The sequence below is a fragment of the Pithys albifrons genome, chromosome 5, assembly GCF_047495875.1.
Source record: "Pithys albifrons albifrons isolate INPA30051 chromosome 5, PitAlb_v1, whole genome shotgun sequence".
Lineage (NCBI taxonomy): Eukaryota > Metazoa > Chordata > Aves > Passeriformes > Thamnophilidae > Pithys > Pithys albifrons.
This window is the reverse complement of record NC_092462.1, coordinates 9045494-9189672: the sequence shown is the minus strand read 5'-3', so window position 1 is coordinate 9189672 and position 144179 is coordinate 9045494. Positions and strand designations below refer to the sequence as shown.

Genomic DNA, 144179 nt, shown 5'->3' with positions numbered 1-144179 from the left:
ACTCGAACTCAGGATCTTGAGATTCAGAGTACAGAGTGCTCTCCTTTACACCACGGGACCACCATTGCCAGTTTTTAAACGGGCTTTGGACAAGATGTGGAAAATTCTGACTGGTGAATGTGATGTCTGTACAGAGCAGTGAAGTCATAGGTAAATATAATATATTCAGGAAGAGCTATTTTATCTTCTGCAGGAGACAGTCATGTCTCACAATTCTGCTGTAGTTCCCTGAAAGAATCACTGTTGTGTGTTTGACAAAGGTAATCTAATTGAGGATGACTTTAGAAGGTCTTTAAAAAATCCCTCCAAAATACTTAGATAAGCCAAACTGCCATAGAGTATAAAAAGGGGTCTTCACATACATTTAATAGTTGAAAAGATAGGAAACAGAAGGTAGAAACATATTCAGTTTTCTCAGTGTAGGATTTTCATCTGGCACATCCCAATGAGATTTGCATTAAGACCCTGGGTATTCAATGTGATCAGTCTAGAAAACAGAGAGGGAGGTGACAGCATTTACTGATGGCATGAAGTTGTGCAGAGCGGTGAAAAGAAAAACTTTCTGCGTGGAAGAAAGGTCTTGAGACAGGCAGTGGTAAAATGGCAGATTAAATGCACTGTAGAGAAAGGTACAGCAACACAGATGAAGAAAATGATTCTGAACTTTGTGTATGTGATGAAGAGTTCTGCATTAGCTGTTACCAGGCAGGAAAGAGATAGTGAGTTATGAGTATTTTAATGACAACGGAAGTGCAGTGCTCTCGGGTGATTACAAAACAGCAGATAGGTGTTGGGAATGATAGAGAACAAAATAAATATAATAAATTTCCTGATCTCAGAAGCTGATAACAGAAGGAGAAACAAGGAAGATTGGAGTTACAGAATTCCTTCCATATGAGAAGTGACTACAGACATAATGACTGTATAGTTTGTGAAAGTCTGCTGATGGGGACTACAAGAGAATTTATAAAATTATGAATGACAGTAAGAAAAGACACAGGGCCCAAGTGATCCATGTCTTTTCTGGTCTGTGAAAGAACAGTATCGAAAGGAAATATCAGGAGGTTCAAAACACACAACACCCCCAATATATCCACATCATATGCATCTGAACTGTGGAGGTCACTGCTGAAGGATGTTGTGCAAGGCAAAATGTTTACACAGGTTCAAAGTCATGAAAGAAAACCTACTTAGGTTTGTTAAAGACAATTATTAGTCATCTAGGTGGTGAAGTTAATTCTCCAAGTCACAGACCACTGGAAGTTGGAGTGCTGGGATACATCACTGCACATTTGTTCTGTTCTTATGCACTCTTCCCTAAGCCTCTATTATGAAACCAGTACTGGAGAGACTACATGGACTATATTTATATTCTCAGATATTGAAGATTGCAGAGTAATTTCTGTAAGCTGTTAATTTGTGTTTGTACAGTATACAGCTAGCTAGAACCTTAGCAAGCCCTTCTGTGTAAACTAGCATTTGGTGACATTAAGATAGAGAAACACACAGATGCAATATTGTGGGACATGGACAAACAAGAATAAGATACAGTAACATGCAAAAGATGTGTCAGAATGCTGAGGTTAAATTTGTGACTGCGACTTAGGGTTAAATTCATCAGTGTTCTCTGGGACCTTATTCTCAGTTAAAGCTTCTTACTTTTATCATCAGGGAATTGCTTGGGTTAAAAATAAGTTCAAAGGTGTTAATATCAGGGAAAAAAAGGGAGATTTTTGTCTCTTGCCCTCTGGTAAACCAATGCAATTCTTTTGCCAGTCGAGTTTTCTATTTCAGGTGACAGCATTTTTAAGAATTTTGTTTTCTGAGTGGGAGACATGGGGGGATCTGCTGGTAATCAGAGCTGAGGGGCAGAAAATTAGTAAGAAACATGCTCCTGTATTGCAAGTCATAGAATAGTGGAACAGACAATGCACCTGTACCCTGCTAACACCCAGTGTCCAGAGGATGTTCAGTCTTTCTTATTCCTGTGTGATATGAAGCTACAAACATGTTCTAGATGTGGAAACAATTTCTTTTACAGAGGATATCAGTTTGAACTTTTTGGAGGAGAGCATGTTGCTGTGGAATTGATGTGGTATTAATCATAATATTGACAATATCACCCTATATTTTTTTAATGTTCTGGATGTGGAGATTTTCTTGGATAGCAGGGTTTGGGGTTTTTTTTAAGTCTACACATAGAACAAATGTGGCTGAAGTTGCTCTAGGTGATAATGGAGACAGTTGCTTTGACCTTTTGAATGATTAAAGCCTGTCTAATGACTGATTTTTTTTTTCTATTAGTTCCCTTGTTCTGGGTAGGTAGTGTGATAGACAACTTTTAAAAATTAAATTACCATAAAGCTAATTTCGAGAGGACTTTTTCTTCCCTTCGGAGTGTTTGTTTCCCTTGGGAAATGCTCGCTGCTTCCCTTAGGTGTCACTGTTTATCGCTGCTGGGCTTGCAGAGGCTCCGCGTTTGGCTGGTGGCGGTGTCGCTCCTCACTTCAAGCGCCTTGGCAAGTGCGGTGTGTGTAGCTGCTCTGCCAGTCTGTGCTGCCTCACAGACTTGTCTCCCTCCCACATCAGAGAATAGCAGTGACAGCCTGTGTAAGGCTGTTACCAGAGAGCTGTATCAGTGCAATGTTACATACCTTGCCAGTAATTTCTCAGTGTGCTTGATGTCTTAAAATGGGGTTAATAGTTGTATGTACTCATTACTTTTTTTAAAAAACAGTGATGTTGCTAGTAAGCATGAAATATCTCAGAAACCTTTCTGTTTTTTTTTTTTTTTTAAATCTTTTTAGCTTTACTTAAAAAATACTTAGATTCTGGCAAATTTTTTCAATTTCTAGCTCAACTTTTCCTTCATATCATTCTTTTATTTTAAAAAATTATTTTTCATGTATATTTGTGATGGGGAAAAAACCCTGCTGTCAACATTTACCATGTCCTTCAGAATTAATCCCTGGCTTAGACCATCTATCTGATGACTTGGGTAATAATACCAACTCCTATGCAAGCACATTAATTTCTTCCTCCTTCATGTAACTAATGCATACTCTGACACGCAACTTTAAAACTTGTAAAATTGCCAGAGAGAGTTATTTAATGTGCTGTGATCCATCTCTTCCCACAATGAATATCTAACACTTTCACACCAAGGATTTTTGGCTATTTACAGTACTGTTCACTAGATCTCACTAATTACCACTGAAGTTTGGACTCCTTTGCAAAATCCTTGCTCTGTATGCAACAAAGGTGGCAAGCTGTGTCTACCACCACATCCTCAGGAGCTTGCTTGCTGTGGTAGACTGGAGTTTTAAACAATTCTAGGGGCCTCCCATTAGGTGCTGAATCCTTACCCAGTGGGCATGGCCCAGCCTCTGACAACCAGCATTAATTGTGCTCATAGGTGGTACCATCTCTCTACAGTTAACTAAGCGATGGGAGGTTTCCTCCAGTTTTTTGCAGTGCCCAGAACAGACATCCTGCTACTAAGTTCATGCTTGCAGGAGCTTCAGTTATTCTTACAGGAAGCATAAAAATCTAATAATGACAAAAGTTGAACCACCACACATAAGAAGTTTACAATAATGAGTGTTTACAATAATGAGTATTTACAACATCATATAAAAATATAACTGAGAAAAAGCTAATGAGTTGTACAGGTCTGGGTTGCTGTTTCTGATTTTTTATTTGTTTTAGGTTGTGAAGGTGTTAAAGAAAATTTCTCTAAGGGTGGGGAGACTTGTGTTTAATCCAAGAATGACCTAGCATTATAAAGGGAAAAAGGTAGACCAGACTGGCTGGAGGATTACCCAGGGAAAACTCTGGTATTTTTAACCATGCAAATAGCTAGTCATCTGTTTTGAAATAAAGAGGATTACTTTTGCTTGATAGCTCTGTGTTGTGTTTTTACAGTGCCCGGAGTATGAACCCTGAAGTTTCCAAATAAGGGGAAAATGGCTGTAGATCACATCCTAGCTTTAGCTCCAGGAAGAAAATGCTGTGGTCATTTACAATGTTTAATCTAGGTTTTTACAATTGTGTGCATGCTAACTCATTGATGGACTGCATAAGCAAGAAATGCAGCAGGGGTTGCTACATTTTTCAGACAGGAGATTTCATCTTCAGTAAATGAAAAATAAAAGCCAAACCTTACTTCTCTGTCCACAGGCAGATTTTCTTTTTATTCTACCAAAAACTAAATCAAGGAGCCATCTGTACCTCCTATGGGGTTCAAATCTCACAGCTAGTTTCTCCTTGAGCTGGCAACAATATACATATACAAGAAAAAGTACAGAAGCAGAATGGCTGACACCATTTCTTTTGAATTACAAAAAGAATTATTTTCCCCTTGTTGCTAAGCTGTATTTCTTGTTATGACTCCCCTAACAATGCTGTTTTAGAAGACTTGTTGATTTGGCAAATTAATACTTTGAAGTTACATGTGGCATTGAGCAAATTTTGCTCCTGCTTGAACAATCTAAATGGCTTGCAAATATTAGAGGAAAACTATCAGAAAAGAGAGTGTCCTTGGGGATTTTCATGCTGCTGGCCAACCTGCTCTTGGTATCAATACTATGTTATTGATATTTAAATGTTATTTTATGAGGAGATAGTCAGCAGGAAGAATTTTTTGTAATTTCAGCTGAATGGAAGACACAGGTTAATGTCACTTCTGGTATGTATATCTTGAAATTGAAGAACATTAGAACAGTGATCACTGAATTCAGGTTTTCATGTCAGACTTACCTGATACCTTTCAAGAAGATTGCTAATATAGTCTTGTTTTTGCAGAGAAAAGACCATTGGATAAAACCTTTCTAATTGCAAAGGGCAGTCAGGTCTATTAAAAGCAGAACAAGTCATCTTGCTTGAAATAAGAGTGGAACTAATAACAGGATTTCTTGGTTTTTTGTTCTTTCTTTCTTTCTTTCTTTCTTTCTTTCTTTCTTTCTTTCTTTCTTTCTTTCTTTCTTTCTTTCTTTCTTTCTTTCTTTCTTTCTTTCTTTCTTTCTTTCTTTCTTTCTTTCTTTCTTTCTTTCTTTCTTTCTTTCTTTCTTTCTTTTCTTTCTTTCTTTCTTTCTTTCTTTCTTTCTTTCTTTCTTTCTTTCTTTCTTTCTTTCTTTCTTTCTTTCTTTCTTTCTTTCTTTCTTTCTTTCTTTCTTTCTTTCTTTCTTTCTTTCTTTCTTTCTTTCTTTCTTTCTTTCTTTCTTTCTTTCTTTCTTTCTTTCTTTCTTTCTTTCTTTCTTTCTTTCTTTCTTTCTTTCTTTCTTTCTTTCTTTCTTTCTTTCTCTCTTTCTCTCTTTCTCTCTTTCTCTCTTTCTCTCTTTCTTTCCTTTTTCAATCAATGACCAAAGGTATTTTTACAACTTTATCTCTTTTCCTTTCTTAGTCCTCCATTTTATCCTACATTTGAATACAGATGACTTTGCAAATGCATATTTTTCCAAGTACATATATAGGTAGAAAGTGTGTTTTGAAACTGTTTCTGACTGGTTTGTTGAGTGCACTTAGAAAAGATGTCTGGCCAATTTTTCTCTTCTCTGTTGTTTGGCTTCTGGTCAATCTTGCATTTTAAGGTATTCTGAGAAAAGCAAGAACAGAAGAACATACATGTATTGGCTATGGAAATACAATGCTATAGAGAAGCAGTCTGAAGAGAACTGACGTCTCTTCTAAACATTTCCATGAGTTAACTAATTATAGATATTATTATCTGCCACTAATTCTAAAATATGCTCAAAGAAATCTTTCTTGAGAGAACTTGGAACAATGCACTATCAAAGGTGGGTAACAAGAAACAACTCCCTGCCCGGTACACTCCCTGCCTACTTATGCAGTGTGCTGTTTGATTTTATTTTGACTTGGAGGGGTTTTTTGTGGTTTTTCTTTTTTTTTTTTTTTTAGTTCTGCTTCTATGAAGTCATTATTTTTACTCTAGAGAGCCCTAGTTTCCTAGTTTATGATTATTGTTTTAAGCTTGAGTTTGGCATTAATACAGTGGCAGGAAGGGAAGGAATCATAGTGTGTGGGAATGGAACAATAGTTATGCCCTCACCCTTCCTTACCTCTTTGGAAATTTCTATTTCAATGAATTTGGCAAAACCATGAGCATTTGTGTGACAGAAGCACTAAGGGCAGACTGGTTGAATGATACTCTCTGGTCTCAGATATGCATAACAAACCAGAGCCTAGTCTTGTGATAATGAGCTTGTTGACTTGACCCAAGGATGTGCCTTTAATATCCTAAGAAACCATTTTCTTTCAACAACAAAGTCTGTGTCTTACATGTCAGGATAATCCGATGATGCATCTTTGAAACATGCACGTATTTCTCGTCTGTAGATTCAGTTATGATAAGTTTTGTATCAGTATTTGTAGTCTGCTATGTGGGTTTTTTCCTATCATGAATTTAGTCATTCATGATTACTTGCTTGCTTTAATTAAAATGAGATTGCAAGCTGTCTGCCTCAGTAACCTCTTTGCCAAAAATTGTTCACCAGAGGTAGAATTGTTCAGGGATTAAACTGTTCTTTCTTTAAATACCCTTGGTCCTTGACCAGAGCCTGTGCAGTCTCATTTTGTATTTCCATGAGGCTATTGCAGCTGTAGGCTGTTCCTGTTGGACAGTCTGGTGAGAGGAAGGAGGAGGAATACTGGTGTGTTGGCAGAAGTGGGGAACTTCACTTAGGTGAAGTTGGGTGACTGAGCATGGGCACTGGGTTCAGTTTTCACTGCTTCTACTGCACCATGTGCTCTGCAAGGGAGGGTTACACCCCACTATGCTGCGGCAGCCAGTCAAAAAAGTTGAATAACTCAAGAGAAACCAAAAGGCTATGGGGGAGTAGTTCTCTTGGGTGCTAGAGCTGGAATAGCTCAGTGAATGGCAGACCAGTGGATCTCCAAATAAGACCATCTTATACTGAACTTGGGTGAGCAGGGTAGATAAGAGCAGGCTGTGAGGCCAGATTCTGACAGTTTGGAATACCTACAAAAAGAGTGATCTGAATCCAGCTTCCAAAGTATGTTGCAACTCCGGCACAACAAAATGTGAATTACTTTCTAAAAGGCTTTTTATGCACCTAATGAATACAGTGATTGCTGTGAAAGCAAGAAGAAAATGCTGGGTGCAATTCTAAAGAAATCTTTGTGATGCACAAACTTTTGTCAATTCCTCTTACTTGCTCTCTCAGCTTTTAGACCTTAGAATAAAGTTTGAACTTCCTGAATTCCTGCTCACTATTTCTACTATCTAGGGGGGGAAAAAAAGGCCCAGGAAAATTATTATTTCAGCCCTGAGTAGTGTGCATTTGTGTTTGTAGAGACAGAAAGGTCAGATGAAACAGACTTCCAGTTGCTATACTCAACAGCTTGTTTGATAGTGTTATGCCTTCTCTTCTGTTTCCTCAGTGTATCTCTTTCCAAACCAGATCTTCTCATGGAGGTAATGCCATAATCTTATCAACACTGTAAGAACTTTAATATTCTCTCTGTAATTGTCTAACACTTTTCAAGGAAAAGATCATTTTTTCAGTGACCCTACTGGCTTTGCTTGTCCCCGAAAAGTGTTTGAAGGGAATTTGCAGTATTTTACTGCCTTATTTAGCAAGGAATTAATTCTCTTTTTCTCTTCTGATAGTGTCTCAGAAGGAGACCTCCAATCTCCTTCTTAGTTTTTCACTGCCAAAGAATAGAGGAACACAGCAGTTTTCTTGCCCACAAATCACAGCAGGAAGTTATAAGCTCTAGCAGTGGTACAGTTTTTAGAAACCTCTTTGAATGGTAATGGAGAAATAAAAAGAGAAGAAAAAAAGAAAGAACCACAAAGTGGTTCAACAGTTTCACAAGCAGTGGACAATTATGGTATGCTTTATTTCTTCTCCTTCAACACCTTGTGTAAAATGTCATTTATCTTCTAGAAATTATGACATTCACTGTTGGTTCAATTTTTATTTACAAGTCCCTTCAGAGCTAGGATCGTGGCTAAGCAGCTGTTCCTTGCAGTAGATTTAGCCCTTGCAAGCTGGCCCACCAAGCCCACTAATTTCATGTTGAGTCCCTGAATCCTTTTCCATTCCTCTCACTCACTTAAATCTGGAAATTAGAATACAATTCTCGTGTGGCTAATGTAGACATTAGAAATGATGAATAACTTCCTCAACACTGGGGGAAGTCCTAGAGACATTGATACTCTGCTGTGATTCATCTTTCAAAGATTCTCTTACCAGAGATCTTCCAGGATGATATTCCAATAACTTGGGTCTGTCCTTCATAAAAGGAAGGAACTGGAGTTCCATCACTTCCAGCACCTTCTCATGTTATGAGAAGGGAAATGACTGTATTACTCAAAACACTGAATGACTAATGACTATGTCTAAACACTGGCACTTGATCACATGATTGTTCTGCTTGAAGACTTAGCCACAGCACATTACAACCCTCTTCCACACTTCATGTCTATTTTTCTTCCCATGGAAAGTAAGGTATAGGAAAAACTGGCAGGGGGAGCCACAAAGTTTGTGAGCACGTCTTGACAGGGGATCACGATGCAAAGACCATGGCTAGACCCAATGGCTGGCAAAGGCTCCCAGATTCTACAGTTCAGATATTGAAACCATTTAATATGAGGAAAATGTTGAATAATTTGCTGCTAGAAGCATGTGCAAGGAATGTGACAGTCTGGAGCCCTTTTTAACAGATGCCAAAAATTAGGAAATTTCAGCAGAAACAGTAGAAGTCCCTGGTTTAGCTAGTCCATGACTTACCATTTAAAATTATCTCAGTAATTTCAGGTTGTTTATGGGATGCCTTCTTCACATCCTCTCAGTGCAGGGATATAGTAATGGATCTCTTAGGGAAATTGGGATTTCACAGAAAAGGAGAGGGTGATCTAAGAAAATTAGATCTAATGCTGAGAAGTAGCAGTGCGAAAGCTCAGAAGTAGCCGGTGAAAAACAGCAAAGCTATTAAAAAAGATTTTTTTTATTTGTCATTGAAGAAATTATACAATAAACTGGACTAATTTCCAAGCCACTTTATGACACAGCTTCCCTATATTCTTTGGGATGTTAAATTATTCATTTTAGCAAATATCCACTTTTCCTAAATTTAGGTTGTTTCAGGCATATAGTAGCATGAGATTCTTTGTTAATCACCTGTAACCTATTAAATCCTCTGTTCCACTACAATAACAGGAAAGAGAAAGTTCTTAGACACAGATCTGCTTTTCCTATTAGGTGCATTAAACAATTCTGTTGTAACCAGGTGTAGAATTCAGAGGCAAAGCTACTCTGATTCCAGAGCTTTAGTTTCAAAATCTGTCCAGCACTAAGTTCTATCCCAATGTGCATTTGCATGTTTGGTCCTTTTCTAGGCCTGCCTGACTTTTCACTAAGAATAACCAGACATTTCAGAATAATTTACAACACTTGGAAGCTGTAAAGAACTACTTCTGCCCTTCTGCCTCATTTCTCCCTCCTTTGTTTCATGTTGTTTTTCTCCCTGATGCCTGACCAGAGTAAATCCCTGAGTGTCTCCTGTTTATTCACCAGGCTGCTGCTGATAATCACAATGAAATCTCAGTAGTTTTCAGCTAGAGCTGAAGTGTTATTTTTTAAGAAAGCATTTCTATTCCAAGTTGCTGCATATGATATCTTAGGCCTTGATTTTATGAAAATCAAACTTGATGCCAGGAGTAGTCATGCTGGTAAAGCCAAGCACATACATAAATGTTGGCAGGATTTGTTCTTTCAGGAGTGTAACAGTGAAATAATTTAACAAATTATGTCATATATGTAAGGAATATTTATCAGGCCCACACAGAACAGCTGTTAACAGTTTAGAACTCTAATCCATAAAATATATCCATGTCAATATATGTCTTTAAGTGTGGAAGAATACCTCAGGGGAGGATTTTTGGAAGCTGCCATCATGTGGTCTGTTGTAAAGTCATCTGGAATATGCTGCTTATATGTTTCGGTGTGGTTAAAGTTTTGGGATTTTAGGACTGCATCTTGTCATAGAAGTAAAGTTTTCCAAGTTTGTTACAGGAGCTCCTGTCTGCCTCCTTGTGTGACAACATCTAAACTACAGAACTGGATATTTAGAGGAAAACTGGTAGCGGTGGTAATCAGATTTTAGAAATAAATGCTATACCTTCATACCATTGAGCTATGGACTCCCTTGTAAAAACACCCAGCTGAGTGCTAGAAAAGTGCTTTGGTAGAGAAGGATCTGCACACACATTGTGAATCCATAATGATTAGAAAGACCAGACTAAAATATTTCTATGCAGGGAAGCAATAAATGAAAGGCAGGTACCCATAATGCTCACAAATCACAGCCCTGATCTTAACTGGGGAGAACTAGAAAACTCCAAAAGGCTTAAGGCTATCCCATCCATTTTCTCTAAATTAATTGGTAACCTTAGCTTATTATTTTCATAGTGGTTTATTATTTTTGTACTGCTTTCTGGGCTATTTCTCTTAAGTCTGTGGTGATTAAGAGTTAGTAATGTTTTGCTTGTCAGAGATGCTCCTTATTTTCGCCTGTGTGGCATAGACTTTAGCTTGTAATTTCTAATTCCACATTTCCACAGTGAGCTTCTGCTGATCTGCTCTTTATATCTTGTTTTCAAAATCCTGTAGATGATATCAGCTGGATCTGTTTTCCTGCCCCAAGATACATTTCCTGCTTCCACTGTTGTAGTCCAAATGGACTCTACACCTCTTTACTTAGCTGTGTTCCCAAATGTTAGTCCTTAGAGCTCCTGCCAGTCTTCTATGAAGTTCATATGAAGGCAGAGAAATGTGAGATGCTGAGCTGCCCTGGCTGGCACTGAGATCAGTAAGAGAAGAGCGGATTCAGCATGCTAAGATCATTGCAGCTCAGGTGCACAAAGGCATTTAAATACCCAGAGTTAGACCTTTGATTCCACATAGATTTCAGTGGTGAATTATCCCTCTGATTGAGAGTCATGGCAAACAGCTTCTGCTCATTTTACTTGCCTAAGTAACTTAGCAAAGGCAGTGGCACTTCTTGACTAAATAAGATGAAGTGTTTGGATATAGTAGGAAGAGCACTGCCAACAGGTTGAGGAAGGTGATCCTGCCATTCTACTCAGCTTTGTGAGGCCACATCTTGAGTGCTGTGGCCAGTTCTGGGCTCCTTAATGTAAAAGGGACACAGAGGTCCTGGGGAGGGTCCAGGGAAGGCTACAAAGATGATGAAGGGACGGGAGCGTTTCTGTACAAGATTAGGCCGACATAGCTTGGCCTGTTCAGTCTCAAGAAGAGACAACTGAGAGGGGACCTCATCAATCAGTATAAGTTTGTGAAGGGAGGGTGCCAAGAGGATAGAGCCAGGCTCTTCTCAGTGGTGCCAAGCACTAGTAGGACAAGAGGCAATGGCTGAAACTGATGCACAGGAAGTTCCACCTGAACATGAGGAAGAACTTCTTTACTGTGTGGGTAACCAAGCACTAGAACAGATTGACCAGAGAGGGTGTGGAGTATCTCTCAGTGGAGATACTCAAGAACCATCTGGAAGCAATCCTGTGCCATGCGCTCTGGGTTGACCCTGTTTGAGCAGGGAGGTTGGACCAGATGATCCACTGTGGTTCCTTTCAACCTTGCCCATTCTGTCATCCTGTAAAAGAAACAAGTTGTTTAAATTCGTTAGCTAATGACCTTTGTTCATTATCTAACCCCCTTACCAATACTTATAAATGCAATTAAACAAATGTAAAATCAAAACCAAGATATACAAATCTAAAATTAGAAAACTAATTAGTTCTGTATTTCCTGGTTCTAAAGGGGAAAAATTTCCACCAGATTGAGAAACTGTGAAAACTTTCTCATTGAATTAATAGAGTATTCAAAAATAATCTTGAAAATTAATGTACTTAGAGCTGATCTTGAAAGACTTGATCTAACAGTGATATGAAAGTACATGAGCATTTCTTATGTAATGTTATACAGATACTTGTACATGTATGTAGTGATATGTGCAAATATATTTCTAGGGTGGACTTCATGTCACTCTCCAACTTAAAAAGTTTAAATCTCTAAAGTTAGCTATTTACTGCAATCTGCTAATCTAGGTTGCCTTATTAGTCAATGGAGAGAAATAAGGAACTCTAAAATGTCTCTCTGGCTGTCTTATGAAAGGTGGGATGAACCACAATTTGAATGTTCTCTTCCTGCTGTCAGTGGAGGGGAGTCTGTCCAGTTTGCCTGCTAGTTTGATGTTTAACCTTTCAGCAAAGAGAAAGAAAACCATTTGAAGGGATTTGAAGAGAGAAAGACCCCCATTTCCTATGACAGTAAATCACTATTTTCACCAAAGAATTCATACCACTGAATTGAAAAAGTCAGATATTAGAGTTCTAGGAAATCCTCACCATCCTTTCAACACAAGACTTCGGGAAGTATCATGGGAGATTTAAAATGGTGTGTTAGTAAGGTGGGTTTTTTGGTGTGGGAGGGATGGTTTTTGATCAAAGACTAGAAAATGTGTCTGTCAATTTGTTCATCCTCTGACTGTAGGAGCTAGAATTCCTACTTGGATACAAAACCCTTACTGAGGAATGCTGGGAGATGGGAAAGCGGGGAAGAATATCATTTGCTCAAAAATGTTTGTGTGGCTACAAGATGAACAGCACCTTGTAGAATCAATCCCTGTACAGCAAATGACTTAATGAACATTATTCCTGAAGCAATCTCTTCATTACTGCTGATCAAAATCCTGTGCTTGCTGTATGTATACTGCCAGACATTCTACTCCCCCAGAGTCGCCCTGTGCTATCATCCTACACTGAAAGTTTACACTTCCTCGGTCTGCTCTAGTTTATATCAAATGGAGATTATTAAGTTATACACAGGGGAACAGGTGGGTGGAGCAGCTGGCATGAGAAGTGAGCAGCCTGACAACAGAAAAAAATCAGGGTAGATTGCAGTACAAAAAATTTCCTAGGAAATTGCAAATTTCACAATCTGTTCATGAGAGCTGATGGTATAGCTCATGTGCCAGGTAACAAGTCTGGGAGACTCTAGACTTTGCTGGAAGCAGACTATTCAAGACCTTCAAAGATCTTGTTAGTTTTGGCTTCAGTCTATTACACTATATCAAGCAATCCTACTCATTCTGGAAAGCAACTCTTTATGAATTTCTGAAGTAGATTGAAAAGGTCACAGTGGTTTTTCAGTCTTAATCGACTGACTGACTGTATTTTTTTATTACAGATGAAACTTTAAAGATAGCACCATGAACTCTCAAAGTCATGCAGAATTTGAGGGGTTTATCTTTGGTTTAGTTTAGTGACATGAAAAAAAATCATCTTGAACTGGTTCTGAAAAACAGCAGTTAAAGAAAGCTACCCAACTAAATAAGCTCTCCCAAACTTGGGTGCAGTGTGGGGGTGACCTGATGGAATGAAATGTTACAGGTTCAGAAATACTCAAAAATTAGAGTATAATGAACTTGGATAGCCAGGGAGAATGCAGTAATTGTCAAGACAATCTGATTAGGATAAAGTGGCAAAGATTCTACAATAAGTAAATGCGTAGATGGCCATGGAGAAAGTAACAAGATCAGATGTGGATGACAAGACAAGCTGCCAGTTAATGTCTAATACTGTGGTGATTTTTCCTGTTTCATTTACAGGGAATCCAGACTGAAACAACCTCTTAGACAGTTAGGTCTCTGTCTCAGGACACACCACAACAACATCTTACCTTTGTGTGCTGAGTGTTGTCACTGCTTATCTCTAGTTCTCTATTGTTTTGACCTAAGAAGCTTTTCTCATGGAAGTTTTGTTAAAACACACATTTCTGCAAAAAGTTGCACTTTTGACAAATCAGCATTTTTCAAATGAAAAGTGTTTAATCAAGAAGTTTCCAGCCAAGTCTAATTATGGCATCCTTTTTAAAGTTTCAGGGTTTCAGACAGCACTTCAAAAAGAAACACAGTGAAACATTCGTTATTACTGAAGTCTTTCATATTACTCAAATTGCAAGAAACAATTAAATATGTCATAAAAGATATCTTGATAAACATTTGACATGCCACTGAGTCACTTTTAGTGGCTTGAGTTTCTAATTTCTCTTCTTTAAATTCAAACTTCTATTTCTTATCTGAATTACTGTTGAACACAAGCCAAAGTTCACTTAGACTTCCTTTCTACATAATTCACTTAAGAAATGTAAACTTTTGGAGCCTCCTGGGGAGGAAGCAGTGGAAAAAAAAAGAAAAAGAAAAAAAAAGAATTGTCAGTGGAAAAGATGGATGTAGGCCAAAAAGAGAGAGAACTATTTTTATGTGGAGAAAAGAATTAGTAGTAGCTTTTGACATGGACAAAGTAATCTGCTACTGGAGGTGACTTATGGCAAAAGTCAGTCAAGCAGCTGTGTGTGAAAGAAAGGTAACTCATGTTTGTACAGTCCCAGGGAAAAACATGCTGTTAATGGCAGGAGAACATGTTTAGCTTTTGGAAATATTTTTACTATTGTGGAACATGCAGTGAGTGCTGGTCTGAAACCACTACGTTGTGTTGTTATTGACATGCTGCTTCTCATAGGCCTTTGTCAAACTTGCAAACTCCTGGCATAAAGACTGTGGTAAATTTTACAAGAGCAAAGGTAAAGAGAGAAATGATGACAATAACAGAGAGAGAATATAGGGAGAAAGGCTCAGTAGAAAGTATGGAAGGTCACATGTGCTTTATTTTAAGACACACTTAATCCAGTAGCATGGGAAACGCCAATGCAGGTTTGAGACTACTACACTGGCAAAAGCTGGATAATACATGCAAAGGCCAACATGCTTCTGACTCATTGTCTAGAGTCTGGTAAAGCAAGTGACAGCTGGTGGTGTTCTTAATATCAGCATCAAATCCAAGGAAACCAGCTGAAGCATGTAGCTGACAAAATCCATTACCCATTTAAAAAGTTCAAAGGGTATGTGAGGAAAGTTAGGAAAGACTTTGGCTTGTGAACACTCGGCTCTTTCACAGGATCTTCAGGAATTATATAAACTTGTTTAAGAATGCATGCTGAGAATATTTCAGCTAAATCACTCTTAAAAACTTGGCTTACACAAAATGTGAATTTCAAGCAAATTGATAAAATCCTTTACCTGAGACAGGCAAAGCAAAAGAAAACCTTCCAACCAACCTACCACCAACACCACTCCCCTAGAACTCCTAAAACTCCAGTATCAGGAGGCGCTTGAAATATATATTTGTTTTTGGTTTGTTTGTTTTTTGTTGGTTGGGTTTTTTTTAATTTTTTAAATAGGTTGTTTGAAAAGCATGTCTGGAAAGTTTGTGCAGGAGTCAGTCAGAGATAAGCATTTAAACCATGGGATTCCAACATCCTGGTTAGGAGTAGATTTGGGCTATACCATGGCAAAAAATTATGGAACACAACCCTTTTCTGATCACACTTGGAAGAGGACGCTTATTTCATCAAGGCCTAGGAAATTACATCTCTCCCACCTTTTTTTCCCTCTAAGTTATGTTGCTAGCGTTGCTCAAGGATAGAGAGGGTCTACGACTAGAAGGGCTTACCTGGGGGCTCTGGGAAATCTGCCTGTTCTTGGGGCTGAAAGACAGTTGCAGACACAACAGATTGTTGTTGGGACAATCACAATTAAGTAATCATTCTGGGCTGGAAAAGAAGCTTGCTGTGATGGAAGTGGCCAGGAAGCAGTACTTGATAGCATCTTGATTCAAAAACAGCAGTGCTTTTTGAATGCTTACTAGGCAGATACTCCTAAGAGTCAGTTTGGATATTATTACTCAGATGTCAGATAGGTTTATAACATATTGATAAATCATAGCTATCTATTCTGTGGCATCAATATTGTCTTAGTGGACAGTGTTTTTATGATCTGCTTGAAAATATATCTTAACTAGGAAAAAAATCAGAATCTAGATGCTTCAGCATGTATCTGACATTTATAGAATTGTACAGAAACAGCTGGACCAAATCTTTGATAGAGGTTTATTATTAGCTCTTGAAAAGGAAATTACTGTGGAGTTGCTCACATGGATTTTGAAGCAAACTGGCTTCTGATGGTTGTACTGCTGATCTTTTATATGCTCTTTTAGCACATCATCCTAGGCTTTCACAGTTTTTTGGTAGTCCATTTCCATGCAGAATAAGTTTGAATCTTTTCCTGAATCATGGCCTTTCCTGCTGTTGGACAGCATAGCAGTTCAATTATTTTAGTGTCCTTTTTCTCTTGTGCTTTCTTTCATCATCTGCTGTATTTTCCAGAAGATGGTCTTCATTTATTGCAAATTGACCAAACATTATCGAAGTATAGTTACATTTTCCATGCTTTACACATGAGAAACTGAACCTGACAGGAGAAATGTTGTCTGTGATCATGAGGAAAGGTTTTGGTCACCTACAGAAACAGAAATCAGCCTGACATTACTTGTGCTAAATGACAATGACACCAAGTGTTGTATGTTCTGTGTCCCTAGTAAAGGCAGGAGCCTTCTTGCTCTTTAACAACTCTATTTTCAGAGTATGCAACTGTCCTTGATGACTGAAGTCCACAGATGCAGATCACTGTACTCTTTGGTCTTTTCTTTAGGCCATGATATTGTGGCTGAATTTACTATCCTTTGCATCTTTTACATATATATTTTGCTTTTTTAGGTTTTCAGTGTTGGAAACAGACATAGTATGGATGAAAATTGGCAGAAAAATGTGAAAAGCTTCAGGATTTTGAGTCAGGTGGCAGAACATTCGGGAAGCTTCTGGCACACCACAGATGGTCGGTATAAACTGTTGTGGCAGAGCAGCTCTGCCAGGAACCCCATGGAGTTTATTTCCAAAGTAAACTTTTAAAAATACACAGAATATTGAAGCAGGATAAAAAATTACTAAAATTTGAAATTACTGTTAATATGTTAGTTTGTTGCTACAAAGTTCCATATTGCCCCATCCTTTCTGCTTCCCCTCCTACTTATGAAAGACCAGTATCCTCATTTTTCTAATTCCACGTTCTCTGATCTTTGTACTCTTTCAAATCAATCAGGATGCTGGACTAGAGGTACAGCATAGTATTGAGCTGAGAGCTGAACTGGAGAGTTCTAGATACTTTTATATTTACAAAAGAACCGTGAATAGAATTAAGGAGCAAAAGCTCTACATATTAAATTTATTTAGTTTTACATAGTGTATATTATAGGCTTATGAACTACAACACACCATTTAATAAATATAAAATGTCATTTATATTATTAATGTAAATAAAATATTTTGTCACTTAGGTGTAAAATTATATGCAAAAGAACATATTTATTCTTATACGTATGTTTGTATATAAGAATAATTTACTATGTAAGTGTGCTGGTTTAAAGGTAAACTGATGGGAAAAATGAACCCAACTCAAGAGAGGTACTAAGTCAGAGTTACAAAAATAAAAGGATTACAATAAAAACAATGATACAGGGGAAAAAATGCATCCTGAAGCATGCAGAGAATGGTGTTCATTGCCCCTGTGCTAAGTGCCACGTGGTTCCCCTGAGTGCAAAGTAAAAGGAAAGGAAAACCTGTTGGTAAGGATGATGGTCACAGTCTGGTCGAGAGTTGTGGTTGCAGTCCTGTTGGGGTTATGGTCCCCCTCTGGATCCGATGAGTGATACTGAAGTCCCCAAAACCCCAAGATGATATACCCTCAGGTTCAGGTGGGAATGCCCAGTACCTCCCCCAGGCGGGGAGTTCCACAATGGGTCATTTACTCTGTGAGCTGTGGGATATTTTTCGAATCATTGATGGCACATTAGCAGACATGGCTCCTCAGACTGGGTGTGAAGGTGCTAATGCCTCCCCAGAGGGGCTTAACACAGCTGAGTCATTGATATGAAGACAGGAAAACTTCCCTGTCTCATAGAGTTCTTAAACTCCTAAACCCAGCTTGTAGCCTCAGGTGTCAGGTGTGCCCTGGGCAACTGCTGCAAATGATCCATTCTTAACAGTTAATCAGAAATGATAAAGAGGATGTAGAATACACAGTTTTGGTTACACCCACACAGTCATAAACTGGTCCTGGCCACCGTAACTAGGACAGTAAGGTATCACAAACTTTATTATACTAAATAGTATTCTCATATGAATTATGCTAGAGAGTGTGAAAATTTTGACAGAGGATTGGAAATAGGAGTGGATGAGTCTAATACTGAAACTTAAACAGGGTTTTTTTTTCCCCTTGTTGATATTTTCTTTTTTTTTTCCTTAGCAAAGGAGAAAATGTTCTTACAGAAGAATAACTTTCAGTTGAAAACTTCCCATGCACACAGAACGAATTGGACTAACTCAAATGTTGGAAGTTTGATTACATTTTTTTCATGAATATTGTACATATTTCAGAATATCTTGGAATCATGATCCATGGTGCTTGGTAAATCTTAGCTATTTCAAGAAGAAACCTAAATCCATAAAGTTAATGTTAGATTCCTCATCACTTCTTTTACTTCCCTTATTAGCTAGAGAAGTCAGCATTTAGAAATGTCAGTCAAAAATGTAGAAAGGGATTCTAAGATGTGACACATCTCTTAACAATGATTTCACTGTACACTACTGCAAAAATATAAATACTCTTTTAGCTAGTTTAGAGACCAGATAAAACTTTCTATCTCTAAACAGGTCTTAATATCAAGTTCAAAATACATTACTTGTCAAAATAAGAAAAGATTCATCTTATGTACCAGTAAAATAGATCCTCCAAGATAACATCATTCATTAAAGTTCCAAACATTGAATACATCTGTGTTTTTTCTGTGACATTTTGATGTGAAATTTTACTCGAGATTTGATTAAATTTAGGTCATAAATGAGGACAAACTGAGGTTATCTGAGTGAATTTGATTGTCTCTAAAAGCGATGCATCTGTTGAATTTTCAATGAGTATTTTTGTCCTCTACACCTCAGCCTTTCAATCTGGTGAAATAACTTACTATTATTTCTTTCAGGTGGAATTCCTGTGAAGTTAGTAGCAAAATTCCATGGGATGGAGACTAGACTTTCTGGGTCACTGAATACGTATCTGTACTGGGCTGAACAGAATAGTTTGAGGTTGAACTATGCCCAATGTTGTTACTTTCTGTTTACTAAATTCTTTTTTATCCCTTCCCCATGTTTGAAAGGAAGCAAGTAAATCCCTTTCTAGGCCAAGTCAGAGAGCATAACCTGTAATTGCTGTGTGAACAAACACAAAGAAGCCAGGTATAAAGTTTGGAAGATGCATTAATGAGATAATATTAAGAGTTCAGCTTGAGGGAAAATTTGACTGGTTACTAATAAAATATATTTATCAGTAGTCTCATGTCTTTCACATGGAATATGAATGTTGTGTCATGTATACCTTGCCATTTTTGTCTTGGAGAACGGAACTGGGTCAGGAAAACAAAGCAATGTGGTTATATAGCTACAGCAACCTATTCTCATTATATAAGTAGGTGTAATCATCCCATGAGATTTAACTATAATGTGCCATTTTTGATGAATCTGTATGTAAAGCCACATTCTTACATTTCAGAGTCAAGACTGTTTGTCTGGTATGTTATTTGGTTGTTGTACCTTTCCACTTCCATAGCAACAATTTAACTATTCTTGGTACTTAATAGTTGTGAGAAAATCAAATTCCATCCGTTTTAGCCAAATGAAGTCTGAATAAACTGTCACTGGTTAAACATCACTTATTTCTACTCCTTGGCTGGTTAAGCAAAGTAGTGTCTGTTGGTGTTGTGAGAGGTAAACAAACTGCCCAACTAGTGACAGATGTACGTGGTCACTCAGTGCCACAGCTAACACTGCAAAATTAGGGTTTCTTATTCCAGCATTGGAATAAGAGGGTTCTGAAAGCACATTTGAGGCCAGCACCATGGAATCTGGTTCTAACCCTCATGCTGTACAGTAATAGTGCGGATCAGTAGAACTACTTAAGTCTCAATTTGAATAAGATTTTTTAGGAATGCATCTAAGTAAGAGTTTATTGTCATGAAAACTGGCAAAATGTAATGTCAGCATCTTTCCCTATCCTTTTTTCATCTTCTTGCTGCTTGTTTTTCAGTGCACATTGTTATCAAATGGTTTTAGTTTCCATTGATAAAAATTGAGGGAAGATCTCAGACCTTTCCATTTGCTGTGAGTTATTCAAGTTAATCAAGACGACCTGTTTTAAATCCACCTTTCCATTTGCTGTGAGTTATTCAAGTTATTCAAGACGACCTGTTTTAAATCCTCTTGGCCTGGACTAATGACTCAGACTATTCTGTAACACAACTTTGAGAAACGTTTCGCTATTGTTGAAGCTGTGAGTGTTTCTTCTTCTTCATGGACCATTTCTTCAGTGCCATTTCAGTGCCTTATTGCCTTGATGCTGTTACAGAATCACAGGGTCATTTAGGTTGGAAAAATTCTCTAAGATCACTGAGTCCAGCCATTAATGCAGTCCAAGTCCACCACTAAACCATGTCCTTGAGTGTCATATCTACATGTCTTGCAATTAGCTCCAAGGATAGTGACTCAACTACTTCCCTGGGCAGCCTCTTTCCCTTTTGAGGAAGAAATTTTTCCTAATAACCAACCTTAACCTCCCCTGGCACAACTTGAGGTTGTTTCCTGTTATCCTGTCACTTGTTACTTGAGATGCTCCTAGTATTTTCACTAGCCTTTCCACTATTTACAGCATGGGGAAACAAAATAATGAATCTTCTTCATCTCATGTCTTTAGAAATCTACCAAAGAATTCAGTAAGAGCTCTGAAAACAATGTCCATCTCCAAGACCTTGACCATACAAGGATTTAAGATATAACCTGTTAAGTGCATGGAGGTCTCCAGGCTCCTTGTTTCACTGAAATTTAGGATGATTCTGTTCATCTTTTTTTTTTTTTTTGCTGTTTTACTCTTTATATCTCCTCTCTGCCAATGACAAGACTGGAAAATCAAGACTTAACCACTTACTCCATGGCCATTTCAGCACTCCCATCAGAATTGCTGCAGCTGCTCTCCACTCAGGGCTCATCAAACATCTCTCCCATCACAGTTTATCAAACGCCTCCACCTCAGCATTTCAAATAACTCAAGCTGCTTCCTTTTCTTGCTTGCTCTCCTGCTTGCTTGCCAAAACCAGAAAGTCTTTATTAAGGGCTTCCCCGTCAATCATCCCAAAGGCCCCTTTGGAGATCTGATTAGTGTTCACAGCCTGCATTCAGGAATAGGCGGGATCTGTCTGGTGCAATTCATACAAAGGGATATGAAGGAGGGGAGTGATTTAACTAAAGGGTGAAGCCTTGTTTCTATGCTGCAAGATATGTTATCATCTCTGTGAGCAGTGAGATATTTTCAGACTGTAAAGAGGTTTGCATGCAGGATTTTAGGATCTGCAATGTCATTTGGAAATGTTAGGGTTTGCCTTTACTTCAGAGCCTGAGAAAATGGGTAAATTAACTGTTCTGGAGCTTGAGATTGCTGTGCTCAAACTTCTACTATGGTATTGGTAGTTTACGGTGGGCTTAGAAATACCTACAGCCCGTACAATCACATTGGCACAGACATGCCCTTCATCTTGCTGAGCCCATACAGGCTGGATGAAGCATTTTAAAGAAAGGTAGATGTTTTCTGTTACTCGTGCTCTGTGTTTCAGGATTTCAACAAAAATAAACAAACAAACAAAAAAAAAACACCCAATAGTAAATTCCACCCATCTAGAAAAATGGAAAGTGGACTGATTTTCACTTTCACAGGCTAAGCATGAGGCTTGAGAAGTTCTGGGGCTAGGCTGGCTGTGCACAAGACATAGGGAGACCCACCATGAACTCCCCATCTGTGTGGACTGCAGTGTCCAGCCTCATTTTCTAAGCTCCACTGACCAAGAAGTGAACAAGGCACTTGATTAAAAAAAAATAGTGAAAGGAACAAAAGATTTATTTGTGATGCCCAAAGCAATCACCTTGTGTGCTGAAGGATGAAATTTTATTTAGATATACTGCTTTATTCATGCAATCCTTATTAATCTAATAACCTTACTAAAATTACACTTAAGTTCTTTTGTCTGGCCTGGTGCTGCTGTGAATTTTGCTTAGAAATCAAGCTGCAGAAAGTTGATATTACCTGATTTGATTACAAAATAGCTATCAGAACAAAGTAAAGAGACTAACTGCTGCCTGCCAGATCCAGATGCTGCGAGCAGCAGTGGCAGCAGGACTGTACCTCCTCACAACCTTCATAGGAAAGAAGCTGGATGTTGCCTGGTAACCAGGACTGTTGCTTTTCTTTTTCCAGAGGTTTAGCAAACAGCTGAAGCAACCAATTTGGGGAGCAACATAAGGTTTGAAAAGAACAAATAGCTGTTGAGGAAAAAACAGTCAAAGAGTGAGATCAGAGATTGTTACTTGGATACAGCAAAAGCCAACACAACAGAAGGGCTGAGAGGAGAGGCAAAGGCGAAATAACACTAGACTTATTTAAGTGCTGGAAGCATTTTTAAATTTTTTTATTTTTTTCTCAGTGGTAGTACATCTAATGGCAATGCAGTTCATCTAGACTTTGCAATTCAGAAGTGTTTTCAGAAAATTGTTGGTCTTCCCTACTTGCTCAGGGTTTCATGTTTACCTTCCACTATATATTTTACTCTCTCTTTGTGCTTCAGAAGGAGTTTCTTTTGTTACACCTCATACGAAGTAAGGGTGGTACTGCTTTCAAAAAATGACAGTTTTGCTGTGGCAACAGAGGTACTTGATATACCTGGGTTGGTGACTCTGTGTGCCTGGTGCCTTGCTACCTGAAGTTTCAGATAGAAAACACTATTTTGTCATCATCACTGTATAATAATTTTTCTTCATAGTCGCAAAAGTTGCACTAATAGTCTGCAAAGTTTGCTCATAGGAGCACAGGGAAAACTTCATAGGTCTGCTCATGATCAGAGAACACAGAAATAATGTTAATACCTTGAGACTGATTCCTGTAGAAGTGCTGATTTGAGTTCTGTTTTTTTGGAGTTCTCTTTTACAGCTGAGGGAGATGCAGCTGAGGGAGATGCAGTTGGACTGCTCAGCTCAAATTTTCCCTGTGGTTCCTTTCCATCCATGTGGCAAATGTACGTTGCTGAATTCTCCCTGTAGATCAGGTCACAGAAAGAAATGATAGTGTGAATGAATGTAAAGCCAACAGGCTTATTTGTGATGGCTTTACCATAAATAGTTCTGGTAAATACCCAAGTTCAGAGCTAAGAGATCCTAGAGACAACCTGGCTCTTGGTGTACCCTGGTTGCTAGTGGTACCTATATAGATTATAATATATATAATCTTCTATAGACTAGCATTACTTCAAACATTTTTACCTTTTTTGTATTTACATTTTCACTTACATGTTGCAGCCTTATCTTACAACTCAACAGGTTGTGCAACTTCCTCTTTGGTTCCATACAGCACAGAGATCTCCCAAAATATATTGCTGGAAGGGAAATGCAGCATAAGGAGCTAGGTATGAATACATTTCCCAATACAGCAGGGTTTGCAGGGTAACTTCTTTTTAGTGCTGCCGTGTTATTGCCTTGCAATAGTGAGCAGTTATTCACATGGAATAACTTCAGCAGGAGGGTGGGTTCCCTTTCTGTGAGGTGCTACTGGCCATCATGAGGGAGAGCTCCTAATTTGCACTCAATATCTGAAATCACTGTTGTACTGATACAATATGGATTTTCAGTCCTTGCCTTCTCTGTTTATGTTAGTTTCCTCCTTGTTTGGTTTTTCAATTGAGCATAACTTTTTTTTTCACTTGTAAAGTTCCATTTTTGTACAATACTTTTTTCTCTCCATATTGTTAAGTATGAAAAGAAAAATCTAATGTGTAAATCTTGGAAAATTCTAATCCCTTTTCTAAAGCACAAATATTTAGGTTCACTGCCTGGCTGTCAGATTTATTCATCCCTCTCCTAAAACTCTTTCAGTCAACTGTAATTCTTACAAAAATCTTTTGGAAATATCTGTCTTTTACTTGAAGCAAAAAACCATGAAGAAATGTGTCCTACAGAAAAAGAGTATAATTTAAATACAATTAAAGAAGTTAATGCTTATATTTTCCAAAGGGTTTGTGTACCCTAATATAGTATTACAGCTCACTATTTTGCTACATTACTGTACACTTCAGCTATACTTATTGTATCTGATACTTCAAAGCGTGTATCTTCAAACAATAATACGAGTGAATGTGTCAAAAATACTGACACAACACTAAAAATCTTTTGTCAGGGAAAATTCCAGGAGTTTGTTCTCAAGGATGAGTGTTACAGCTTTTGGCTTTCCCTCACTTGACATATTTTAGACCTAATTCAGTAGTCATTGACATCTGTGGATCAGGTTTTTTTGTGTTCCATGGCATTCTGTGAACATACTGTACATGCCTTGCATTTTTTTTTAACACACTGCTGCCCCATAAGATGAGAGATTTGCTTTTTTTCTTCCTTTGGTCTGGAACTATTCTATTCTATTCTGTAACTATTATTCAAGTGACTGAATATCTTTATTTGGGAGTATTCAGCTTATTTCTCTGAACCTATTTAAAGGCAAAGACTTTACTCAAGACTCAAATGCACCCTTTGTAAATAACCTTAAAATGTGTGGAATAAAGAATTAGTGGAGTAATTTAAGTCCCCAGAGTTAAATGATGCTATTGGCTATTATACAGGCTGTTCAGAAAACTTCTGTGGAAGCTTCTCTTTAAAAAAGGAGTATTACTTGTAATTTCTAAAAGGCACACTACTAATCTCGGGAATTTATTACAGTGTAAACATTTCTAGCAGCTGACTCTGCACCTGCGTTCTCTAGCAGAGAAATTTTGGTTCTGCAGCAAACACAGGTTTGCACTCATACTGTATCTTGAAATGACCTAAAAATCTATAGATGTTTTATTCTCCATTTCTTAATAAGATGAGCCAGCTGGCAGGACTGATAGGCTGTTCGTGCAGAGTTGTGGCTCTTCCAGAAGATTTCCTGTAAAAATAATCAGTGTGTATTGAGATGTACTCAACTAAGATGATTTCTGTGTCACAAACCATTTTCAGTCTATGGTATTAAAAGCTTATCTGGTATTTTCAATTTGTTAAACTTTGAGATTTTATTTTAATGACATACAACCTAGGAATTTTGGCTCTGGTGAATAATCAACTGTGAAAGTACCCTCTTTTCCTAGATGTCTTGTAAAGCACTTAAAAGCCAATGGAGTGCACTGTTCTATTGCATTGTTAAAATAATTCACAAAAGTAGCAGATGTTCAACAAGCCACAGGCAGTCATATTGTTGTGCATTATAGCTGCATATGCAAATCTAAAGACATGTGGACCATATTATGCTGCTGAGCCCCTTGTGAACATATTCTCAACAACAAAATGAAACAAAATGGAAAGAACTATACTAAAAGGAATTCCTTTCAGCAGTTCTCCCTTTGGTGCAGTGCCACGGGGAAGAGCTATGCTGCCTCTGGATCTGCAAATGGCACGTAAGAGCTCTCTCTGTATTGCACTGTTTTGTGTCATAGACATGATAGTTTTGCTCCTGTTAATTTTGGAACCTTAATCCAAACTCTAGGTACAAGAAGCTGGCTAATCCTAGGACTGCCTAGATTTCTCTCAATGAAGTCCACATATCAAGTGCATTTTTACTTATGGCTATGCCTAGAAATGTCAAATTCTGCAAAGACTGGGAATTTTTTTTCTTGAATCTTTCAGCATTCATGAAGTAAGAGTTTTCCTGCCTTTTTCACTTGAAGCCCAATACCCACTGATGCTGACCCTCAGCATAGTGAGGCAGATGGGCACCCTGTTTAACCAGTGGTTTAGTGATCAGGCCATTTGCCTGGGGTATGAGAGACTGCAGTTTAAAATATCTGTCTGCTCTGGAGTCAGATCAGAGCAGTTCCACTTTGCATTAAATATTCATTAGGCCCCTGAGTGAAAAAAGAGAGAGAATGAGTGATTCTATTTCTGTAGACAAGAGGCTGGGACATTTAACTGTGGTCTAAGAAAGTTATGTATAGGTTCTTATTCCAGTGAAAGAGTTTAGGGTAAGATCATCTTACAGTATCTATGATTTCTTTGTCTATGCTCATTCTGTTAAGCTTGAAATTCGTGCTTACTGTATATGAACGTGGTCTGTTCTTGGAAGTTATGGGAGTCTGCATCAGATGCTGGGACAGACCACTGGCTATGAGGTTTGGTTTCATGCTTTGGATGTAGACAAGTCTTTTAACACAAATAAAAAAAAATTCTAGATTTTTTTTTCTTAACTTCTGATAAAATATGGCTATTCTGTTTACCATCCAAACATTGGACCTGTTTATGTTCAGCAGGATAAGTGTTCCATGAAACTAGATTTCTGGAGTTCTGTTAAATTGTGAATCTACTTTTAAAAAAAATTTTAAGTTTCCCCCCAAACTAATGTCAATGCCTGTGAATTTATTAAATGAAGTGAGTTGTGCTAAAAATCTTTAAGGGTATGAAAGCTTATTAAATTGGCAGCTTTCTTAGTGAGGAGAGTTCAGTTCAAGGTTGTAGGTCAGTATTTCATATCCTTCGAGAGAATAGTTCCATCTATATGAGCTGTTGTCTTTCCCTGGGTCACCTTGACTTTGTCAGACAGAACAGATAAACAGTTGACTAAACAAAAAAGGCTCAACAATACTATGTTATGGCACAGAAACAGTAAACTGGAGCTTAATACTCACAAACGCAGGGAATGTCCATGATAAGTTTTCCAGAAGATAAGTCAAAAAGGCAGAAAGTGTAATTTTCAGCAACTCCCACTTCTCAGTGGCTTCAATGACCTGGGATTGTGGTCAATTTAAAACCAAATGGATGAACAAATGTCAACTTGGGCATCTTTCAGATTTGATTTCATAAATGTTTGATGTGTTACAAATTTATATCCTTCAAATCCTGTCTTCCATCCACATGTGAAAATCCCACTGAAGCAGATGGGACAGGGGAGAGGAGATTCCCGAGTCTGAGGGTCACGAAGACTGCAATTCTGAACTTGTCCACAGCGCTGTAACCTAAGCACTGGACTTGAGACACTTGGTGAAGCTTCTGACTATCAGAAGGTGGCAGCATTGGCGAAGGAAATAAGCAGAAAAGACCAAGTAAGTTAAATATTTATATACATTCTTGCTTTTTACTTTGAATATAGTAGTATTGTAGCAAGAGCATGGTAATATAAAAACTGAATGCAAAAGCAACTTTATCATGTCTCTCCTGATGAGCAAACCACTGAGCTGAACACCATATTATTGCTAATGTGACCACCATGTGCATTTCTTACTTATGTGTGTGCTCGGCTTCGGGAACGAAGACTTGGGAAGGGCTGTCCCCACGTGGGTGTGCCCTTCCAGCCTGCGCAGTGCATTTTAGGTGAGGCTCAGCATATGCAGAACTGGCCCCACCGTTTAAGTCCTGAGGTTCATCTGTCACAGCCGAGTGAGCTTGGACAGTGACAGTGAAGTCCTCAGGACTAGAACCTACAGCACCCGGCATTTCCCAGGAGGTCTCCCATCCAAGTACTAATCCGGGGCTGACCCTGCTTAGCTTCCGAGACCTGACGGGATCGGATGTCAGGGAGGCATTTAACTGCTCTTACTTATGAATACAGTGATTAAAGTCACAAGTGTGTGGCAAACAGACCTCTGTTTTAATTTTTTTTCTTTTGTCTTCAAGCTAGCATCTCCCAAATACAGGCCAAGTTTAGATCTACTTGTCCAATAGGAAGCTTAATTGAATGTGATTTTATTCAAACCATTGGCTCTTAGACTCACAGCAGGCAGGAAGTCTGTGTTTGACATTGCTGACACTGCTCTGTACTCTGATACGTTTGGCCTTATTGATGCACGACTTGTCGATACCAAATGTGTGCTGAGGCCATGGAAGGGTCTCCTTGCAGATTTGCTCCAGAGTTCAGCCTAAACCTACTCAACGTGGATTTGCCTGTGAATAACATGCGAGTAACCAGAGCTTATGCTCTTCTGGAGGAGTGTTGTATTTACCTAATTCTCAATGCAGCATCTTGAAACAACAAAGCCTTGACATTTATGGCTGAGGGAGATGTTTGGTGAGTGTGGGCTTAAGGGCATATGTATGTAGAACATAACCTTCCTCTTAAAGAAACAAACAGTAATTTAACTTTTATTGTTCTGAAAGAGACTTCCTAACTCAGAGCTAGCTGTAACAGGCAATTGTGTCTACCCACTGTTATTCGCAGTATCTCTTGGAGAAGAGGATTTTTCTGTCTTTCTTTTCCTTTCGTCTTATTTTTCCAATTTCGCCCCCTCACCTTTTTTCCTCTTTTATTTTTTTTCTTTTCCCTTTTCTTTTTCCATTTGGTTTCCTCCTTTCTGTCAAAAGGAAAATAAGTAGAGCTCCTTTTGCTTTTCAGTTTTGTCTCTCTGCAGATTTTCAGTCTTAGGTATCACAGACCACAGAATACATTTTTCACCAGTTTGATTTTTGCAATAACATAGGTTCTGAAAAGTGAAATTGAAAGCAGAGTTAGACTTCCTGTCTGTGTGACAGCTAATTCCTTGGATTCCTACCTACTTCCTGATGGCTCTGATGGATTTATTCTGACTCTTCATATTGCTTGAGTAATATACCTAAATTTCCTACTGCTAGGATCTTATTAAAACATCTTCATTATATTTTACATATAAAGCTGTGTGATTATAAGTGATAATAGGGTGATAGGCAACAGGAACAGAGAACAGAGTATGACAGAGGGACTCCAATGTTTTAAATAAAGTCTATCTGTTGGGTAAAAAATAAATAAATAAAGTCTTCATTTCTTGTTTTCTTTTTTTAATGTCTTTTTTTTTTCCCTGCATGTCTTTAAAGTACTGTGGCAGGAAGGCAGTCAGATTTTCTTTGCACTTGTAGCATGTTCACTGCTTGTTCCTGACTTGGTTATTCCTGTTTTTAATAGTCTTCCCAAAAAATTGTTCTTAAAGTTTAGAAATACCATGGCAAGATTCTGTATGTATAATCCATCACTTTCACTGAATGTTTTTTTTTGTTCGAAACCTCCTTCAGCTCTCAGCCTTTGCAGAGAGCAGAGAACCAACTTCACCTTTTGTCTTACTGTTTCCATTTTCTGCTCAGATTCTGTCATTCTCTCTTGAGACTTCAATTTCTTCACATTTCATCTTATTATCGAGACAAACAAACAAATACATAAATATCTCCTGGTTCTGTGTATATAAATATATATAGAAATCTATATCTGTCTTTATATATCTTGGAGATCTTGATGTTTACCATATAGAACAAAGAATTGGATTTCTTCCACCTGTGTCCTGTTGAGATTTTAGCACTTACTCATCTTGTCGATGAAAATCTTGTCACTACCTTTAATAGGTTTGACTCCATAGCACTTAAGGTTAAAAACTTAACAAACTTGCCTCTTGGCAAGGTATTTGTTTTCCTTCATATATTATATCCTCTTCCTTGCTGCTGGTAGGAAGAGGAGAATATCCAAATACATTTTTCAAATCATCCCTATACTAGCCTGTGTTATAATATTGTTCTCTTTCCCGAGTTGACTCCTCTAGCAGCTGAACAGATGAAGACGTATTGGGGTGGTCTGCCTGTTGAAAAGTTAATTTTATGATCTGTGCTCTGCATTGTGTTTAGCTTGTCACTCAGACCCTTTCCCATTACTTATGTGAGGTCATGGTCATGACAGAGAAGTGAAAATCCTGTATCATGTTGCTGACATGACTTAGAAAAATTTATGCATCAGGTTCTCTGTGTTAATATGGGTCCAAGGAGGTGGGTGTGACAATCTGGATAGAGCACTTGGATTTTGTGCTTATGTCAGTTCATGGTAAGTTCATTCTGCTATTCTTTTCTGCCATTTGGGTTGTGCACTACTTTTTGTAGTTCCGTGTTCCCAGCTTTTCAGAGATGATAGTTGAAATACCTCTTGCATTGCAATGCATCAGACTAACTTAGGTTACAGGTAACTTTCAGTCACTAACCTTTTAAACATCTGATTTCCCTATTTCTACTAACCTGAGCTGGGTTTCTATTAAATATCTGTATTAAATTAAAAGAAATACTGAAAGCCTTTTGGCTTTGGAGCTCTATTCTAATAATCATAGGGTAGTAAAACTTTAAAATTAAATTTCTGTAGGAATTAAGTCCACCAGTAGTGTTATGTTTAAAATTAATTCCAACTTCAAACCTTTTGTCCAAATGCCTCAGCTAGCTTTTCTTGCTGCAACTTTTGTGGGTATAATTAGATTTTTATGGATTTTCTTCTGATATTGTGTTTATAATCTCATCAGAGCAATATATTGTGTCATTGTAAGTACTTACTATGTACTATAAGCCAGGAACAATGTCTCTTTGTAATAGCCTACTTGTCTGGTAGTCAATGCATATTGTGTGCTGTACACAGCAAAAGGATTCAGTTTTTACATTATGAAATTAGCATTTTTAAAAGATAGGTTGCAGAATATGAAGAACTTTTTGAAGGTTCCTGGACCATCAAAGTATTTTTGAATGAATATTTTGCCGTAGATTAATCTATTCATGATGCCTGTTATAATGGTAGACAAATAGGAATGGATATTTCATAGCAAGAGTCTTACAATTTTCAGATTATCAGTGTATGTTCACCAGTGGAAGAAAAAGGTACAAGACTTTGCTGTTAGGAAAGTCAATTGTCATGGTGCTAAATATGCCCTTTTCCAGATAGAGCCAAGAGGACAATACACGCTGCAGTAGTGCTAGAGCAGCAGTGATAATATCTCTTTATAAAGTTGGGGCTGCATTTCCTCAAGTATAAGCAATAACCTTGGGTGTGCTGTAGTATAGAAATAAGGTGGTTTTCATATGGTAGAACCTGGGTATTTTTATTCTAAACAACTGGCCTGTGAACATGGAAATTATTTTGGGGAAAATTTAAATGGCTTACAGGTCAGTATTAGCTCTGAGCTGCTTTGTCATTTCAGTTCTTTTTCTGAATTAAAGGGTGAAGAGAAAGGTATGTTTCTGGTTTTTCTGGTAAAGAAATTCACAGGTACAATATTTGGCTTTTAAATTATGACATCCTTACCTCCTAATACGTTTTTGCTTTGCAACAGTGAATCATAGCTCTCTTCATGTTGGTTTAACAGCAACAATCTATTTATTCATTCAGTTCAACATGATATGTGAAATTATTGTTTGCCTGGGAATATCTTTTATCCCACTGGTTCATGTTAGCTGTCCTCTTTAAAAAGGGATGAGTCCATTTTCTCAAGCAATAGTCTCCCATATGATGCTGTGGAGCTAGAGGTCAAGTCAGCCTGTAGAGTGCTAGGATCTCAGTCTAGACATAGCTTAGGTGTTGTAATACTCAAGGAATTTATTAGTCTCCTGTAGAAGTGTAAAAGCTGTTGTAAGGGAGTATGTTTTTAAGTAGTTTTTGTTGTTTCCATGCATTGACTTGCAAGCTTTCTTGTATTCATGCACTCCATTTCCACCTGCCAGGTGAACAGGCTCTCTCTCTTTGTGTTTCACTGCTCCAGATGTTGACTGGGATTGCCTTTGTGTAGTGTTGCCTCTCTACTCTCACTTCCCTTTAACTAATATTATTTCTTTTCTTTTTTTTTTTCTTTCTAGGTGATTCCTTCATTATCGGGATGTCATCATACTAAACTGTTGGGAGAATGGCTAATGATGGAATTGTCAGCAGGTGCCATCCCCCAGTTCATTGCTGAAGAGCTTGGCTACACATCTGCTTGGTGACGATGGCTCTGTCAGCCAGGTGTCTCATTCTGTGTACTCCCATTTTTCTATTCCATATTTTTTCTGTTGTTTTCTTTAAAAATCTTTAGGCTTGTGCCAAAATTTCAGGGCTGAATGGATGGAATGTTTGGGTAACAGGCCAATAAGAAAACAAGGAGTTTATGCCACTGTAACAAGTATAGTAACTCATTTTGCTGAGTGGTTTGTGGTGGTTGTGGGTCAGTGGCTCAGTCTTGTCCAATTAGGGCAGCTGTGGTTGGAAGTGAAGCACCTCCAAGTGCCCTTTCATCTTGACCCACATGAGTTCTGACCTTGGGGCCAGCTGGAGCAAAAATGATGCTGACCAAACTTAAGGCACTAACCTTTTCTAAAATTTGATATCAGAAGCAACGACTATTATGTTACCAAGAGTTACACAGTGAGCTTTTCCTAACACTGGTCCTCAATACCAGGGAAATGGGTAGCATTCAGCTATTATCCTGGACTTCTACATCACCCAAAGTTACTGTGTGGTTATTCTGTCAGACTTTGCCAGATCCAGATGCAAATGTCAGGAGCAATTATTAGAGTTATATGTGTTTTTCTGGTTTGTTTTGGGCCTTTGCAGCTTTTCCTTTCCTTTCCTTGTATTCTTACATTTCTCTGCTTGTCCCACACTGGTTGTTTGAGCAGTTCCCTATTGCTAGCTGCCAGCTGCTTTTGTTTTGCTAACAGTTCACTTTCTCACAGAGAAGTGTGAGGGATGCAATGCCCAGACTGCTGCATTTCTCCTCTTTTAGAATGGGTGCTGCCCGAATTTGAGCAGGTTAGCATAATAACCAGATCTTGACATTTTATAGCCTTTAGATGTATTGTGTTTTTATCAAAGCAAAGTGACTTATGTTTGTATTTTATTTATTTACTGTTCAAGCTTTTCTGGTTTTCAGAGAAAAGCCTTAAAACTTAAGGCTACTTAAGGCTACTTAATTCTCAAAGACCAGAAGGCAAATAAGAGGATCCCTGAGATTGTTCCCTAAAGCTTGGGCATTGGACATTGGAGTGTGACTCGTGATTCTGAGCACTTGTGATAGACAAACTCAATACTGTCAGTCTCCTTCTCTCAGCTGTTGGCTGCTTTGCACAAGATAGGACAAACTAGAGACCTCAATGGTGTGAATAACTAAGCTTTTCCTAGTAAAGGGAGGTCTGCAGAGAGTGGCCACAATCTTGAAAAGAGTAGTGGAACACTGGCACAGTCAGGTTTTCAAGGAGAATTCATGACATGCATTAATATCTTGCCAAACTGTATTGATATGACCATAAATTGCAGTGACTTATAGTAGACGTACTTTATTTTTGCCTTTGATTTCCCCCTTTCTGGCCTTAATTTCTACTCAGGAAGTACTTTGGTTTTTCTTAGGACACTTAGCTGTAGTAAATCCAGAGCACGATCACTAATTCCCCTTTTGCTTAAATAAAATAAAGCTTCTATTTGGCATAGAAATGGCAAATAAAAAGGTATATCATAAAGCTTCTCACTGAATTTCATTCTACAAGATTGTCTGCAAAGTCTTCTTTTTAAACTTAACATTTAAGGGGGAATCTATGCTGATTTCTGCAATCTAGTGCGTGGGTGCCATTTTTGTGATTTCAGATCATGGTTGTAGAAAGAATGCCTTGTTATTTGGAGTCTGAGCATACAATCCCCCACCCCCACCCCCCAGAAATAATGGAATTATGTGCAAAACTGGAAACATAGGCCTAAATATTCAAACCTGTCTGTTAAAAACTAGTTTATGAATTCTTGGTTAGGCATGTAACTGTGAAGTCTAATATTGTGCTGCACAGAGCTGACTGATTCTAGCCAAATCTGTCTAAAATTGTTGTTAGCAGTTCTAACTCCTACCAAGCAGGCACTTGGCAAGGATACTTCAAGTTTATTCAACTTTCTTATGTGTGTATATATATATATAAAGGCAAAACCTTACATTTATGTAATGGCACACCTGAATTTGAGAACTGCTAACAGTTGCTTTCGAGAGCAACAATTCAGGTTGCTTGTAGCTGTATGTTTTTATTAGCAGTAAGCAAATAATTTTGGAATTGAAAGTGGAAAGAAGTTTACTGAAAACTGGGAGTTTTGTTACTTTTCCTTTTACCTGACCTTGCTTTATTAATGTCAATTAATTAGGATTTTATAGACAAAATGATTCAAGTCTCTTCATATCAAATAATTAGAAACACCTTTAAATTTACTGCAGTTTGTTTTTCATAGTTTTAGCTGAATGGGTGAGACAACACCCCATATTTTACCATACCCCTTCAATATTGTGGTGATAGGTGGCAACTTGTTAGCAGTGCACAGGCACAGCTCACTTTCTGGGATGTGGCTCCCTGAAAAGACATTATATTTTGTGTCATAAAGAGGGATCCAGCCTTCCTTAGTAACTTATTTTATACGTGTGCCTTTCAGAGCAATTTTAAATTGGGACCATTATGTTCTTTAGTGCTTGCAATGTATTACTGTTATTAAGGATTGGTATTATTTACTATGTATTACTCAGTATTTAGTGTTTATCTATTTCATAGAAAGCACAGACCATAAAAAAGGTCATTTGTAATCTATCAAAGGCATAAAGCCAATGCCTTGAAGACTGCACAGAATCTGTTCATGTTCATTTTTTTGACCACAAGAATTGCCAGATATAACAATTAAGTACAAATTTAACAGCTTTCATGTCTTCCCTGTCTTTTCCCCCCATTAATTCTTGGAGCTAGCTACAAAGAATTTACCTAATGCTCCTGTTCTTGTCAGGCTTCTGCAAAGGGTCCTGCCCAGATTATTTTATGAGAAAAATGTTTTTGTAGAATATGTTAATTTTGCCTTGTCTATATATCACTTATTTTGATCAGGAAGTACCTCCTGTACAAGCTGACATCTGCACACCTTCTCATTGCAGAGGAAAAAGAAATAATTGATCTCCTTTGGATGATTTGTTGCTTCACAGAGCTGTCATTCCATCTTGTGCATCCCTGTCTGCAGCAAAGAGTTGAGTTAAGGCACATATTCTCTGTTTCTGCTTCAAAAATGCAAAACTCCCTGCCTTGTCTTTTTGGTGGCAAATGCTTCATGGACAGCTGGGTGCAGAACTGAATCTGGATTGATGGGGACAAAACAGATTAGAATACTGGTAAAAAGGGTAGAAAAAAGGTAGATTATCTTCAGCCTTAAAAATACAAAAAACCCCAAAAAAGACATTGAAAACGGGGTTGGAGGGGAGGGGGGAGATGAGGAAATGTTTGGAGAACAACAAATATCAAGAACTTGTCTAAATATGAGTTAATATCTTAAAAGCAATATTGACTTACAGATGTATATATAAAAGGAATGAGAACTGAAGAGAAAAGAGCATGGACAGGAGCTAGGTAAATTTGGATATCTAAAATGATTTCTCCGGTTAAATGTTTTTTAATATTTGAAAAACATTAAAGTATTATTCACACATTGAAAAAAGCCCTCACAGCTTCCCTAGTTTGAGCACTTTGATATACTGTGCCTCACAAATTAGTAGATGGATAACTAAAATCCATGTGACAAAAGCTCAGAGAGTCTAATAAAAACCTTTCAGAAGAACTCGATGAGATCAGTAAGTCAGTAGAGGAAATATTTGGACACTCTGTTTCACCAAGTTTTGCAAAAAACCTTTCCAATAGCCGCCTATTTCTTCCCCATGCCAGTAAAGCCTTAGTTTTCATGCTTCATTGTCCTAAAAATAGAACCCTCATTAGTGTTTTGAGATTTATTGAGCTGGAATACAGTTTCATGCCCACAGCTAGGAAGTCTTCCTCTAACATCTTGAGTACTGAGAGAGAAATATTAACTTACAAAGTGATATGATGGTAAGTTATTGAAATGTCTTTGTATTTTGTATTTGTCATTTATGTCTCTGTCCCTGTCATGGAAGCTGCTGTTGAAATCTTTCAACATCAACACTCTGCCATTTAAAACTTACCCTGCCAGCATGCCATCTGTTTTGATCAGGGAACCACTTTCTACGTGAGCTGACTCCTACTCACATTGCACTTTGCAAGAGAAAAATGTGTTTGCTGAAAAGTAAAAAATCTAACCCTCCCTTGAAAAGCAATGCTCCTTGACATGGTTGAAAAAAAATTAAAAAAAATCTTGTAATTAGATAAGTTCACTTGCTTTATTCTTTCTCCCATTGCTTTAGATTTCTAAACAATGGGAAAAAAATCACAGTAAAGTGAGTCAAGCTCTCTATGTAATCACATTCTGTGTCCCCAAAGCTGGTTGCACATGTTGATTTATTTCCAGTCAGGACATAGATACTGGCCTTAGAGTTTATTTCTATAGCAAGATAGCTTTGTAAGTTAAAACAGAAGATGTTTTTTCCTATACATTTTTATTCTTCAAAATGGAAATAAATTTCTTAAAAATTTTCTAGCTTTTTGAAAACAACTGTAATCAATATAATTTATGAATGGTTTTATGTTATCTTTTAATAACAGATGCCTTCAGAGTAGGTACCTCTGGATGAGGCAGTGGTCTTCATATTTAACCCCATTATTCCTTGATAGGCTTTTTTGGTTGACAGTGTATCAGTGTCTTTCACAGCCTTAAAAGTGCTCAGTGCTTTGTGGGTGGAGAGAGACAAGAGAGGGAGATGAGATGTAGTTCCAGGCTCTGCGCTGAGACAGCACATGAACAGTCCCAGGGCTGGTTCTCAGCACCTGGTTCCACACCCACGCTGTCAAAGTCTTTCCGATTCAATTGAGCCGGAGCTCAAGTCCCTAAAGTGATGTGCTGGGTCATAATGACTACTTGGTGTTTCATATTTTTGGATAATCTTCTAGAGCTGAACACAGAGCCTGGGAACAGCTCTGAGCGGTGACAGGGATCCTGACTACAAGTATCTTTTCTATTTCTAGTTTTGAGCCTGAATTTTTTTCATGGCCATCCTCTAGCTTAAATAGTTCTTCTTCTTGTCTGAAATTTACATATAAAGTAAAAATAAAGGGCATTTTCCACCATTTTACCAACCTAAAATAAAATAATTTTTTTGATCTTCCCTTATTGAAGTCACTGTTCTTCCATGTTGGTAAGATTTATTAAGGATCCAGTAAGTAAGGTGCTTCTTCCTTGCAAGCTCAGCAGCAATCCCACCCGTTACTTGTTTTAGGGAGTAACAAAACAGTAAAGCAAATCCAGCTTTGGCTGCTTTAGAGCCATGTGAAATGCTGTGAAAGGCATTATATTAGCACTCCAAAAGAAAAAGAAAAAAAGAACCAACACAACAAAACACCCTATTGTTCTTCTGATCCCTATCCCCCAGTTTCCCTTGGGCAGTTTCATAGACTATTATCCTGAAATTTATAATTTTCTATAATTAATGCTGCACTAAAATCCCTAATATAATACAATAGTGATGACACAGATGAAACTCCAACCACAGAAATATAAACACTTGGCCTGTGAAGAGTGCCTCAATGTTAGAAAAATTGTGAGGCAAGCTGTTAGTGAATTATTGTCAAGGTCAGAGAATGCACATTTATTTTTCTGGGGGTTGTATCATTATCAGGCTCTTATGATATATCCACTTGCACTGAAAATGTAGCTAACTTACCTTGGTGAATCTGATTTATTTGCATTGCAACTGACAAGGTTGCCCGTTTGTTAGTGCTTATTTTATATTTGAATAGCTTTCAGCACATAAATTTGAGGAATTGCTTGAATACTTTAGCTGTTCCATATTTCATGGAGAAAGCCAGACTAGAGGAGTGCTGCTGTTGATATTTCTATTTTCATACTGACCAGTTTTTAATAAATTAAAATGATGCCTGCATTTGTACTTAAGTGTGCTTGGTGAGCAGAATTGATTGCAAACAGTAACATTTAAATATAAAAACTCATTAGCTTTATTCTGAATAAACTGTGACATAACCTTGCGATCAAGTTAATTTTACATTCAGAGCATATAGTAAATGTCTTTTTAGGAAAAGAATAACTAATTACATGAATTCCTCATGTTGAGCTTAAGTTAAAAAATGGATGAGGAAAGTATAGATGAATAAGTATATGGTGAAGGATGGAAAAAGCAGCTCTCCAATGGGTCCAGAAATGAGACCTTTAAGTTTCTTATTGACTTCAACGGTGCTACATCAGGCAGAAGAGCACAGCTTAATTACAGCCAATATTAGCTCATCATCTTCCCAGGAGAATGCACTTTTAAGTAAACACCATGGTATAAAGAGCCAAATAAAGAAAAAGCAAAACTAATTAATTGCCCTTAACATCTTGTAAAGTTTCTTTAACACGTCTCTATCCTTTCAAGTCACCTTCTTTGTGGTGAGGAAGAAATGCTTAATTTAACTCACTGTGGGCAATCACCTACATACCTCCAATTCTATAGATCTCAGCTTTTCCTGATTTTCTGGTGTCAGGAGGAAGCCAGTTAGAGGCAAAACTTAAACTCAGTGTGATGGGAAGAAGGAGTAGATTATCTTTGGGCCCCATGTCATCTTGTTGACACTCAGGACTTCTCCTCTTCCAGACTGTCTTGGGAACCAGTTTTCTCGCAGTGACGACGTTCTTCAGAACAGCGCAGAAGGAAGACAGGAAGAATCATCTCCCATCCACTTTTATCTTTCCTACACAGATGGGGCTAGTCTGACATCAACGATAGCAGCTGACAACTAGAGGTTGTTTTCTGTTGGATTGTTGGATTTTAGTAGTATGATTCAAGCAGATGTTACTTGTAGGTTTTATTGAGAACATCCACATATCTACTATAGAAATCTAATGATACATATATACAATGCCAGACTGAGTTGGACATGAAAGCTCAGGGCTGTTTCTCAACAATGAAGCCCACCAAGAATGTTTAATCTCATTACTCTTTCCTCTTAATCCACTGGGGCAAATTCAGGCATTGAGTTTTCATAATTTCAGGCCTTTACTATATTAATTTGTGTTATCTGAAAAGCTGCCTTTCTGCATAGCTTTCACCTCCTGTAAGAGCTTTATTCCAGTGGGACAACAGAATAACCAATGTCAGTAGAGAAGTTTGTGTGTAGGTAGTAATCTCAAAAAAGGTCAGAAAGCAAACTAGAGATCTGAGAATCTCAATGAAATCTCAGTGAAATGCTGTGCATCACACACCAGGGGTTGCCTCAATACTTCTTGCTGAGAAAAAACATGAAAAAGTATTTTGTTTCTGAACTCATTTAAGTAGTGTTATGATTGGTGCTTGTCAAATTGGTCTGTGTACAGACCTGCATGAAAATTAAATCTAAGCTATTTAAATTACAAAATATCCACTGTATAATTAGCAACACTCAATATAAAATGTGTTCAATGTATTTAATATGTAATTGAAATTCTGTAAGATTAAACTGTAATAATATAAATAATTTTTCAGGATGAAAAGTAGGTTAAAATAAGCAAATTTCATGCTTTAAACATTGAATTAAATATCCCCTAGTGTTTTAAAATATTGTGTTTTTTAGACTGTTAATAGTTTCATTGAATAATAAGTATGAGCTTCTCTTTTATGTAATTAATGCAACCCATATTTTCAGTAGAGAAATGGAATGTTGAATCATACATAAAAAGTAGCTATGACTATTTTATTACCAAACTTAATTCAGTCATTTCCACAGTTATGGAAAATTTTGTTCAGTTCTTGTGGAAAGCTTTGAGCAGTGAAAAGTAGTTTTGGTTGGCATATATTTTAAGTTGCTTGAATCTCTGTCTAGTTAGTCCCTTCTGGGAGGGGGGTTTGTGGGGGGCTATTATACACAGGTTGGTTCAGAACAATAGTTAGCTCCTTGGTGTATCATATATCTCTAAAGCCTTGTTGCTAATATTATATAAAGCATCCTTAATAATTTCTGAAAGGATATTGAGAGGTTAACCTGTATTTTCTAATATTTCAGTTTTGACTTATAAAACTGAAGTCTAAAGTCATTGTGTGAAATCTGTAAGCAAGAATGATTATTCCCAAAGCATTTCAGGGGACCACAAGTTTTATTTATAAGGCTGTTACTACATTTTCATGCAGCCATTTCTGTGGTGTAAAATAAGGACATCATCTGAAGTGTGATTATGCTTTAAATGCCCAGTGAGGCTTTTAAAATGATACTTGACATCCAGCTAGATGTAGATAGACATTGATTTTTTTTAAATTCTTTTTTTTTTCTGAAGAAAGTCTGTTAGAATGGAAGAGAAATGGAGAAAAGAAACTTTATTTTTGTGCTTTAACATTCACTGTAGCTTTTATGGTTTAACCCCAGCCATGCAATCACTTGCTCACTCCCCACAACAGGATGAGGGAGAGAATCAGAGGCATAAGAGTGGGTATGGTGGTCACTCGTGACAGGAGAGGTGCTGTATTGTGTAAAGTTATTGGGCACCAAAGCCAGCTCTGGTTGTGTCACTGCCACATTTCTTGTAGCACTTGTCTCTTGCTGGTTTGAGTGGTTCTTGCTGTAGTAATTCCTATAACATGCAACTCACATTATGGGTTTCAACAATTTAAAAGGTATTTCCATTACAATCTCCACCCTGGTCCCTTTGAACCAGACCAGAGGGTTTAGCATTGCAATGAACTTCTCCTCTTGCTCCTTGTTCAGCTTGGACTTACCCACAGACTTCCATCCCTTAGGGTTGTACTTTCTCCAAGTAAAGCCTTATCTATGAGCTACAATCTCTTCAGAGGTGTATCTGGTGTGGCATAGGTGCATCTACAGCCCCAGTCACTTTGAGGTGCCCCTGTTCCAGTGTGGCCTTATCCATGGGCCACAATGCCTTTAGGGATACACCCACTTCAGCATTGCCTTACCCATGGCCCCAGACCCTCCAGGGCTGCGCCTGCTCTGTCACGGGGTTATTCAAGGCCAAATGCTTTGAGGTGCTCCAGCATGACCTGATGCATAGCCACAAATGCTTCAAGGTGTTTCTGCTGCACAGTGGACTGATCCCTGGGCCACAATCTGTTCAGGAGTACACCTGCTGTGGCACAGACATAGCCATGGCCACAGACCCTTTGAGATATACCTGCTCTGGTGTGGGTATGTTCATGACCACAGATGCTTTGGGGTGTCCTGCTCCCATATGGCCTCATCTAAGGTTCACAGTCCCTTAGATTGGCTTCACACTGGAGCTCCAGCCTGTCCAGTGCAGCAGCACAGAAACAGCAGTGATGTCCTGGCCATCTCCAAGCCCAGGCGCATGGCCATTGCTGTTACCAAACTGTTCCCAGGCAGAGCAGCGTAAGATGATAAGAAGCACAGCAGCAAAGTAAAAGCAAAAAACAGCAGTAGACTACAATATGCAGCAAGACAAGCAAGTCCCATGGAAGCACAGGAGCCTGGCCATAATTAGCTAAAGAGCAATAAGAACTATAAATTTGATTTTGCATGTTCCAATGAAATCTGTCATTATATCAAACCCTGTAAGCCCCAGGTTGGACACCAAAATGGACTTTCATGGTTTAAACCCAATCAGCTACTAAGCACCACGCAGATGCTCAGTCACTCCCCGCAACAGGATGATAGAATCAGAAGAGTACAGTGAGAAAACTCATGGGTTTAGATAAAGGCAGTTCATTAGGTAAAGCAAAAGCCACATACCCAAGCAAAGCAAAACCAAGAATTTTTTCACCACTTCCCATGGGCAGGCAAGTGCTCAACCATCTCCAGGAAAGCCAGGTCCCATCACATGTTACAGTGACTTGTGAAGAAAAATCATTCCAGAAGTCTGCCCCCCCTTCCCTCTTCTTCCACCAGCTTTATATGCTGAGCATGACAACATCTGGTGTGGGATGTCCCTCAGGTCCTTTGGGGTCAGCTGTTCCGGCTGTGTCTCCACCCAGCTCTTTGTCCACCAGCAGCCTCCTTGCTGATGGGGTGGGCTGAGTGGCAGAAAAGGCCTTGACTCTGTGTAAACCCTGCTCAGCAGTAAGGAAAACACATCTCCTTTATCCACACCGTTTTCAGCAAAACCCCAAAACACTGTACTGGCTACTGTGAAGAAAATTAACTCTACTCCAGTCAAACCCAGCACAGTAGCTGTTAGCAAAGGTAATTCAATTACACTTCCTTAACTCTGATTTGGCTTTTGTAAGTAAAGCCCTAAGGATTAGTTGAACATAGTTCTTCTTATTAAAATACTTTTGGTTTTTTATAGTGTGGGAATTGATATCTGGCATCCTTAGGCAGCCAGGAAAACTAGAGGGTTAGAATTATTACTGTAGCAAATACTCATCAGAGCAATATAGAACCACACTGCAGTTTTAAATGGTCTATGCTGGCTTCTTCTAGCAGAGTAGCTGCAGTGGCAGAATGCAGTGTGGACTACAAAAAAGTGTTGGAGGAGACTTAAAAGTATTTAAGATGGCAGTTTTTCTGAGCTTTGCTCAGTTACAGCTGCCGAGTGTTCAGGCTGGTTGTCAAAGCTGGTTCAGATCCATCAGTCCCAGCAGTGGCTCTGCCTGGTGTGCAAGCATTCCAAGGCAATCTGATGTGTGTGTTCTCCAGAGACAAAACGTTATAAGATCAGGCCCTAATTATTTTATAATTGTGCAATGCTTTAATTATAAGGCCTTAATGACTGGCTTCATTTAAAGCACTTTAGGGACGTTGAGTTAAATAAAATGCTGTTGTTGAATTTTTTTCTTTCCCAGCAGTCTGACCACTTTCTATTTCTCTCTTTCTCACTAATCTGCTTTGCCTAACAAACAGAGGACTTATCCATATAATTAAGAGATTCTGGGTGCAAGTTCCCTGATAATCTTTACAGCAACTCAACCAGTAGTCACTGGGTATCCAATTGTCAAGGTGTGCACAGTGTGTTCTGCTTTTCAACCTAACAGAGCTCAAATATTCCGTGTTCTTTGCTGTTATAAGAATACAGCTAAAAGAGTTGAAAATTCTGTTGCAATCAGATGTTTCCCAACTGGGGGGGGTAGAGTGGGGAGGCAAGACTAGTGAAATTTTGGTCAAGGTCACCAGTCAAGGATAATTAGTATCAGATCTCAATAAATCTGCACAGAAAGCACAAAAAATATTCTTTTGTACAGGTGTCAGCAGAAATAAAATATACTGATATTGTCTTTTTTTTTTTAATGCACTCTGAGTGGGTAAGTATTACCTCTTCATTTCTGAAGTGTGTGCTGAGAGTACTGGAGCTGAAATGAAAACAATGTAAATGAAATGTTATAAAGTCCTGCAGAATTCAGTGATGTTGATTAGGGATACTTTATGAGCCATTGTAAATACTTTCTTTTGACCTTATTGTTTTGAGGTTAAATTTCGAAGTTGAAGTGCAAAATAGCTTGAAAAATCTGCTTTGAGGGAAAAAAAGCTGAGGTTTTTGTCAGTAGGTGGGAAATTTATGATGATGAAAAGTAAAATGTTATTAGTACAGCTCCTAGTACTTTCTTCCTGGAATCTTTAAAGAGATGAAGGTGTGATAGTAACATTTAATGATAAGAAACAATATTTAGCTATTTTTAAGCAGTTCAAAATGCAGAATTTCTGTCTGTTGATCCTGAATCAAAGTGAAAACCTAAAGACTTAATGAAAAGATTCCAGACACCTCCATTATGAGAATATTGAAAAGATGAATGGAAAGATTTTCAGTAAGACTGAAACCCTTTGAAGAATATTTATGTACAATTCAAGAAAATATTTTGAATTCATATAGTAATCATCCTCCATAAGGTAATCTGAGGGGGAAAAAAAAGCAATCTGACATAAAGGAGAGTATTGTGATTTTTAGTTGGACAGGTTGTAAAATGCTATGCTTGTGAAGAATATATTTCTTTTTATCTCTCTGTTAAAGAAAGAAATGATTACTGTTTCTGTAGGTGGAAACCTTCCTTTGGGCACATGACTGGTGTTATTGAATAATACGAACACATTCAAGAAAATGTATTTAAATGAAACTGCTGTTCTTTAAGTTATGCTAACATAAAGAATAAAGCAAAGCAGTCATCAAATCAAACAACAAATCAGATTCAATATCTAAGAGAACTGGAACAATCAATCCTCAAAATATTATTTAAAAATCCAACACCATTTTGTTATGGATCCCAAAATTCTAGTCATTGATATGGATGTTTATATAGCTGTGTAGACAGATTTTTAGTTTTTATCTGAAATGTTGTCTTTCATCTTAGTTTTTCTGCCTTTCTGAAGTCCAACCCTTTCTTTCTGCCAAAAGAAGGTTTTATAATGCTGATCTTAATAGAACACCCATTAAAATTTTAAGTTTTGTAACTCTTGTGTATTAGGAGTTATCAAACATATTAAAAACAACAAGAAAATGCTGTCATATCCCCAGGAACCATCTTCATCTCAGTTCTTAGAGCAGCATGTTTTCAAGCACTGAGAATTTCACAGCTTCTGAATCTAAGCTTGGAAATGATTGTTATGTGATACATGAATTGCCGGCTTGGACATCTTTGTATCTTTTACATGCAGAGTATAGAATGTGCCTTGTTTTCAGCTATGTTTTCCTTACATTTGCCAGCCTTTCAGCTCTGTTTTCCTTGCATCTTTGCTAAGCCATCCTTGCAAGTTAGCAGCTTTGCAAATAAGACAGGAATCATTCATTTAAGTTTGTATGGTGATGAAGATGTAAGTCACCCTGTTGCAGAGCTTACTGAAATTAGTATAGATTGCAGGATCAGCTTTTCATCTATGCTCCAGATCAGTGGGACAAGTTCATCCTTTGATTTTGTGGAAATGTGGGAAGGAAATCAGACAGACTTTATTGCATTACTTTCAATGCATTTCATTCTCAGGCTATTAGATCACAACTGGTGCCCTACTGTTCTCTCTTACAAACAGCACTGCAGAAAGGGATTTTAGAAAGAATCCTGAATGTCATGTTTCTTGGAGATGGAGTCTTCTGCCACAGGTAAGAACAAAAATCTCTTGTGTGTACTCCTGGCATAGATGCAGTCAGTCTACATGTGCTGAGTGAGACCTCGAGACTGTGCAGGCTCAGTGTAGGTGTTCCTCTACACAGACTGATTCTCTTTCACTTTCTGTCTGTGTTCCACATCTACCCGTGACCTGCTTTGGCTGAAGTGCTGTGGAGTTATATATCCTGAGTTAATAGTAAAGGAAACCACTAGACTAACCTGTTACAGAGCATCAAGGCACAGGACTTTCTCCAGTTATTTTTATAAGCCTTTGGTTGAAGCAGGTTCCCCTATTCAGCTGTGAGTTTTTTAAACAAGTAGAAATTCTTTGGGGTTTTGTGGTGACCTTTTTTGTTTGGTGTTTTGTTTGATTGTTTGGGTTTGCTTTTGTGTTTTTTTTGTTGCTTGTTTTTTGGGGGGTGTGTGTAGGGTTTTTGTTGTTTTTTTTTTTTAGAGGGGGAGATTTGGGGTTTGTTTTTTCCCCCCTTGCTGTTTTGACATGCTTTTCCCCTTTCCTGTTATGGGGAGAAATTGGTGATATGAAGTAGTATTTCTTACATGCCACTTTGCTTGTTTACTGAAGATGTAACAAACTGAAGATGTAATATTTCCTCAAGCACAACACAAATGAAAGAGATGGCAATTTATTTTCTGTGTTTCATTCTGAATTCCAAATAGCAGAGACTATCTGATAGTCAGCTGGTAAGCATTTCTCTTGCTGTTTCCCTGGCTTTTCTGGCTGTTTGGCTGCCTCTCTCCACACATCTGTAGATCTTCCTCGAGTGATAATCAGGTCATTATTCTCAATCCACAGTAAAAACCTCCTCAAATATATAGTCTTACTAATATAGATTTGTCCAAGTGCTGTGTTTTAAGGGAAAAGTCTTACAGCTTTTAAAGAGCTTAGTTGTATGTTAAATGTACTACCAAAAGGATGTTAATATGCACCATATTTTCAATGAAGCTTCAACCAACCCCCTTTTTTTTGCTTCTGAAAAGGCATCTTTTCTTCATTTGAGAGATAAAATAAGGAGAAATCCTAATTTTAATTATCAACAATGATAAACCCAGTAAGTGATTGAATAATTAATTAATAATCTAATTGTAAAGATTAGATTACTTATTTTTTTCTTCTCTGTCTCACCTGAAAAAGCCCATAAAGTGATCTGGGATGGAAAGTCTGCTTTTGCCAACATGAATCTCTTATCAGCAGACTCATTTCTTTAGAAAAGGAATTGATTCTTGTTCCTGGAATGACAAAATAAGCTATGTAAACTGGATTTCTATTAAAGCCAAATGATTTCTTTTCTGTGAGATCAAAACCTGGGGCATGAGAGTCTGGAAGAAAGATTCCAAATAGGAGATGCTCAGGTTTTCTTAAATGTTTACCTTAGAGTAAATAAACTTGGGATTTAAGGAGTCAGTAAGATGGAGTAGCCACCGTACGAAAAAATCTCTGTTTTCAGTTTGATTCTGGTTTCTTAGAAAACTGTCTTTTGACTTCCAGTTTTGCATGTTTTGGCTTAGTTTGGAGACAGATCTTCCTGTGTATGTGTCTGTGTGGGGGTGTATGTATATGTGTATCTACATGTTTCTATGTGTATATTTAAGACTTGAAAAATGCTAAGCCTGAATCCAAAAAAAATTCATGTTAATAACTTTTGGCTTTGCATCCATAATTATTTGGAATGTGATTAAATCTCATTTGCTTCACTGGGCCCAAAGCATGTGTTTAAAGTCAGGCATGGGCTTAAGTGTTTTCCTGAATAAGGATGTTTCCTTAACAATAACTTAAAGTGAATGCACTTTATGTGAACAGTAAACATCTTTTTCCACAAAATTGTTCAGCATCTTACCAAAGTCTGAGCTTTTGTTAATATATTTTCCTTTTAGTTAAAAAAAAAGGGTCACATGGATTGAATTCCTTTTTAAAATGCCTATTTTTTTGTTTAGTTGTAGCATATCATATTACTGTTAGAACAAACCTCTAATTCATGGCTGCTAAGGAATAAAGAAATAGTCTTTAAATGTACCAGCATCTCGTCAGTGGTCTGTAAGTTTCTTAACTTACATGAATATTGGGCATTTTGTTCAGAGAGATTATGGTCTACCTTTGGTTATGCTTTGGAGAAGACTTTCGTATGTCACCTGTGCAGTCATTCATAAAACATTGAAGCTTTTATATAGCAAAATCAATGATGTAAGTCTTGGGGTTTGGGGTTTTTTTGTTTAATTCATTTTTAAAGGTAATATTTTTCTGTCTTATGACTTCTGAGATAAATGGCTCTTAGGATTACCTTTTTGTTTATCTGCTATAACAATTACTGCCATTTAAAAACAGTTAAAACAAGTATTTTTGGCATGAAAAATGAAATATTTTCATCTGAAGCCCAGCAGCAGGCCAGTTTTATGTGCTAATATTTTTGCCTTGTTTTTGGTAATATATTGAATCCTTGTTATGGTAATGCAGTTTTCAAAGTTAAAAAAAATCTGATACCACTTTTCAAACTTTAGAAGATATTTAGGATTACGCATTGTTTCTAGGAACCCCTCTTTTTTTAATTGTATGTAATTTTTTATTGTGAATGTTTATTTTCCAGAAAAGGCATTTGAGGTTGTGAATTACTTGCACCATTAGACTATTTTCTGTCATTAAAAAAAAAAAATTCTGTAAGTCTGTGTCGTATTTACCTTCAGAACTCCTGGTGTGTCCTTTGTCAGATTCAGGTATCTTCAAATCTACAGTGAAACTCTAACATTGTACTCTTGCAAAATGTTGAAAAGCACTCTGATTTGAGCCAGTCTGCAAAAATAGTAGTCCAGTGAACCTTTGTCCATGTTTATGTAAGGAATTCCACTTTGCACCTCATTTGTAAAGGAGAGAAACAAAATGATTGAGGAGTGATTGTATTTTAGGACATAGACATTAATTATACTGAGGTTTAGGATTTCAAGTAGTCTTGCATTTTCTTTTATTTTTATTTCAGAATTTTTCTTGCTAGTTTTCAGCAGTATTACTTATGTACTCAAATTCCTCTCCCCACAGTAAATTTACTGGATTGATGATGGAGTATTTGGTGATACACAGCAAGCTTTGTTACCTTGGATGTACCAGGTTTCCAGCACAGCAGAATGGGAGGATATTCTGAACAGTGTAAGTTGCCTTTCAGGAGTTAAAAAATTGTGATGCTCCTTTTAAGAGTGTCCATATGCTTTCAAATCAGGTTCAAAAGCCTATTATAAATTTTGAGCACACTGAGAACTGCTGCAATGCTTTCATTTTTACAGTTTTCTTTTAGGTTTGGCGTTTCCCCAATTTGCCTGATAGCTGGCATTGTGACATATATATATGTGTTCAAGTACTTTCAGATCCAATTAATGCACAGAGTGCAAAATGTAACTCCTGCACCTTTCAGTAATTGCAGGAGTTACTTATGGCATCAAATAAAGAGGAAAGGAAGACAAGTGTAAGGAGATACTGTGGGGTTTTTGATGTCATTATAGAGCATCTGCCATAATCCACTCTGAAACTTTTGGGAACTACTGTAATAGGTGCAGTAAAATAGATACAAAATATAACATTTTTAGTGATGTAAAAAAAAATTAATTTATATTTTAAGAATCTTTACATAGACTCTGCTGGTTACATTGCTCAGCGACCCAGCAAACTAGCTGAGTACCTCTGTCAGTGTCTTGACAGAAGTCAGAGGTTGTTACATAAATGTAGATGTTAACTGTTTCTTTGGCTGGAAAACCAGAGTTCTGTGTGACTGCTTTTGCAAATAGTAGGCTTTTACCCCATGGCAGCTGATTTTCTCTGGCTGTATCTACAGTAGGTGGAGTAGGGGGCTCCTTGAGAAGGAAATTGGAAGAGGCTGCTCATAATCTCCCTCTGGAGGAGCCTACATCTCTTCACTGGAGAGAAAACCCAAGAGATTTGCCCCCTTAGGTGAACCACAGTCCTTTGAAACCCCCTGCAAGGATGCCAATCAGCAGCATGATATATGGCATTTTTGCCATGATCTGCCAGGCTTTGGCAGCCTTTAATTCCATTACTACCTCTGCTGATTATTTGACACTGCAACTGCTTGTTGTTATTTTCTATTTATGTTCTGCTCATTCACTGGAGTGCAAGGTCATACCCAGACATGCAGCATCTCTGCAAGCCTGTTCCTTGTGGAGATATCAGGCACAGCATTCGATGTTAGTCAGAAATGTGTGCATAGGTGTTGTTTGAGAGTCTACTGAGTCAGGAGAAATACTTCAGTGGAGTTCTACGTATTTTGGATCAGACTGATGGTTCTGAAATTTCACCCTGAAAAATACCGTTCATATATTTCATTCACTGTGAACATAAAAATTTAAGGTAATTGAGAGTTTTAAAAATAGGACATAGTGTAGTGTTACAATGTATATGAAATGTATTAACTCTAATTTTTATAGTTGTTTGCTATTATATGGATGTAATTTATTGTGCCTGCAGCAATCTGAGGACATGCTGGAAAATTAAATGATTCATTTCAAGTGTTTTATCCTAGTGAGCAAAATTTTAATCAGCCAGTTTTCAAATCCCAGCTCTGTTATTGGCACACTCTGTAAACTTGGCAAGGTCAGAGAAGGACTCCATTGTAGGCCCAGTGTAGCATCTCAGCTAAGTCATTACTGCATACGTTTTAATTTATCTGCAGTATAGATTTTTTTAAAGAAATAGAAACATGCTTTTTAGATGAGCTATGCTAAAGGTAAGTTAACAGCATAAATTATGATGAATATAGGATTTATCTTGAGCTATGGTTGCTATTTTCTATGCAAATTTATTTACAACTTCACCTTAAACCCCCCAACCTTGTAACCCAGTGCAAAAGAAAATAAAACTTCATAGCACATGGACTGCTGTCTTGTCACTCTTACAAGTTTGTCACTAAATTGTTCACTGAGCATTGTGAATTGTACCATGCAGCGAACAGGAACAGTATTATCAGTTTGCTCTACCACAACTCTTGCTGTTAGGTTTTATCAGGAAGATTCTACTTCTGAAGATGTAGATATTAATTCAGAAGTGTAAAGTAATCCAGTATCCAATAATTAGTTGAGGACGTCAAATGCATGCTAATGATGCTGTAGAAAAAAATCTAATTTCCTAATTATGAGGCAGTAAATATAAGAAGAATAGTCATGAAGTAGAAATTTCGAAAGTATCAAATGTATTAATTTTAAAGGGCATAAAGAAGCCTAACATCCATTGGAAATGAGTGGAATGAGGCTCCAAAACTCACAACTGGCTTCTGAAAATGTGTCTTAGACTTTCAAGGAATGTTTAAAAGTTTTACCCACAGATAACCATGACAAACACAAGCTCTTCAGAGTGATAGACTGACACATCTCAGCTGGGGTGGAGATCATGAAACATATCACATACTGCATTTTTTGAGAAAGGGGCTCAATTTTTTCACAAAGAAAATATGAAATTTTTCCTTGGCTATCAGAAACTAGAATGCATTTCAAATTAACTATCGCATTAAAAAACAAAAACAGATCAAACAAACCAGTGAATATTTTTAGTAAATCATAGAATAAGAGAGTAGAAGCCATAAGAAAAGATGTTGAAAAGGAATAATATTTTTATAGACTCAGAAATGTTTAGTAGAGCATTAAATTAGGTAAATGCATGAGCATGTTTTTGCAGACAGAGTGAGAAAGGCAAAGTAAATTAATTCTAAGCAGGGAGGGATATAGAGACTACATATCTTGTAATGCATACATGTATTTTATATTTTACATAAATATATGTATAAATAGGTATATATAATGAGTATATATACATACATATATGCACACACGCAAATATATATGTGAATATATATTATAACTACAAAATCAGATCCAAGTTAAAAAAAAATAAATTACTTAAGGCATACATACATCTTGAAGATCTTTCCAAACAGAAGGTTTTGTTGAAGCAATTCAGATGATCAGTAAATTAAAACATCTTCAGCATTGAGTATCGTCTCATAGTATATTGGTATTCTATTACCTCATTTTCAAAAGTTTTAAATGATACTGCTGTCATGGCTCTCTTTTTGCTTTATATTGCATCACTTATATGGCACCTGGGGATTTGGTTTAATGATGAACATGGTCCTAGGATAACAGCTGGACTTGATGATCGAAGGATGTTGGTAGGTTGGAGTAATGAGCAGAGAAGAATCAACTGAAATTCAGCAAACTCAGGGTTCTGCCCCAGGGGAACAAGAATCCCACGCACCCGAACAGGCTGGCAAGCAGCTCTGCAGAGAAGCACCTGGGGTCCTGGTGGCCAAGAAGCTGTCCATGAGCCAGCTGTGTGTCCTTGGGGCCAAGAAGGCCAATGGTATCCTGTGGAGCATTAGGAAGAGCATTGTCAGCAGAGAGGGAGGTGATACTGCCCCTCTGCTCAGCTCTAGTGGGGCACATCTGGAGTGCTGTGTCCAATACTGGGCTCCACAGCAGGAAAGAGACATGGAGCTGCTGGAGTGGGTCCAGTGGAGGGCTATGAACATGATGAAGGGACTGAAGCATCTCTCTTGTAAGAATAGGCTGAGGGAGCTGGGCCTACTCAGCATCGAGAAGAGACAACTGAGAGGGCACCACCAATGTCGTAAGTATCTGCAAGGGAGGTGTCCAGAGGATGGAGCCAGGCTCTTGTCAGGGACATCATGCAATAGAGCAAGGGGCAATGGGCAAACACTGATGCATGGGGAGTTCTACCTGAACATGAGGAAGAACTTTATTGTGTGGGTGACCAAGCACCAGAACAAGTTGCCCAGAGAGGGTGTGGAGTCTCCCTCACTGGAGATACTTAAGAACTGTCTGGAAGCAATCCTGGACCATGTGCTCTGTGATGACCCTGCTTGAGCAGGGAGGTTGGACCAGATGGTGGTCCCTTCCAGCCTGAACTATTCTGTGATTCTGTGATTTGCCTCCTTTTAATAAGAAACACACAAAAATATAGCAGGAATGTAAGTTGGAATGAATTCCAACATTTATTCTGGTAGATAATTCAGGTAATACTTGAATGTTGACAATGATGGAAATGGAGTGATGCTTGGAAAACTAATTCCCCAGTGTCATCACAGATTTCAATTTTCCCAGGAAAATACTGGATGTTAAAATGAACATTAGTTCTCAGGATTTTCTTGGAACTGCCAGGAGAGATATTCTGGAAGTAGAGTGACAGTCGAGTTTTTGAGATACACAGTTTTAGTTAGAATTCAATTTACGAAATTTTGGAGGAATTTTTAGTAATGGTCTTTACCTTGTTGAAAACCCTGTCTAAATAATATTATCAGAGATTGAAATAAAAAATGTGTGTATTACATATCTTATTCTTCCTTTCTTGAGTGAATATATCTACTTTACTGAGCTTTTCATTAAGGTTTGTGGGGTTTTCCCCCAAATATTTAGTAATTTTTTGGGTGGTTTTGCCTTTTTTTTTACCTGTGAGATGTAAAATCCCAAGTAAACGGCCAGGTCTGACCGATAGTGATGCAGTGATAGTTGCATTTCTTTGAAAGCCCTAATGATACAACCCTACCAGCAAAACAACAGCCTCCAGTATCATCACACACAGATTGCCCATTTCTAGTCTATTTTTACCTGTGTCTTTTGCCTTTCTCTAAAATCTCTGCATTTTTAAAGAATTCTTCAGAAGTTAATATATGAGGTTCTATGAACTGAAACAAATCACTGATCCATTTTAATAAATACTGTATTGTCACGCATTTGCTAGCTAATTTATCCAGTGATTCATCAGTTTAGCTTTCAATATACATAATACCATTAAGATTTAGTAGATCATATATTTGATTCAAAAGATGTATTAGATTTGGTAGGTCCCGACTTCAATTCAACATAAGATGTCTTTATCTGTCTTATGAGGATATATGTGATTTCCAAAAGCAATGTATCTGGTTTTGAAAAACTCCTGCACTGGAAAGGAAAAAAAAAATAATTTATTGTAAGGAATGAGACATTCATTTTAGAAATCTGAATACAGAAGCGATCCACATTTATATTAGAATTTCATAGCAAAGCACTATTCTGTGCATGTCTTCACATTTCATATACTGAAAGGAGTGTTTTGATCATGATAACTTCACTGCATGTACTGTTGAGTTCTGAACTGAAAAGCACTTTGCTCTGTAGAATAGAAAAATCAATTTAGCATAAGGTGATCTCATTAAACTCTATTTATCCAAGATTAAAACAATTTAGAAGAAGATTGAGAGTGAAAGTAATTGTTCTTTTATTAATCCAAGTACCTTTTAAAAGAAATCTACTGATTAGGAACCCTGCTTGACTTCTAACTTGAATCTCCCAGGACTAATTGTGGGAGGTTCTGATTTCAGTGGTGTATTCTGATGATATTGTAAGCAGCTATGGCCATACCCTGCTGGAGTTAGAAAACCAAGCTGAAATAACAGGTTAACAGGATATTTTAGTATGTTTCAGTGTTAATTTGCCATAGAAATGTTAATCATTTTTAATGTTTTGCATACATATGCTCTTTTGCCAAAAGGTGATTTAAAAGCTGAAGCTTTAGGTAACCCTTCCACCTCTTAGGGATGTAGGTTTCTAAGTTTATTTTGAAAAATTACTACTCTACTTTTTCTCCCCTATTTTTTCCCTTTTAATTTTTTCTTTCTTTCTTTTTATTCCCCTTTGTTTTTATTTTAGTTTTCCAGATTTCGAATCCATTAACTTTAGTTTGAATCCATGTTTATTTACTGTGTTAGTAAGAGTGACAGGTTACAATACACCAGACACTTAACAATTAAAATTTTCATAAAAATCAGGAGTGATGACTATGTTTTCAACTTAAAACTACAAACATTATCTCACTGTGCCTGTGAACATTCAGTTGCATCTGACAATTTTTGTTTCAACTCCAGGAAATCAAAGAATACAGCAGCTGAAGGGGGGTCATGCAGTCTCTGCAGTCTTTTATTCATGTAACTTTTAATCTTATTAAACCTCCTCAATCCTCCTTGTAGACTCACACAAAATTCAGCCATTTAGGTAAAGAATTCAAAAAAGGCAGAAGGCCTTATGCAGTTACTTAACCAAATAATGCTGTGGATAAGAATAGTGAATAGAGGGTCTGAGAGTAACAGAGTTTCTGGTTTGTAAGTCAAAAATATGCAAGGATCTCTGTATGGTTTCTGTGCCCTAAATGCCACTTCAGCTTGGATTGTGCCCTGTCCCTGCACTCTGCCCCCTTGCAGGCCCAGCTCTGTTGAGCTGTATCCAGGCTGGAGTTGCTTTAATCTTTCTCATGAATTTTGATTTTGATGTTGGCAGAGAAAATTTATGGCAAACTAAGTTTTTATGCTACACCATCAGAGTAAGGTGCATACTTGGTGGTTTATTAAATGAGATGTAGGATAAATGGAGAGGAGACTTACAGGGACTGGTAAAATGGACTATTAGTTTAGAGGTACAGCTTTGGTTATTTGGAGATCTCAGACTGAAAAATGTGCTGCTGCCCTGCAAAGAGATGTACAATTTTTTACATAAGGTGCCAGGTAAGTTCTTTTTTGGTATGTCACTGTTTTGTAAGGCTGTACAGAAGATTAGTGTCTATGACAATATTGCTATTGTGATTTTTAATATTTTTGCTGTCAAAGTAATATTTTAGTCCTGTTTTATGTCACGGAAATTCCAGTGGTGATAGACAATTGGACAGTGGGGTCAGTCCTCAGGTATAGCATAGAACCTGCAAAGAGGTTTTGAGGAAAGAAATCTTATTGTAATTGAACTAATTCCAAGTTTTTCAAATTTTAATGACATTTGGCTTTGAGAGGTTGAATTGAAAGATCTTAATAAGTTAAACTGTTCCTGAGTAATTCTAAATTAAAAATTGACAATAGTTAAAACAGTGACAGATGAGCAGGAAAATAAATATTTTTTATTGTCTCTCTCTCTTCTCCCCAGAATTAATTGGAGAACTTTGTGCTACTTCAGTATTCCACTCTCCCAGAACAGATCTCTAAAGAGGTACCATTGCTGACATCTTAATCATCTTCTATTGTAGTTATTTTAATTTCTTTTTTGTTTTATTTTGCTTTGTTTTATTACAAGGAATGGAGAGAAACAAAGAGTTGAGCTAAATTTGCAGACGAGAGAAGTTTATGGGCTTTATTTAATGAGTCTCGATACTGTGCCTCAGAACTACATCTTTAGATGGTGTCAGTGTGGAAGATCTGCTGAATGAACAATGCAGATTCCTTCAAAATGAGTCAATAGCTATTGTGACTACATAGAGACATTTTGATTTCCAGAGAATTGATGATGAAAGTAAATGCAATGTTCCTCATTGTATGGTAGGACAGCATGTAGTAGACTGGTTACTGAAGGCACCTGGTTGGCCAACAGAAGCTGGACTGCCAGTCTTCTTTACTCACTGTTTGAGAATGACATTTTAAGATGCCTACATCTCCCTGGATGAGCTAAAGAAGCAGGTGATGGTTAAAACTTCCTACTTCTTTAACAAAATGCTTATTAAGTCTTCTGCTTAGAGATTTAAGGTAGATGATTCATTGTGGGGGAGTTCTCCATTGGCATGATATGCTATCCTAACTTCTGATACTGTTCAGAGAGTGGTGGACATAATATTACTTCAATATTTGTTGAACTGATCTGTAAATCTCAAGTTCACACTTTCAAAAACTTTAATTTGTTAGAATATTTAGATACACAGAAGGGTTGACATCAAAAAAGAGCAAAAATGCAGTATCTCAATATTGAGATTTGAAAGGAATATTACTCTGCTGCTCTGAATATTAAAGTCTCAATGTCACAAGTTTATGAGTGCACATTGTTTCTGAACGACTTAAATTAAGATTTCTCATGTTATGTCTTGACCTTGGTGTTTCTTTGTGAAGGACTACTCTGCATATCCCTATGACATAGATAGAAATCATCTGTGTACTTTCAGATAAAAACAACTGCACATACCTGTCAATAGTGATGATTTTCACCCTCTCAAACCACTCTTAGGAAAGATTCAGAAGTTTTGTTTTGAGACGTTAAACTACAGGATCTCAGAGCTGCTACTAAAATGTCTCATAGATTTGTTTTGGCTTCAGAATACCTTTGCTTTGCCTTTTCCTCCATTTATCAGACATGTCTGTTATATTTGATATTGTATTTCTCTCATGCTGGACTTTCCCTAGTTTTATGTCTTGTGGCTGACACCATTCTATCTCAGATGTATCTGTGATGTGGTTCCTATTCTGTTGTGATGTTTTCCTACAGTACTGGTTGTTGCCTTGTATTTTCTTTTCTATAGATACATGTATCTTTAGTCTGACATCTCCTCCCCTCAAAACACCATGTTTACAGCCTGGTACTCTGTTTGAACTGTGGTTTATGCTGGAGAGAGTTGGGGACTGATGACTGTAGATAACTGTGCCTCAGCACTTGGAAGCTAAACAGAAAAGCAGGAGGGACACAGAGATTCCTAAATCCTGTGGCAGAGCCAAATAAAATGTGACAGAATTTTGAAGTCCTAGAGCCCCACTAAACATAAACCATCAGAGAGCAGAAAAAGGACATAATTCTGTGGCATGTTCCTTCAACTGGCAGGTCAGTGCTCAGATCTGTGTTTCTACCTCTGTTCTCAATGCTATACATGGAAGAAGAGGAGAGTTGCAGCTATTCCTTTGGAAGTTATAACTCTTTCTAGATGTAAATGTATTTCTTCATTTACTGCAATTCATATCCCATAGATGAGGAAAGGCAGACAGGGTTTTAGCAAAGAAAGAGAAACTTATCTTACCTGTTAATTTTATAGTTTTGGGAAGGAATCATTTGATCCAGCTGATCTGCACAGTATTTATTATTCACCAGCCATTTTTTTTTACATGCAGTGTTTTCATGCTGCTTTTCTTTCTCTCGTAGGTTCAGATATTTGCAGCTGACCCTATAGTTTCCTTTTTTTTCTCAGCCTTTAGCATTTGCAGTTATAAGTCAACCTGATATTTTTATTTCCCAAGTGACTGCTAGAGCTAATACCATTTTGGGATTGGTTGCAACTTTGCAGAAGGCAGCATTGCTGTGATGTCATTGTCCTTTTCTGCAGTTGCCTCAAAGTATTCTCATCTCTGCTTTCCCATTAAAAGCAAATACACCCCACCCCCCCACCCCCCCAAAAAAACCCCCCAAAAAAACAAAAAAAACCCCAAGCAAACCAAAACACTGCAGTTTCCGTGGAAAAACAGTTAAGAGAAACCTTTTTGTTTGAAATATTAATTGTTTAAATATACCAGATTAATAAAGCCTTTTGCAAATGTTAGTAAATTGATTTTATGTATATTCAGAAACCCTTGAGAAGTCAGGAGGTCTGTGGGTGATGTGGGTGATTGTTAACATTATAACAGCCATAGAATGCTTTGCAACAGCTCCAGGGGTTGTGGTGGTGTCCACAGCATCATTCTAGAGATGATGGAAACAAGATAGTTTATTACTAAACCTTAAGTATTGAGTATGTTTGCCCTGTGAACAATAAGGGACTCCCCCTTCCCTGATCCTCTTTTCAGGGAGTTGGCCAAATTCCAGGCTCTTTGCCTTTAAAACTGGAGCTATCCTATCCTTGCAAAACTTCTAACAGTGGTGCTCAGCAGATTCCTGTAACAATCCATTGCAATCTGTCCTATTATATTGTTTTCACTCATAATTACCTATATCTGCCAGGCTGTAAATGCAGTGGTTCCTGTCTTGTTTTGTTGTCAACAGACTATACCTTGCACAGATAACCGTGTACAAAAGCTCTTTGATATTCCTGTTTGATTGTTGCATTAGTGGTCTTTGTGAAATTAAGCCATCTTTGCCTGTGTGTGAATAAATGCGATTTTCCATGAACAGCAATGCAAGGAGAAAGGGGAGTAAAATGAGAGCCTTCCCAAAAGTCTGATTTTGCTTTCATCCTACATGTTCTGTACCTTCCCATCAGCTAACTTCCAAACTTATTTTGAGAAGCAACACCTTTGATGACAGCAAAGTTATTCATTGCTGCTTAAAAACTGGTAGGAATGCACTAGGGAGCAGAGATAGAGTCTAATCTGGGTTAAAATAATAGTTCAGAGGTAAAAGAACAGTGCGATGAATTTATAAAGAATTGCAGGTAGATTTCTGAGAACCATCCAAGAAAAATAAGGCCCTGCTTACTGCATCTGCTCCTAATAAAATCCTCCTTGGACTAAATGCTGCTCCTTCAATATTGTCATTTTCAAGAATCAGATCAGGAACTCCAGGATCATTTTGATGAAGAAGTTCTCTTTTCAATGATTAGAATTAAGAGGTTTCTCACAGAGTCCCCTGCTGCTCGAGTAGTCTTTGTTTCTGTAACGAGAGGTTACCCTGCAGCGATGCTATCAAACTTTTCTGCTTCCCATGGTGCATTCCGAGGTCAGCAGCAATGAGAATACAGACATCTGTTTGACAGAATAAAAGGGTAACTGCAATCTTATAAATCATCACCAACGAGGCAAAAAATTGATGTCTTAGGAAAATACAATTTCTTTTTTGTCCAGATAGGAGGATAAGTGAACAGGTTATATTTTTGAACATCCTTGGGAAAAGAGAGAGGTAGAGGCTCTGTGGAATTTACAGTCACAGACAGTAGTGCTCATTTTGGCTGGAATTGCCACAATGTGAAGGTTGAAGGGGAACTTTCTTTCTGCATTCCCATTTTGAAAAATTATTTTCACCTGTGCTGTAATTCTAAGATGATTTTAGATAAAAATAATCCACGAAGCTTTGCATTCAGGGTCAGTGTTGTTGATCAAAACCTTATTTTCAAATATGGTAAGTCCATATACAGGAAGAAAATGGTTGTGCCATACATCTAAATAATTTGATAATTTTTATCTTGGCTCTTTTGCTTCCCTCCAATTTGCTCCTACCAGCTATTTACCATGGAACCTGCTGTCATAAAAATATTACATTTTATTTTTACATAATTATAGATTTCTTCTCTGTATATATTTTATTTCCCTGCAGAAATTATCTACATTGTTATTATTATTTATTGCAATAAATATTGCCATGTATTTGACAAAATAAAATCAGCATAATCAGAGTAATGTTTCATACTATTCTCTGTAACAGAGAATGTTTTAAAGATACAAAAAGAATTTATTTGAAAACATCATACAGAATACTTCAGCCTTATATTAAACCTTTAAAAATAAAGCTGGTGCTGAAAACCTAACAAATTAAAAGTATTTCTATATGATTAATCGATGTGTGCACAGTACTTTGAAATGAAATGCTCCATTCTTGCTTAATTGTGAGTGTTCTTGAAATTATTAGGTGCAGTCTTCAGAAATAGGAAAATATATGGTGTTCATTTTGATTTCTGGTGCTCCTCTTACCCTTCTGAGTCTTCCTTCTCCCCATTCTTCTTATAAAATGTATTTTCAAGAAAGCCAGAAAATGCTGGGTCACCCACCCTTCTCCAGCAAATGAAGACTCATTTAATATGTGGGCTGTATGTGCTGCTCTTTCTCTCTGTGCAATTTATTTTTTTTTTGGTGGGATTAAGGAATCCCTCTATTTTTCACAGTTTCAATGAATTCAGAGCTGGAAAAATAATCTAGACTGGCTTCCTGCATAACACATCTGAGGAATTCTTGCATGATGCTGTAACTTTTGAAATATATGTTTTAGATAAACATAAAATCTTGATTTAAAGATTACAGGTTATGGAAAGTCTAACACATGAGTTTTATATTTCAACAGGTACCTTCAGTGTAAACAAGTGCAGTTCATTCCAATTCTACGTATTGGGTTTTGCTACACCTCTCAGTCTGATAAAAAAGCCAGTCACTATTTGAAATCTTTTCATGTAGGCACATACAGACTGTGATTTGTTGCATGAAACTTCTGATATTATAGAAGATTTTCTCTCTCACTGTAAATAAGGAAATGAGGAGTTGATAGTTGACACTAAAGGTTTGGTGAGTCTTTGTTGAGAGTAACACAGTAAGAGTTGTTGGTTTGCAAGCAAACAAGCCATTCAATTTTTATTGATTTCTTTAGAGATATTGTCTGTATTTGATGAGGTGGTTCTAAAGGAATCATCCTTTTTACTTTCCGAGTATTTGTTATTTCCAATGCTGTGGCTTTAAAAACCAACCCAACAAACCCCAAAACACACCACCCCCCATCCTCTGAACCCACCATTTAATGTCCCCATGTGCTGTTTCATCCTCTTTGAGACCTGAATTTATCTTAATCTTTCTTTTTTTGGCTGACTACTCCAGATTCCTTTGTCCCTTCTTTATGAAAGAGTGGTGAATGAAAATATTTTCCCCACAGTGTTTTCAGATGGTGACTAAACTTGTTTCTTTACTGCCTGATCTGAGCGTGGTTGTTGATAAGGAAACATTTTCTCCTTAACTCTGGCATTGACTGTTTTCCTGATTTCTGGGAAACCCACACTGCCAAGTTCTCATTTTAAGAGCAATGATACCCTTTATATTGAGTAGTATTCACAGAAAGCAAGGAAAAACCCCTTCTACTTCTACAGAATTTACCCATTTAACAGTTTTTAGTTGCCATCTACCTGAATTCTGTATATATAACATATACATGTTCCTCTGAGACTATTTCCCTCCATACTTTTTGCTTGTTCAATCTAGTTTCTGTCAACACAAAGAAGTAGTTCTCTAGTGCTCTCTTGATTAAACTAAGCATATTGACCTTATCTGGCTTTAAGGCATATTTTTCAGGTGTCAAAATATGGTTTAATTGAGTCCTGAATATTTCAATTTTTTAATATGATTCAAAAATATAAATCTCAGAATAAACAGTGTTCCAGCATTGGTGACATCAGTTTTTGAATTTGGAAATAACGAAATCCATCTGCTTATTTTCAATATCCCTTTACTTTTCCTAGGATCAAATTGGTTTTCATTTAGCCACAGCTTTGCACTGGGAATTCCCAGATGGTTCCTTGTCTGCCTATAGTTTGAGAATCATGTTTTCCAAAGTCCCATCCTGTAAATATGACCTGCATTCCCTTTGCCTGGATTAATGACTTTGCATTTGTGCTTCTTAAAATTTATCTTGTTCAAATGAAGCCACCTAACCCATCGAGACAGGTCATTCTATAGAACATTTGCCTTATTACTTGCCACTCCACCAATTTTTGCATACTCTTCAAGTTTTACCAGAAATCGCTTTGCATTTTCTTCCAGATCATTGAAAGTGATACTTAGGACTTAAGGCTTCAATACTGGCGAGCCCATATTCAAAATACTGTTGTTAGACAGGCATTCCTATAGACTCCTATATAACTGAAGAGGAATGTAGAATGTATTTATAACAACTATGAATAATAACTAATTTATCATTTTAAAAACAAACCTTAATCATTTAAATACAATTTAAGCCATTGTCTTTAATACTATCCACCCCTCACTCCAAGAAATCAGCAATAATGTGGTAGCTCAGAATGTGGAAATAAGCCAAATGCTTTACAGTCATATAAGTACAGTATATTAACCAATTTTCTTCTCTCAAGAAAAGCTCTAAAGCTTTGCATCCAGAGTGCTCAAGGTACAATCCTCCATTTCCATAAAATCAATTAAACTTTTGAGGAAGATAAGAAAGCCACATTTCACTATTCTTTTTTTTTTCTAATAGTAGGATATAAGCTCCAAAATGTTATTTAAATTTTAAAACAGCAGTTTGTTCTAAGCTTGAAGAAGATTAGTGCATTATAATGTCCCTGCTGGACCATGAAGAATGGAATTTGAATCTTGAAAATGATGTCAGGTGCTTTGGTTCTGGGAATGGTGGTACCTTTGTCTCCTTGTTGGGCTGTTCCTATTGAAGCAGTTCCAAAACAGAGTAAGCTGGTGTAAGGCAGAGCTGCTGCAGTCCTTTCCCCTTTGCATTGCCCAGAGCTGCATGGTTTGTGTCAGTGTTCTCCTGGCTCTGTGTTATGCAGGCCTGGGGAGTTAAACTGGCTCAAAACTATGAGCATGGTGGGTGATGATGATGATAAGGCAGGAACCTGATCAGCTAAGCTGTGCACTAGGACAGTGAGAGTATGGTCTAAGCTAAGGAAGGTGTTACAACCCACCCCAGAAGGGGATGGTATCCCAGGTTTTTGTTAATAAATCCCTTGAGGTGGATGAGAGTGAAAGGACACTGGATGATCAATGTTTGTAAATATATACATGGAGGGTTTATTTTAGAACAATTTGGTTTCAAAGGAAAACAGATGTGTAGCCATTTTGGTTGTTACCTCCAGTAGTAATATAGCCATGTTAAAGAGAAAGAAAGGATAAGAGTCCTAAGATATATACAGTCAGCACCCACTGGATCCAGTGATGAAACTTGGTGGTTGCAGCTTCCATGTCTGTTGGTTGAATTGGTGGTTGCAGTCCTGTCAAAGTGATGGTCTTGATCATTGGGGTTGGGGGAAGCCTCCCCAAAACTCAAAGATTTCATGAAGTGTTATACACTTCCAGCTTAGGTGGGAAAGCCTTGCACCTCCCCTGGGGGGGGAGGAGTTTCACAGTGGATGATGTCACAGGACATGTCACAAGTCTTTGATGCTCCCCGGAGGGGTTTCAAAGCAGAGTGGTCATGGAATGGAGGACATTGGCATGATAAGAGGGGTTATCCCATCTCACAGGATTTGTCTCTTACCTGGAAATTCAATTTGTAGCTTCAGGTATGTACACCCTTCTGCACCTGGAATAGTTGGACAGAGGCACCCCTTTATCTTGGCTGAAGGTCCTTTCACAGCAGGCGTATTCAGGGAGGGGTTGGCTTTTGCTGGGTGAGCAGCTGCTGTTTTTGTAGTTTGACAAAAATCTTTTGGTGATCTTAGCAATGTTTAAGCCATTAACCATTTCAGTCTCTGACAGGAGGTCCACATCAAGTGTGAATCAGATTTAGCAGCCTATGCAACTTTTTGTAGATCTGTTGTGCCTCTCCAATTTGTAAACTGGAGAAACATCATTTTCCAGTTCTTTGAGTGGCAGGATCTTTAAAGATATTTGGTTTTGTCTAGCACTGTTTTGTGCTGGAGTTAATGGGACTTGTCTTCCTGCTAATGATGGGAGAGGAAGGAGTTATTTACTCAGCTGCAACTTTTCCTTATGGAGCTAGTGATCACAAAATAGTTCAAAAGTATAAGCAGCTGTAAGGAGAAGAGATAAATTGTCCTTTATCAAATTGCACATTAGTTTTGTCATCCAGGCACCATCTTGGTGATAATTAATTTTAATTTGTAATCAATGAAAGGCAGCTATGTGAGTAAACATAGAAAGGACACAGAGAAGTGTGATGTAGTGGGCATTTGCAAGGTGACATGCATTCACAGATAATTTTTTTCTGCACATAGATGACTAGAAATTAAACAGATAACAGAGTTTTCCACAGAAACAAATATTATAAAAAAGTGGTTCAGTGAGATTAAATAATTTATAGATGCTGTGGGCCACATAATTAACTATCTCTACACAATGCCTCAAGCTGCAGGCGAGTCTCCCTTCAGGAATTTCCACTGCTCCCTCTCTTTAGAAATCTAAATTCATTGGCTCTGCAAACATAAGTATTTACTTCATTTCTGTAACTACACCTCGAGCCACTTTTAGTCATCTCAACACTTTCCTGAAACTCCTCTCAGCCAGTCAAACCTTGGAATTGCTTGGAGTGTCTTCCACTCTTTTCCTAGCATTTACTTTCTTTATACCACTGGCACTTGCAATTCAATCTTTCCTTTCAAAATACCACCCTTCGCAGAGTTTGGTGAAACATTCTTGTAATTTTCTGCCCCACTCCTCTTCTTACTTCTACAGCATCTCTTTCAGTGCATTGTTTTTCACACTGGAAGTGACAGGGACTTTGTCTCTACAGGACTTTCCCTCTGTACTGCATCCACTACCATTTGATATTGATGGCCCATGTCGTGTAACTACACATCTTGGTTCTCATCACCCATTTTTGTAGCATTCCTGTCTCCAGCTTTACTGTCCCCAGACTGTGTATCACTCCAGATCATCTATATTGCCTTTTACTGTCTTTCCTTCTTGCTAAATTACATTGTTTCTGTTCATCATATTTCAGCTTCTTCACAGCTCTACTTTTGCCCTTTATACTTTTACCTCTAGTACATCATCGGTGCTCTCTAAGCCTCTTTAAAGAAAACAAATTTGATGAGTGCTGAATTTGTGCCTTTCCCATGCCTGACAAGATCATATCTTTCTTGAGACAAGCTACATAGGAAATTTCTCCTTTTTGCACATCCTTTCTAAAGCTGGTGTCAAATTAAATGTCTCACAAAAATAATTAGTTCCTAATGTCCAAGGAAAAGGCAGTTGAGGATAGCTGTGTTTTCTTCCTTTCCCCTCTTATTTCTTATTGCTTTTTCTTACACTTTGAATTTAGGGTTGCATCTGTACACAAGTTTGGATAGTGACTAGCTCAGGATGCAGATAAAATACATAGAAAAGATTCTTTTGACCTCTGAAGAACAAAGCCCATCGTAGTATTTAAATATTTAAAGTATTACTACTTGCTGTGTTTAGCACATGCAGCCAAGTAACTGCCAACAGCCTTCTCCAAAGAGCGTAATGTTAAGGCAATTTTTAGTGTGGCTCGGCTTCGCGAACGCAGATTTGGGAAGGGCTCTCCCCACATGGGTGTGCCCTTCCAGACTGCGCAGTGGATTTTTTAGGTGAGGCTCAGCGTGCACAGAACTGGCCCCACCGTTTAAGTCCTGAGGTTCATCTGCCACGGCCGAGCGAGCTTGGACGGTGCCAGTGAAGTTCCTCAGGACTAGAACCTGCAGCACTCAGCATTTCCCAGGAGGTCTCCCATCCAAGTACTAATCTGGGGCTGACCCTGCTTAGCTTCCGAGACCTGACAGGATCGGATGTCAGGGAGGCATTTAACTGCCTATGGCAATTTTTATTAAAATACTTGAAAACTCACATAATTCCCCTGATTTACACGATTCTATATATTTCACAGGCAGACTAGTGAGAGATTCACAGACTATTCTGAGTTGGAAGGGACTCACAAGGATCATCAAGTCCAACTCTTAAGTCAATGGCCCACATAGGGGATTGAACCCATGATCTTGGCATTATTACAACCAAGTTTTAACCAACTGAGGAAAGCACTTACAGTGTAAATATCACTCAGCACTTCTAAGTTACTAAGTAGAAGATAACACCCCTGAAAAGATTTTGGGCTGGGCACCAAGGAAGGGATAAAGGAAGGACTGTGGCAAGGATGAAGTCAACGAGAGAACAAACGGTCTCTCTCATAGCATCTTGAAAAGGGAGTTGATGGGAGAGGAAGTCACAAACTTCAAGGAGCCTACAACACATCCCAAATAAGGCTAAACCTATTGAGGAAGGTCTCAGATGAGCTTTGTTATAAAAGACCTTAAGGATATTTTCTTTGTTATAAAAGACCTTAAGGATATTTTCTACTGATTGAACTAATTGAGGCCTTGTGAATGCACCCCTCTTTTGTGATATAACAGCCTGCAGCAAAGCCAAGCTCAGAGATTAGACGGAAGCAAGCCTCTCTAAAATACAATGCAATTACTACAGTAATTCACCTCTGCTGAACTACCTATAGATACTGGGTGTAAAATGATTTTCAGTTAAGCTTTTCTCCATTAGAGGTCTGGTAATTTTACCTGCATGAGCAATACAAAATGCACCAATCCAGCAGCCCTTGTTAGAATAGGGACCTACACTGTATGTTCTCTAGATAGGACAGGGATCTCTGTCCTTCATAGCTGTGAGCCACTGATCATGCTGCAGGTATGATAGAATACTAAATAGCAGTAACTTATTTAAAATATAATTACAACTATTTGATGACATTCAGCCATGGCATAATGGGGCAGCTGTATTCTTAGACAGCCCTTAGGAAATTGCATTACTCTAACAAATGCAAATGACTGTTATTTAAATGGAAGACTATTTGCATAAAATAGGCCAATGCAAAGTGACCAGATGCTAAATAGGTGTAAAATCTAATCTCAAAGCTATGGGTAAAAGATGAAGGTTTCTTGCCAAAAACTTTCATATTTGGGCTCTTAGGCTATAATCTGTAATCAGAAGCTTCAAGATCTGAAAATTGCAACACAATTTATTGATTTCCCTTTTTCTTATATTTTCCTTAAAACCAAGCTAGTGATTGTCATTCAACAAAATCAACAATTTCTCTGAAGTGGAAATAAAAGGATTAAACTGTCAGATGATGCAGTTTCTCTTCATAATGCCACTGTTGGACTTATGGCATAGCTAAGATATCTGTTCCACTCTTATCGTATTCAATATCAGGAGCCTGAAACAATTCAGGGGAAAAGAAATAATTAAAGACTCTAATATCTTAATAACAAATATATCCACTGTATCAACAGAAGTGGAACAGGTCCTTTTCTTCCCAGCAACTTTCTATACCTTGTTGCGGTTGGAACTCAACTCAGCCTCTTCTATTTTGGAAAATAACACCAACCCTTGTGACACCGAAGGGTTTGGAAAGGCCAGCTGTAAGAATTTTTGGGCAAGATCCTTGGTTAGAAAAAAGGTTGTAGAAGTTACCTGAAAGACCACTTTCTGTGACATTCAGCCCTACATTCCCTGAGAACCCTGTCAAAATTTACAAGGCTTGCATCTACCTATCTCCACAGACCACTGTGGGACAAGAAGGTGAAAGGTTTTTCCTTTCCCATGGAAGTCTTTAAACACAAGGAAATTGGAAATTCAGTACTTTTTATCCACTGCTACTTTTTTTGTCATGAGGCCACATTGTCATGTGACTTGAGACTGGTACTTTTCCATGTCCATTAATAGGTTTATGCTGCTGATGAGCTGCATCACAGTCTTCATGGTCTGTATGCATGTTTTGCTTGGTTTATGAGTAAGAAACACCGACAAAACTGCACCACTCTTTCCCCACCACCTCCTCTCTCTTTGGTGGATTGCACCTCATTTCAAACACTCTGAATCAAACTGACTTCTCTGTGAGTATTCATCTAGGTATTTAGAGAGATAACTAAAATTTATTTAACTGAATTTAGATATCTACATATCTAGAGTCAAACCACAGCAAATAGTAGCAGGTAGGTGACACTGACATTGTGATATGTAGCTGAATGGGTAAGTGATCCCCTTGTAAAAGGTGACATGGAACTTCTTTTAATTAGCTGAGTCTGCATCCAGCAAAGAATACTTGTTGTCTTACTTGGGGGTTAAGTAGTTCTCTCTAGGAATAAGAGAAAATTAGAGCATTTCTGGAGAGAAAGTGCCTGAGGCAGAGCTGTTTTTACAAAGAGAATCCCTAAACAACAGAGAAAAGGGAAGAACAGAATTGCTGAACAAGAAAAGAAGGGGAAAAAATCTGAAATGTCTATTTTCATGAACTCATAGATTTTTCCAATTTTGGTACTCTGTTCCATCAGTTAGAAATACAGCAGTAGCTTAAATTGTCTCTTTTTCTGTGTGTCTTTATTCTTGTACTGGCAAAAATGCAAAAAGGACAATATTAGCTCTACTCTGCCTCAGTTAAAATTACAGTTCTCCAGTAGATTTTGGGCTAAGACACTTTCAGAAATTGTACTTTCTCCCCTAAGAAAAGCTTTCTGAAACCTTGAATTATACTTGCCAAAGGGAACAGAGTTATTGGTTTGCATCTCTTAACATTTTCATAATTTGAGAGCCCTTTCTTGTGGAATATACATGTATGATAGCTACAGAAAGGATAGTATGAGCATAACTATATTAGCACACTGTGGGAAATTTTCATGCTTTTCGTGAAATTCCTCTTTCCACATGGTGGATAGGCTTGAGCTGCTACTAAAGTGAAGTCAGAAAAGGTTCAGGGACTTCTAAAAAAATAAGACCTCCTGAGTGTGTTCATTCACCCAAATGAATATTTCAGGAGACTCAATGCAGTTATTCATCAGAGCAGGACTGGCACAGAATGTGTGAGTAGTCTCCCTTTCTTTGCTATGTTTATAAAACTACTCAAATTCCATTAAGTAAAATTTTCCCTAAAATAATCAGTTTCATAACTTCCTGTAGCCTTCAGCACTAACCTTTTTTGATACTTGGGAAATTAGATCTGAGCCTTCCATGAAATCATCAAAAATGTGTAATGCATTAGGATTGTATTTGTTTTACTGCATAAATACAAGCAAGCATATTTATTCATTTTCAGAGTGCTCTCCTCCCCATTAAGATTTTTCTAAAGATGCTGTTGTTTTTTTCCTAAATGTAAGTGGCAGAGAAAAGTGTCCCAGGCATGTAATTTTAGTAGCGTCTTCTTCCCTTATGACTCATTACTGCTGAAATCAACACAACTTGGGATGTGCTCAGGAACTTCAGTAGTTCTTTAATGTTTTCAAACAGTAACATCTGTGCATGTTTATGACTTCATGCTCTGCCTTAGTTGGTCTTGGCCAATGCTTCTGGCTCTTAAATGGTTGTACTTTTAGAGAGTAGGGTCCCTGCACTTTATTGAATATTTTACTGAGCAGAACTGCAGACCTACTTTTATCAGAGTTGTACATGTTTGGTTAGACCTTGCACCATATATTTAAAGGTAAACTGATATGCTTTTTTTTTTTGTTTTGTTTTGCCTGCAAGTCATGACCAAATACTTCCTTTCACTTTCTGCTTTCATTTAGAGGCAATGGTGCTTCTGGATTGGAACACCTTTGCACGTTCCCGCATAGATTGTTACTATTATTATTATTAATATTATTATTATTATTTCAGCTTGTGATCTACTATGATGACTGGCTGGGGGGAGAAGAGATGCAGAGGAGGAGAAGCAACAGAGGTGAAGAAAAGGCTTGTTGGGAGCTGTATAGTGAGAAAGGGAGAGAGCAGATCTCAGGAACCAGTCATAACTAAAACACCCCTTCTTTAGAAGGTGGCTGAAAAGGAATTTAGCAGTGGAAACCTGTAATCATTCTTGCTTGTACTTATGCAAGCATGTATTTGTATAGAGGCTGTATAAGAGAAATGCCTGAAAGAACCATTACAAGTAGTTTTGGTGGATTTTTTGTCATCACCTGACACTATACCTTGTGTATCAATATCAGAACAGCAGATCTTTGAACAAAAGACACAATATGTAAACTGTCAGACATGAGTCTGAAGTCTGGCACAACTGCTGGTTTTGCTACCCTGGACATAAGGCAATGATAGTAGGCAATATCTGGAATGATATCTTGCCCTACATCTTTATGTAGTACACTCAAATTTTTGTGGCTTCTAGATAGAGCAAATAAATGAAGTAATAAAACTGTAAGGTATGAAATGAAAGGGCCAAAATGTGAGAGAGGTGTTACAAACTTGCATGTGAAGAGGAAAGATGATATTAGCTGGAAAAGCCAAGGGATTAATGCTAATATAAAGTCTTCTCATAAAAGATATGTACCTGGTATTTGGGACAGTAGAGTACTGGATGCAGGGGAAGTTCTGGGTGTCTGGTAAAGCCGTTCCATGTACTTGGTACATAAAGAAATATTGAAAGGTCTATGGAAAAGTCAAAAGTATTCAACTTGTTTTCCACATTTGAAATTCTGAGTCTCCTAGGAAAAGTCTCTGTTGATTGAGGAGCTAATGGCATTTTAATAATCACAAGAACAGAGACTTAAAATTCTGCAACTCTTACAAGAATGGGCTTAGGGTAGTTCTGTCTAAAAGAGTTTGAAAACCTAAGGAAATATCTGAAATAAAGAGACCAAAAGTATGCAGCCTGTCTAACTTGCTGTGTGGAATGTGTGAATTTACTGATGACACTGAAACTAAACAAAGTATTACCTGTGTTAAATAAACATGTACACATTTTAGATGCTAAAGAGGATTATATGTTTTACTTTCAACTTACAGATCACACTTGCATGCCACCTAATTTTACTGGAATTAAAGGGCTTCATTTGTTTTCTTCCCAGTATTTTTTACTTCTGTGACAAGTATGAGTGTTTGCAAGAGAGAGGCTTAGATTAAAACCTGTTTTGACAGTTTGCTGAACTGGCATGATGGGGCTTGGAGGAATGAGCATCTTCAGCTTTACCTCACCTATAATGTACTTGTGGTATGATTATATGGATACTAAAAGGAACAGAAAGCTTCCAAATTCATCTCTGTGTGTGTGTCAACACAGTACAAGATGTAAAACATTTTTAAAGTTAGAATATGTTCATTTGGGGAAGTAAATGGGAAGTAAGCACTGAGGGAATAATGTATTGTTTAAGGAAAGCCTCTGAAGCAATGGGAAAGAAGCGATGCTTATAGTGTACATATTGGAAGGCTGTTGAATGGTTTTGCAATCTTTGGTACTTCCAAACAATTGCTGAACGTGTACATTCCTAATAAGATCTTTTCTAAAGCAAGTTTGATGCTCCAAAGTGGTTTAGTTTTCTCTGTGCTAGTGAATAGGAAACAGAACTATGTGAAGTGTGTGGTTCACTTGCACGGTTTGGAGTCCAAAATTAAATGCAGAGTGATGTTGGAGAAGATGTCTGTTTGCAGTATGTGCATATGTTTGTTGTTTTTCTGAGAAGTTTCTCATACTCTTGTAGAAAAACATGATGTCTTCGTGTCTCTCTTGAACTGGATGTGCTTATATATGTATAGGAATAAATATATTTTAAATCTTTGCAGATCACCTTTCTTTTTCATAGAGAGAATAAGGAGTTGCCTGGGATCAGCTCTGTGAGTAGAGCTTTTGTCCTGGGCTGAGCTGGCAAAGTGCCAACTGTCCAGGACAGAGTGAAAAGGGTTCCTCCTCCCCCCAACCAGCCAAGGGAAAAAAGAAGAGGGAGAGAGGGAAAAAAAAACTTTCAAAGCCAGGTCTATGCTGAAACTAACTACATGTATTCATACAGAAAAGAGAAAATTAAGAGGATACTACAATATAACACACACTTACACAAGTTATGTATAACAAGAAATAACTTCCCACTTCCCAGTAAACACAAATTCTACCATTTTAACTAGAAATCAGTCTAGAGAAGTTGGTTCTTCAGAGACAGACTTAAGCAGAGAGAAAAGCTAAGAACAAACATTTTACTTCCCTCAGATAACATGATGTTAAGCCAGTGCGCTGGGCTTGGGCCTCCCCATCCCTCCTGGGACAACAGAGTGTCTTGCTGGCACCACAGCTGTGAAGCAACTGCACTAAGCCACACCCACACACCAGCTCTTACCCCTTTTGAGATGATGCAATATGGTATGGAATACAATATTATTGGCTAGAAGGAGTCAGCTGTTAGCTAGCTCAGCCCAGCTCAAATCAGCTGACAATCCTAGGCCTAGCTGAACTTTAAAACCTAAGTTTAGGCCCACCTGGCTAAACCCATAACAGCTTTGGAGAAAGAAAAAGCAGAACTCATGATCTTTCAGGTAAGACTTGGGAAAAATGAATGGACTATTAGTTTTTTCTCTCAAAACCAAAATAAGAAGTTGACTGCCTTTTTACAGGTTATATATATTGTATTTACTGTATATTCCTTATGGTAAGTTCTTTGAGAAATTATAAAGTTCTAGAAAATCTAAGAGTAGGAGTTCTGCTTCTTTGCTTGTTTCCATTTACTTTTATGGAGTTCATTGTTTTTCCTTCAATACATAGGTTAGTCTCAAGATGTCACTGAAAAATGCAGGATGAGCTACCTTGGCAATTATATACTTTAAAGACTTACATTTTTACAGGGAAAGCAATTGACCCTTCCTTTTTATATGAATAAACTTACTAGTCTAAACTCCTGCTGTTTTTAACTCATTGATTTTAGTGGTCAAACTCGTATCTGCATTGTGATCTCTGGTCAGGCCCTATTCCTAACCTAAGACACGACTGAAATGTAGTAAAACACTACTGGAATGGAAATACACAATAAAACACCTCACACATATAATCTTTAGGGTATGTAATTTGCCTTCTTAAACCACCAGCTATGCAATAAGCCGCCATACCTAGAAAATACAGCCATAACCTTTGCTGTCTTGGCCTAACCAAGTTGGTGATTTACAGCAGCTGAAGATCTGACCTAGTTCTATTCCCCAAAATCAGTTTTTTGCTTTTTTCAGCATGGTGTAATTGTTTGGTGGCACATTTCTTCCTCATGGTAGCACCATTTCCTTGGAATCTGTGAAGCTCTGAACTCCTGTTTACTCAGGGCTCTGATGAGATTATGTGTATGAACACGTGCCCACCCACCAACGTGAGTAATGGAGCACACTCTAACCCATCATGGATATTTATTTACAGTCTTGGATGATACTTTGTGAACTAAATCTTCCCTAAAGTTGCTTTTATGCTTTTGATAATTTTAAAAACTTCTCAAACATCCTTATTACCATTTCAAACACCTTCCTAGTAATGCTTCAGAACTGTTGACAAAAACTTCCTGCACTTGAAGGAACATTCTTAGTGGAGCATTTTCAATTTGAGATTGAAATACTGGTAGGAGAATATAGAAGTCTGGGTGTGCTCTTTTAGAGAATTATTTTGTCTGTGTAGCGGGGTGATTATATTTGCCTTGTGTGAGCACAATGAAATGGCTGCTCTGAGAAAACATTTTAGCTGTATCAGAAAGCTTTGTTGATTCCTTCCACACATTCTCAAAGGAAGAAAAAGTTTTAGCTTATGAAGGACCTTTCATTTACCCCTCCTTCCAGCCCTCTAAAAATCTTGAACCTTAATAAATTTATTAAAATATTTATTTCATGATTTTGATGGATTTCCACTGTTTATCCCCCACTTCTCATGTGGACCTACATAGATGAGAGAGGTAGAATCATAAAGAGAGGAGGAAGTAGGGAGTAACAAAGATGACCAGTATAAAGTAGAAAAAGCAATGGGGGAGGACAACAGCATGCAATTATATTTTGCATTGAGGTTTATAATCCTGAATTTTTGGTTGCTTGGGTTTTGGTTGGTTTTTTTTTTTTTTTTGGATTACATTGAGTTTACCTTCATCTTTGTGACAACTTTTTTCAGATGTAGTTCTGTTGACTGAAAATCCTTGTGAGTGCCTGTTACAACCTCCCACACCTGTGGCTACATTTATATCTTCTTACATGTTTTGTAAGTGAGGGTAATAACATGGATGTGTTGCCTGACTGGTTTAAGGGCACATGCACATCTACTGCAGTTGTATATATCTATTGAAGTGCAAAGACCTGGCTGAAAATAAAATTGGTAGTGCCCCACTGTCATCAGTAGTCCATGAACATGAAGCCTAAACTCAAAATCAATGGAAAAACCTGTTTGGAATTTCACCTTTGCCTTATCTTTTACAAGGCTTATAATCTGGATTTTGATTTTGGGAGTGAACATATCTCAGTAATAAGCAGAATTTGGTACCATGCTTCTGGAGGATAGTAATTCTCCGTGGGTGCCACAAAGTATTGGAGTAAGCAAAAAGTTAAATACCTTTAACACTGATGAATTCTGATAAGCCTCTAATAACCTTCTGTACTTATTGTATCCTAGATCTTCATGAACATAAGTTTGGCTATTCAGTTAATAAAACAGGAAAAAAATACATTCTTTGCAAGATGACATAGTTGACAACCAAGCTCAGCTACATACCTGGGTTGTGGTTATGATTTCCTTTCCTTGAGTTTCCTGTTATCTTTTTATAATATCTGGATCCTGGTGACCATGTTTGCACAGCATGTGTGGGGGAAAATAAATTGCTCCGGATTTAAAAGCACTTTATGGTACTGTTGACTATTGCACTTCTCAGTAGTCTTATTTCCAAGCCAGAGCTGAAACTAAGGTATTCCTATCCCATGGAGTCTCCTGTGGCTTTCAGTTACTTCACAGCAATTCTAGAAACTGGCCATGGGGACAAACTCATTCCCTGTGGGATGAGAATGTGCTGTGTGTCCAGCATTATGCAAAATTAACCATAGTTAAGCAGCTAGGTTAAAAGATGTTAGATAAACTTGTTTATGTTATTATAATGTATGTATATATTTAATGGAGCCCAAAAGCACAGTCTCCATGACTGAGTTGAAATTCAGCAAATATGGGACTGGTACTCATGAACAGTGAGCAGTTCTCAGTAATTGGTTTTTCTAACAGAATATACTTTTTTTTTCCAGAAAATTGCTTCATGCGACAGCTACACATCCCATTATTTTAATGGCAAAATAAATGAAACATCTGGAAGTGACAGAATTACTCCACAGAACAGCAAGTGAACAGATGAGGAGACAGATTTGCATGGCTATGAGGAAGCAAAAACCAGACCAGCCTACTCCCACTGATCCAAAAGAGAAAGAAGCTTCACAAAAGTAATTCTCCTTGTCTCACTGACACCCATGATTCACATAACAGCCACAGCATAATCTGTACACAATGCCACTTGCCCAGTGCTCTTTACCAATATGGACAAAATGATGTCTTGCAGTGCTACCATAGAAAATATTTGTTTGCTTACGTTCTTTGACTTCCACACCCACGACAGCAACATGAGTGGCAGCTAATTACAGTCAGAATGCTTGAAGTCAGTTTGTGAATAACTAGCATGAAGCCATCAATTTATTTTCTATTATCACAAAGCAGTTTTTAAATTGTAATGACTTTAAGCACATGAAGACCAAGTAATTTAGAAATTAAATACTTTCACATTGAAAAGTCCCTATCCCAAAATCTAGTGTTTATTCAAATGATTAATTTTGACTTGTAAGTGCTTAAAAATGTATTTTTATTTGATATTTTTCTTTGTTTTTATTTTTATAAAGCAGATCCTTGGACTTACTCTGCTCTTCTTCTAGACCATGTGGTATTCCTGGGTTTCAGATCACACACAAAGGTAAAGAGAAGTAAATTCTGTTCTGGTACAGAGGATAGATAGAATATGATTAACCTATAGTGAGTATTAGAAAAGAGAAGTTATCTTGAGGTTTTGGTGGGAGGGATATCTTTATATAATTCCTCATGTTGAGTGTATTCTTTCTAATGTTCTGCAAAACTTCAAAAGGTTTACAACTTTGATGCTAGGCAAATTTATATAATTTTTTAAAAATTGAGACTTTTTTTGTAAATCCATCTCTCTCAGGGCAACACTCCATATTTGTCTCCTAATCCCCTCCACTGACTAGGCTTTGCTAGCTTACTTGAAACCTTTATCTTAAATCTTTCAAATACAAAATGCAAGGTGTGTGTTTTTCTGTGAGCTATGACACATTTTCTTTGTATATATGAGCACATACCAAGATCTCATCTGACTGACAGCACCACTGTGGCCCCTCCTGTCTTGAGCAATTCCAGCATGCACCAAAACCCCCTCCTAAACCTTACTTGGATGCTTGGGCAGTCCAAACAGCAGTCAAATTGCCTGGCCACAGTCTGTTCCCCAGGGATTTAGGGACTGAGTTGAAAGCTTAGCTGATGGTTTTCCCATCAGTTGGTTTCCCCTCAGGGACTTTGCTGCAGTTCTGGTCTGTGATCCTGAGATCTACCACCTGTTTGTCTCTGCTCCACCCTTGATTCTTGATCCTGGCTCTTGGATATGCATCCCTCTGTTCTGCCTCCCATCCCAGTTTGTTCCTGCTGCCAAACAGCCAGACTAATCCTGCCACAACCTTCTTTGTTTGACATCTCCATTCTTCAGGATGGATCTTGTAACTCTCGGCTGAGTCTTCCCTTGCCAGCATTTACTGCTTGAATCCTGAATTTAGCTTGTATTAGCTTTTCACTGGGCTAAGCTGCTGTAGTATAAGGGACAGCCAAGATCCTGAACTCCTCTCCTTCCACGGAAATGGACTAAAAATACTGTGACTGAAAAGAGATTTTCAGTAAAAGCTCCTCATGCAAAATTGGAGACTTAATGCTTTTGAGACCTAAGGAACTTACTCAGTTCCATCTGTTTCAGTCAAAGGGCACTGAGAAATAGATAACAATATCTGACTCTTGTGAAAATAAGACACTTATCTGACTCGAGTTTTTCTTGATAAACAGAAACAATAATAAAAATGTGTTTGTCATAAATGCTTCTTGGGGCTTTCCTAGACTTTACTGGGCTCTGAATCATGATAGCCACTAAACATTTTCTTAATCTACTGCACTTAAAAGTCCCTGGATAGGCCATTGCTAAGAGCAAAGTGATCTGTCTGCTTTGATCTTCCCTTTTTTCTGCACTCTCTAATCTTAGTGTAAGGAAATGTAAGGCTGTGAATAGCCAATGGCTTCTGAATCCGTCAGGTATTGAGAATGAGTTAACATCCATTCTTTCTTGCAGTGCCTTCTGTTTAGGTCTTTTAAACATTTCAAAGCCTAGATTTTCATGCAAGCAGACAAAAAAGAACCGATTTAAGCTACTATCAGTAGGATACTGGTGTCTCAATGAACGGGAATGTTTAGACTATATCCACAATGTGTTTTTGTAAATATTGTTTAAAAAGGCAAAGAAAGGCTCTGAAAACCTGTGTTTGTTCTTTAGGACTAAATTTCAGCATGACAACTTGCCTCAGCAGCAGCCTATGGTTGTCCACCCCCAGAGCAGATCAGCTCTCAATTACGGTTTGTGCTTTGGTCTCTCCTTCCTTACAGGGGGAAGCAATCTGTTACAGTCTATTCAGCACAGGATTATTTTGCCTTCCTCTCTGGTCCAGATCTGCTGGGCAGCAAGGCTGGATGTCCTGCTCCCACCACTCACACTGGCACATCACAGTGTGCGATGAGAGGACAAACCTCTGTGGGGTTACAGGGAGCTGTGATGCTGTTCAGAGGAACCAAAAAGATGTGAGAGAATCTTGCAAAACATTGGATCTGTCATTTTCAAAGGGCATAGTTGTTTTTAGTATGTGCTAGTCCCCTATTTGGGTCAAAATGACTGATTCTTTTATTGGTACTACTTGTACATCTGTACTGTAGGTAGAGGAAGTTGAAGCTGAGCATCAGTTGATCTGTGAGATGATGTTTGTTACACATCTTTATAAAAAAGCTTATAATTATATCCTCACGGTAGCTGCAAAAATGTTAATTTCAAAGAAAAACTGTTTTTCAAATCTGTTCTTTAATGCTTTTAAAGATTCTAAGTCCATGCACATGTAAAAATATTATTTTTAATATACTAAAAGAACACAAGTGGCAGGTTATCCCTTTTTTTGAGGTAAAAGGGGTTCTTTTCTTAGGCTTAGTGGATTTTATCATTAAGAGTGAGGAACTGACAAGTAGTGGTGAAAATGGCTAGGAGTGTGCAGCAAAAATAGGTTTGCTAATAATTTATTCAGTGATTAGTGCCAGCATTCCTCAAAACATATTCAAGCAACTGTCAAACTAGCTGAATACCTAAGTCTTCACTTAAAAAAAAGGTAAATTATTAGATTAAAAATGTCAGCATTAATTCTACAATGTTTTTAGGGAATGACATTAGTCCATCTGTCTTGCAAAGTAAGAGAACCAAAGCTTTTTCCTTATCTTCTGAGAAGAAAAACTGACAAATTTTTTAAATGTTTGTACAGATCTCTGGTTGTATTCCTTTGATTCTAAACTGCATATTAAATGATGAACATTGTCATTCCTCTTGTAGTAGAGGTTTGATAAAAATGCTAAATAATCCATTCAATTAAAAATAGAAGGCAAAAGCTTTAAAACTATGAACAAATACCAATTATTTTGTGTGGATAGCAATATTTGTGGGTTTATCACTAGGCATATGTAAAAATAAATATAATTCCTAAGATCTACTGCTTACAGATACAGCAAAGTTGATACAGACAATTATTGATAGTGCAGAATGGCTATGGTATCTTTATTTGTTCATACCAAATAATTAGAAGCCTGCCTTTTTTGAAAACATTCATACCAAGAAGAATAGCTCTCTAATTTTGTGTGAGTTCATTAACATAGTTTCTTACAGTATTTACATGATCCTCTTGAGGCTGAGGAGAGACTGGGGGGAAAAGAGTAAAGTGCTTCTTTTGCTGTATTCTACCCACTTTTTTTGAACAAAGTTCCTGTGAGTAACAGGATGCAGAGGAACCAGATGAACTAAAGGTAGTGTAAACTATGGAGAAGCCCTGATTCTTTACTTCTGGTAGTTCACTGTGGCCTGCAAAACCCTTAGGTCTTTGCAGATCTGGAGTCCATTTTTCATTTCTCCTGCTCTCAGCAAAATCATTTGAACAAAGCTTAGAGGCCGGGGTTTTTTTTCTTTATTTTTTACTATAAGTTATTCCTCATACAAAGGTGATAGAACACGGAATATTTCTCTTGCAGTGAACGAGATAGTTCAACATGCGACTTAAATCAAGGGGCTTACTTATCTCTATCAGCCAAAAACAATCCAAGGCAAAGGAACTGATGACAAATATGTGAGAAATCAAACATATTTGATGATAAGGAAGTAATGCCAGAAACCTTGCATTGACTGGGTTCATCCTTATTCATGAACAGAGATGACTCACAATCAGACACTGGTTTGAACTTAGTTCAGCTTTTTTATTCTCTTTCCCACCTCTATTTCTGTCATACAGAATAATGATTTTCTAGCAGAATACAGGGAGTTGAAATTCAATTTTTGTCTAGTAGTCTGTTTGATTTTTTTATTTCTTTGGTTGGTTTGCCTATTTGTTTAAAGATCCATGAGCTCAGCAAAGAAAACTTCAACTTCAGCTTTAAACAGTTTCTTTAAGTAGCTGAAAACAGCATTGTAAAGGAAAATTGCTGACCACTTTTGATGGAAAGAGCTGGTAACAATACCCATGTAAAATCATGGTTGAAGATATCTCAGTGTTGAATGAAGTGTGTCAAATAAAGCATCTGATTTTTTCTTTGGAAAAATAATGCTATGCTGGAAACCCTTGCAAGACCACTCATCTGTTATGGTTGGCCGGACTCAATAAGGTTCAGTAAGGCTCATCCTGGCCAACAAGGCCTGATTGAGTTTTTCCAAGTCAGTGTTTGTGTATATATTTGTTAGGTTGTGACAGATTTGGTACTGGAAAGAAAAGGAAATCCCAGAAGCCACATATCTATAAACCTGTGCCAGACCTGTAGTTTCTACAGATAGGTCCTATGTGAAAAGATAGAACTTCTGAATGCCTTGATGAAAATTACCTTTTACAATGAAAGACAGTTTTCCTGCCCTGGCTTAACAGATAATTTTAATAAGAAATCTGTTTTCTGAATTAAAGACTAGGTGCAATAGAGTCCAGAAACTCAAAGGGCAAGTGCTGCATGGTACTGCTTTATCTAGGACAGATGAGCTGTTTTGAAAATCTGATCTTCAGAGCTGAAAATCTGATCTTCAGCCAAAAGCTGGAGGACTTAGTGTTACCTGGGCTTGCTGCTAAATACAGGGGTTGCAGTATCACTCTCTCTGTTGAGTTCACTCAGTGTGAAAACATCTGCAGCCCCTTTTCCTCCATAAAGGGACAATGGCCGTTGCTGAGCATCAGAAGGAGAACAAGTCTAGCTCTAATTCCCTCTTCTGTCAACATTGTGATCTGTAATCAGTCACATCTGGATAGAACAGAAAACATCAAGGCTGGGATTCCATTTGAATCCTCAATATTTTTTTTAAGAAACAATCAAAGTACTCCTGTCTGCTTCAGGCACATTTATCTATCACTTTTTTCTTTTTCTAAGAGAAATGGCTATTCTATCAGAAAAAAAATAGTGTCAGATGAAGAGATGTTATCCTTTTTAGATTCTAGCATAATATTTTTCAATTATATTCTTGTAAAATGGTTGGGCTATTGGTAATTAACATTATCACACGTATAATTTAAAAAAATTCAACACAATTTGTGGGGCTAAAATTTTATGATGGCTAAATTCCTTTCTACCACAGGAAACTCTGGAACTGTTTATTTTTCTTGCTTGGTTTATCACAGAGCATGGTCGTATATCTATCAGAAAAAAACCCACCATATTTATTTAGCAGCATGAAGATATAGAAGTGATGGGACTTTTTCATGGAAAACATGTGAACTGTTTCATTTCTTAAAGGACAGTATTAGCTGGAAATATGATTTTCCGGAAGGAAAGGAGAAGAAAGATTTGTAACACTACAAATAAATGGTGCATTTTTAAATACAGCTTGAATCATAACATAAAAAAAAAAGGTGAAGAGATTTCACTTTCTAAGACAGGAAAACAATTTGACCTTTATAAAAGATATTCACAGTACATATTGCTCAGGCCCTTTGATGCTTTGTTGATAAAATCAGAAGCTGTTTAGAGCAAATTAGAGTTATCTTGATTTTGAAGCAATAGAAAAAAAAGAGGACAGTTTCAAGAGTGATAAAACAGACTTTCACTCTCCCAACCAAGACCACAGTTGTTTGAACTGCAGTCTTTATTCTTTCCTCTGTTTCTTCTGACACAATATTATTTCTTCTTCATCTTGTATTTTTGCATGACAGTTGAACAAAGAAGCTTCATTGAGTAGATCGGGGTTTGTTTGGAACTACAGCTTTGTATGTAATTCTGAGGGGATTTGTAGGCAATCTTTATGAGGGCTGCTATATTTTTAGTAGTCCTCTCACTTGCCTATTAAACACAGGGCTGAACAATAGTAATTACTGCACAAATACCAAGGTCCAAAAGCAGTACCATTCACTTCAATGGAGAGATGCTGTGAAAGCACATTTGAAAAATAACCCATGTTGATAAGAGCTGGGGAAGAAGAGAGAGAAACTGCAGTTCAAAGGGCTTTTACTGAGGGAGCATAATTCACTCATGTGTGTACAAGATTCTTTTCCCTGTTGTTTGCATTTTCACTACAATAAAAAAGGCCTATGGAAGTGCCCTGTGGGCAGAAAGTGAGTTCTTTAATGAAAAGGTTTATATGACTGAAATAAAGAAAGGCCATGAAAAAGGGTATTGCTGGGAGGCTGGAAATGAGCTGGATCAGCTGGGAGGGGATCAGCTATACAAGGAGTTGAAGGGAGAAGATTAACTATGACATCAGATGTAGAGACCTGCAAGATGGAGCAGGAGAGATGTCAAGGAGTGTCGATGAAGACACAGTGTCTTTTGTGAACTGGAAATTTCAGGGTCATCTATCAGTGTCCCTGTGCCAGTGCAGGGACAGAGAGGGACCCTCAAGGTATTCAGGTGTGTGCTACCTTAACCTCTATTTTGTTTGTAAATCCAGTATTGCTTTGGTGAAGGTGAGCCTTTTTGTGGCATACCATTTTCATTATTTTCAAACACTAGTTGTACACTGCAATGGAAAATGCTATATTAATATATTTTTCAGTTTATGTTTCTGTTCTTTCAAGACTGCTTCAAACTATGGACTGTTGAATTTATTAAGCTTTTCTCTTTTTAAAAAAAACATTTGAAAAGCATCAATTTTTAAAGGATTTATTTTATTTAAAAAAAAAGTTTCCTTTTGTTCCAAAATCTCAAGAATATACATATTAGAACATTTGATCCTGTTTCACTCATATACCATTTCACATTTTGTCTTTCATACATTGTGTACCACAGATCACAAATAAACTTTTATGTACATGGTAATACTTTTCCAAGACAGAGCTACTGCTTAGTTTGATAGACCACGTCATCACTGAACTCTCACAGTATGAAAAAAGACAAAGGGTCAGTGGTTTTGCTCACATTTCTCTTTAAGCAGAACAACTTTGTAGATCTCCCTCAGCCGTGTTTAACCAGTGAAATAAAATCTGTCACAAGAGAAAAAAAAATAAAGCTCCCAAATGGGAAGCCTATTTATAACTAGATTTCTGCCATTTGGGTTGAAGACTCCATTCTCTTCCCTGGTGAGGTGTGGGTGTGCTAACCCAGCAGCTGAACTGGGTGAATGAGACTGATATTACAGGCATTTGGAAGAGATTTCAAGATTTGTAATGCATAAAAATAAAGCTGATGAGACCATCATGACATAAACACTTCATTTCCTTCTTAATACAAGCAGGAAATGAGACCAAATTTCAGATGTATTTCTTGAATTACTGTGGTTTTCTAAGTGCCCTTGAAATGTGTTGCATGTAAACAAACCTGTCCTCTGGGCTGGACAGCCAGGTTAACACATGCATTCTTGATTCTTCCAAACAGTTTCTTTCCAAAGTAAAATTAAAGTCTAGGAGTTTAAGGACATATAATTTCAACAGATCTGCTTTTTTTTCCTTTTCGATAAAAATGAAAAATGCTGTCTGGATTGTTTATGATTTGAAATATGCTTGGAAAATCCACAAAATTTTGATTGAGAATAAATCTATTTTATCTCTAGTATGGGCCTGCTCTGTCACAGTGTATACCAGCTTTTTCCCAGGAACTCTCATCAAAGTTTGTGCTAATCAGAAAGCACAGTAATAGAAAGTCCAATTAACAAAGAGCATTTTTATTTCAAATATTTTATGCATGTAGAGGTTTGCAACATGAACTGGCAAAATCGCTTTACATAAAATATGCAACAATGCTGCTATCTTCCCTAACCAAAAAAAAAGGTTGTTCTGTTTCCTTGTTAAGTCAGAAATGTTGTTTATTAAATTTCAGGCTAATTACTTGTAATATCAACCCTGAAAAGCAAACCTTTGTGGGTGCACTTTATGAAGCCTTCCTCATTCTTCCCTAGTCAGAGTCTGTCTGGTACATTTCTAGCAAACAAATTGATGTTTTTCCAAAGATACTAAACTATTTACTAAATATGTGTCTTTGTTTAGAACATAGAAGGGTGTTTATATAATACTTTAATGAAATACTTTCATAACAATATGAAATACTTTATAAAATACTTCCATGAAAAAAAATGAAGAATCTTCATTTTCAATAACCATGTTTTTAAAACGTGGCTGTGATATACAACAAATGAATTGCAGAAAATATCCTGTGTCTGGCAGTTACCAGTTCCACCTTTGTTGGTTAACTGACATTGGTTTTGTTCGTGCTGTTGAACCTGACACCAAAAGTCCAATTAGTGCTGATTCAATAGCTGTTTCTATGCCATGAATCATTACATCTTATGTGGCTGCTCAGCACTGGAAGTTTTCTACCAGCACTAACTCCACTATTAGGAAGAGTGACAGACTTCCCTTTTCTGAGAAAAAAAGGTTGGTATAAGGAAAACAAACTTCAGTGTTACAAATGCTTTGTCTGCAGCAACATGTAAATCAATAAAAGTGAAGTGGAAGGTTGGAATCAGTACAAATAAAAGAAATGGGCTGAGAATTGCTATACTGTTTAGATTACAAAAAACAGAATTCCTGCATTTGAAAACTCTTACCAAGCCCTGAAGTAGCCCAAGTAAGGGGAAATGAAAACGAGCACTGTCATGATGTGTTAGTTACATCTAGTTACATAGGTAAGCTAGAGTAAAATTGCAGCAGTCCAAAGCAGCTAGGAGAGGGTGAAAGCTGGATTGGCATTGACAGAGTGGAGCTTGGAGATGAGAGTTTGGGAATAGAAACAGTCATTTTTCCATAGGTAGCTGCTGTACCTACACGTGGATACAGGTAGTTCCTGCCTTGGAAAATTTGCATTCTACATGTCAAAAAAGGCAAGTAAAATTGATGCATTCACAAAATAGACTAAAAACTGCAGATAAAAAACTCAGACTTATTTAACAGTCAAAACGCAGTCTAAGCAATGGGTATTTTAGGAAAACCCATCTTTGTTGTGTTGATCCATATGGGAGTTAAGGTTTTAGGTTGCTCAAAATTCTGTTAGACAAACAAATAAATTTTTCTATACTCCTGAAGTTCACCTCAAACAAATTGTGTGTCCAGAAAAAAGTTAATCAGATGAAATTTAAAGTGACTACAGTTCATAAGAAAGGGATGTATTATAATGATATTATATCTTCAAACTATATGAGTTTTCAATGAAATATTGAATGCTTCTTTATCTTCTGTTGCCTGAGAACTACAAAGACATTGTAACATTGTGTTCATTCTGGACTATTTTGTTCATTCTGGAAAATTCTGTTCATTCAGGAATATTTAAATACTTTGTTGCTGTGCTGCATTTGTACTTTCAATTCTTATTTATTTATGTAATCTCTTATTGTACATACACACACATAAATACTCAGAGATCATTCACATACATTTATAAACAATTGCACAAAAAATATCCTAATTCTGTTACAACCTCAGCCACTGGAGACATTCAGAAAATACTTATTTCTTATAATGCAACTTTATTTAAAATAAATATAATGAGAGTTGCAGTGTAGACAGGGAGTACATTCTCCTATTCTGATGCTCAGATGAAACACAATCTCACTTAAGCTCTCCTGGCAGTGTAAAAGACATCAAAGTGGATGCAAACTTCAACCTCATTCTATGAGTGCTGCATATTTCTAGATCCTGGCTACTATTTTTCCTGTTCATTGTTTTAAAGCACCCATAGACTGACTTTATACATAAAGTTAAAAAGTTTTGAATTAATTATCTAACACAGAGTTAGCAAACAATCATAAACTATGAACTGCTGGTTCTCTATTCTAGCTAATAATTGCTTGTAAATACTATAGATTACAACTAACAACCTATGGAAAAAAGGCATTAGCTAACTGTGAATGTTCACCAACTTCTTCCTTTTCCATCCGTGAATTCATTTCTGGAGTTAAATGGTAACTGGTAAAGAGTGGTTTTGTGAGAAGCTTTGTTTAAACCCTGGCTTTTCTCAGTGATTTATCAGATAACATAGAGGTATCTTTCACAGGATTCCTGCAACTGCATTTGCCTTTAAAAAGGTTAAAAGCACAGCTGGCTGACCTCACAGAAATATTTTTTATGGGAAGGGACTAGGTAAAAAGTCTGACAGAAAAATGAAACTGGACAGGAATTTGGAAGGGAAGGTAATTTGGGCCCTGATAAAGTTCAGTAAGTGTCAGAAAACTTGGAAAGGTATAAAAAAAATTGTTTATTTCTTAAACTTGATTCTGACTCACTGGTCCCTGAATTGCAAAGGGATGTAAACTCACCGATCTATTTTTTATATTGCTGATATAGAATCATAGAATCATAGAATCGATTGGGTTGGAGAAGACCTTTGAGATCATCAAACCCAACCCTTGGTCCAACTCTAGTCCATTTACCAGATCATGGCACTCGGTGCCACGTCCAATCTGCATTTAAAAATCTCTAGGGATGGTGAATCCACCACCTCTTTGGGGAGCCCATTCCAATGCCTGATTACTCTCTCTGGAAAGAATTTTTTTCTGATCTCCAACTTCAATTTCCCCTGTCAGAGCTTAAGCCTGTGCCCCCTTGTCCTATTGCTGAGTGCCTGGGAGAAGAGACCAACCCCCACCTGGCTAGAACTTCCCTTCAGTTAGTTCTAGACAGTGCTGAGGTCACCTCTGAGCCTCCTCCAGTATTAAGTTCTTCAAGGTACGTGGTGTTGTGTAGAGTAAATTGTGTGGGAACACATTTGGAACAGAGAGCCCAATGTGTTGTGAACTCTGAATGTCTCTCCATTAAGATATTTGTTTGTCATCAATATACAGCTCCTTTATCTTTCATACCCATGTGTCTCAGACAATTTTAAAATTTAATTTCTAACTAAACAGGAGGGATTATTGCAAATACAGGCTATAGACAACATTTTGCAGTACGTCCTAAATGATCAAGGTTTTGAGAAGTGACTCAAATAACTAAACTTTTCAGTGGATTCCCCAATTTACATATTCACAGACAGAGTCAGAAGTTGTAAGATCCGTTCCGCTAAACAGAAATGTACTTAACCAAAAAAATAAAAACTGCGAAGGAATGATACATCTTTAGATCCTGTTCTTTCTTGAATGTAGAGGCTCAACACCATTTATCTGTAGTATGTCTTCTCCATAAAATACAGAGCAGAATTTCCTGTGTTTTTTTGTTTTGTTTTGTTTTTTAAATGTAGTCTAGGAAGTAATTAAGTTCTAAGTTCTTAGCAGTTAGGGAACTCACCTCTCCTGGTAGCAGCCATAAGATTCCCATCAGTTCCCTATAGGAATTACGTTACATTAGAAAGAATGTTGAATCCAGCTGTCATTGAAAGAAAATCCTGGACTGTCTGAGGCTGTAGAAGGCACCTTACAATAAGCAAGTAGATGAGCATGGCCTGAGTCAGGCATTTTGTCACAGATTCTTTTACATGGTCACCTTTCTCTAATGATTTTCATCTTTTAGCATTAGTGAATACTTGGCAGAATTTTTGTTGAGTTTTGGGTAGAAGGCTGAGCTCTTATGTGCTATTAAATGACCAGTAGAATAAGAGAAAATATAATAAGGCAAATGCAGAAAGAATTTATAAAGTTTCTTCAAAAATAAAGTTTCTTCTTAAAAAAAAAAAAGAAATCATTTATACAAAAATGTAAAACTGTCAAAAATAGCTAGTCATGATTATTTGTAACACTAAAATGTGCTAGTGACAGTAAAGTTTGTGACCAAAGACCAACAAAACTAGATAAGAGAAGGAGCTCTGTTGATTGGGGATTTCTCTAGCAGTTTGCAATTAAAATTTTCTCAGAAGGGCTTAGTGCTCTTTTTGGAGAAAGAGTCCTGGACAGGAAGGACCATTGAACGACTTCAGTAAGGCAGCTCATATTGTTTTTTATGTAATGGGAAAAACTGGCATGATTCAGATTTTCATTTCTTTGGACAAATATGACTCAATTTTTCTGCATAAATTCAACTATTTAATAAAATAAGTGTAGACATATTTTAGCCTGTTCAAAAACACTTGTGAAGACTGAAAGGCTTGCAAGAAAATAATGTTTTTAAAAATTTTCATTTTGTTCCTTTAAAGAAACATCTACCTGTAAATAAAGCACAACATAAAAAAAAGAGAGAATGTTTGATAGCTTCTATTGAGTTGGACTGGGTTCTGGATAGTGGCACTTGAAATTCTAACACCTCTTCAATGAGAGGAGATGTTATACCTAAAAACCATCTTATAACGATAGTTATTTTTGAATGTGTGATCTTCAGATAGATACAGTTAGATAATCATTCTCTATATTCTTTGGAAAAGAGTATCTAGAGATGATTCATTGTACTAGTGTATTCCTAGGACCATTCTCAATATTAATGGCATGCCCAGAGGTGCCATATTTAGTCTCTGTTACAAGCTTAAGCTGATGGTGACTAAGAGCAAAGTCTAAGCCTTATGTATATTCTGACATTTGAAATGTCTTAGGAATTTATGTTAAGGTCATTTAAGCTGCAAATAAGCTGTTAACTGAAGAATCCTGTAGATGTATGAAATGACAGATGAAATAACTCCTGCTAGCCAATGATGTGCAAATCTTTCCAAGGAAACCTTCCCGAGGAAGAGTGAAAAGTCCATGGACTACACTCACATTTTAAAAATATTATGGAAAAAATAGGGAAAAAATAGAAATCAGGCGGGATGGGATAGACTCAGCGATCTTGTCCAGATTTAAATCAAGAATAATGTTCACAATAAGAAGTAATGCTGAATGTAGCAAAATTTTCAGCTTAGGAAAGTAGAAGAGTGTTGGGGTGTCTAGATAAAACAGGTTTCCTCTTGCCTAGGGAGGCACCTGATCATTAAATATGTCATGTACAAAGGCATCTTTGTTACTACATGTTTTGTGTGAAAGAAGATCACCTTGCAGAGTATTTCCATGCCTGACTGCATTTTCTTTAATGAGTAAAGGCAACAGAGATCACTGTAACTTGTGAATCTGGATGAAACAGGGAGTGTGCTTGGAAAGTGCCTGTAGCTTTGCTTACATCTACACACAAGGGGCATTGTTGTTTCAGAAGGACTTTCCATGTATTGTCTGTAAAATTAACAGAAACAAGAAAGTGAGAATGAATCATATGAATCATTAAACTTTAAAATACGCTTAGTAAGATCTGTCCCCACCAGACCTATGAGGAAGACTAGGTTATAGACAAGGTGTTAGATTGCCAGAATGCCATTATTTTGAATTACTGAATTATTTTCTTTAGGATGAGATAGAACGTAGCTGTGGTGTTTTAAGAGCTGAGATAGTTTTGTTGCTTTGTTTGCTTGTGATTTGCACTTTAGTAGGGTTTTGCACTTGACCTAAAACGGGAGATCATTATTTAAATAGAAAGCTCTTTCAAAGCTAACTCTGAATTACCCAATTCAGCATCATGATTCAAGGCTGATAAAGAGTTCTACTGTTTATCATGCAAAGTGGCTCCATGGTTCAAATTCACGTTTAGATAAAATACCATAATAGTCTGAATTGAACAAAATATGAAACATCTTTTCCCACTCTCTCATCTCTGATTCACAATAGAATGATCACTTCTCTTTTCCCCATTGATGAATGATGCCGGTTTCAGTGTTCTGGCACAGAACTGCAGGTGCCTTTTCCTGTGCTACCTTTAAGCTTGGGAGATACTGTTTGTTGATAGTCCAAAACAACCTCTTTAATGCACTTTATACTCATTCTTAAGACTAACTTTTACTGCACTGGCTGCTCTAGAGTAACAGCCTTAAGCCCCTGATGTACTGTGACAACTTCATGTCATGTCAGTTGAATTCACTTAATTGTGTCCTGGTATTAGTTTATTTGTCTGTGTTCCTCTGTTGTCTCTTGATCTTGAGGGCAATTATCTGAGATAGTAATGGTTCTATACTTTATGTATTCAAGCAGTGTCCTGCATTATGGAACACTGGGACCAATACTAAGGTCTTGGATTTCTGTAACATGGTACCAGTAACTATACTAGGTGAGTGGAATTTTTATTTCTGATTGCAACCTAGTCATCTCTTCCAGTTTTTCATGTGACACTCAGTCCTGTTTCTGGGCTGCAGTGATCTGTGGTTTGTCATTTTTTTTTGTTTGGTTTGGGTTTTTTGTCTGTTTGTTTTGTTTCTAATTACCTTTGGGACAGAAGTTGAAACAGTCTTTTGAGTAAATAATATTCCTGCATTTCAGCGTCTTTGCAATTTTAGAAATAATTTAAATGTCACTTTCCAAAATGGCTGGAAATTTTTAAATTATACTTTGAGTAATTTTCCTTTCTTTTTGTAGATTACTGTGATTATTAGATCCATATAGATCCTGTCCTAGTAAGAATATTTAAGGTAGTCACAAATAGATCTCAGGTCCTGTACAAGGGCAGACTAATAATAAAATAGGAAGAAGACTAAGAAAGCTAGAAGGAATAAATTAATTTGTTAGCCCTGACTCTGGAGTAGTTTTCCATGCAGACATTATTCCTAAATGAAAGTTACTTTTATTCCAGAATAATTATTCAGCTCACAAAGCAGCACCGGCTCTGAGACAAAGCTGAGACTTCTAACACTTGGTAAGTTTATCTCTGAATTCCTGCTGTGCAGATGGCGCAGTGGGCTGGCGAGCAGCAGGACTGGGAAACAGGAGAGGAGTTGGCAGGTTGGTGAAGAAGATAACAGGTGGCTTGTGAAGTGGAAGCAAGGTCTTTATTGTAGGCCACCCTTGTCTCAGGCAGAATTAAGCTTTGAATTCCTCAGGGGGAGGTAGCCTCACATGAAAGCATATCCAACCTATTGGACCACATGCTGGAGACTTGAAAGGTAGTTCGAGAAGTAAAGAATTGTGAACTTTTGGATGGCCCTGGGTAAAAACTGGAAACTACTCACTGGGATGCTGATGGACCAGCACAAATGGAGGACTGTGGAAGAAATAAGCCATATGAGGTCTTGAGCTAGATGGCTTTGTTGCCTTTTTATTTTCTCAGCAACCTTAGCAGAGTACAGATTGCTGTAACAGCCAATTAAATTCCTTTTGCAAGCAGGAGGCAGGAGACTGAACTCAATTGGCAAGTGGCTCATCATAGCATGAAGTAGGAACAGCTCACTCCAAATTAAACACATGCTTCACTGCACGGTTTTACGTGGAAGATTCTGAGAAGATAAAGCCATTTGACTCCTTTGTTACAGCAGAGTATCAAATAGCCTGGCAAGTGCAAATTGGAAAGAAGCTTTGTGTGTACTTCTCAAGTCCCACTTTTCAGAGGTTGTTGATATGATTTTCCTTATTTTTAAAAGGGAACACACTTCAAGATATGTGGTCATGTTACTTAAGGGAAGTAAGGTACTATTTACTTCACTTAAGAAAGAATACCTAATGCTTAAGAAAGTAAGGTGAAAAATAGCTTTTACTCATCTTTATTAAGTCTTATGAGTGGCAGTCTGCTGATCAAAGGTTTATCTTCTCAAAATGTTTATTTTTGAAATGAACAATACTTGTACATGTTTGAAACTGGATTCACTAACATCAAAGACGTTCTGAGATCTGTTCATGGTCATGCTGATCATTTTTAGTTTCTATTATTTATTTTTCATTGTCAACTTCTAATCAGAATCACATAGTGATATGCACAGCTGAAGGATCCATGAGTGCCTCAGACTGTTTCTTCATAGGAATGTCATGTGAATTACCAAGATACTTAATAACTCTGAGTTACTTCATGTGTCTATCTTGCCTTGAATTCATACATTCAACTACAGAGATGTTAAAAAGTCGGATGCTGTAGTGTTGGATCTTTACCCAGAAAATAATTTTCAGAGAATGACTCTTGAGGTTTTATGCAGATTGTATGCCTACTGCACCTCCATGTCCACTCTTTTCTCATGTTTCTTTTCTCATAAAGCTGGTGTTAACATCCAGACTGCATTAAAATAATGAGGCACATCTCAATTGCTGAAGAAGAGTAATTTTACCTTCATATGAAATTGTGGTTGGTGACTTTATTAGGCATTGTCTTGGCTTTAGAGCAAATGAACTAAAATGTAAATTGCCTTTCAGCAGGTACCTCACATGGTTTGCAAGACTTCCAAATAGATGAGTAGGGTTGATAAAATGATAGTCTTTAGCTACGGTGGTTTTGGGAGGAGCAACTTCAGGACCCAAAGCTCTTGATCACAACCAGACGTGAAGACCAAAATGTAGCTATAGTATAAAAGCCAAGCAAATTGGACAAGACTACTCAGTGGTAACACAGAACTTATTAAATAAATGACCAAAAAAGGATACACCTATAAAATGAGGTACTAATTACAACTGTCTCTGAGCATCTGCATATGTTTTAGCTCTCCCACCAGATAATAATTAATTACTCTGGTGGCTGATGATACTAAAATATACAAGATTGTGGAGAGCCAGATCTTCTATTTGGAACAGCAATTAATTGAACTGCATTATTAGCTTTTTAAGAAGAATGACTTTTTTTTGACACTTGAGTAACTCATTCCTCACTGCTGGAAATTTGCAATACTTGTCAGGGCACTGACTTGCAGCCTTTAAAACCTGCGTTCTTTGATTAAAGGATGATAACCAGTGATTTTAATTCTGACTCAGTGAGTAAACTTGCTAAATAGAAACCTTGAAAGAGTTGTTTAGTTGTCCTCAATGCATTGCCTGTATTAGTCTAACCATATCTGATTTTTCCAACAAAATGATGTTCAGTTATTTGTTCATGAAAACATTCTAGTAATTGGAAAAGTAATGAAAATGTTTGGTGGAGAGAATCACTCCACACACATATACCTCAATGAGCTCTGAATTTGGCGTTTCTGCACAGGCAGGAACTTGGAATCATTGTGTTTAGGTGTATGAAATTGCTAACCAAAAGGAGTAGAGGAAGCAAAGAAGTTGGGTATGGAAAGGAAAAGAACTTAGGTCTGAACAGAAAACACCACCCTGTGTGTACCTTGAGGCAGGTAGAAGTGTGGAGAGAGGCTACAGTCAGAAGCCGACCATCAGGTCAGAAAAATCTGTCGATGGGAGCTGGGCTGAAGTATCTGGAAGTCCACAGAGGACAGGTGGGTCTAATGTGGTAGGTAACGGGCAAGGCTGGGGTACAGCTGAATATGTGACTGGTTTGTGTAAAGGAGACTAAGGAACAGGACTGGAAGCATGAGGTATCAAGGAATATGTGGAAGCAAACAACCAAAAGGATTTGCTTTTTCATAGAATGAATAGGAGCAAATCACTTGTCAGGCAAATCATCCCTTCAGGCAATTGAATGTATCAGACCCTTAACAGATAGGGAGACCCCTGAGAGCAGCTGAGTGCTGATAATTTAATTGGAACTTACTAAGAATGTCAAAGTAGCTGGCTGCTGCTCAGGATAGAGCCCTTACTGCAGTCATGGCACACTCATCTCTTTACCATGTGTCAGTCATACCATTCTAAAAAGAAAAGAAATCTAGAAGGGAGTATATGAAATTGCCAGAAGTGTTGGGATAGTTTCTGTCTTGAACCAGCTGGGAATCATAAGGTGGGAAAATGTCTCATCATAATGGATATCATAAACCATTTCAACCATCCATTGTTTCAGTATCATAGAATCTAGGTAACAGAGGTAATGGACCAGGAAAAAAATCTTGAAAGGAGGAGTAAGGCTAATAAAGAATAATATATATTGTTTTTCTAACTCAAAACCTAGAGGGCTCTGATGAAATCATTAGGTGGCAAATGTAGAACAAAAGTACAAAAATCTTTTCCTTTTAATGCATAATTGAATTGGGGATCTGGCAGCCACAGGTACTGCAGTCTGGAAATAGAAAAGGGATCAAAAAGAGGTTAGACAATTTGATGTCTCATTGGTTGTTCAGTGGCTATTTAAAATAAGGGCATAGATGCTGCCTATAGCTCAATCACTAAACTGCTGATAATCAGAAGTCTGTAGTGGAGGCAAATCACCCTTGAAAGTGCCATGTTTCTTGTGCCTGCCTATACTCCTATGCTGGCCATGCTTTGGAAGAGCATATTGGGAGGGGTCGTATTTTGGTGTGATATCAAATCTCTGTTCTTTAATAATCTTTGTTTATTGCTGTGTTAAAGGAACACAGGAACTAAAATGGCAAAGACATGTTTCAACTATATACTGAGTTGGTTTTGGTTTTACAGATGAAATATTCTTTTAAAGTTGTAGCCAGATCAAAATTACATCACCATAGAAGCCAAACACCCTAATCTACAAAATTACAGGAAATGTTTGCCGGTTTTGTGTTTTCATAATTCATTAAATGAAGACACTTTTGGAATTGCTCTGTCTCAGGACAGCGAGTAGTCATTGAGGAGACGGAAAGTGGAAAGCAATATTTTCCTTTTTTGAACCTGTGCATCCAACCTTAAAAGAAAGCATTGCTAGGTTTGTCCTTGAAATTTGCAGTTACTAATTAGGTTGGATTTATTTCTTTGAACTTTTTGGTCTTCCTCAATAAAGCTTTAAATCTTGTCTAAATTTGGAACCTTTTAAAAGTAGATGTAGAATTCTTTAAATATGTGGCTGTTATGAGCTGACTTAGATTTTACTTTAGATTTTTATCTAATTTGCTATGTCTTTTTCCTGTTTTTTTAGATTACAGAAGAGTTCCAAGCCAGTGAAAAGAAAAGCATTCCATCAAGTGCTAAGTCAGAATGAAAGAATATCAGGTGCAGATGAAACTTCTTTTCAGACTTATTTTTCAATGTTTTTCTTTTGTGAATTAATATTGAAAACTGAAAAAAATAATTAGAAAGCATAAGTAGGTCTTAATCATACATTTACACTATTTCCAAATAGAATCCATAGATTCTTGATGACATTGAGTTACCAAATCTCAGAGTGGTGATTGTGTGTGATGAGTGAGATCTGTTTGTTTGATGTGTATATTAAGGTTCCACTGAGATCATTGTAGCTTTAGAAAACTGGACAAATTTTAGTATCAGGCCCTGAGACCAACTAAACTGGGCCTACTGAGGCTGAGGATGGTCTCTTCAACTGGAAGCAAAAGCTGTTGCTATACCTGTCCTTTTGGCTTGTCTTCATGCCTCCATTTTGTTTTACTATCACATTTTTATCTTCTTTGTACATCCTGAGTGAATAATTTGGGAGGTATCTTTGACTTTAAGCAGTGTTTCATCACCTTATTAATTTCTGTCTGCATGAATTGTCATTAGCTGGTCATCAAAATTCTACTCAGCCATACATTGATTAGGTATATGCATATCTTCAGGTTTTATTTGTAAAGTGATAATTTCTGGGTTGAGAACATACTGACACTTCTGATTAATCACTGGGCTTCAGTTCAGCACTCCATCTGCATTCAGCAAAACACTTAAGCATATGCTTAATTTTAACTTTAGCTCAGGTAAGTATGAGATTGTCTCCATCCAAATGCAGCATAGCTTCTTAAGTGTGTGCCTAACTTTAAACATATCCTTAAATCCTACTAAAGCTAAAATCAAACACATCCTTAAGTGTCTTCATGAATATGGATAACTACTGAAGGAGTTTTGATGAAATGAACTCTGTTGGCCATTAAATAACAAGAAATGCCTGGCCATGATTTCATTAATGTCCTGCAGGCACGGAAGATATAACAGAGAAAGAAAACTATCCTTTTGAGTCTTGAAATCCTGTGTACTGTTGAAGATAAAGTATTTTATAAACTGTGGGGAGTCTTTCTAACCCTTGAAAGACTGTATCCATGGGAAGTCAAGACTTCATTCCTAGTGTTTCATTAATTCAGCATGTTCAATAAAATTGTATTTACTTCTTTAAACAAGACATTTCAAATAATGTATCTAAATCTAATTAAAATTACAAATGATAATGAAAGTGCAGCTGGTCACAGCAACTTGTAAAAGGAAGTGAATATACAGGTGGTAAGGATGCTGCAGCATGTTTTCTATGATTTTGTTTTATTTTCACTTCTGATGTGTTTGATTCACATCACCATTCTTAATTTCAATCCATTTTCACTTTTACTGCTTCAACCTCTACAATCTTTCTGCACTATTTATGTGAAAAGCTCCTTGCAATTTTTATTTCAGATCCTCTCCTATTGCAGTTCATGAAGTCTTTCAGCAGTAGGCTGTTAATCCTTTGCAGATTAATATGATTTCAGTGATAATCCTTTCATTTGTTGAATTTTTAAGGCATATAATCATTAAAGAAAGTGCTTGACAGATTTTCCATTAAAGCAGTTCAAAGCAGGTGGTATGTCTTTAATGTATGTCGGTAGCACTTTATGTTGCTCATTTATAAAATTAAATTTGCAGATGAAGTGAATAAGTCTAGGGTTAGTTATTGGTCTTTTCCTTTGGTAATACAGTTCAAATCCAGTAAAGAAAAAAATATTCAGAGGTTTGCAGACAAACCAGGATTAGAATATCTGCTTGAATGCTCTTTTCACAACTCCATTGCTACTTTTCTTCTGGCATAAGGGTCAGCTTGGGTTCTGTCCTGATACTGTAAAGCTTTAAGTTAAGTATATGTGGTAAAAAACAGACTATAATTTAAATGTGAGCTTTGCCTTTAGGTAGGACATAGGGTGTAAATGGTGCACAGGAGTAATTCCAGTTCTCTGCACAAGGCTAATTCTTATCTACATTTAAGTTAAACTTATGACTGAAATGCTCTTCCCCAGATGGAACTGAAGTCTGTAATTATCTTAATAATGGTGCACATAATTTTCTTGCCATTAGGGGTTTTGGTTTACTGTTGGTTCCCAGCTCACTGTCCATGACTGCTCTTTTTCATCCAAATTCTTTAACATATTTTTTATTTTTCTTTTTCCTGTGATGTTTCCCATATTGATTTATTTCTGATTTCCCTGTTCTTTTATGCACACTGATGAAATGATGGACAGGAAGAGAAGGCACAGGTATTAAAATATAGTGATACAGAGTGCTCCTGTAAGCCCCATTTTAGTTAAGCTCTCAGAAGCAATGCTTCAAAGCTAATAGACAAGAAGCAGAAATGATTTGAAAAATGTTGGAAGTTCATTAAAACCTCTGTTTAGACAAATAGCTAGAAGGTGTGGCCTGTCATAGCTGATTTTTTGCTTTTTTATGCTGAGAACTCATAGATGCTTTAGGCAGGAGGGAAAGGAAGCAGACACCACAACACTTTAAGAAAAGCAGGTCCTGAACTTGGCAAACCTTTAGCTGATTTTGTCACATATTTGCAGCTTTAAAATGATTTGTCCTTTGCAACAGCCAAAATAAGTGTCCTTTAATCACTTCCAACCTATTAACAGATGGGCAAACAGCTTTTATAAGTGGGGCATACAAAATACTCCAATATCAGCCAAAACTAATTAGTAGCGTTATCTGAACTGAAATTTTAAGTGATGGGAAATATATTAATGCAGATAAACTGATAGAAATTCCTTTTCAAACATCGTGCTTGGTACTTGTTCTGCTCTAGTATATTCTAAACACTTATTAAATAAAACCCACTTATTTCTGTTTAGCTATATTCTTCTATTTAAAAAAACCCAAATTTTCATGTAAAAGTTATCATTAGAGAGTGTAACTGAGAGAAATTACATTAAGCAAGAAGTAGTTTAGGATACACATTTTGTGGTATAAAAGAGGAAGAGATGTGTAACTGAACACAACCACAAAATTAATTAATCTTTTAGAACAGCACAAAATACTGGTATAAGACATTATTTATACAGCAGTGCCAGAGCATATTAAATATATCTTTGCACAGCACTATTAATCAGAATATGTAAATCATATGAAATTAAATTGTGATATTATAAAAAAAATTTGCCCCATGTATAATTCAGTAGGAAGAGCCATTCAAAGCATTCCCATCAGATCTGCATCATGAATTTGATTTTACAAAGACATCTGTAGTGCAGACAGCTGCTGTACCTAAGTGAGGAGTTGATTGTACACTTGATCTTCCAAACAGCCACTTGTCCATATCTTTCACATAAATTTTTTTGTCAGGGATCTACAAAAGAATGTAATGGTTACAAAATCAGAACTGTTCTGAAATGCATTTTCATTAAAAGAAGAGTAATTAAATATGTTGATTTTAGGAAGACTTTCTCTACTTTCATCCAAGTGTCCTGCCTTCCTCAGATAATCTACTTCTACCTCAGTTTACATGGTGATTTGAAGATCTTGTTTGAAAAGTCAAACCTTGTCTAGAATCTGCAATAAATCTGAAAACAATATTAGGGAAATATTTCCAACTTTTTTTCTTACAAGATAACAGTATGGAACCTGCCCTCCCAATGTATATAATTAACTCTGATAAACTTTTTCTCAAAATTTGGAAAAAATTGGTCTGTGGATACACTCTGTCTACTCTATATGCCCATGTAGATAATCAGTGAGGTAGTTCCCTTCCTGTCCATCTGATGTAATGTTGTTCCTGGGTCTTTGAAGGCAGTGGGTTTGATCAGTCTGGAGATGCAGCCCTTGGATATCCTTATGCTTGGCACATTCTCATGTCTCAGAGTAGAAATACATCACCTGGAACTCACTAGACTTGTCCAGGAAGAATTGTGGTGATGAGCATCCATTGAGGGTATTCCCTGTGCAGCCTATGAAACTGCAATTTCCTTGGAACCCTACACACAGGTTAAAATGTTGTTCTTCTCTGAGAGAATCTCTGGGGAAAATAGTAAATGCACAGTCTCTGCTGATACGGAGCTGAATTAAGCTGGTAGAGAGTTCAGTTCCTTGCTCAGTGAAAAAGGTTAGAGGGTGTATCAAATTATAAGTGAATGGTGAGACTGTGGTCCCATATTAAGAGGTTATATGAAATACCTGGAAGATTTTTTAGCCAGGAGAAAGATCAAGATTGATGGAACAGATTTGTCTTTGCGGCATAGAGTGGAGTGATGAATAAGTGCAAATGATATTTTTTAATTATAAGAAGATGGTGTGATGAGAAATCCTGCAGGCTGTTGGCTAGATGGAGAAAGTGCCATAGAATACCAGAAACTAATCAGTCTGAAATTCATCATCTATGTTATTTTGTTTGTTGAAAAATCAATGTATTATAACCTCAAAACCAGACAAGTAAAACACAACATTTTGATAAAAACTCAGATCTCAATTTCTTAAGCATTTTATCTGACCAGCACCTTACTTAATGAAGACCAGGCATCAAAAACCATTTTTCTCTCTATTCAATGATATTTCAAGCAGATTCGTTTAGTCTTGGCACAATTTGGATGTGTTAAGTAAGATTAAAACTGGCTTTACAGCACACAGCTACTTATGACCTTAACTATAAAATGACTATTTCTATTCACAATTGTCCCATCAGGAGAAAGAAAATTCTAAATCTGGTTGGTTCACATTTCTGCCAGTTACACTGCTTGAAATACAAAATCTAACATTTTTGATTATGTGTCATATATATTGTGATGATTCCCTCAGCTGGGACACAGGTAATCACACGAGAGGACTGTAGAGATGAAACTTTAGAGAGTTTCTTTCTACTCATTCTGTATCAAGATTAAATTTAGAGCTTTCAGGGGTTTAAAATTACTTTCAGTGATTTTTCTGTAGCAAATACATATATAGTCCAGGATATTGAATATCTTGGCTTTTCTGGTATTTGTACTGTCTTGTTTTGACAGGAAAATCTCCAATACAGTTTTTCCTGCTCTCTTCTTATGAAAAGGATTGGTTTCAATACATTTCTCTGGTCTCATAAAATCTTTTTGTATGTGTGTGTTGGAATTTCTTGGCAACTTTGATGAGTACACATTAATAAAATCCATGGAAGTTTGTGTTTAGATGGAAGACACACTTAAAGCTTTCACTGTCTACCAGCTATGGCTTGTATTACCAGTTAAGCTGTAAGAGCTGGCAGGTAACTTACTTCTTTAGTCTTACTTAAATTATAGTGTATTTGTACACAAAAATCTGACTTCTTGTCCTCTCCATTGTGTAAAAAAAACAAAACCTCAACAAACCTGTACAGTTGAATAGGAATTCAAAATGTTAACAATTTTGTAAATAACTTAAACCTTCTAGTTTACAAAGCCCTGGGCATTGTGCAGATCTACCCAGCTGCAGCAGAACAATTGGCAAGCAGATTTGGATGCTAATTCTGTAATTGGAGATGGTAAATGACTAACAGTTCCTTTTCAATCTTTGCAAGCTATTCCTGTAAATAAAAGGAGTCTATGTGATTCTGTAATTATTTTAGGTGCACATTACAATTTGCCTTCAAGAGTTTTTATTTATAGTTCAACCATTTGTCCACCAAGCTGAAAATGAAATCTGCTCTGTGTTAATTTCCAGTGACAAACTCGGAAGCAAAATGTCACTCACCTGGAAGGCTTTGAAGCTTCTCGAGGTAGTAGAAAGCATCCAAACTTTAGAGAAGCACTTAAACCTGTCATTTCCATTCTAAGATACCTGAGAAGGTGGTTTGAACATAGAGCATTCAAGAAAGTAAAGATCGAGGTACTGTCTTGATTGTTTAATTCATTCAGCACTTATATTTTAGTAGGGTAAGAATTCTTGATGATTATTATTTTGTTAATAAACAAACTCCATGCTCAGCTGGTGTGACTGCCATGGCTGTCCTGCACCTCCAAGGTCAGAGAGAAGTCAGTGGTAGTGAGTGCTGTGCTGGTTCCCATCTCCATCAGTTAATCTCAAGAAGGATCTCTCTCAGTTTTTAGAAGAGCATGCCCTGTGTGGCACTTGATCCCTCTGCCTTCAGAGAGTTTGGTGTACATGCATATTGTACTGTTAATCCTGGGGCTTGCAGTTTTTCAGACAGACAGGCTGTAACCAACAGAATGTTTATTTCACTTTTCTTCTCCCACGTTGTTTTAAATTTCAATTGCTAAAAAAAAATACTCAAACATGTATTCTGTAGGATAATTACTGTTTTTCATGTACATCCTCTAGGATTGCTAAATGAAATCCCAGTTCCTGAGAAATGACATACCAGAGTGCTGTAATATGCACTTTTGTCTTCTTTCTCAAAGTTTATACCAAGTTAAAAGAGCTTTCGCACGTTGCAGATCAAGTGTTTATGGAGGCTGCATAACTTCAGTTATTGTTCCTCTCATGATGGTTAAGCCTCCTGTCCAAGAAATATTCTGTAAGAAAACTTGTACCTAATTTGAAGAAGTGGATCAAGTAGGAACTAAGTAATCCATTAAACAACCTATTTTATTAATTTAACAGAATCCTAAAATAGGGTAATCAAAATTGGATCATATTATTTGGTAATCATCAAACTTCAAAAATATTCTTTTGCTTTATACACTGGAGGGGAGGAAGTTGTTGCTGCTGATGTAATTAATGATGAGGTAAGACAGAATTGTGTGATATCTACCCTGGGCTGTGGGAAACTAATACACCTTTTTCTTCCCACAAAATACTTTTAATACTGAACACAGACTTTCTCAACTTGCCAAGTTCCATTGTTCCAATGTTCTCATTTTGAGGTACAGAACCTTGTCTTTCCCTCAAGACTCTGATTATGTGCAGATAGCATTTCACATGGTTCCTGATTAACTTCTGTAACTTGGGATAAAATGTGGTTATCCCCAAACAGTTTTATCCAATTACCTTTGGAATGGATCGTCTCTTATCAGTGCTATGGAGTAACTGTTTTTATGGACCTTTTCATCTGAGTGAACATGAATGGAATTTGTTCTTGCTTTCTGCTAAGACTATCTAGTACTGTTCACACCTCTTACTTCCACCTTCTCATCTGTTTCTTTAGTCACCCTTCATTTATTTCTTACAGTACTGAAAATGAAACATATCTGTAATTACATTCTACAGGTCATGGACCATCCTTACCAGCAGCTGGAAGGTACTACTGTAAGATAACCTGCTTTGGGTGTCCAGTTGGTGTTTGGAATCTCTCTCCACCACTTTGGCATTTTGAATTAGAGGTGTGGATAGACAAGAAAAAATGCAAGTCATCCCATTTTTTAATAGAATTATCTTTTCATTTTAGTACTCTGTCCAATATTAATTAATATTCCATGTCTGCAATCCAATTATTTTAAAATGATTTTTGGTGCAAGGATGATTTCATGTTTCCATATACACAGCTGCATTTCTTAGATGTCATTCCAGCTCTGTGAGACTGTAGAGTTTAGATTGAATACAGAGATTCTCTTGGTCACTTGATGAGTTTGTGTAAATAAATTCAATTTTTTGGAATAATACTTTGAAATATTAATATTTTAATTTTTATTTTCTAAAGAAATAAATAGTAAATAAATAAATAAATAAAATAATTCACTAACTAGATGGGATTATTTAAAGAACTTTTCCTATTAACTACTTTATCTTTTGTAAGCCTCAGTTTGTGATGATGTAATTGTGTTGTGGTTCTTAGTCTGTAACTTTGTTAACCATGAAATGATGGGCAGTGTAACAAACTGTCAGAAAGAAGGATTTGTAATGACGTTTTAAGTGAAAAAGTGCAAAATTGAGTGTCATCACAATTTTCCTATCAGTTTGTCCTTTTCATCATTGTAGCCAAGCCAAGATTTTTTTTCCTAGTGTTATCACCCTATTGTATTTTGGGGAGGATTGTGTGGAAAATAAATAGCACATACACCTCTCCCATAATGAAATGGTAACTTCTATGTCTACAGAGCCTCTTTAAAGAAGATCCCTCTGCAGATTCTTTTGAGCTATCCATGTATTATGCTTTTAATTCATGTAACTACTCTTTATACCTGCATTTTTTTCCCCTGTTCCCTCATCAGTTTGATTGCTGACTGTAAAGTTAGGCAAGTGTGGTAGAGAAGATAAATGCTTTTGTTCAGTTGTATGTTGGAAATTCATGGACATACACAACAGGATAAACAGCAAGGGCCAGGAGTAGTACAAATGACAATATGAAGAAGACACAGAGACAAGGGCTGCTCCTGATATATAAGCAGAGAAAGTAAGTGGAAAGAAGACGAAATGGTTGACTAATACCCAAACTGCCTGTCTTTAGCTGCAGATGCTCTCTTCACTCCCTTCTGCATTCTTCTGGAGGTTTTTGTTTGTGTAGTCCTTATCACCCCAGGGATTATATGAAGATATTAAGGAAAATAAAAAGCAGTGTAGACTGCAAAGTTTCATCTGAAGGTCCTTTTTGTCTGATCCATTGCCCTTCATATTCCTCTTCCAGAATAAGAGGTGGCCATCTCATCACAGAATATGTTTAAGATCAGTGGAGTGTGTACACTAGAAAATAGTTTCCCTCATGAGAAAAGGCTGAGGAAAAGAGATGGTTTGAGTTTCCAACCATGCATCAAAACACAGTACTGCAGGTTGGGCTTAGGCTACCATTCTCATACCTAATGGTTAGAAATGTAAGGACTTTTTTTTCACTCTCCCTTCAGTAGAACATTTCAGAGAAATAAAAATGTACCACCAATTAAATAAGATATTGCATCTCAATGTATTGCCTTTTTTTCCTTTTTTTTTTTTTGCTGTTGTTCTCTTTATGGCTTTCAAAGATTAGAGTACAAACTCTGTCTTACAAGGCAGATGCTGTTTTTCTGAAATGTTAAAGTGACATTAATCTCGGATGCTCAGCAGGGTCAGCCCCGGTTAGTACCGGGTGCTGTGACAGTCCCGAGGACTTCCCTGTCACTGTCCAAGCTCGCTCGGCCGTGGCAGATGGACCTCAGGACTTAAATGGTGGGGCCAATTCTGTGCACGCTGTGCCTCATCTGAAAAATCCACTGTGCAGGCTGGAAGGGCACACCCACGTGGGGAGAGAGAGCCCTTCCCAAATTTTCTTTCGCGAAGTTTGGCCATACAAAGTGACATTAATTTTCTCTGCTTTGAAGACAGAAAGAGACATGTTATAGATATGCACAACACAGACTGTAATAATATCTATTGGTGTTCACCCTTACAGGAGATCTGATGGCTTTTTATTTAGTAGAATATGATCTAGACCAGAAACTTCTATCTCTCAGGGAGAAAGACTTGCATAATTGCACCAAATCTGTGAAAATCTGTGAGTTAGGTATATTACCTGAAAGGTTCAGTGGATATGAAAGTATAGGAGACTGAAGTTTTTTATATTTATTTGGCACTTTCTTTTCCTGAGCAGAATGAAATAAATCTTACAACGCCTATCTGTGAGTTACTCTCCTTGACTGAAGCTCTATTATTTAATATATTAAATTCCTCAAGAAAATAATTGACTGTTAACATGGATGTTCTCCTTTTCACTCGGCAAGGATGATGCATGACTTTCCCTTCAGTGCTAGAGTAAGTCAGCACCAAGCTACCCCATATAACCTCTGCAAAGGCCTACATTTCCATACAAAGTGTGTCAAGCATACTAACTAGGGTTTGAAGAATATATTGCTAAAAAAGGAAAATATGCATGAGGAAAATATTTCTGAAAAAACCTTCATATAACTTATTCTAAAGATATATCTGTCAAAAATGTCTCTTTTTGGGTTTATCTTTTCCCAGAGAGAATTTGACAAAAAGATAGACAGACATGATTTTTCTGAAGTTTTGAGATACTGTGGATACTGGGAGATCTCCTAGTGAAATACAACTGGTGTCTTCCAGCTGGTTTGTTCAGGTAAGTGTTTTCTTGTAATTGCTTTACAAAGGTAAAAATTTCAACTGCAGGTTCTGCAGGATTTGGGCTTTTTTCTTGGTGTTTTTTTTTTCCCTTGTAGGAATAAGAAACTACTATTCTTAAAAGCATAGTCAGGTCAAACCTTCCTTGATGTTGATGATCTTTTCCACAATGGAGTGTTTTATCGTTATATTTGAAGTAAAGTACATTTTGCTACATTGCACTCTGTCTAAAAATGCTGAAAAATAATCCTATACCATTTTAAAATATACTTAAGAGGGTGTAGAGCAATTTTGTGGCAGGTCTGCACTTGCAGATGTCTCCAGGCAAAACTTTAACCCCTTTGTAAAATCAGTGGTATTACCTTCCAACAACCTTAAATTGCTCAGTGCAGAAAACTTTTAGAAATATTGAAAGATGAAAACATTCTTAAATGGCTGTAAATACAAGATGCCACAAGGCAAGAATCAAGGTATCCTTACTGTCAATCAGAGGGAGATCATTACCCTTTAAAAATAGAAATAAAATTGTAACTAATCAAGCCCTTTAAATAAATCTAGAGTCTCATCTTCCTCCTGGCTTTTGCTTTTCCCAAGGAAATCTTGGAATCTCCCAGTGGGAGAGCCTGCAATGACCCTCCCTTAGTGCAGAGCAGAAGCAGCAGCTTCTGTGTGGGACTTATGGAGGAAACCTCTTTGGGAACCTCACAAGTTGAGGTGGGAGATGCCACTTGCAGTTTCTCCTCCGGCACACTTTAATAGCTCCCTCCTGATATGGAGTGACATATGTAGGTGCTGTGAACAAAACTGGTCTAAGCATGGGTTGTCCTAAGTTTGAAAGTCATTTGCAACTGGGGGATTCTTGTGAACAGTGAACTTCTTTGGAGGTTGTGGTTGATTTTATGCATCAGCAGTTCCAAAGGCTGTTTTTAAAGGCCAACTTTACTAAGAGAAACCCACATCTAATCAGTGCTCTAGACTTGTTAATGTCCAGTGTGTGGTTTCTTTTTATTGCAGTTCTTTGCATGCCTTCTTCCAGACATCTTTCTTTCCAAGCTGCATCTTGGAGAAGGTGGTCTTTGAGTGTCTGACCACACATTATAGTTGCACATTATCTGCTTTCTGGTGAGGGCTCCTAGTAAATGAAATCAGTTTCTCATGGAAAATCAAGCATTACATGTCATTTAGGTCACATTCCTAAGACAGTGTGAATAAGACCAGGTATTTTTAGTCATTTGCTCCATTCCCATCACTATGGTAACAGGAGATTTTCTGACTGGGAGACAGATTTCTGTTTTATATCCTAGATTTGGGAGACTATTGCTACTTTTCACTGTGTTCACAGACACACTAGGAAAGGTTCATGCTTGCCTACTCATTATTCAATTTATTTAGAGTCTCTTAGCTGTGAAGTGCTATCAAGACTTGTTCGGCCATTTGAGGCACTGTGTAGGCTTCTTATCCATTTTGATTTTAAAAACTCTCCTAAATTGTTAACATATAAATGATGAATAATTGCTAAAACATGGAGATGTGTCTGTGTCTAAAGGGTATCCATAAAATTATTTCTAACATGGAAGCATTTTGAATAAATTCCACTTATCTGCAAAGTACCCTCTCTTTCTCAATATTGTAATATAGATGTCATTATTTCTGAAGATGAGTTATTAACAGAGTAAAACCTTGCTAAATTGCTTAGGAGAGACACAGCAACTGGTTGAATGTTTGCAATTGCTGAATACTGATTTGATGAAGCCATCTTTGTGTCAGTGCAAAGCACTCCATAACATCAGTTCGCTTATTCTGGAAGAGAAAGATACAGGAAAAGGGGAGGTTTCTGTGTTTGGGCAGAATGGTGGAGAGACCTACTGATAGTTACTGCACTGAACTTGTTTGGGTGAACATTGCATCCTGCATGGCCCTGGAGCTGATCCATGGAAGGTTAAAACAGAGACCTTGGCCATGTGAACATGTAGTCTGAGCACAGGTCAAAAAAAAAAGATTCAGACCTCTTGAAAATTTTTCCATCTCATCTTACTCTTAGTGTTGTTGTTGGTTTTTTTTTGTCTGGTTGGTTTTTAATTGACTCTAAACATTGCTGGAAAAACAGGGTCTGTGAAAATAACTGCCCAGATGTTAAATGTCCTGTTGCTTTTCTATTTACAGTAATGAATGAGTACTGTCTTTGGTTAACAACAATTTAAGCAGGAAAAGCCTGAAGACTTTGAATTTTACATGTTCTCTTGTGAGTTTTAATTACATCAGTACCATTCATAACTACAAATCTGATTTTTACAGAACCTGCTTATTTGATGTAAAGGTTAGACACTGAAGATAGTAAAATTATCAGAATAGAACAAGACTATATGTAGCAAAGTGCTAATATTAAATAAAAAAGATCTTGCTGTCAAAATAGCAAAGTCTAGCTGTTACAAAGTACCAGTGAAATGTTCATTAGAAATATCAGATGAGATAGGAAAAAAAATTAATATATGAAAGTCTACTAGACATACTGTTTTAAATCTCTGTGTTTGTACAAGCAAAGCCAGTCCAGTAATTTGGCCAAACAAGACTCCAGTAATGACACTGTCAGCAATTAAAAAGACAGCAGTACCTAGAGTGGACTCATGAGTACTGAATGTATGTGACTTCCTTTTGAAATCTGCTTCTTGGCTCCTGGGAAACCGAGGGAGCTTCCTCTAGGGCAGGTCAGCTTAACCACAGGTGATTCTTTAGATGTATCCGTACAAATCTTGTTCTCCACAGAGTGAGGGAAAATCAGTGTGTGTGTTACCAGCTAACACATTGCTCGCTGAGGAGTTAGGAATTGCCTCGAAATAATTGAATGGCTTTCTCTCAGTGGTGAGGTTTAGCTGCTGGCTTCATGAAAAAAGCCAATTAAAATTAAGGTCATAGTGCAGTGATTTTCAGATTTCATACAGGAGTAATGATGCCATTTCATCATATTTCAAACCAATTTGTGCTGCTACTTCATTCTGCTATTGAAAATCAGAATGCCATGCCCTGTGCAGTCAGGAGAAAGCCTCAGTGCAGCACTGCTGTGCTCTGTTTGAATAAAATAAGAAAAATAAAGCTAATGAACCGATCAATTTTGGCCATATGCTTTGAAGTATCGATTGAAATTGCAGCTAGTTATTATGAAAAGTATTTCTTTAAATATTTTTTGGAAAACAGTATTGTAGCCTATGTTTACCTTTTCTTCTCTGACTAACTCAAAGTTCTGCATGTTCTATTCAGGTAAACATTTCTATGGAGTTCAGAGGAACTATGCATACAAGCAGTTTAGGGTTTGGGACTGCTAGTTATTTTGCTTCCATACTTGCTGAAAAGTCCAGCCATAACATCTTGTTATTTAATGTATTCTGCAGTCACTGAAATTACTACTGTTAATGCTGGTTGAGGCTGGATCAAGTAAATAGTTGTGAGCTAAGCCTGTTTATGTATTCTTAAGGCGAACTGTTCACAGTTGTAGCACCCTGATAATTAGAGTATTTTCAAATAAAATGTAAATACTGTAAGGATTTTCTCTGCAATTGGCCCCTCTTGTTGCCTCTGCTAAAATCCATACTTTTCCATCTTTGTATTTGTGATCTTGATAACTAGTCCTGCATTTATATAAAAATATCTGGTGTTTAATCTAAGAATATGAAATACTGCATGTTCTACTTGAATTTGAATCATTGTCTGTAAGCCATCTCAATTTATATCAGCCTTGCCTCATTGCTCATTCTTCTGCATTTGCTGTGAGATAGGAAACCATCTCTTCATTTAAGCACAGAAATGTCCATATTTTTCATATATTTAAGTTTTCGTATGTATTAGTGGAAGTTAAGGTTTATAGAGGAGCTCTTCATTTGCAGACTGGTTTGGCTTGATTTGAAACAGCAAATGAAAGTGCAAAACAATGAACTCTCAGAGACATGCTGAAGCAATGTATCCTTGTTAAAGTCAGTGCCAATTTGCTTTCAAACTGCAAACAGACAGGGGAGATGCAGAAGGTCCCCAGGATATGCATCGTTGCATAAGCTGACAGAGAATACTAGAACAGTCCCACGCTGCCCTTCTCCCAACCTGTGGTTCAGATCTCATGCTGAACCTTCATCAGTTTTCAGTCCCACTGAAAGTGGTGTCTGTTACTGGGACTTTTGGAAAGCTCTTGTGGTTTTGGAGGTTCAGCTCAGAAATGGCACTCTCTGACTGAAGATTCCACCAATGCACCCTGCAGTTATTCTCCCTCAATTCTTCCTTACCATGGCTCACATTTGTAACTATGCATGAATTTTTAAATAAACAACACCTAACAGAATTTCTGTGGCAGTCATGCCAGAAAAGCCTTATTTATAGAGCAGGACCCTTCTGCGTTGAGTACCCTGCCCATTCTGAAGAAAAATATGCTTCTTGCATCACTGATGGGAAATTGCCTCCTAAAAGTGTTTATTTTTCATTAAACAAAATCTTAAAGGACAAGTAACGGGAAGCTGCGAATGCTGCAGTAGGAACAAAGGTGTAATAGCTCCCATGCATTTGGACAGAACACAATACTCAGGAGTTTCTTTTGTTGTACTGTTGTTTAATAATGTTCTCCACACCTATGCAATAATGAGCACTGGGGCAGAAAAAGGTTATCCTGATGACCATTTAAGCCAAAGATAACATCAAGAAATTTAAATTCCACTGTGTGAGGACTCTACAAGAAAGCTGGTCATAATGAATAGATGCATTAATAAAATGTCTTAATAGAGCTATTTTAAAGCTTTGCATTTCCTACATAATGGTTGCTGGATAAAGGCTAAATGCAAATCTATCTAATGATTCTTTACGGTCTTTAAGGCTGTGGCTCATTCACTATCTGCAGCAAAAGGAAACAAATTATGTAGAGTATACCCTTCTCCTTGACTGCTGATTCTCTCCCAAAAGAATTACAGATTAATATGAGTTTAAAAGGTTAAAGAACTCCCACAACATCTGGAATGTTTGTCAACAAGCATGCAAGGATCCCTGCTGGATACAAAAGCTATCTAATCAGTGTTTGTTCTAACCTTTCACATATATACAAACAAAAGTCTGTGTTTCACACAAACAAAAGCCTGTGTTTCTCTTTTTGTTATTTCCTTTTGAATGGAAGGTAAAATTTGTCTTTAAGAACTTCATTTGCTTGGTTATTTTGCTCTTAACGTATGATCACTATGCTCCTGTGGGTGGCAAATATGAACAGAAAATGCTATTTGGGTCACCCACAAAACCCAAAGTATCCTAGACCAGCCACCAACCTTGTTTTTAACATGGTTAAAATATTGTTTCTTTTTGACATCAATAATAGTCCAAGATAATTATTAAGATGTTTTGGTAATAAAGTTGAGACCTAAATAAAACCAGTGTCCTACTTAGTTGATGAAGAGAGTTTTTACAGTTCTGTTCGGATTTTACATCACATTTAGAATTTTTCTAAAAATCTACTTTGGAACAACAATACAACTATCTGAAAAGTAAATTTTCTTCTTAAAATTCTCCTTTGCTATGTCTACAGAATACTTGACAACAGCTGAACTAGTAGTGTGCTGACACTGCTGCCTGTCATCCAGACTGATGCTGTCTTATTTTTATTCTCCTGTCTTGTCTTTTCCTGTTACACCTAAGCTGTAAAATCTTGGGCTGTTTTTTTGTTCCAACTGTGTTAGAATCTGGCACTGAGGGTCTTGTTCCATGCCTAGGGCTGCTGAGCACTATCCTAATACTAATAGATTGTACAAATAATGATGCATTGTCAAATTCCCTTTAAAGAAAGTTCAGGAATTTTTAAATTTGGGTGATGGAACTTCTCTAGACCCATCTTCTATCACAAAGAATCCAGTGGCAGGTTATGAGTGGGAAGCATAACAGGCTTGTTCTCCTTATCCATCAGCATATGGCCAGAGGTGGAATGAAGAGTAGTGTGTTTCTGTGACCATCTGACTGATTATCAGGGGCAAATGACCTTCCTTGGACCAGCAGTTTTCATTGCAAGGGCTTTTCTCAAATCTGTGGGAGGTAACATCTTGACTGAAGTTTAGCATGTTTTTTCCCTCCTTTGTCTAATGACACAATGAAGGATCACTGAAACAGAGGAGCTTGATCAGATTTCCCATCTTCTGCCTTAGCAATTTGCCCTTTCACAAGCCCAGAAGGAAATTTCTTATTGCAACCTTTTAGTACATGAAGGAGACCTGTGAGAAAGATGGGGATAAATTTTTTACAGGGGCTATTGTGATAGGACAAGGAGTGGTTTTAAACTGAAAGAGGGTCAATTTAGGTTAGATATAAGGAAGAAGTCCATATTTTTTTTTACAGTGAAGTTGGTAAAACACAGGCACATGTTGCCCAGAGAGGTGGGGAATGCCCCATCCCTAGAAATGTTCAAGGTGGGGTTGACAGGGCACTAAACAACCTGATCTAGTTAAAGATGTCCCTGCTCATTGCAAGGGAGTTGGACTAGATGACCTTTAAAAGTCCCTGCCAACCCAAACCATTCCACAATTCCATGATTTATTATACCACATGCCTTTCCACCTGGCAGTTTGTGTTTTCATTATTGTCACTACAGGGAATTTATAGTTTTATGTAAGGATGACTGTCTCAATTTGCTGATATATTCCATGCAATATTAACAAGTGCAATTCATTCCCTTCATACAATAACACACACATTATAAAAACTTTTAAAACTCCAGCTTGTCCCCATTTGTCTCTGGCCTCAGGTTTTGTCTGTGCAATAGATAGATCATATTCACCTGTTCAAATCTCTGACTTTTGGCATGTTAGTAGGCACATGAAGAAAAATAAATTGCTTTCCATTGAAAGAACTCGTCAGAGTCACTTGTGTCTTAATGACATTGGTTTTTTAAACTTTTTTTTCATGTAGATTTTGCCTTTTCCTTAATGGAATGAAGTGCTCTTGCAGGCCCTCCAGTGCTGATAGAGCAAGTTCATCCCCTCACATACCTGAATGGCAGTGTATCTGTTAGAACATCTCAGTGTGATATTGGCTCCCTTTGCAGGGGTGTTGTTGACTGCCATTCTGATTGTTCTCTAGAGCACAAGTCTTTACTGCTGCCTAGACATTCTTCCCCATTTTTTAAGCACTTAATTATTTCTTTCCAAGTTTACTACTTTACACTTCTCTTTATTGAACTTTATCTTATTGACTTCGTGCCATTTCTCCAATTTATCAAAATAATTTTGAGTTTGACTGCTGTCCTGTAAAGTACTTGTAACTGCTTTCAGCATAGTGTCACCTACAAGCTTTGTAAGTGACTTCTCTATTCCATTGTCGTAGTAGTCATTAATGAAAACATTGAATAGAACCAGACTTGGGACAGACCTCCCTAAGACTCAATTTATATTTCATCTTGGTTTTGACAGGAAGGTATTTATCCTCTTTTTAAGTAGGATATTTTGATTCCCAACAAGAAAAAAATGAGTCAGCAGAAAATATGAGCTCAAATGTTAGGTATCTATTAAGGGATTCACAAATTCTAGCTTAGAATAGCAGTATGTGGGAGCAAAATTAAATGTTCACCATTTATTGCTACAAATACATCTTATACATGATTTGAGAAGTTTTATTCTTCAACAATGCATGAAAAGATTTATCATTACAGTATTCTTGGTCAGAAAGATAGACATTAAGTTTTAAAAGTTTGAAAAACTTCCTGTCTGTGAGGAGAGGGGCCATGTAAATTGATTCAACCATCACCCTTATTAAAATACATGTTGTAATACTTAAAATGTAGTTCAGTATATGCACACTACAATGCATTTACACAGATACATGGATATGTATTTATAGTAGCTCTAGAATATATGAAAACTTGCATAGTATATCTTGAAATGAAACAAAATCTATTTCCAGTGAAAGAAATCCCTTGTTACACAGCAGAATATGTGAATAATCACTGCTCCCATACTCCAAGATCTCTTGGCAGAGTAATGAATGTAGTTCAAACATCTTATTTGATGAAGGGAGAATTATTCCAATATCCAGTTTACATATTAGTCTATGGATCATGTTAGAGTTTCATCTTATTTTTAGCAACTTTTATCCATACTTTGAAAGTGCTATAATACTTCCAATACTGCTGTGTTGTAGGTAACTATATATTATTCTCATTTCTTATACTTAGAAATAAAGAGGAGTTTATTTGTCTTTAAATGCATATGGAATTGGGGTCAGAAATTTGGCCCAAATTATTTAAAATTGACTTAAAACTCATTCTTATGCCCATGCTAAACAGGTGCTTTCTAAGCAGCAGCTTATTTTTTTGTCCATCTTTGATATGTGTATGTACACACACACTTAATCTTCTCCTCCAGGCACTTACCTGACACAAATGTACTCAACTTCTTCTTGCCTTTTGAGACAGGCACTACTGACAAAGAAAAGACCTTGAATTCGTGCTGTCAGTATTGAATATGTGCAGGAGATTGCGTAAGATTAAAAGGTTTTAAAACAAAAATCAGACTTGCTTTTCCAAAGAAAAATAGTTGTCAAAGTAGAAAATCTATGCAATGTCTTTAATAGAACCCTAAAACCTTAATATTGTTTGTTTGGGGGTTTTTTATCCTGTTAGGTTTTGATAATTTGATGCATTTTAGGTAATAACAATATTCAGCTTTTTGTCATGATTACAAAAGCAGGAGCACAAGGACTTTGACCCATTAAAATTGCTTAGCTGAATAAACTTTATGTTATTATACAGAATTCTTTTCCAATTGAAAGCAGTGGCAAAAAAAACAACACATGTTGTAAAATGGAACAATCACAGAGAAAAGTTTTTAACAGTAATATTTATTGAGAATAACTTCATATTAAAAATAACAGGATTGTTGTATGCTGTCATCTGCTTGACAGTTTGTTTGTAATATTTTCTTATATTTTTCCTTACTTCAGCAAAGGTAGTCTTTGCTTTATCTCAGTTATTTGAGTAGCAGCAGCATTTTGTTATTTTAAATGTCCTGTCACATGTTCCTGTAATCCATTGTTGCATTTAAAGCTCTCTAAAGTATATTGCATAGAATTGATCAACTATTTGATTTACATAGATAGGCTTCCTCTTTTTGAACAAAAGGCCTCTAAAAAGTTACTCATCCACCCTTCAAACTTAAAGGAAGAAAAAATCCAAACTCCTATCACAAATTTATATTGTGCAATATCATCGAATCAACCATTTGTGATATCAACAATTGATTTTCATATAAACCATTTCTGTTAAGTTCATGTCCAAAAGAATATTTTATAAGCTAAAATTCTGCCCCTTCACACCTGGTTTAAAAATGACACAGCTAGAAAAAAAAATCTAATTTAGGTGCTCTATAGTTATGTGAATTCTATTATTTAGGCATTCTGTGTTTCAAGACTTATCAAGAGCTTTGTTTCCTTTCAGATTATGATCTTTTTGCATTCTGTTGTATTAACTCTATATGAAGTAGTATTACTCAATCTAGTGAATAATTATTTCTTTTCCCTCTAAGTTATCTTTTGCATTTTTTTCAGTGGACGTATTAAATACTTTCCTGGGTATCAACTGTTATCTCTGTTTGATCAAAACAAACACATCTTTAACGTAGTGAATCTCCTACAGAATTACCAGTCCTTCTGCCAAGGTGGGATTTGTTTATCAGTGTTGATATTTGTCCTACAGGAAACAGACTTGACTGTCAGTTTTGATAATAAGTAACATTTTGGTTCTCTGTTATTCGTTTTGCTGGGATTATGTTGGTCTCAGTACCGCTATTCTATCTGAAATTGAGTTTCAGTGCAGTGTATTGTCTGTCACCCAGCAAGAAGCTGCGTTTCTGCTCTGGGGACATCCATCATCATGACCATCATGGTTGGAGGCTTTTCCTCAGCTTCGTGAATTATTATTTCCATTTCTTTAAGTTGTGCTGAAAGCTGAATACTTGTGGTAATTTCTTTTTGAATCCATTGTTTGAAACTGTAATAACCATCCAACTTCTTGAAACAAAGTCTCTAGAACAGATGTGGAGGGTAAGATCCAAGATGCCTCTCTGCTGTAGTTCAAGGCAGCACCTAATAAATCTCTGTGTGGTAGATGACTGAATACTGTAGGATACCCATCAACAGGCTGCATTCTCTTAAAGAAAGTCATCAACATTTTAGGCTACAAAGTCCAGTTAATATATTTTTGTCACTTAAAAAGCTATAAAAAATGATGTGTTTCTGCATTTGTATATTAGTAAACATTTTCTGTTAAATGAAAAATAAAGCTATTTCCTATAGCTAAATATCCTAGTTTCTTATCCAAAAGCATGCAATAATGGCATAATACAATGATAGTTAAGATATCTGTAGCTCTTTTGTTAGAAAACATTCCAGACTAAATGTTTAAATAACAAATAGATATTTCCTTTGAAATTTTAGTCCTCTAAATATACAGACAGGCCCTTACTTGTAGAGGTTAATCCATAGGCCAATGGCATCCATAGAAAAACTGATGTGAATTAAGTTGATCACTCCAAATAATTAGTCTTAGTGAGAGGTTCAGAGACATAAGAGTAAGTTTCATTTAAGTATTGGCATAATGCTGTCACACAGGCTTAGATATTTGTGTGAAAGTAATTTAATAACATCTTAAGTCACTTATATCTCTCTTTTGAAGCAGTTCATGACTGAATCTCTGTAAAAAATATGTTGAAAGTTTTATTGTAGTAGAATGATACAGTTATTAAAGCTGCTTTTGCTATTTTGTTTTTCCAGTACTCAAAAACTATTGGAATGCAACAGAAAGGGTCTAGATAAAAACCTACTAACTTAAAATTAAATTTTTTTATTAATGTCTTTATTTTTCTGGGGAAAAAAGGAGCACGTGTGTTACACACCCTCACTTATGGCCCACTCCATTAAATTTTGTAGAAAGAATTTCAGCAAAGTCCCTGAGAAAATCTTGTATTTTAAGAAGATTTATCATTTTCGTCAATATTTCTAGGTCAAAGACAAAATTGGCAATCTATTATGAGAAAGTGTTTTGACAATATTCTGTTTTATTGATGGTTTCAGGACTGCTTTTTTCCAGAACTTTCATCAAAGCACTGGGGGAAAAAGTGCTTATTACACTAGTTCTCTCTTTTCCTTGAATATGGAGTACTTCAAGCAATACATCATACAAAGGAAATCTACATGTACATTTTCTGTTATTAAATATATTGTCAGTGATACCTTAATAGATCATGAAATGTACTGGTCACAGATATAATTATAGAAATGACAGAGAAAGGCAAGAATGTAGAAAATGGAGATAACTACCCAAAATTGTCCGAATATGAATCCTAAAATGTAAATAGACTTTGTGCTACAAGATGTACAAAAATTCAATTTGGAGCAGTATGAAATTCTTTTATTTTTCTGACTTCAACTCATGTATAATTAAAATTTCATAAGGACTATTACCTGCATGAAACTTCATTCAAATAGCAAAAAATATGGCATAGAGCCCTTTCAAATGTAGAAATTTCTTTAAGGGGTCACTCTTCATAACCTTGGTTCTGTCAAACACAAATATGTTATGAATTTATCTTTGGACTTCACTGTAGCCACCACAAGTCTACCAACAATGTTTGTTTGGATACCTCACTTAGGATTTAGTGGAGCACACAGAATTTTTACACTTTTTTTTCCTAGCTGGTGTAAATCCCCCATCCCTTTAAATGAACATAAAATTGAGGTAGATACCTTCTTAAGTGTTCACAAAAAATAATGGAACATGATGCTTTGTGGAAAACCTTAGATGGAATAAAATGTGTAATAGTTGTCTCCCTGACACAGCTTTTGTCTGTTGCCTTAGGAAATGTAGCTCATCTATGTTTTCCATCTATCCCTTCACTAAAGCATAGCATCTCCTAGAAAGAATAAATTTCATCTTTCACAGTTTGCAAAGTATTAAATACTATATGAAGCATAAATATTTAGAACTGACTTAATTACTGAAAGCTGTTTAACCTTTCAGGCTATCAAAATGCCCTTTGTAGAATATGGTGAGCTTTGGACTGTCTTACAGAACATTAAATACAAGATCTTATTTTAAGATATAAGCAAGGGTCAGCATTAGACTTTCCTGTTTTCAAAAGCTGTGGCATAATTCTCATTAATTGTAATAGTGAATGATTATGGGGGGACATGGGAACCTCAGAGTTAACTCCCATATGCCATCTGCATGTTCCCCACCATCCTGCTGTTCTCCGTTCATTTTTATCGACATGGGAGATGAGGTTTGTATGAAGCAACAGCTGAAACCTTGAAATTCTGGTGCCTTTTGTTGGTTTGTCGCAACCTGAGTGTTATTTAAACATCTAATTTTCATATTTAATACTGGCTAATACTCTAGAGGCCTCTATAAAACAGCTAATGTTCCCTTTGGCATCGAAATCCACTTACCTTAACTGACTTCTGTTATACTTCAACCTGATTCTCAGAGTCACAATGGTAATATTCATTTTAATGTCCCAATAGACTCTTAGTATTCATCAAATATTTGATTTACATTTCTAATAAGGCTTATGGAATGCAGAGACATGAAACCCATACTCTGCCATGATTCTAACTACTGTCTCTTTCATTAACACCATGAGTTATTTCTCCAAAATAATTAAAATCTGTAATTGAATATACTAGAATAATTTTTGAAAATTAGTTTAATTATTCCAGTGCTTTTATTTGGAAAAATCACATAATTCATTATAACAGAATAGGCAAATATGAATATACTCTCACAAAGTCCTTTTGTTTATATTTATCTTTAAAGAAAACATATATACTTGAGATGCATATGCTTGTTAAGCAACAAAGTTACCATGTAGATATTTTTTACCCCAGAATTCTAAAAAAAAAAAGTCAAACTTGGAATTATTTCAATAATTATTGGGCCTGTTCTCCCCTCTAGGATTTTTTTTCTATATTCATACTGTAATATAAAATGTATTCTCTACCTGACCTGTTACATACAATTGAGGCCTTCCAGTGCCTGAAGGGAGCCTGCAAGAAAGATGGAGTGTCCATTTACAGGACAAGGGGGAGTGGCCTTTAGTTGAAAGAGAGTAGGTTTAGAATAGATATTAGTAAAAAATTCTTTACTGTGAGTGTGCTGGGGCACTGGCACAGGTTGCCTAGAGAAGCTGTGGATGCCCCATCCCTGGAAGTTTTCAAGGCCAGGTTGAAGGGGGGATGAAAGTAGATGAAACCAGATGATCTGTAAGTTCCCTTCCAACCCAGGCCATTCTGTGATTCTGTTATATTTGATTTAGCCACAGTAAAACTACATACACAAAAGAAGCATTTATACTTGGTGAAGACTTAACATACACCAGAAATCACTACACTGCAAATACAAACCCAAAAATGCAACTGCATAACCCAGGAGATGGATTGGAAGGGTTAAAAACTCCTAGCATATCCACAATTTTAAAGTATACTGCTGTTGTATAGGCAACTGCAAACCCTTGCTAGGGTTCATCATTGATGTCCTCTGCAAGAAAATAAGGAAGTTTGTGATTCATCAGAGCCAAGACCAGGGAGTCTGAAAACTGGCCATAAACATCTGAACAGCATTTTCCAGCTGCTACTGCAACATACTGAGTTGTGGGACTGAATCGCATTTTGACCATTATAAACATAGTTGGGAAGGGTATTGAAGAGAAAGAAAATATAGGCTAAGAAAAAACCTGAACTGGAAAATTCTAGGGAAGAGAAGAGGAGTGAAGAATTAGGAGAGGAGAGCAGTACAGTTGTAAAAAAGACTTAGCTGCTTGAATTAAAAAAAAAAAAAATCTTCAAATTGTGGAGCTTCAACTGCCTCAGGGATCCTGGTTAGTTCTTTGCCATGATGCCAAATGGTACCTTTCTAGGCACCTGCTCCCAGCAATGGTGATATCTAAATTTTCTAAGTTGTTGGACTGATGTGGTGTGTGTAAGCACAGGGCACACACAGCTGTACCAATGCATTGATCACACACCTAATTCTGGTTATACAGAGGGCTTGTGGGCAAATGCCATCCAGGCTGGCATGCCTAGAAACAAATGCCTCATAAGCTACTGGTTCCCCTTGTGGTAATCCATGCAGGGCACCCATCTCCTCTCATTCATGACCAGCACTGATTGATGGGTATAGAACAATAGTATGGGTTATAACAATAGTTTGGACTTGTAAAATTTTAAATGTTGTGTGTGTGTGTTACTTCAGGGGCTGCTTTTGTTGCATGATGGAGTTTAGTCTGTAGAACTGCAGGGTTAGCTCTTCAATAATGACAATACCACCATGTCAGCACATATGTGGAACCTGGGCTAGGAGACATGGCTAATTAGTCCAGACCTAACACAAACATCATGTTTCTGGAAGCTGAGCTGGTAATGCTGTTTGATACATGTCAGCCTTCTAATTCATTCAGGGGTCTCAGTGGGGTCTCTGAGCAGCCCGAGGGTCATCAGCTATTCCCTCAGTTGCCTCCCTTTTTGGGAGCCCTTATGGCATCGGAGGTTTAGGTGCTCACCACGTTTCACCTCAGAGAACTGACAAAGGTGTCCAAGACATTTTCCGTATTCTAAATTTTGGTTCCATACTCGGTCTGCCAACTTTTCTCCAGTTCACATCAGAGGAGGCTTGTTTGCTCCTGAGCTTTCTGTTCTCTGTCTTGCTGGCTCTGGCAGGTGGAACTTCAGTGTTAGAGTCCTCTTAACAGTCCTAGTGGGGCTACAGGCACCCAGTGTCAGGAAAAGTAGGATCAAAACTTTTTGTCTAAGAGCAATTACTTTCTTTAGTAGTGATATGAGAATAAAGGGGTAGAATCTGTTTGATTCTACATCATTTCAGCCTGTTTCAAATCACTGGCTGCTATTTTGTCACCTAGCCTTGCTTTGTTTTGTATTTGGCTCCTGCAAACTGTGTGAAATTGTTGCAGACTACAGCTCAGGAAGGGGAAATAAAAGCCCTGAGAAGGGAAGATGGGGTGCACAGCAAGAGAGGAATAGACTATTTCCCTGTGTTCTTCCCTTCAAGCAAACAATGTTAAGTGGTTGAATTGCTTAGTGAACAACACTCTTTTTGTTTGATCTTATTCCATACATTTTACCAGAGTGAATAGTGATTATTAATAATAAGTGAGTTTTAATAGGTCTCATAAAAATACTGTTCAATGTAAAGATTGGTGATTTAGCCCCCAAAAAACTATTACAACAGCTGTGTATAATCACTTTTTTTCTGATAGAAATACTTGAGTTGGGACAGCTGGGGCTCCATGTGTGCACAGGGGGCAGAAAATAGCTTTTGTTGTTGTCCTATTATTTCAAGAAAATACATTATTGAGTAACCTAAGAATTTTTTGAGCTGTTTAGCACATTCCCTGTTCATGTCAGAGAAAATCACACATTTACTGCTAATGAGTAGAATGCAGCTTTATGGGTTTGTCTGAATATTTTCCATGAGATGACTTCCTTTACCACTAAAACCACTGACAGAGCCCTTCCTGTTGGTTTTAATGAGGAAGAATTGGACCTTTAATAAGCAGCATGGTCATGTAAGCTTGGGGTTTGTTTTTTTAGCATCATGCTTTTTAAGTGTTTTTAGTTACTGCCTGCAGTGTATACAGCTGTGAACTTGGATAATAAATAAGGATTATTTCTATGAAGAAACCTTTGGCAGCAATTTTTGCTTTGCTGAGGTAAGCTGTTAGTCATCTGCCACCAAAGGGTAATCAGCTAGATTTTAAATATTGCTGTGTCTTTCTACTTTTACTGTATTTTTGATTAGTCAATAAATACATGTTCAGTCTCTTTCCAAAGCCCAGCAATCAGAGATGCAAGATACATTGCTGAAAAGAAACCAACAACAGCTAATTGTAAAGCTTTGAGTTGTTCTAAGAGAAGTTCAGGCTCGCTTGGAAATTAGTGGAAGGTGGGGATGCTTCATTATGAAAACATCACAACCAAAAATTTGTGTTGACAGGTGGTAAAGTACATTCTCAAGACTGAATAACCTTATTCACTGTTAGGAAAAATGGAGCCATAAAAACTGCATTTCCTGATAGTAAGGGTGAATTTGAGCTTGGGTACCTTGCAGGCAAATACAATTCAGATTTGAGAGCCTAAATTTAGGCTTCTAAATCCTTGTTGAGGAACCTGCCTGATTTCAAAAGGGCTTAGTACTGAGTCAAGGAGAATGTCTTGTGTAATAAAATAAATATAGAGTGGAATCAAAATTTTCTATTCTTGCTTTTTAAGAAATAATTCAGATCCAAACATCCTAACTCTCCTTCCTGAATCCCCAAACAAAAAGTGCTGAAAATGTCTAAGAGGAAGTTGCCACAAAAATGTACTGTGTAATGAAATTTTTTGGCATATTGAGTAAATACAAATGGCAATGGCTTGACATGGTTAGAAACCAATACATATATCCTGACTTGCAGGTAGTGAGTAAGGAAATTAGCTGTTTGGGTTCCTACTTAACCAGCAAAAAAAGAGAGAGTTATTAGTTGCATTACAGGCAAACTGGGTGTCTGCTGTATTCAGTCACTGGATATATTGCAACAATACACCAAATAGCAGTGGTTTACCCATATCTAAAGAAACTCTCCTGATAAATAAGGAACACAGTGTATCATCAGGTATTTTTCTGCATCTTTGCTATTTTTTGCCTATGATACGGATGCAGATAAGGACATGTGCATTATGCAGATGACTTTTAGTTCAAATTTGGTTTGAATAAACCTTTACTCTGTATTTTAGCTTGTAAAGCCTTTAGCTGATAGCAAAAGATTGGGTTGAATAAAATTTCTTCACCTCAGTAAAGCAGTCCTTGCTTTAAAGGACTTCATTCCTTGGAGTAACCAAGATCATATTCATTATCATCTAACAAAGTCTTTCTCTTTTCTACCCAGATCAGAAAGAGGAATTTTCAGCTAGAAGGTAAACAGATAACATAAAAATTACTGTTATGAAAACTAACCAGGTTTGACTGTGCAGTTATATGAAACTCTGAGCACTTTAAAGCCCACTGATAAAACTGTCAGGAGAAACTTCTTGAATATTCCACTCCCAAGATATCAGTCAGGTTTGTAATGTAGGTATGGGTGTACCAATGCTGTACCTCCAACAGTGCATCAACATGTGTGTCCTACAACATGCCAAAGGATTTAAGGTTTTAATTAGATCACAAATTTTCCTTTATGCTACTTTTTTTCCAGACTATGCCAGTTTTTGGGAGAAAGCTGTCCTATTTTCAGTCACTGGCTATATTTCAACAATACATCAAACGAATTGTGCAATCTGAGCACAGAAGATGAATTTATTAAAAGATTGTGCATCACATTGTGCATTTTGCATATCCCTGTGTTTTCCTAATCTTTAGGATGTAGTAGTGCCTTAGAAGAAATTGTTAGATAATAGTAGGTCAAACTGTGATTTTGAAAACTCGTGGTTTTGCAAAAATAGAAATGAAATGAACCGTTACAAAATTAAGAAGCATTGTAGAGGATCGGGTAACATAAGTAATTCTGACACAAGGCAGTAGTTTGTGGAAAATTGAAACACCTACAAAACTGGAAAATGTGCTGGAGCCAGCCAGTGCTTACTTGCCATGGATGGCAGAAGAACAGAAAAACACTCAGATCTGGACACAGGGCACAAAACCAGAACTAGGGAGGCTTGGGAATTATGCCCAGCTCTACTCCAGTCCTACCGGGCAACCTGAACACTTGGTTCATATTTCTGTTTTGACTATTGCTGATGTTATAACATGGATGTTGATGGCAAATAAAGGACTGTCAACCCCCCTGGGCAGGGCACCATCCTGTGTGCTTGTAGAATGCCAGACACAATAGAGCTGGTATCTCTGTGGGGGACTAAAGGCATTGCTGTAATGTAAGTACCAACATTTTAATCATCTGCTTTATATCATCTCTTATCTCATGATTGTTTAGAGTAATTTGGACATTTGTTTCCTTTGCACATTTAAAATGGTCCCGGGGAGACTTCAGTGGATTGAGGTTCAGGGATCCTGTGGACCTGATTATTCAAATTCCCCGCACCTGAGGGGGTTTCTTTTGATATTGCATGTTTCAAACTGAATGTTCGCTAAATACAATGAATTTAAAATATGGAAAAAATGAATTAAATGAAAACCTTAGAACTGCATCTAAGTTTGTAATCAGCATGATGTGGGGGATGGAAATGAATGTGGAACCCAGCTGAACAGTGTGTTGGCATAAGAACTCTTGACTTACAGCTGTTCCTTTGTTCTTTTTTGTTAGTCTTACAGCATTTTTTTTCTAGAAAACCTTACTTTGCATGAAAGACAAATTCATGTGAGGAGATGGTTTAGCTTTGTGCATCATCATTTAAATGGAGTGATTTTAAATCTGTTAAAGTTGCACAGGATTCTGATGGAGTGGGCAGTTTAGTTTAATAGGTCATTTCTGTCCAAAATTTAAAAAAACTAGTATTGTCTGAAATGCAAAAGTCAGCTTGGACAGAAATATTCTTATTGTTATTAAGGCTAACATCTTCAAAAACAGAATTACTGAAATAAAAGATGAAAACGAAAAACTATTGCAAGAACTATGCATGGAAATTGCCTGTAAATAGTTTCTCTGGACACAGTAAAAGAACGAGACAGATGGATAAGAATGAAGGACTCTGTCTGGTAGCAATCCTAGTCTGCTGCAGGTAGTTCTGAGTTACTCAAAAGGCATAGTTTGAACTGTTGGTTTTTCCCCAGAGTAACTCATGAGGAAGACCACAAACCACTTCTCCTGTGAGAGCATAGAATAATTCAGGTTGGAAGGAACCTCAAGAGGTCTCTGGTCTCTTGGTTCTACCTCCTGCTGAATGAACTATGAGGTCATATCAGCTTGCCCTGCCTTTAATCCAGTATGATCCTGAAAACCTGCAGGGATGGAAACTGCACAACCTTCCTGGGCAGGCTCTTCCTCTCCTTGACTGCCTTCATAGTCTGTAAGTTTTTCCTTTTAGCAAGTTAATATACTATCTTTTTCTTAGGGGATTATTTTTTGTGTGTTTGTTGTTTTGGTTTGGATTTGTGAGGTAATTTTTTGTGTGTGTTTGTTGGGGGTTTTGTTTTGTTTTGGGGTGTGTGTGTTTTTGTTTGAGTTTGTTTCTTTTGTGTTTTGTTTGTTTGTTTTTCTTTTTTTTTTTCTAGGACATGGTATTTCAAGTTCCAATGCTTAGCCTAACCTGAAAAGATTCAAATCAGCATTTTCAGCATCTTGGATTAATATCATCATTGTGATATAGGCTGGTTGGGTGGGTTGGATTGTATGACTTATAGAATATATTCTGCTAGGCAGAAAGGACTTAATCACTAGACTAGAAAAACAGATCTAGGGTCAGCAGAAGCCTAGTGTCACAGTTAGGGGAGAAAGGGACTAGGAAGAAGAGACATTTGGCTTCTTGTCCAAGCTATAATGATTGTTACTAAGCACTTCGGTTTAAAGAGTCACCATATAAAGTACATGAACAGAAACATAACCCAGGTTTCTTGCCACTCGCAAAAGCATCCTGTTTACTGCATTAAAAAGCTGTATCATGGGCCTGGGATTTTGGTTTTTTTCCACAGTTTAATCTAATAAAACTTGAATGCTTTTTTTACTGAGATTGTCCAGCTTAAACAGGAAAGGTATCATATCCTGTATAGCCAGGTGGTGAGAGATCTACTCAAACAGATGGACTTGAGCCTCCCTCCCTGAGGTGGTTTAGCCAATGCTTTAGCATCAGTGCTTTCATCACTTTCCTGTTACTGAACAGTGAGCACTTTTACTAAACCCTCTCATGGACATCTCAGTGAAAGTGCTGTATTCATAGCTGCATGTCAGCCCATGCTCACCAAACAGCCTCTGACTGCATTCATCACAAGGCAGGTTTATTCCCTCTAGGACTGTGACTGAGTTCAGGTATAAATATTTAAGTCAGCCTTCATTATCTTTAATGCCAACAGTGTTAGGTGAACAGCAGATGTGTCTTTCCCACCAATGTCTGCTTCCAGGTTCTCCAACATGCAAGGAAATTAGAAAACACAATAACAAAAATTTATATGATTTCTCAGATTATTAGTGTTTTTCTTTCTTCTTTCCCACCCTTTTTGATTGTCTGTTCATCTGTTGCAGAGATTGTCATGTGAAAGGTTCAAAACTGTTGGGATGGAGGGGCTGTCTCATGGTTCAGGTGGTCAAATGCCACTGTGAGGGACTGAGTCCCTCTCCTCTTCACCACCATGTTCTAATGGGATTATCAGCAGATTTCTTCAACAGGGGTTTTCACAGATATTTACTGTTTATGGGCATTCTGAAGGCTCACATGTAAAGTACAAAATAATAGGGGCTGTACTTTAAATGTGTGCACTGCTGCATGAATTACAACTTAGTTGTATCAAAGCAGGCACCTAATCTAGTGAATATTTAGTGAAGTGGCCTTCATCTCTCTGTTCAATTATATGATTTCTTAGAGGTGTTGGGAGGATAGATTAATTACAGTGAGAGCTGAGAGTACCACAAAAAAAAAAAAAGAAAAGCTGAGAAAACCACAAAAAAGCCTATGAAGGAATTGTTAATTTTGTATTCAGTGCAGGGTTTCGAAGATGTGTGCTAAATAAGGTCTGGAATCAAACATAGAAGGATGAGATAAAAAGAAAAACTGAATAGCTCCCCATTCAGTTCATGTCCATTTTAAACACTAAGTCCCGTAAGGGGGAAAAATGCAACACTCACTCTTGTATTTTATAATTTTGAGTTCTTGAATCAGCAAATTTAATATTTGAGTAGCATGAGATTAGAGGAAATGCACACCAGAAATGGCACAAAAGAGTGCTCTTCCACGAGGACATCTTCCAGGTTTCATTTAAGGCAGATATAAGAGTTTGTGCAAATTTTGATGTACAAAGAGCTTGGGTTATTGTTGTTGTTAGTGCAGGAAATGAAGCTGCTTGTTATCAGTAAACTTCTCAGCAGCTGCCTAGCCAAGAGGCTCCCACATTTCCTTGTCCAGCTCCCTGGTGCTGTGCACAGTGAGGACGCCTGGGGGTGGTAAATAAACTTGGAAGAGATCTAATATTATTCCTGAGTTGAGAGGATGGGGCTGCTGTTGTGCGAAAAGGAACTGAAGTGTGGGATTCAGATACATGGGAGCCTAATTTTTAAGTTTTATGATTAGAGGTACAGTCTTTACTGCCCTCACCTGTGCTATTAACTGTTTGAGTCTCCTGTATGAATCGCAGTCCCCTTTGGAATGAAAAGGCAAAGGAAGCCTCAGTTTTTAATTTCTGCCTGTCAGTCACTCGAGCAGAATTGATGACCCATTCACAGGGATTACTAAAGCTACACAGGCAGGAACCAATTTGACAGGTAAAGGAAAACTCCCTTTTTCTTTGGTACCTTTGTGGCTGTAATTAACATTTCTGTTTTGTTCTAATTATAGTTTTTGTATCTTAGTCATTATGCTAATGGTGTTGTTCAGTAGTATGTGAGATTGCATTCATTATCACTGGTGAATTAAACCTTTATTAAAGAAAAATTCCCTCAGGCCTCATTCTGAAGTTAAGTAATTATTCATTTGGTTTTATCCTGGCAATTAGCTTATATACTGTAGCACTCATGATTGGGTTTCTATACCTCCCCAGATGAGATTAACCCGCCATGGTAAATAAATACATAACAGCTCCCAACTTGTTGTTTTAAGTGCACTATTATATGGAAAAAAAAACCCCAAACTCCCCAAAAACCCCAAACCCAAGCCCAAAAAGACTCATCATTCAGTAGAAGAGCCTTTAAGCTGCCAGCAGACCATACCATCAGAAGGAGAGTGTGCTGGACAGCTGGGGCTCTGTGGAGCAACAGTAATAACAAACGAGTTTATGAAGCCCTCCAACAGAGCAGTTAATTCTTTCTTCAATTGCAATGACTTCCTTGGTCAATAGGCTTCATATCTGAGATATGCACTATACTCAGCCACACTCATATTGTAAATCAAGCCTTCTGAGGGCCTCCAGACATAAACAAATTGCCTGGATGATATAGCCTAGTTATCAGTCATGAGAGAGGAAAAAATGTCAAGGAAAATCTCATTTTCCCACCCTACATACTAGTAGTTTGTGAATACCTCACAAACACTGTTGCATTTAACCATACTTCCTTGAAGAAAGATGAAGTTTTATGCCTATTTTACTACCAGACAATGGAGGCATGGAGAGATTAGGGATTTGCCAACAGTCACAAAGAAATCAACAATAGAAACAGTTTCTGACTGTGGGTCCCCTTTGGCCTAATCAGATGTTCTACTTGTATTAACATTTTTTTCCCCTCATATCTCTTTTTAGCACACATTCAGTTTACAGATCTCTCACAAAATGTGGCAAATGCATTTGAAGGCTCTTCTTACTGATCCAATTCATTTTATGCTTCTCTGTGGGGAGGGGCAACCATTGTCCTAGCTCTAATTACAGCTACAGTTTTTAGAAGTATTTTTTAAATAGAAACACCTTAAAGACATTAAATGAATCAATCAAGCATCCTTGATTCCATATGAGACTTCAGTGATGGCTCATATATAATCATTGCATAAGGTGAAATCTAACGTGCTACTACAGCCCAAACATTAATCAACTACCTGAGAGTTTTGCCTCAAGAAGTAATTTAGGATTTAACCTTGAGCTGGAGTAGCTAGTATATGTGAAATGCAGGCATTGCCTCCACTGTTGTGAACCCAGCAAATTTGCACAGATAGGAAAAATTAGTATACATTGATTTTTGATAAGCATCATTTAATCTCTTGTATGTTCTGGCAATATCTACCATATACCCACAGGATCTAGGAACAACCTTAAACATCTCCACTCTCAATTCCAAATGCAAGCTGCATGTCATTAACCTTGCCTCAATATCAAATGTGAAGCAGAGCAGACATAAAATAAATAAATGAAAAATAATGTTGAAACCTGCCACATAATTTTCCCACTGGGAAAGAAGACATAGAAAAAGAAAAAGGGAAACACAATGCCTGTCCTGTCCTTTAATGCATGTCATGAAAATATTTCACTTCAGATTGTCAGGGGTCATCTGCCTCACCTGCACTGCCATCAATGGAAGTTGCATACCTAAATATATTTGAATTTCTGGGCTTCAGCTCCATGAAGCTGAAGGTAGAATGAAAATCTAAATAGAATTCAAGGTCATTAGTAAATCTTATTAAATTATGTATTATATGTGGAGCTATATATCACATAACACAACACAATATTGCTAACAGTAGGTGTTATCCCACCTCTTGGGATACTGAAGAGGTTGCTTGATTAATATTCATAAGGTCTTTTAAAATAATAAAGTTAAATATAAGTGACAAATATTATTGTGCTGTACCATATCTCATTACCCTGGTGATGAGGGACATTCAGCCTTTACTCTTAACCACTTTGTGGAGGAGCAATGACATGACTATGGAAAGGAAGGTCTCATAAAAAGAAAATTGCAGATATGACCTGTTGGTCAGGTCAATAGTGCAAACTGCAGTTTAGGAGTAAAGGAAGGAGTCAACTTGGGTTTCAGCTGAAAAATCATCCTGTCAGATTGCTTTAAGTCTTCCATGTTTAATCATGTGTCAATTATTTTGAAGCAACCTCTGTTTACCAGAAAATCTGCTTGTTACTTCCACAACAACAAAGGAAACCAGTCTTGGTTTTAATCCCTCCTGCATTATTAGAATTCATGCTTTCATGGTAATGAGAACATGAAGACCAAATTCTTTTTTCACTGATATCTGATCAAATGAAATGCTGCTGCTGCCCTGACCATTCACTCTTTGGATGCCAATAGGTAATTCATGTCCATCAGGACATCCATTGCAGATGTGCAAGAAAGAAGCAGGTATCCTCTATGTATGAGTTATCCACAATATGACAGACCTTTCAATCATGGCCCCACAAAGTTCTCTAAAAGAAAAAGTGGAAAAAAAGACAGGAAGAAAACTAAATTTCCAGAATTTTCCACTGCTCTAACTGTCTTCTGTTGTTTCTTGATGTCCCTGCAAGAATGAGAGAACTAAACCTGCATTCTTGATTGAAGAGAGGAATTTTTTAAAAAGTTGTTAATGACACAAATGCAATTCATGTGTCCTTTGATGGGACATCAGACCAGTTGGGGAAGGCTGTGAGCTGTTAGGTAGAACCTGCCAATATGCTCATTCTGTTTCCAGACACTTCTGCCTCTACCAAGAAGTCCACTAGCTGCTGCAAATGCTTCTGCTGTATCAGATTAAGTTTTACAAGCTTATTTGGTTAGCAAGACTGATTATTTTTCTTTTTTGCATAGGGGAAAAAAGCACTCCTGTTTATTATTTTGAAAGCCACTTTCTTACTGAAATGCTGAATTTCCATTATCACAACTGTACTCAGTGTAAACAGGAAACATTTGCACTTTGAATTAGGCTGTCATGTAAAAGTAGAAGGTATTTCAGTGGGAGAGTTTTGGAGATGTCTGTTTGCAGGCCCTGCTGTTTTATGATGGTATTGTGGAGAAGGAACTTGGAAATTGTGACAGCCATGGAGAAGGTTTGGTTTGAGCAGTTTATTGCTTCTGGTAGACATCCCAATGGTGAAACTTGTGAAAAATATTTGAAATCATTATTACAACTGGAGAACTGTAAAAGCCATATCCAACTGGAGAGAAAAGAAATTCTAAAGGTGTTCAAAATGTGCTGATTTCATTGATTGGTGAATCAATATATCAGCCTTGCGTTAGAGCAGCATCTAATGACGTTGGAAAATGGTGCAACTCCAGGTTGTTTTCTTCTTTGCATCACTGTCTTCAGTGGTGGTCATAACAACAAATACAATCATAGCAACAGCCTTTATTTTTAATTTGGTAGAGAAAAATTCTTGCTAAAAGGAGATAATGTTGATTTTCTGTTAGGCTCCAAGTCCTTGAGGTGGCAAACTATGAAATGGTTACCGTAGAGGTTGATTAGGAAAACAGGCCTTACTTTACAGGGACAGGTCCCCAGTGCTGTTGCTTTCATGAAATCTGATCATCTTGAAGAAATCTTTCAGATTTTCCAGTAAGAAGGTGCTAAAAAATATATTATTAATGGTCTTTAGAAAAATGTTGACTTCATGTTTTATGTGCCATTACCTCATTCACATCTCAATCACACCAATTCTTTGAACTGTTCAGAAAATAAATGTCAGCCCATTAGTTATTTCCACAATTCTTTATATATCTTAGATACAGAATTCCTAAAATTTCAAATTCAGGCATCTTTTATTCTGTAATACATAGCACTTTTAAAAAGATAAATTAGGGAAACTATCCATTTTGAAAGAGTAGTCCAGAATTTACCTACAACAGGAAAGGTCAGGACTTCAAGCTCATTTTGTTTTTCAAATCCTTTCAGAAAGATGGTCCTTATCTATATCAATCTTGAGACTATTCAATGGCCACTTCAAGTCAGGGTTCTTAATTATGCAGAATACCAAATCTGCTACATACATGTAGGGAATAGGTAATAGTAGTCAAATTTTCCTCTCAAATATCCTTTGCACGTAGAGTGAAAGTCAGAGTATACTCAGATTCTGCCATCACATGTTGGCTTGACTAGTCACCATTATAACACACTTCAGAAAACCTGCAAGTTTGTTTCACCTCCATTTGGCTCTTTCTCTTACATTTCCAGACATACATCTGTGCATTTACATTTGCTACCTCTACAAACGTGAAGAGAGGATTAGGAAAGTTTTATTAAATTATCAACAGTACTTTTTATAAAATTTCAGAGGTGCTTCAGATTTCTGCTAGTAAAGAAATCATAACAGGCTTAGCTTATGAGCAGGAGGACATATTTTTATTTGTAGATGGTACCTGTTCCTTTCCTGATTCCCTTAAAGGAACTGGGCAGAAATGTTACCATTCCTGTGTTTTACTGAAGCACATTTGAGTTCTATTGTAATAATGGCCAAATTAAGCTTCTCTGTATTGAGGTTTGGAATGGATTTAATGAAGAAACAGAGATAAAAACAGTTTCAAATCATGACAAGCTTTTGCTTACTCTTTCCACAGTCAGGTGAAATAAAACCTTAGAAGGTCCAGAAGCAGGAACAAGAAACCTACAAATAACTTTGCTGTGGGCATACGTTTAGTAATGTTAAAATATTTTAAAAATTTTTTTGTTCTATTATTTTTGGAGGTTGCAGGGTCAAAAGTAGAATTTTCAGCAGGTTGAAATATCAAGGCATAATTTTAAAATCCCTTTGACATATTAGTGTTTTTATTGCACATAGCACAGTAATGGCTTGCTGCCAGTCAGGCACATTCTGCTTGCTTTATTTACACATTGAGGTCAATGAAATTCCAAAGAAGGATTACTCATTTGTGCCTAACAAATTTAGATTTGCCAGTGAAATGACCTATGTTGTCAGCAGGATTGTCTTAATCCAAAGATCCTGAGTCTGTGCCTCATGAGTTAATAATACAATGGAGAGAAGAACTTTGGTAGAACTTACACTCTACAGTTTGATTAAAGACTACCAGTTATTACAACGAGATGATATTATAACACTAATATTGCTAACAGTCGTTTTTGCCAATGTTGTTGACATTTTAATGACTTTCTCTCCATTTTTTAACCCTGACTCTTGGTTATGAATGGTCAAGCATCTTGCATTGCCCAATTGTGGTTCCAAGATGCAAGCTCGGAGTGACTTTGAATCCTTTGGTAGTTCTTGTTTGTGTTTTCTACGTGGGTAATCTTTGTTCCAAGATTTGTCAACATTCAATAGGAAATATAAATTTCAGATGACTTCTAATTTCCAGTCTTGGGTTTAAGGTAATTCCCTAATGCCTGGGTTAGGCGTTAGCACCTCAAGAACTTGCATTTCTATATTTTTTTGTCTGCATGCCATAAATGTTTTTAAATGTTTTCTTTTCACTGTTTACCCATGGAAGGTAAATTGCTTCCCTTCCAGAGCTGGGTTATCATAAAATCTATATTAGCCTGAAAGAGAGAAATTACTTAATGTAATTTTGTAGCTACAGTCTTTGTCATTCTCAGAGACTTGTTATTTACCCATCCAATTGTATAACCAATTATTCCCACAATCCTCAGCGTTTAAGAATAACGTTTCCATGGTAATCGTAGATTCTGTAAATGCTTATCATTCTCCAAATGGCTATCTTTAAATAAATAAATCATCAGTTATCGAGTGGCCAGAATATTTCCTATTGATATAAAAAGAAGAAATATACCTCTGTTATAAAAAGAGACTAGTTTGTTCAGCCATAATAAGTTCACAATCTGCAGAATCATGACCCTACTGATAGTGTTAACAAAAGCTTGCTCCTTAATTATCTGCCTTGCATTCAGCTGCTGTTTCTCTCCTAAACTCAATTATAATTCTAATAGCAGATGTGCTGCCATTGTTTGTTGCAATTCATTTTAAAGAACTTTGATTGGATGTCATTGGTCTTTTTGACTAAATGTGCAAGGTTCAAAGTATCCACTGCCACTAATAGCCCTCATCTCATCTCAAGATTATACTAATTATTTACATAATTATATATTATGCATTATAGAGCTATTATGTATTATTTCTAAATGATAGTTCTCCATCAAAGATGTTGAACAAAAGAATATATATAGTTTTATTGTCCTTACACATATTTCAGTGTTGATGGAGATATGCTTATGATTATTCTCTGTTTCTATGTTAGCCAACAATTGAAGTATCCTTCTGGGTGCTGCAAATTTATCAAAGTGTTCAGAACTCTCTATTCCTTTCAATTTTGACTCCTCATTTATTATTTCTTCTGTACATCTATGTCTGCAATGGATGTGATAAGCTATTACTTTTACAGGAACAAAAATGTCTTCATATGTCCTTCAAGTTTTCATATGATAAATCTTAGTTTGATGTAATTATTACAACAGCTAGTAGAAAAACACCTCATGATTACCACTTATATAATTGCAAAAAGCCAGCTCATCTCTAATGTAATATGAGAATTTGTATTATGGGATATTGTAGCTCATTTATAGAAGACTGGACAAAATAAATTAAGTAATTGTTGCAGATCTTGGATTTTGGATTGGTTTCCATGTTTGGAGCTAGTGCTATTGACTCTGTATCGCTACTACAAATACAACTTTATTTCAGACTAATTCATATTTGTCAAGGAAAGTAAAGTAATAAAATATATATATTTAGTTATCCCAAGAAATGACTACCTGTTTAGATACAGAGCAAAATTTATTTGATGTTTATATATGAAAGGAAGTGACTCGAAGTGATACTTTTATTCTGAGGACTGTAGAATCCTTAAGTCTGGTTTGGGCACATGTAACACAAAGGCAAGACCATGAATTCTGCTTTCTTACAGCAGAAAATATGATCAGGGTCATTTGCATGTCAGTGGGGCATCAAATGGCTCTGAAAAGTCAGTGCCTTAAATCAGGAGGGCAGTCTTGCACTTTTTTTTCTGTTTATTCTTTCTAATATCTGAAATGCTACCAAAAAACCAACAAGTCTGCAAAGAATTAAAAGAACCACGTTGGGGTTGCAAATCCAAGTGATTTGTAGTCTGCACTTCAGCTTCACTACATATGAGAATGGGCCTCTGTGTGCACACATGGAGTAGTGGTCTTCAGCTACACAGTCTTTGTGGAGGAACTGCTGCCCCATCCAGTGCAAGAGAGTCAGAGTTTGCAGGGAAAGAGATTGCAGCCAGGACTCCTCCACTTTTTGCAGAAGCTGGAAGGTATGTAGCAAATGATGATGAGAACTGCAGGGAGAGAATGGTTACGCAGTTTAAGTATTTGAAAATTGCCCACAGCAGCTCCACAGAGTTTCTTTTTGCTGATAGTTCATTTATGTAAAAGTGTTTGCAGAGGTATTCAGTATTTTTGGATGCCTGACTTGGGATCTTGATGACTGATATGCAGAAATGCTGAGGATTCAGAGTACAACTGATGTTTTAATTTCTGCTGCAGCTTGGAGCTGGTGTTTCAGGCATACGAAATGTTAGTAGAATGCCACACACACTGAAGATGAGATCCAAGATGTCTGAGAGTTGGAATCCGCAATTCATTGATGCCCTCATCCTTAATCTTTTTTGGGTTAGATTTTAAAATGTTTTTATTTGCATGGCTAGTGATGGGCATAGTCTCATAGAAGAAACTTCAAAAGCACCCTTGTGTTGGAAATGAAGTGTTTTAGCAATTTTGGGAAAACTATCAGGCTCCTTCATGCATTTTTGGGTACCTATTTAGCTGTGAAAATTCTGGTCCTCAGTGCCTTAGCCGCTGACCATAATAAAGCCTATTCCTCCCTGAGGCTGTTTTACCTTTACAAACGTAAATTTTTTAATATCTCTGAACATCTGATACTCTCGAGTTGAGTCCCAGGAAGAAGCTCATGAGGAAATTGCTAATTCCATCTTCTGCTCAGAGCATGAGTGCTCTATGGTAACCACGTCCTAGGATAACACTGAAAAAAAAGAGAAAAAACCCAACCTGGATAACTGCTCATAAGGTGAACACTGTCAGTTTGTGCACGGAAGGAGACAGGACTCACGTGGATTGTGAAATTAAGGACTGTATCATAATGCACATGCAGAAGAAATTCTAATGCTCGAGTAGTATTTGACTTCTGAACCTTAGTATTGATATCAGAACACAGTTCTGTGTGTAATATTCTCCAAAGTTTTGGTTGACAGTTGTTTGGGAAAATACATATATCTAACTTACAGCTCTGCCACCTGTTATTAATAGAGTTTTCCCAAACCAGAGGGAATAGAAGCTTTATGGCACCCCAGGCTCTCATATATCTACATTAGGACAGTGATTAATATACTTTTTCTTTTCTCAAAGTTGGCTACCAAATACTTACAATTGAAATCTTCTGGAAAACAAATATGAATCTGGTTAATGAGACAAGTCTGCCATGTTGATGAAAATAAATGTAGAGTTTATTCTAATAGAGTTTCAGAAGCACAATCCATTTAAAGGAGTATTGTATATCTGTTTCAACTATCTCTTTGTATAAAATATGAAAATGTATTTGAGTTGTGCATGGCATTTCACACATAATCCAAACTTTAATCATGATTTAAGATTTAAAGGGTAAGCTTCATAAGAAAAAAACCCCACATTTTTGTGTGAAATCTATGCTCCCTGCCTTTTCTTTTTTTACTATGTCCTTGGTATCTTCTTATTGGAAGGTCTGGTCTGGACTTGGCAAATTCTCTGATTTCATTAGATTTCTGTTCCAGTACTGTCAGGAATGTTTTTTGGGGTGAGGCCTTCATCCTCTGAATGTATTTCTGTATACTTAGAGATGTGAGATTCAGGGTCATTTTAGTGTCATTTCTCCTGCTCGCTCTTTGCCCAGTGGATGAGGAAGGGCCACCAGCTGTTCTACACCACTCCACTTTGAAGCAAAAGCTTTCAAAGGTCCAATTTTTGTCCCATAGATGAACATTTAAAAGTAATTTAAAATTATCTGAGGATTTTGTTTGGTTCTACAGATTGTTTACATCTGGAAAAATGGAAGTAAAAAGGAGCAGAAGAGAGGAAAATAAGGTCTCAGAGTACACCATTAAGAAATTGCACTTTTGAGATCCCAGCCTAACCTGCACCTGTTTTCTTTCATATTTTTCTAATGAGCTTGGATCCCTCTTACATTCCTGTTTACATTTCTTTTTAATAGATCTTTCTGATTCAATACTTTTTCCTTCTATTGCCAAATTAAATGCAAAGGGGCATGTGGTAGGAGGTGCCAGATGTGGATTGCTTTCCTACCTCTGAAGCAAATAACACACAGAATAAGTGCAAGTATTAGAGGAAAAGGGCAGCACTTTGTATTTGATTGAAATCATACTTCAGAAAATACAGACAAATGTTCAGAAGAAAACCTGTTTTCTAGTATCAAGGGCATGATATTTGAAGAAAAATTAAAGTCTAGGATAAGAATAGTTATAAAAGTAAAAATAAGTAAGTAACAATGGATCATTTTTTACAAGTATAGTTTTCGAAACAGACGCTACAACCAAGAATACATTCTTAAATTTATTGTATTATTAGTTTTTCTAATCAACTCTAACCATTCTAGCCTATTATTTTATATGATAATAGTAATAATAATAATAAATCCTATTAAAATCAGTTATAAGCATACCTATCTCTGCACTTTTTAGATATTCTTATTGAATAGAGGACAGATAACAGAAATGTAGTTTTGAAAATTAGTTTTAACAACTAAAAGGTTTCTGAACAGCAGTAAGAAATAATGTAAGTAAAACCTGTTGCTGTGACTCTTATAGTCAAGTAATGCAGAATTCCAGTAGTAAGAAATATTTTTATTCTATAGAATTACAGAGCAAATGCTCTAGTCCTCGCAAGAACAGTCACTCACTGTTCATGGAAGAGGGCAAAAGATGTTAAGTGAGCAGGAGCATAATTGTCCCTGGTTGAATTTGTAGCTTTATTAGGTATCTGTGTTCTTTCTGGTTTGTGATATTGCTTATGCCTGGAATTCTCTGCCTCACTTGCTTTTAAGAAGCACAAGAATTTTTTTCCTTCTATAATTCTACAAAGGGTAGTCCCTATACATATTTTCCCACCATATACATCATCACAGCAAGAGTCCCTAGTCCAGGCTGAGTACCTACACACAGAATTTAAACATGGTAAATACAAGAAGGTATGCTATGTCAGAAAATAGGCTATCAGTAATGAAGAAGTAAAAGTAAAATGGTTTGTTTGATTGTTGATAAAATGACCTTTGTGTTCATATAAAGAAAGGGATTTAAAAACTAAGAGAGTTCAACTTTCGGACTTTTTGAACGATATGTAAATATATATGTTTGATAAAATGGATAAATAGTTTATTTTCTGGAACTTTTAAATGTATTCTGGAACAGATTAACTCATTATTCATCCAAGTACTTAAGGACTAAATTGAACAGGGAAATTTTTTGTGCCTCCTGATAAACCTGGCTGTTCTAAGTCTTTCTGTATTTCCTGAGAAATAAGAAGAATCTATTTTATTGTTTCATTTTCAGCATGAGAAGCTCCTAGTAACTGTCAGGGAAATGCCCTTCCTAAATCAGGATGAATCAAACCCTGACAATTGGTTCTTAGACTATTTTTGTTACTGTTGCAGTCCTAAACCCTATACAGGAGTATTCCCATATGAGCAAAATAGATCTACGTTCCATCTTCTGTTATATGTTGTGAGTCTTTTTAGTGTACTCAGCTTGCAATTTAAAGCCTGGTATTTGACAAATGCAAGGCTATCTAATGTTGTAAAATATTTGAATGTATAAAGGGACATGAACAAAATAAAGTTTTTCTGTACAAGTGATGGGAAGAAATGAGGAATTAGACTTGTAGATTGTTGCTCCTGTAGTCTGGCAAAGGGTGACTATTGTACTTTCTGACACATGTGGAAGTGTCTCAAGGTACTGAGTGGTAGCAATAGCACTGAGCAGTGATATTTATATCACAGACATGCTTTGTCTTTGCCAATTCTTATTTCTATTGTTTGTCACCATATTTCAGCGTGCCTTTGTAGCAGTTTGCAAACTGACTGCTTTGCTAGCTCACTTGGCAATTCAAATTCGAAATGTCTGTTCTGTAATTCCTCTGGTAAGTTGCCTGTTTTATATGGTTTTCTCTTCAAAAAATGTAATATGGTTTGTCATTTTCCAGCTTTGGGACCTTTGCTTTCCTCCATTAGTTCTGAAGAATAATAGCCAGTGACTCCAACACTATTTCTGCAAGTTCCATTAACACTCTGGGATTTATTCCACCTGAATTCTGTGAATTTTCTTTTATTGCAATAAACGTATTGTATATGAAAAGATCCATTATTTCACTACTTAAGAAAGTCTGGGTAAATCTGTTCTGATGGATTATTTAGAAAGAAAGCTGAGAATGTGTGTATTAGTGTCTGGATGGCAAAGTGAGAGCTGGATTTATGAAAGGCAACTGAACTGCTGCAATGATTCTAAGGGACAGAAATGTAACATAACACCCCACCAGCAGCTGAACTGGCAAAGGGAACATTCAGGGATGTTGCAAACAAATTAATTGTCTGTATAAATAATAACTATTAACCACTACTCTTAGTTAAAATTAGAATAATAACCAAAAACATCTGTTTTGAAAATTCTTCTGGTTAGAATGAAAGTGCTCCTTGGTTATAAACCTGACCCTTCCCTAGTACCTCAGTTTGATTAGTCCTGCATCTTCATTTTGAAGTCAAGTTTTAATGAACTTTGTTGTCCTTTCTCCTTGTCATCTGTTACGTACATTTAATTATGATATCGAAGATCAATGATCCTTACATTTATTTTCCTAGAGTATATCACTCGATGACAAGATTTTGAAATGCTTTTTAGCAGTTTTGCCCTTCAGCTGTAAATTGTGATTCTGTACTTCTTCATTAATGATCTTGGAGCGCTTACATAACTACTTAAGGGAAAATATTAAATGTAAGATGGTTCCATTAATTTAAGAGCACGGACATTCTATTTAGACTCCCTTTCCTTGCTCAAGGAGTACAGCATTTTTCATTTTGATAAATGATTTGACTTGTTATAACTTTTTTAACTAATGGATATAGAAAAAAACCCGTTAAATAAAAATGATATGACAAAAAAGTGTGACATTCACTTTATTTTATACAGAAATGAATGTAACACAAAGTGATTTTATTGAACTGTAACAACAAAACATTTGAAGTTCAGCACTGAATTGGCCTTGAAATTTATTTCTTGAGACATATAGATCCTTTTGCCTTCAGATGTATGTTCAGATATAGCCCAGTTAAAGACCCATACTGCTAGCAATGCAGTGCTACAAGGCATTAAGTTAGGATAAGAATTTCTTCCTAGAAATTTTACCTCTTTCTGGTTGTTTTGATTTTTTTGGTCAGGGAATTTCCCACTTTTTTTTTTTATTTTTTTCTTTTTCCTTTTTTTTTTTTTTAAATAGGATTCTGTTAACAAACATTTCATTTAAAAAAGTAATTTAATGGTCTCACTTTAGATGTGTTACAGTTTGTGATCAATAAGCAGTAGATATCATGACTCAGATTTTCAAAGGGTCAGAAGAATAATTACATGTTCATTTCCCATTACGTTCTCAATGCCTTTGAAAATTTTAGTCATGCTTATCACTGAGCTCTACTCAGAAAAGATTGGATCATATTATTTAGAGAGTGGCATCTGCATATTGAACCAGCTGAAGTATGGGAACAGCAATCAATTAAATCTCTCCAATCTAGACACCTTTGTGCTGTTTTTAATCACATCCAGCAGCTCCACAGTTTATGAGCCTACATACATCTCAACCTTTTAACTTGTTGAAGTTCCCAGTTTCATCCTAATGTGTTTCACTTAAGTAATAAAAGTAAATCTATCTGTGTAGGTTATTACTGTGAATGTCAATTGCATTTATATGTATATCAGAAGAAAGATATTGGTCATTATACACTTTTTTTTTTCCATTTCTTCAGCTTCAACTGCTGCTGTGAGAACCATCAAAAAGCATCAAGCATTTGAAATGGCTTTCACATTATTTCCTCTCCTTGCTGCAAAACTGAAAAACCTAATTACGGTGCTGCTACCATGGGTGCACTGTCTGATGGATGAAAAAGACTGATCCAGGATATCAGGTAAAATTTTCAACCTCTGAGAAGGATATTAATGTAATGAAGGGCATAAAGTTTTTGTACCTTGCACATCATCTATCGGAACCTGTGTATGTGGCATATACATCTCAACAAGCAAGTTTGTCATCACCACCCTTGCTGCTGGAGAACTGATGTATACTTTCCAAAATCAGGTTAGTTTACCTATTGGCTTCCCATAGGATGAGACAAATTCCTTAGTTTTCAGTAGCTCACAACACAAACCTGCTAGTTCAGCAACTGAGCATCACACTTCACCTCTATGTGTGTTAATAGTAAGCAGTAGGGGTTTATGTGAGCAGGAGGGAGGTCAAAAGAAAAGAGAACAAAAAAAATCAAAACCTCTACAAAATTATGAAGTGCATAGCAGGCTTTAGTCCTCAATGTTAGAATAAAAATATTTTATCATACAACAAGTTTGGAGTCAGATAAAACCTCAGAATTAAGTCTGTATGGAAAAATGGTCCATGATTTACACTTCTTATCCCCCTCCCCCTTACTTTGCCAGGTAATAGCAGCCAAGCTGTATTTTAGAAATTCAAGGCAAAAATCTTGTCAGTTCCTCCCACACCTTCATGGGATTTTCCTGCCATTCCTTTACGCTCTAAACTTATTTCTAGGATTGGCCCAAAGACAGCACTCTGTAGGCTGCACAAAAATGTGGAATTTAAGGACACCCAAAGACAAATGCCCATCCCTACATGCACGTGTTATTTTTCAAGGGTTTATGTAAGTCAGAAGTTTGGTGGAAAGAAGGAATAAGTGGCAAAGGACGGTGTGAGCCATTCCTTGTCCAGACTGTGTTCTTGTGCTCCATTCAGATGAAAAGAGACCTGGATTGGTATTAAGACAGTTATGCTCATCCTTGATACATTAACAAGAGCATCTCCTTCTTCCATCACTTTTTAGATGTGTCCTCATGACAGCTGCTGTGCTGAAGAAATTACTATTCAAAAAATAACTTTCTATCTCAGTTGAACTTAAAGTTGCCAGATCTGTTTTTAAACTAATTTTTCAAGGCTATATTTGCACATATTTTTTCACATAATTCATGACTAGCAGTTGTAAGCCTCTGGTTGAAAATGAAATGTCAAAGGATTTTTTTTTTACCTGCAGATATAAAAGGTACTTTTAAGGCAAATATACAAAAGCTTTTCTCTGTTTTTGTTGCACCATTAGTACTGACTTTAACTTCACTTGCACAGGTACTGGTAATTCAATATGTTGAATTATACTCTCTTTGGGGCAGATCCCTCTCTGCTGGAAGCAGTCACAAATTCATTGATTTTAATGCAGCAAGGCTGGTATATAACACTTGCAGACAGGTGCCATTTTTGTGAGATTATTGAACTCTGCCAAGACTTCAAGTATTTAACCGCTTGCCTCATGCTGGTCAATATTCTAGATAATGACTTTTCATTTAAAATGCTTATTTGGATCTTTGATAGCATATTGGTCTGTCAGATTTTGATTGTAACATTGACAAAAATAGTGGAGGAGGCAAGAACAGATCTTCAAATGACATTATGATGCATATGGTAAAAGCTGCCTCTGGAGGCTTTTGAGCTTTTTGGCTCAGTGACCACAGTGTTGCATCTTCTTGAGTTACAGCAGTTATTAAACTGGTTGACAAGAGAGATGCAGTAGTTGCCTTGAAAAGAGATTAGTCTGTTGAAGGAGGACTTTCTGTAGCTCAGAGTCCCCTCTCCCAATAAGCATTTTAGCTCTGGATAGCCCTGGAAATTTATTGTGTGTTTCACCATTAATACTCATAAACACCACAAGATTCATACACTGCTTTTTTTGCTTACTGTGTCTCTCTGTGGCTTTCAGTGGGTAGCTCTGAAACAGTGAGCACCCACTTACCAACTCATCTGTAGGCAGGGCTCTTACTGTTTGGTAAAGATCTAAACCAAGATAAATAATCCTTCAGCTGTGACTGTATTTAATTCACAAGTGGAAGTTCCCAGAGGCATATATTTAGACCCTATATGTAAATTATGGATTTTTTCTTAATTTTCTAATAGGAATTTTATGTGTGCTTCAATGAGCAGGAATTAAGCTTTTAAACTTTTTGAAATAGAATGGTGTTTTCATAGCATGTTTTCATAACATTTCTGCACTTATATCAAGTATTATTGTTCCTACTTTACCAGTAAGTACTGTGCTAACATCCCCTTTATGATGAGTAATCTTTGCTGTATTTCTTAACTTGAAAATGAAAGATAAGAATAATATCGCCTTGGCAAAAATGACTAGATGAAAATACATCTTCCTTCTTAATTTATTTGCCAGCTCTTTTGTTCAGATTGCTTTACTGATCAGAGAGTCAGGACACCAAGGTTTAATTCTCATTGAATTTTGTCACTGGGGTAAGTTTTGCAGGCGTTTCAATTTTCCATATATCCCAATTTCAATATTTGAGAATGGGAAATTATTTCAAATTCCCTTTCCTGAAATGCTTTTAGACGAATGAAGGCATGAATTGATCAATACTTTTACTTTGCCATGTGAGCAATTTGAAGTAAATATTAAGCTGTCTAACACTATCAATGATGGCATAGAGTCAACTTTTCTTTATTAGGCTTGTGGTAAAATATTTCCTCTTGATAGTTAAAGGAAGGACACAATTTTTTTACTTTATCAGTAACTGAAGTCTTGTTCCTCTATGGAACCAGAAAATACAGGGTGTTTTTTCTGACTGTTAAATAAGACTTTTTCCCAATGTTTTGCTGCAACAAAGAAGCAATACCACAAAAAAATTCCATGTTGCTGTGCTTGCTGCAAATATTTATATATACCTTGAAATTACCGATTTTGATAGTACAGCAGTGGGCTGAGTGTGGTTAATTCAAATGGAGAGGTAAGGTTATAAAAGAGTTTTGAAGAGGAATCTTTCATTGAGAAACTAATTTTGAAACACACTGTTTAGTACCAGAGCCTCTCTGTCTCACAGGTGTAAAGAATCTCTGCCAGGGATGGTTTCCTGGTGATATTTAGAACAGACACAATTCCACCAACCTTTCCTTTAGCTGCTAGACTAAACCGTGATGAGAAGCCCTGAAAGTCCCATGTCCTACCAATTTCAGGAATTGTAATATTGTGTGGTCTTGCATGTGGGAAGAAGCTTTATAAACAGGGGGGTAAAAATTCCCTGGGGGAAGAAAGAAGCAGAGAAGAAGCAATGTAAAATGGAAGGCTGAAGCACTCACACTTCAAGAGGTAGAGTGATTATTCTACTGCCTGAGGAGGAGAGGATACGACAGGTGTTTAAATGTCTCTATGTAATGCATGTTAGTTCTTTCTTTTAGCTTTGATGTGATTTTCCCACTTTAATTTACATGGTATAGCTTCAAAAATAATAAAAAACCAGATATTGTACAGCTATCATAGCAAGCTTTTCATATGGTGTCAGTTTGGGATAAAGGAATAAAAAGTTCTAATAATATCTTTCAAGCATTAATCTCTGCAAGATGTCGAGAAGACCAGAATTAGAGCAATATGTGGTCTTTGCCATCTTTGGCTGTTGTGCCTCAAAGACACTTTTGATCACTTGAAAAGAAAATTCAGCACTTAAAAAGCACACAAACCAGTAGAATTTCCACAACAATCCGGTTCCCCATTTACATCCCAACAGGGTCAATTGTCAATGCGTTTCATATAAGGAAAAAATACCCTGTTCTCACGATTGTTTGTGTATGTAGTTCTGCACACCCCATGCTGTAAATAGACCCCACAGTGTCAGATCCATGCTGGGACCAACAATATATGCCCAGTGGGCCAGGCTAGCAACATCTACTGTATGTTTATGGCTTTTCCTTTGCATTTTTTGAAGCTGCTTCTTCTTCTGTCTTAGCCTGGCAGTATAGCTTTCTATAATTTGGGGTATTGTAAAAAGCCCTCCCTAAAAAGCATATTGGAATGCAGCATTTGGACCCACAAAGGAAAGCTCAAGCTCTCTACTGAACAGTCTTTGTTTTCTAAATGATTTCAGGGATGCATCAGGACAGAAAAGCTGCACAGCAGTACAAATAGTTGTAGAAGATATAGATGTGGCTTCGTAGTGCCTCACTTCAGGTGACAATTATGACTCTCTTACAGTGTGGCATTTCACATTAGAGCACACCTTAGCTTCCTGAGCTCTGTTGGGTATCAAAAGATTCTGAAATAAAATTCAGTCTCAAAGTCCTTTAAAAAATATTGGAAATGACAGCTTGATTCCTCAGAAAAGATTTTTTTTTCCGCACAAAAAAACGAACAGTGGTGTCTGAAATTTCTTTAGAAGAAGGCTAAAGGGAGGTGTTCTATCTCTTCTAGTTCTGTTTTCATAGTCCTGTTTTCATATGGAGTCTGGGAATGTGGCCCTCAGATGGGTAACAAATTAGCAATAAAATATATCCATTAACTGAAGCAAAGTCAACCCTTGACTAATTTTGTGTTTAACAGATTCTTGAAGTGGCTGCATTTTTCTGAAATGTCATCAGTCTTGTTTTAAAGGCAGTGTTTGAAATCTGACCTGTGTGTTCGTGACTAGTCAAACCTCACAGTTGTATTTCTGTTTCCTGGTTCCACTAGTAATGGAACATGAAAACTTCATGTTGACTTTCAAGCAGGAGTTGCATTACTAAGCCTGTTCATCTGGAATTCTGCTCAAAAGGTGTGGAGATATGCCAAGGTAGAATTATGAAAAAATGCCACTAAGTACTGAGATTATTCCAGGTATGTGTTCACAGTGTCAAGCCCGAACCATTCTGAAGTATCTAGAATCCTTGAAATGCCAATTTTTTGATCATTTCTAAACTATTCTACATCTACTAGATTAAGCTGATGTTTTCTTAAATGTAAAGCATAATTCATTGCAACTTGTGAGGACTAGTATTTGTGTAGCATTTATTTTTAATTTTTGACATCAAACATAATATAATGCATCTGCTAAGATCAAATTTCCCAAAATACTTTAATAGTGAGAAATACATAATTATATATTGATGTATACTCATTTTGTATAAATCTATAATAAACGAACATTATATATACAATTATTACATATTTTATTACATTTTACTTCTTAAGGAAAGTGCAGCTGCTGAATTTTTAAATATTTTTATTTTTGACTGTTGTTGTTGGCACTCTTTTTTGAGCATCCTTTGAGTGAAAGATGTCAGTACTCTTCAGTGATAATTTTTTTTGTTTAAAAATTTCCTTCAAGGTATTTGAAACACAAATTTCAAACCCTTCAAAATAAAAGAGAAGAATTTTAACCAAGCTGTCACTTTTTAAAAGTTCTACTTAACTGAAATATCATTATTTCCCTGTAAAGCAAGACAAATTTTTAAAATACCAAAGATAACAGCAAAAATTATTTGTATGTTCTTTTCTTAACTGCTGTTTATTACTGGATTGTGATTTGCTTGTCCTGAAGCAAGACAGAATCCTTTCTAAGGAATAATAATTAAGTAGTATAAAAAAGACATGTAAAAAAATTCTAATTATATGATCAAATGAAATTATTCATCAGTCTAATGGCCAAGAATATGAATTCTAATTGAAATCCAGAGTCAGGTTAGACTTCGTTAGAGAGTTTATAAAATCAAAATATCTTAAAGATCTGCAAGGATGTTACAAGGATATCACAGAGGATTCCAGTATGAATTTAGATGGAGTTCTGCCCTTGAATTAGGGATTTAAAGTTCTGAGAAACATTGTTGATAAATTCATGGGAGTATAAGAAATATTTGTCCTACTCTGCAAATGCTCTGGAGGTAATTTACGTCCCAGCAGTTCCATGGAGAAGTCTGTGCTAAGAAAAAAGGAGGGAAAATCATTTTTGCTTGCAAATTTACCAGAATACCATAAAGTTAATTTAATCTAAGAAACTCTGCTTTTAGTTCTCCTGAACAGAAAAGATAATGAAATTGTCCCATTTGTTAGCTAACTATGGTACTGCAATCATTAGAAATACTAGCAAAATATGTGGGGTTTGTTGTAGTCCTTGCCTAGTATTGGAGAGTTCCCTCTAATAAAGATTTCATTGTTCATATAAAATAGTAAAATGCATATAGTTCTTTATGGAGAGCCAGTGGAGTAGGAACACCCTGTTATCCCTTAGTCCCTATATTAAAGCATCACATACAAAAGGAAAATTTAAATTTCATCTTTGGTGGTTACTGGCATAGATATGCAATCAGTAAATCAGCTGATTTGCTAACACTTTTCTCACTTCAGGACAGGAAGCAAAAGGAAATTCTGAGCAGATTCTAAAAGGGATTCAGGTTGGACTCCAGCGGTTGCAATAAACCCTTGACTTCAGAGGACCATAACTGCCTCAAAGAAATTACTTCATCTATTATATCTATAGTAAATATAGAAAGACATGCAATTTTAATAACTTAAAAGCTTTGAAATTCCACAGCAAGAAGAGCTGTATTTCA

At 36.9% G+C, this 144179-nt stretch overlaps 1 protein-coding gene across 1 annotated transcript; it reads left to right on the top strand.

Moving 5' to 3' along the window:
- Positions 1-74002: 74002 nt before the first annotated feature.
- On the top strand, positions 74003-137720 carry IQCM (IQ motif containing M). Its single transcript, XM_071555971.1, has 8 exons — positions 74003-74067; positions 74518-74588; positions 98454-98506; positions 98739-98888; positions 99997-100045; positions 100230-100364; positions 102868-102945; positions 137575-137720. The coding sequence occupies exons 1-8, from the start codon at positions 74003-74005 to the stop codon at positions 137718-137720; spliced, it is 747 nt and encodes a 248-aa protein (XP_071412072.1).
- The last annotated feature ends 6459 nt before the right edge of the window (positions 137721-144179 follow it).

Excerpts from the sequence above, each read along its gene's own strand:
- IQCM (XM_071555971.1), top strand. The coding sequence starts at position 74,003 with ATGAGGAAGCAAAAACCAGACCAGCCTACTCCCACTGATCCAAAAGAG. Across the intron at positions 74,589-98,453 it reads GTTTCAGATCACACACAAAG|TTTACAAAGCCCTGGGCATT; the intron begins GTAAAGAGAAGT and ends TAAACCTTCTAG. Across the intron at positions 98,889-99,996 it reads TCAAGAAAGTAAAGATCGAG|TTTTATCCAATTACCTTTGG; the intron begins GTACTGTCTTGA and ends ATCCCCAAACAG.